The sequence below is a fragment of the Pipistrellus hanaki genome, assembly GCF_964339955.1.
Source record: "Pipistrellus hanaki genome assembly, chromosome: 1".
NCBI lineage: Eukaryota > Metazoa > Chordata > Mammalia > Chiroptera > Vespertilionidae > Pipistrellus > Pipistrellus hanaki.
Genome location: NC_140503.1, coordinates 180,087,522 through 180,231,700, shown reverse-complemented (window position 1 = coordinate 180,231,700; position 144,179 = coordinate 180,087,522). Strand labels below are relative to the sequence as shown.

The window sequence follows — 144,179 nt, the reverse complement described above, 5'->3', positions numbered from 1 at the left end:
ATTAGAACTGTGCTGACTGTATGACTATGACTTGGTGGTAGAACAAGTCCCCTCCTCCACCCTTTCCTCTCTTTTTCACAGTCGACTTGACTTGGTTACTCATGGATCATTAAACTTCCTTATCAAATTTACAGAAAACTGTTGAGCTTCTAAAAAGACAATCTACTGGAATTTCATTGAGATTGCAGGAATTTATAGTTCCTTTGCAAAGAACTGACATCCTTTATTGCATTGTCATTCCATCCAAGAGCTTGGAGTCACTCTTCATTTATTCATATCTTATTTATAACCCTTAATAAAGTTTTGTATTTTTTTCCCTGAGATAGTAAGTAGTCAGTTCTAAATCAAATTGTTTCAATTATTTTGCTGTATAATACTTTTAAATTTCTGTAAGTCTAGTCCTTCTTGTTATCTTCTTTTTTCTCTTCAGAATGTTCTTAGCTATTCTTTAAAAAATAAAAAGAAGTTTATTTAGTCATAGATAACCTCCACCCAGAAAAGTTCATTAAGTTTACAGCTTGATGAATACTCATAGGATGAATATTACCTACACAGTACACCAAATAAATTATTAATTTTTAAAATAAATTAGTCCTTAAATACTTCATAGTTTTTATTGTGAAGAGTCTTCTATTTTTTATAACTCTATTTAGTAAATAGTTGTTACAGATGTAGAGAAATGCTACTGATGTTTACAACTTGTATCTGGCAACCTTGCTAAACACATTTGTTCTACCAATTGGTTGATTATTCTATTGTTTCTGTGTAGATGATCTTGTCCATGGCAAATGACAACCATTTATTTTCCCTTTAAATAGTTTTGCTTTTTATTTTATTTTTTATTTTTACAATGCAGTTGTCCAGGACCACCAATATTAAGTTAAACTGTGGCAGTGGTAGTGAGAATCCTGTCTTGTACCTAATCTTAGATGGAATTCTTCCAGAAATTCTCCTTCAAACATAACATCTGCTGCAAGCATTTGGCATATGACCTTTATAAAATGAGGATATTTCCTTCGAGATCGGGTTTTCTAACCCGACACATCCAACCACTGATTTTTTTTCTGTCTTCTTAGTTTTGCCTTTTCTAGAGTTTAAATTATATACAATAGTATGTAGCCTTCTCAGATTGCCTTCTTTCACTTGGTAATATGCATTAAGGCTCTTTCATGTCTTTTTGTGACTTAAAAGCTCATTTCTTGTTCGTTCTAAATTACGTTCCGTTGTCTTGATGCACTAGTTTATTTACCCATTTATCGGTTGAAGGACATTTGGGATATTTCCAAGGTTCATTAATTATGAATCAAAGTTCTGTAAACATTCATGTGCAATGCAGGCTTTTGTGTGGACATTAGTTTTCAGCACCTTTGTGTAGATACCAGAGGGAGAGATTCCTGGATTGCTTAGTGAGAGCCTGCTTAGTTTTGTAACAAACCTCCGAGCTGCCTTTCATAGTAGCTGTACCATTTCACATTCTCTCCAGCGTATATGAGAGTTCTGATTGCTCCACATCCTGCTCAGCATTTGGTGGTGTCAGTGTTCTGGGCTTTGGCCATTTGAATAGATGTGCAGCAAAAAGATCTTTTTTAACATAAGAAATAGCACTGCCCTCCTACTCTTCTACTGCTTTCCCCTTACAATTTAGTTCAAACTTCTTACTGTAGCCTATTAGGAAAGTGGCCATATAGTTTATCTACCCAAACCAGGAACTTGTGAGACAAAAAGAGGCTTTAAAAATAATGGTTCCAGAAAAAAAAAATGACAGTGTCACTTCCTAATCCTTCTCCTGCTTTCTGAGCTTCAGCCTCAAAGGCCACATTGCTCTTTTTAATAGTTCCTGCATCAAAGCCTTTGCACTAGCCTTGTATATATTAAATGTCTGGTGTGCGTCAGGCCTTGTATCTGGGGATACAGATAAGAACACAAAGTTCTTGCTTTCATGGAGTTCACATTCTAAAAGACTCTCCCCCGGATTCTCACATGGCTCACCCATCATCATTCAGATAATGTTTCAAATGCTACCTCCTTGCAAAGGACTTCCCTGAATATCCCACCTCCAGTAGCCTGCTCTCACCACCTACCAGTCTCCATACCCTAACCCTGACTTACTGTTCTTCATGAGGGCCTGAAATCATATTGGCCAATTGTTTGTTTCATATCATCTGTCTCTTCCTTAGAATGGAAGCTTCAAGAAGGCAAGGATTTTCCTACCTTCATCACTGCTATATACCCCACTCCCAAACACTACCCAAACCATCATTTGTTTAATAAAGAAATAATGAACAGTTCACTGGGGACATTGAATTTACAGGAACCTTTCTCCTTGGGAACATTTAACTATGATTTTCAAGAGCATTAATAACCATGAATTCCCTCGAGGTATCTAAAGATAGTGCCAGTGTCATAACTATTTCTCTTAAAAAAATATTTTCTCACACATTCAGTAAATTTATTAATATGTATTAAGGTTCCTTCATGTCTTTTGTGTCAACACTAAAAATTGGACTGCTCGAGAAGAGGTACAATCCACAGATAGTTCTGACTTCCTTGGCATCACTAAAACCCAGACTGAAAATACTTGTATGAGAGAATTGATGAGTCTTTTCTTGGGGTCTTCCATGGCATATTTATCCACCGGTCTCCTCGATAATATGCTGCACTTTTAAAGCTCTTATGTAGGCACTTGAAAGGGAGCCTTGCCTTTCCTGGATGGCCTTAGTGCTTAAGTCTGGGCTGCAAAGACTCCTGATCAGTGTTTACACCTGTGGCCAAAGTCCAACTGGCTTGAGTTTTTTAGGCAATGGCCTATGTGCCTCAGAAAGCTCTCTGTAAATAAGCATGTGAGTGAGAACGAGCTATAATTATGAAATAATGAAAACAATTTTTCTGCAGAACTTATGGCTATCATTCTCATGAAGATTGCCTGGCTAGTCAATTGTTTTTCCTTCAGTCTGCCAAGTTTCTCAGAAATTTAATTAAAAATGGCTTTGATGGTGTGTATCCAAGGGAAACCAATTCCTGGCTTTAACTAAGGGAGAAATGAGTAGTTAAAGCAGGTTGCTATGATGGACCAGGAGAACACAAGAAGGGTTTTGAGACATTGAACTGGCTTGCATGTCAAATCCAGCGGATGGCTTAGAGAATTTGGTGAGAAAGATGTTCCTCTGGAGCAGAGAATGTCATGGGAACATTTGATTCAACATTACGTTCTGAGAGGTGCGTGTCAAGTACTCCTTGGAAAGCAATTCCGTGGACCCCTACAATCATCCTGCTTTACACATCTTGTGATCTCTGTTTCAATGATAATAATAACTTCTTAGAACAAATTTTATTCATACATTTCAACCTTTTTTCACCTGATTCCCTATGCTGTCCTTGATGTTATTGCCTGGGAGTGCAATTATATTTTGGTGGAATGCATGCAGCTTGTATTCAAATTCAACTTGAACAGGTTACAATTTTCAATTAGCTGCATGAACTTTCGGCTTAAAGACACTTTATCTATGGTTCAGTTTGTTTCAGCATAAAATGAAGATAGTAATACCTACCTCTTGGGTCGCTCTGAGGAAAGAATATGATCATATGGGGGAGTATTTCCTGTGCAATTTGTTATGATCAAGACAGAGACCACAGAGAGACAAGTAAGGAGCAAAGTGCAAGCTCCCCTTCCCGGAAAAACAAAACCTCTAGCAGTAAAGATAAATAATATTTTAATGTAATATTTTTTAAAGACAAACTTAATGCAAAGAAATATATGATTCACAAACTATAAAATATATAATTGTATGCCGAGTGCAACTGAAAAAAGAAAATAATGCTAATCTGCATATAAGAATGTGAGAATGATAATCATCCGTTTGATAGAGCCATGAAGGATCAACATTTGACCCACAGTAATAAGACTGTCCTTTGTTTACTTTCCCCCCCATTTTTTAATTAAGTATTATATGTGTACATATCTTACCATTGCCCACCCCTATCCCACTCCCATACTTGCCCTCACCCCCCAGTGTTTTGCATCCATTGGTTATGCTTATATACATGCATACAAGTCCTTCGGTTGATCTCTTATCTCCCCCACTTCTACCTAACCTTCCAGCTGTAATTTGAAAGTCTGTTTGGTGCTTTACTGTCCTTCGTTTTCAACAAATGGTCTTAGAGTCCAGTTGCCATCTCCTTTGGCTTCCCCACTGTCTGGTCAGCTGGAATCTGCTTTCAACTTGCTGTTTGCTTGAACTCTTGCTTTCTCTTCCGTGAGTTACAGAGTTGCCTTTCAGATCATTCCTTTGTCCTGCCAGTTTCTCTGTTGTCCTGCAAGGGGCACTCTGGGTCTTTGAAAAATCTCTTGTGTTCAAGATTTGGTGCCACGTTGTTTAACCTTTGTTTTCCTGAGCTTGGACTCCTCCAACAAACAAGACCTTTCTCTGAGGATCTCAAGGTGACATAGTGCTGTCAAAAGAAGTACCTCCTTTAGTGTACACTATAGGGTGATTTGCTCACTCAGACTGTATCACCGGTCCTGCCAGGTGACAAACCCAGTTGTACAACCTGCAGTTATATGCAAACAAAAAGGCAACCAATGTTTAACTATGGATTAAACGAAGCAAGTTTAAAAGTCTAGGACATGTGAGTAGGGAGAACCTACTCACATTCTCTCCTCCTGTGAGAGAAAGGGGTATTTAATGATTTACTGTCACCACCATCAGATCCATATTTCAGATCCAGTAATACCTGTTCTTTACTGTTTATTCATTATGTGCTAATTGCCGTGCTCACAATATCTCATTAACTCTTTAAAACATTCCTAGGAATTATTAGCCAATTTATGGATGAGGAAACACCCTATCCCAGTTATCAATAGGAGATTCACTCATTTATTCACTCAACAAATATTTACACAGTTCCTGCAGTGATTGAGGCTCTGTGTTAATATCTTTGGAGGCTAAAATAGACTCTGGCTGAGTTAAACAGAAAGGGATTCATAAAAAGATATTGACCAGTTCACAGAATCTTGGGGATGTGTGGCTATGTGAACAGGGACACAGCCTAAGGTCACATCACAGACCCAGTAGGGTGAGGAAATGGTCGCCACTGACTCCACTGTCATGGGCATTGAAGGATGCCATCAGCACCACCACCACCACTGCTACGGAGGGATTTGGTCCTGTTAGACTGCCACCTCCAACAGAGAGCATCATTGATGTTCTTGCTGCTTTGTATCATTACTTCTCCATTCAGGCCTCATTTGAAGTGTCTACTTGGAAGAATCTAAGTCACATGAACACATCCTAACTACAAGGAAAGCTGGGCCATGAGGGTCTGGGAACTTCTACAGTAGGAAGTGGGCAGGGTTTCCAACAAGGACTCAAGTCTCAAAATATAGAAAGGGACTTCAGATGTTGGTACATCCAAAAGCATGACGTGGCCACACCATTGAGTCCTTGATCTTCAGGCCCTTACAAACTAATAGGAAAGAATATGCATATAAATGACCATGATCTATAAGGTTTGTCATCCAAATGATGTGGACAAAGACTGCTTCATGCGGGAAGAAGCAGGAAATCAATTCTGGCTGGAGATGACAGGACAGATTCAAAGAAGGTATTGCATTTCTGCTGAGTCTTGCAGAGTGGTACAATTTGGAGAGAGAACAGTGATGAGTGGGTCAATTCAAAGAATGAGGTATCCATGCAAAAAGTCCAAGGTGTGTTGGTAATGATGAGTCCTCATTGTACTAAGTAGAGGACTAGAACAGGAAGTCTAATGCAGTGATCTAGACATGAGATGAGAAATCCTAGCCAAGGTGTGTGGCCGTGCTGAACAAAGAGAAGGAATAGACTCAGGAGTAATTATGGAAGGAGGATCAGCTGAGCTTATTTCTCCTTTGAGCTCTTGACCTGGTTATAATTCCTTATTTGTGTCTATGATGATTTGAGTAACATCTTTATCCTCTACCCTACAAATGCCCCATGAAGCAGGGTCCATGTCTATGATTCCTCTCCATCAAGGGCCTCCTTGGGACCAAATGCCCAAAAGTTGCTCAGTAGATATTTATTAAGGGGGAAGATAGGTTGATAAACAGACTGATATATAATTAAATAGAGAAAAGGAAATGGAGATTTAAAAAGATGAATCAGAGGTTTTAGTTATATACCTAAAAGTCTTATAGACATGTTGAATTTGAGGTCCGAAAGAGATATCTTGGGCAAAATTTCTCAACCAGGTTTTGGAGACAAAGGGAGACATGATTTGTAGCCTAACAGAATGAGGCAGCTAAGTCTGTTCTGTATCAATGGGCAATGGCTAACACATCTCAGGCATGCATGGCAATGATGACATATTACACATGCATTGCAGAAAACTTGCAGTGGGGAAAGCAACACTTGAATAATTTCACTTTTTTCTGTGCCACTGTTCAGACATTCCCGTTCTGGTACAAATATTCTGGATATTTCTGTGTAGTCTGAGTGGAGAGGCATATTCCATCTGACCAGTTCCATCCAGCTGCCTGTCCTCCCACACGTGCACTGTGAAACAGAATAAGAATGAACATCCAATTGGGCTGGGAGAAAAAGGGGAATGTCTGTCAAAGATACAGCCCCAAGTCTCCCCGCCTCCAATGCACCCCGTGTCCTTCAGGAGGTCCATCCACCAGGCTATCTGTGAAAGTGTGCCTTGGTCTTTTGCCATAATTCATATTGAGAGCTGATGAATTTTTCCCGTGAGCTTCTTAGTGTGTGTGTTTGTTTTTCAGTCTGAGGTCCAGTGACCCCAGCAGGCTTTGGAGGCTAATAGGAGCGCAAGACTTAAGGAGGCTTTCCACCGAACTCCCCTGGTATCAGCAGTGGTGTACTAGGGAACATTTTATAACTTAAGCTGCTTTAGCCAGAAAAGAAAGCAGAACTGTTGCTTCCTTACAGTTAACTGTTTCTCTTCCAATAATGGTAAAATTAAATGATGTGTGTCTGCTGTCTTCCCCAGATTCACTTAGGAAGAACAACTGAATCTGGGTTGGAGGAACCTCAGAAGAAACCAAATTATCCTGGCTAGCAAATAGGAGACATGTTTGAAAAGGGAAAACCAGTAGGTAGTGGCTTTGAGCTTACCAGCAGCCTTTATTTTTTTACAACATACACATGCCTTTTGTTGGACAATCACACCACCGTCGTCTCATGCCAGGCTACCAGGGTGCCATGAGCCAGCAGAGTCAGTCTCTCTGTCTCTCTCTCTCTCTCTCTCTCTCTCTCTCTCTCTCTCTCTCTCCCTCTCCCATGTGACAATACAAGGAGTAGATGGTTGTCTGCAAACCAAAAATAAGGTCCTTACCAGACACTTCAGACACTGGATCTGTGTCTTGGTCTTGGAATTCTCAGCCTTCTCAGAACTATGAGAAATGAGTATCTGTTGTTTAAGCCACAATGTCTATGGTGTTCTGTTATAGCAGACCAAACTCAGTAAGAAAACAAGCTACTTTTGTATGACAATTACCTATGTATTTACATGTGTTCCTCATTGAGCTAAGGACCCAGGAGACAAAGATATATATAAATGTTCCCAAAACACCTTTGGGATCATTTATTTTATTTTTTTAAATATATTTTATTGATTTTGTACAGAGAGGAAGGGAGAGAGATAGACAGTTAGAAACATCGATGAGAGAGAGTCATCGATCAGCTGCCTCTTGCACACCCCCTACTGGGGATATGCCCACAACCAAGGTACATGCCCTTGACCGGAATCAAACCCGGGACCTTTCAGTCCCCAAGCCGACGCTCTATCCATTAAACCAACCAGTTTCGGCTGGAATCATTTATTGAAATAGCTTCCCTAGAATAGATGGGCATGATGGAAAACTTCTGTTCAGAGAGATTCTGCAACCTGCCCAGGGTTTCACTTCATGGATAGCTGCTTTAGCCAGAAAATAGATAACTTCATGCAATGTATCTTCATTTGCCGAAGTTTTTCATGAGACATCTCCTTCAGAACTAAAAGCAAAGTGCTTTGCTTCTTGAGGAAAAGGTAATTTTCTCTTAGTGGGCAATAATAACACTTGTATAACTGATCACATTACCTTTTTTGCTTTGGCCACCAGGAAGCTCTGAGGGAAATTTACTGCTGCGTTATTATAATTAAGTCAGATTTTTTTCTTGTTGTTTGCTCTTTTTCACTTGGAGTTTACTCTAGTTTATATCTCTCTGGCCCTGTTATTCAATTTTAAATTTATGTTGTGATATGCATTCCTAATTGCTTATTGAACAAGATGTGGGATACTGATAAGCCAATGCTGACTTATCATATAATTCCTTCAAGCATGGATGCATGAAATAACAGTGCTAAGTGTCTAGAACAAGGGGCAATTTGCTTGGCTCTTATAACATGGAAAGCTTTGTTTTCCTGAAACATAATTCCTGCTCTGGTGATGGTACAGATGGTGAAAGTTTTTTGCTGAGCTTCTGACTAGCAATGAATTATTTAACCTCCACAGGTTGTCTTCCAATATGTGATTAGCAAGCTCATAGCTCAACTCCATTTGGATTAATGAGTCAATGTTTGCAGGAATTTTGAGTATAAAACATTCTGGGTCATGCCTATCTTAGTTACAATGCTGTTCTTATCTTTTTAAAAATATTTTGAGAAAGAGAGAGAGAGAGAGAGAGAGAGAGAGAGAGAGAGAGAGAGAGGAAAAGAGAGGGAGTGGGATAGGGAGAGAAACATTGATGCAAGAGGGAACCATCAATAGCTGCCTCCAGCATGGTCTTTACCAGGGATTGTGCCCTTACTGGGAATTGAACCAGCAACCTCAGTGCACAGGTCGATGTCTTACCAACTGAGCCACTCTAGCCAGGGCATGGTTATTGTATTTGTGACAGATAAGTGAGTATAAAGTCCTTCTGTTCTATGAAACCATTTCCCTTAGGAGTCTGCTGATATTACCAGAAAAATAGGTGAGCCAGCTACTGGCAAAAAGGAACCCAACCTAGACATTGGAATATGACTCAGAGACACCAAATGGGGGACATAGAAAGAGGTTGGGGGCAAGAATCTAGGACTTGCAAGGGACCATTAAGAAGATTTCCAGGAGAGATTACGGAAACATCTGCAAGGTCAGGGCAGGAAATCCAGAGAGGGAAATGCCTTCCTTGGGACTCCTGTGAGAGCGCTGAGATATTATATGACCCAGGGCCAGGGAGGCCGATTAAAGACCAGGGAGTGAACTCCAAGAAGGACCAAGAGTCCATCCACTCAAGTCCAAGTCCTTCAGCAACACAGGGGAGCGGACCAACCTCGGGGCTCTGGGACCCGCCCCGGTGAACTGCTTAGCTAGGCCAAGGTGGAGCTCACAAATAGTTGCATAACAACAAAGAATCTGTGTTTGGGAAACCTCTAGACTGCCTTTGCTTCTGTTCCAGTCCCGGCTTTGCCAACCACGGCCCTGCAAGGGGCTAATCCAAGGACAAAGCAAACGGGGTTGATTGCTGAGTTACAATCAAATAGTTGTGAAACTTTGCAATTTGGCGCTTGGAAAACACGAGGCCTACAAAGCCTCAGCTGAGTGACAGATAATTGGCCAGAAAAATAGATCCAGGAGGGGCCTGGATGGCTTTGGGTATGAAAGGAATGTCTCCCTGCAGCTCCGAGGGGGTGTGGCAAGGTAGGACAGGGGTGGGAGCTGGACTTCTGGGGACTCGCCTCAAGCCCTGCCAGCTTGGCAAGAAGCCTGCTGCTTCCCTGGGTTGGCGCCCAGCACACAGCCACCCCTTCCTCAGGGCTGCTCACCCCGTCCAGGGTTCCCCAGGAGAGAGCTCACCTCCAGCCTGGCCAGGAGGAATCCCCGCATCTGAGACCCTCCCACCTCACATCAGCCCAGCATGGCTCAGCCTGTCAGAGGGCCCAGCCTCCTCCGCGTTTGCTTTAAATAGTGGGAAAACAGTTGTTCTCTGGAAATACAAGGCTGCATCCAAATTTTAAAAAGAAAAATAAGAGAGGCAAGCATTCAAACAAAACTATTGGAATCGGGCTCCTGTGTTAACATACCGAATAAAGGAAAACAGGAAAACAATCGCAATAGTAAAAATAGATGACTTCCTGCGTGTGAAGTGTGCGCTGACCTTGTTGATTGGAGCTCAGTCAGTGTTTGCTGGCCTGCCACCTCCTGCCTGCAAGCCCGCGCGTACCTCAGGGACAGTTCTCAGGGCCCCGCCATCTCTCGCTTCTATTTTAAAAGCTTTGTTTATAAATGTGTCTGTTGGCACTGAAAACCTCTTCTCCTGGATCTCAGTGCCTGTCAGAGATTGATTCCTCATCTTTGGTTTCAATCCTACACGTCTGAGGAGAACTTGCTGAACGTTGAGGACACCCTGGAACAGAGATGGTACCTGCGCATAGCACCACACACCTTGCTGAGGTCACACTGCCAACAGAATGGAGAAAACAGTGCCTCATCCTGCTGAGAGAGCATTCATCCGCTCAATTAATGAGCACTTACACAAGCCAGGCACCACCCTAGGCTCTGGTGAACTTATATTCCTGGTTGATAAAAGGCAATAAGCATAGCAAATAAGTAAATTACAGAGTCCATTATAAGACAGGTGAATAAAGAAGCAGAAAGCAGGGTAAGGGAGATTGGGCAGATGGTGGTGGTGGTGGGGGGAATATTAAATAAGGTAGAGCGGACCTTGATAAGGAAGTGATAGATAAGCAAAGACTCGATGTGAGGCAAGTAGTCAAGCAGATACCTCGAGAAAGTGTCCAGGCTGACCAGCAGCCAGAGCAAAGGTCCTGGGCCAGAGCACTTATGATTAGCCATAAACGACTTGGCATCCCTCTCTTTCGCTGTCGGAGGCCTCTCTTGGGCAGCAGAGGGGATGACATTCAAGCAGCAGAAACAGTGATGAGAATGCTTCCAACAGGGCCAGTTCTTTGGAACTGGGATGAGCTGGGTGAAAAGGAGAGGTAAAAGGTTAAAAAAAGGAAGAAAGAAAAAAAAAAAAGGAGCACATTCCAGGATTCCACTCCCTGAGTGGAGAGTAAGAGCTGGAATCTAAAGGGCACGCCCAAAACAAACCAGCAGGAGAGCAGGAGCCGTGACCTCGTGTTTTCGTTCCCCGCACAGTTATGAGCATGGCTCTGTGCCTTCTGAGGCACTCGGGGAATTTGGCCTGGGATCACAGAATTTTAGGACTGGATTGTTCCTTCCTGGCCATGCTTGTTCCCTCCTAATCCCCTTCCCTGTGTCGCCTTGGTCACTGGAATTCTCTTAACCATTTTCTGTTTGGGGCCACTCTTGTAGATTAGCCAAGGGATAATCTACGCCTCTCAAGTCTGACCCCTCTTCTCTCCAACAAGCCAGGTTAATCTACTGTGATCCAAGGTCCTGGGGGAACTCACACCTCTGCTTAAAGAGGCAGAGCAGTGGCCAGGGCCTGGGAGCTCAGGTATTTATCAAAATGCATTTGATTTTCTCTCAGAGCTCTTCGGGTTCCAGGATGAGAGAGGCGGGGGGGAGGGGAGGGAGGGAGAGGAAGCTAGAAGCATGTGTGTTTCAAACCATCCTAGCTACCCATTGTTCCTGAGAGAAAGACAACACCCTAACCGTGTCCTGCCTCTGCTGTGTGTATTTCCGGAGTCTTCCTCCTCGTTAACTGAGCACCTTGGCATTTCTCAGAGGGGCCCTGCTTTCTCCTGCCTCCAGGTATCTGGACTGGCTCTCCTGGAAGGCTATTCCAGCCCCCTCTTCACCTAGCGAAAGCCTGCTCCTCTTTCAAGTCCCAGCTTAGCCAGTCCTTCCTCAGGGAAGGGTTTCCTCACCCTTAACCTAGATCGTGCCACTGTCCTTCCAGAACTTCCATGGCACCTGGCACAGAGTGAGGGCTCCAGAAATATCACTGCTTTACAAATGCATCTGACGGGTGAATGAATGAACTTTGCACAGAAAGAGAAGCTAAGGCCCATGTGAATTTTGTTTTAAATTGCAGACCAGGATATCAAAAGTTCCTTCCACAAAGAGAAGGGGAAGAGAACCAAAGACAATGAATTCTTTAAGGTCTGACGCACTATTCAGGCCAGGTCAACCAGGTCAGTTTCCAGAGAAAGCCACAGGGATCTGTCCTAGGGCGTCCGTCCTCTGGCTGAGTGTGGAAAGTAACATTGCTAGCCCTTTTAGCTGAGACTAAAAACCAGCTGGGTCCCTCCACCCCTGACTTCCTACCCCCTACCCGTTCAGGGTAGAGGCAGTAACACAAGAGACAACGGGACCAGAATCATCCAGGAAAACTAAGCACACCCAGCTGGGAGGAGCAAAGAAACTAAATGACAGCAACATAATTTCAATCTTTTGCTGTCTTAATCTGCTGCTGGTGACCTTGGGCCAGTCACTTAACTTTCTGAATCATACTTTTTTTTTTTTTTGTCCAAAAAAAGAAAACTGGGGACATTGAAAGAGAAAAAGGTATTAGCCAAGTTTATGTATGACCAAAGAAGGTTCCACGCAATAGTAGTATTATTAATGATCACCAATGCTCTCCCCAGCTGTTCCCCAGTAAGATTTTATTAGTCCCACTGATGTTTCCTGATTCGTTTCCATTCAGGAAGCTTTGATATAATGGTTAGCAGAGGGACACATTGCAAAAATAAAAAAATTCTCACTCTTTTAACTTTTCCATCCACTTTAATCCCACTGCCCATCCTTCCTCTCCCCAGCTTCATCTGGACCCCTGCCATTCCTGTGATCAATCGTGCACTGGAGAGAACCTTCCTCGCGGCAGGGGTGGGAGGGCTGGGGCAGGGGATATCTGGCCCGGCATGCCTGCTGAGTGTGATGTCCTTTTGTGGTGCCCTCAGAAACAGAAGTGAGGAAACAGGCCATCATTTATCATGTGGCTTTGTAATGGATGCTGATAATGCAAAACAGCCAGGCTGCTCTGGAGGTCGCGCTGATGAAGTATCAGGTCCGCTGTCGGGAGCCAAGTCAGAAAGGGAGGTTCCCTGCGTGGCATGCCCTTCTGCTAGGGGTCTCCCTGTGGTGACAACTGTCCACTTGTGAAGAGAGCCTGCCATTGGCCCTCTGGAAGGCACACAACCTCCTGCCTTATGTAGGTTGGCAGTTTGGAGCCTCTAGGGGGAGCTGAAGATCTGTCCCCTTTCCAGCCACTCGCTCCTTCCTCCCCAAGTCCTTTCCAAGCCAGGTACAAGAGGGTGGAGCTCTTGGTGTGATGGTGTCTGCTGGCCTTGAGCCAACCACTATGGCAGAGGAAATGGTTGGCCACGCTTAGGCCATCTGCCCACTCTTGGTTGGGGTGAGACAACCTCAGCCATACTCACAGCACAATGAAACATGTTTCCAGAAGTGAAGGAAAGCAAAGTGTGCTGTGCATACAAAATGGAATGTTATGTCCGATTTCTCTACATTCCCATGCTTTGCCCAAAGGAAGCATCGATCACTATGCATTTATTGGCAAGAAAACACCTGGATCCACAAATGAACACATGATGAAAGCTATGGCAAGGTAGAGCTCCATGGAGGCCCTTTTTAAAAAGGGACCTTTCCCCCATGAGGAACCCACCTAAGAAGATGCCAAGCCAAGAGAATGACGTTGCTGAACTAATGATTAGTCCAGCCTCAGACTCACTTAGCCACACTCTCCTTCTGACCTTGGCTGCTAAGTCACAATGGCCTCCGTGTTTTTATATCTTGGGCTCATTTCTCAGACCTCATCTGACTCGTCCTATTAGCAGCATTTGACCCAGTTGATAGCGTTCTTCTCCTTGAAACCCTTTCTTTCCTTGGCTTTTAGAATATCACACTCACTTTGTCTTCTTCCTACCTCACTGGCCATGCCTTCTTGAATTCTTTTGCTGGTTCTCCTCATCCCTGCAATCTCTGAATGTTCAGTGATCAGTACTTGACATTCTTTGCTGTCTAGCTTACTCCCTAGGTGATGTCATCCAGTTTATGGCTTTAATCCATCCATGTGCTGTGGTTCCAACATGTTTGTGTCTAGCATTTGCTAAACCCCAGATCTTATGTTTCTACTTGAATATTTAATAGACACCTCCAAACGATCCCTTCTAAAACTGAACACTTATAGCTCTTCTTCCACTGCTACCAAAAAAGGAAGTTTCCTCAGTGATCCAGTTACTCCAGCAGAAATCCATAATTTCGTTCTTGAGTACTCTCTTATACTCCACATCTAGTCCATCAGAAAATTCTATAGGCTCTTTATTTAAAAAATATTCAAAACTGAATACCATTTCCACTGCTACCCATTACTCTTCACAGGTCTCAACATGCTGTCCTCATTAACCGAAGTAAGTCATTAGCCGATCATGTCACTCTGCTCCAAAACCACAGTGGCTTCCAAGAAAAAGGTAAGACATTATTATGATGTATGCAGGCCTATATAATCTGCCCTTTACTTACCCCACTCACTTTATCTCCTATGAGTCACACCTTTGTTCCCTCTACTCCAGTCACTGGAACTCCTTCTTCTGATATTCCAGGCATGCTTCCACCTTAGGGTCTTTGCACTTGCATTTCCCTCTTAGTGGGAAGCTCTTCCTCCAAATTCTGCAGGGTTCCCTCTTCAGCTTCTTTAAGTATTGACTCAAAAGTCACTTTCTTAGAGAGGTTTACTCTGGAAATCCAACATCACTCACTGCTCTTGTTCCCCTTCCCTTTTTATTTTTTCTTTTGTCATTATCTTTTTAAAAGAATTTATTCTTTTAAAGAGAATTTATTATTATTATTTTTACTTCCGTCAGTTAAGGTCTCTTGATGAAAGATTCTTACTAAGAATTCTTACTAAGATTCTTAAAAGATTGTCAAGAAAATCCTATCTAATAAGAGTAATATGCAAATTAACCATCACTCCATCACAAAGATGGCGGCTCCCATAGCCACAAGATGGTGTTGCCCAGTCCTCTCAACCCTGCCAGTGTCCCCCAGTCCCAGGGGGGCGGCCGCTGAGAGTAAACAGCATGAGCAACCTGGCAGAATGCTTGCTTCTTCGCTGTGGCAATGAGGCAAGCGTTCCATGCCCCGCAGCAGATTGGCCTCTGGGCAGCAAGCATAGAGAGGCCAGGCCCTTCAGAGAGCTACTGGTACACAGATTTGTGTGCAGGGCTACTAGTTAGTTCATAAATGTAAGAATATCTATAATTCATTCTTTTTTAAAAATTGAGGTATAATTAATATTTATCATTTTAATACGTTTAGGTGTACAACATAATTTTATAATATTTTTTCTTACATTTCCCCAGCTTGTTTCACAACATTGTAATAAAATAATTAAGCAAGCATCCACAACACAGAGTCTAGAACCTAAATGCATTGATTCAAATCCAGGTTCTTCCTCTGTTTATATGACCTTGAGCAAGTAATGTAACCTCTCCATGTCTGTTTTTTTTCTCTGTGAAATAAGAACAATGATCTTATCTTATAGGTTTTTCTGAGAATTCAATGCATTAATGTGTAAAATACTTGGAAGTGTTTCTCCTGTATTTGCTATTACTGTTGTGGTCGTGGCAGTGGTTAGCAATCCATTTCCGGTTCACTTGATTTTGGGAGGTAAAACTTTACATCTGGGTTTCTTTCCAGTTCCTAAAAACATATACCTTAATTTTATTAATCAATGAGTGTATCATATTTTCCTTTTTTCTCCCTTTGAAGGTACAAGTGAATTAAACTTATTTTAGGGAATTTGTGATACTATAAATAATTAACTTTTTTCCTGCACAACCAAAATATACAGCCACAATGCAAGTGTAATAGTGAGCTGATTGGAATTCAACTCGCACTGAATTGACCCCATGTGAGGAATAGAAAGATGAAGACAAGGTCCTGCTATGTGCTCTATAATTCTTTTATTTATATCTTGAGATTTCAGTTTCCTCCATCTTCCAATTATCTTTAAAAAAAATATATATATATATATATATATATATATATATATATATATATATATATATAGGGTCGGCAGCTAAGTAATTGCGGATTTTTTAAAGAAAATCAAAGACAATTTTTTCATGGAACTAAATAACTTTATTCTGTAATGTATTGCCCATTTTGATCAATGACCTTTTGCCATCTTTCAGGCAGCATCATAATCCCACGTTCAAAAAACTTCTGGTTTTTATTAGCAAAAAACTGAATCAGGTACAATTTGACATCATCATCATTATTGAAATTTTTACCATTCAAGGAGTTTTGTAAAGATCGAAACAAAAAGTAATCAGATGGTGCAAGGTCAGGACTATATGGTGGGTGTGGCAAAACATCCCAACCAAGCTCCATTAATTTTTGCCGAGTGACCAAAGATGTGTGTGGCCTTGCATTGTCATGATGGAATACAACACCTTTTCGATTTGTCAATTCGGGCCGCTTTTCTTCAACTGCATTGTTTAATTTCGTTAGTTGTTCAATGTAGACATCAGAATTGATCGTTTGGTTGGGTGGTAAGAGTTCAAAGTAGACAATTCCTTTGTAATCCCACCAAACTGATAACAAAACCTTCTTTTGATGAATATCAGCTTTTGATGTTGTTTGAGTTGGTTCACCTGGCCTGCTCCACGATCTTTTCCGCTTGATATTGTTGTAAATAACCCATTTTTCATTGCCAGTTATCAGTTGTTTTAAAAATGGATCATTTTCATTACGTTTCTTTAGCAAATCGCAGCTGCTAATGCGTTGCGTTAACTGTGATTCTTTCAGTTCGTGAGGAACCCATGTATCGAGTTTTTGAACATAGCCAAGTTGTTTTAAGTGATTTTCAATGCATGTATGTGATATATGAAGCTTCTCTGCAATCTCACATGTTGTACTGTGACAGTCCGAATTGATTATTGCTTTGATTAGGGCGTCATCAACTTCAACTGGACGACCAGAGCGTCTTTCATCTTTGAGTGAAAAATCACCAGAACGAAATTTGGCAAACCAATTTTGACACTGCCATTCTTTTAAGGCTTCGTCACCATAAACAGCACATAACTTTTTATGAGCTTGCGATGCGTTTTTCCCTTTGCAGAAATAAAAAAGCAAAATATGACGAAAATGTTCCTTTTGATTTTCCATTTTTCAACGAACGCCAAACAAAAACTACAAAACAGATCAAAAAACTTTTTTTACTGATTAACAGCTGAATAGCCAACTATCAAATACAAAATGTGTTTTACATTTGTACTATGTCTGCAAACCTAAAAATTCAACTGAAGCCATATATGTGTGAAACCCGCAATTACTTAGTTGCCGACCCAATATATATAATTTTGAATCCAGGATGCTTTATTTCATTTGAAACCATTTCTTATTTGAATGTGGGAACACATGACATTAGTTGTTGACTACTACCTATTACTTAATGAAATTGTTTTTGAAACCCTACCTATTAACCTTTTACCATGAGGCCCATGAATAGTTTCTCTATTCATTAAACAAGTAACTCACTATAAGAGTTATTTATGAGTTCTTGCCTCAGTCTGAACCTGCTTGGCCTAATCAACAGATCTGGGAGATTCCAGAATGATGTCCTCAGTCTTCTCCAGAGACACTTCACTGGCTGTCCCATTTGTCTCCCCTCTCCTAGTCTTCCCCGCATGCTCTTCTCCCACCTCACTTGACTCCCTTCTCCAAGAGTTGCAATTGTAGCTGGTCCTTGATCATTTGACTTTGCAGTTGCTTTTATAGATGTTTAATCAGGTGTGCAGGTCAAGAGATGAAAAATAAAGGGTGGGTGTTTTTAAATATTTATTCAGAAAACAAACTCAGCAATATTGAGTTTGGCCTCCTGTCCTTCCTGGGGACATTGGCATCAACATCCTCTGGTCCTACATCTTAATACCCATGAAATTAATTGTTTTCTTCATGCCTAGAAATGTCCTCACCCTCTACTCTGGATAAACAGACTCAGAAGTGGTTTATATACTAAGTTGTTTTCCTTCTAAAAGATGATCCTTAAAGTAACTTTGAAAAACAAATGGCAACTCTAGAGATTTAAAAATAAAAGGAGGCGATGATTATGTTAAAAAGGCCTTCAGTAAGCTATAATGCTATTCTCAAAAATCATAAAATAATCTTCCATCATTTACTAATATTAAAGTATTTAGACCAGTAGGAGTTGCAAGAAAATATGCCGATGAAGGTAGTTCCTTGGATCATTTTCCTAAAGGCAATCAAGATGAAGCAAAGTATCTATAGTCTGAGATGGGCCACTTTGGGATATAAAGCCCAGGATATTTAACTCTTGAAAGGGACACAAAGATATGAGAAAAGTGTCTCAATGGCTCCTTTCCCTGAAAATCAACAAGACTGGCCAAGAGGGTCCTTCCATGGTGTTTTTTAAATTCACCAATACATAAGCTTTACCTTTAGGTGTATTTGTAGTTCAAGGTCAGGGATTGTAGGTCAGCTTTCCAAAATGTACTCAAGGTCTTTGGTCCCAGGCCAACAATGATAAAAGGAAGGATCTACACACTTTAAGAATCTGGCTTGGATAAGCTGGTTGACAAATTCTAAGAAGCACTAAAACTCATCTCAGGAAGTTTGGAAAACTACTTTTCCCGTTAGGGCCATAACCAAGCTATGACCACAAAATGTTTGGTGGATGGAGCCTGATTTTTATCAGACATTTGAATACCCCAGTAAAATGGCTACATCATTTAGAAAAGATTAAAGGAATTCACGTGATTCTCCAGGCCAAGGACTACAAGTGGTATATGAAGTTCCATCAATAACCACAATAAGTAAATAAAATAGGAATTTGAGATCACAAACCTTAAAGAGATGGATGAGCAAGATGAGACCTTCATGGGCAGGAAGAGAAACAGAAGTAATAGTGATCTCCTTCCATGCTGCTCTGAAAAACAAAGTTGTGTCAAACAAGATTGAGCTATCAGAGGATTTGGCTGCATTGTCCAAGGACTAGATACAAAGGAGGAAAATCATCTGTTTTGTGGAAAAATTGCTTTCTGGGATTTCATCAAAGTGAAAAAGCCCATCACATGCATACCTGAAAGGAAGCTTTAACCAACATTCGTTGAAAGGAGGATCAGGTTTTTGGACCTCAGTGAGGGGTACTGAAACCTTTGTCAGAAGGTGGCACAAAGCTGCTTTTTTTCATGGGGGAAAATATCTTTGGGTGATATTCTGACATTAAAGCACAAAAGTACTAATCAATTAAAATAAAGGAAGAAGGAAAACTTTTTATAATTATAAAATTATATTTTTAGAATTCCTTTTTTAACCCTTTCAATAGCATGCAAGGTTACAAAAAAGGAAACAGAAGCTCAGAGAAGCAAAACAGTTTTATCAATTTCACCTAGCTAGTAAGTTTCTGCCCAGGGTGCAGATCTAGAATGGAGAGTGTCCAGAGTCCCTCCTACTTCCACAACATGCTACCTCTATTTGGGACAATGATCTCTGTGTGGATTAAACAGGGAAAGGTCTAAGAGAATGCTTTAAAGAGGCAAGCATAAAGCCTTTGTCCTATCTGTGGCTTCTTTAAAATGCAAAGTGTTTATTGCATTAAGTTACCACATTAGTTGCAATGCAAAGTCCTAAGTTTGACATATAAGGCCCTCCATGATTCTCCCCCACTCATTTTCCCACCACATTGTCCTATTTATACTTCGACTAACTCTAAAACAGCATGGAGAGATGATATACACTGGGGTTCGGGATGTAGACAGTGAATAATAGAGTTATATTTTCCCAAAATAAGAGAGCTAGATCCCAAACTAGATCGTGCATACATGATATATCAAAGAAGAGGCAAAAGATGGCTTGCTATTTGAAAAGAGTAACAATTTGAGTGGAGGAGAATATAGAACTTTAGCAACTCTTTTAATCACATTTGTTTTCCTGTGTTCCATGTTCCAACGAGTGAAAGAGTAATCAAAGCAAACAGCTTAGGAATGAAAATAGCTTTATTGGGAATGTGTGGACTGAATGTAACCTGTATGAGAGGCGTGACTGAGCGAATGCCAGTGGACACCTGAAATAAGACTGATGGTTTGATAATCAATGGAGTCTTGGAAAAAGATGAAAATGATTAACCCTGAAAGACAAAAACAGCCTATTGCAGAATTGGGGAGAAATTTCTATTAACTGAAAAGTGAATGGAAGTATACTGAAAAAAACAAAACAAAATGGTAGTCTTCCTGTGCTTTTCCTCATGAAACAGAGCCGCCCCAGCAACCTGAGAGAAAGTAGCAATACACATAGATTCTGTTCTCTTGCTCAGAGACACAGACTCTAAGTAGAACTTAATATGTGGGTGGCTATCTTTTGAGATGGAGAGAGAACTGTTCCTTATCTCACCCCACATCTAAGTTTCTAATCTGTTTAGAGACTATTAACCTTCCTAAAACAACATGATGATGATGATGATGATGATGATGATGATGAGTGTATAGTAAATGCATTCTTATGAGGACAGTTCTTTATAAATAGAGTAATGAGTAGAATGATAAAGATGTGAGTCCAAGGTAAGAATTATGGTCCTTTAAATAATAATAATAAGAAGAAGAGTAAGGAAGAAAAGCACTTTTTTACAGCACTTTGTATGCTAGTCATAAATCCAAGTACTCTTTATGCATTAATTATTGTTTAGAACAACCTTGCATGAATTAGAATAACAAGAGCTACATATTGGTAAATATAAAATTACTCGACAATTTATATAGTTAACACAATACGAGTTTATTTCTTTCTCATGCAAAGTTTGATTTAGATAAGCAGAGACTCTTCTCCATCTTGTAACTCATGGATTCAGGCACCCTCCTCTTATGATACCACCCTAAGGCACTGTGGTAGAGGACAGGGATGCAGAAGGCAAACCAGTTACTAACTGCATTAGCTTGCCTCCCAGTCATCTGGTCACATGACCCCAGTAATAGCAAGGAAGGCTGGGAAATGTCCAGGAGCTCATGGGTATCCCAGTGAACACTGTCTCTTTCAGTGCTCATGAGGAAGGCCATACATAATCTCCGTGATTTCTACAGATGATAAGAAACTGACATAAAGCAAAAATATCTTACCCAAATCCACATGTTAGTAAGTGGTATATATGCTATATTGACCAGATGAAACTATACTCAAAGTAATAGAAACACTAAAGATTTTATGAATGGTTCCTACCAGAGAAACAAACTGTGGGTGGAGATAGAAGATCCTCTCATAAGACCCCATGAGTACCAGCTGGACACTGGAAAGTAGGCAGTAAAATGTCCAATGACATTTCTGTAGACCTGAGAAGGGACTTGACTAGCAGGCTAGAGGTCAGCAAAAACAATTGAGGGAAATTCCCACATCCTGCAAACATGACATCTAGATATATCTCTCTTACTGAGGATAAATAGCATAAAAAAAATCAACTTGAGACATATGCGGCAAGTATTGAAAATCCCAGGTAAAGGGAATAAGATATTGACAATACAGAGTCTATGCTCAGGAGCAGGGGTGGACAAACCTTTTTGTTTGGTCCAGATGGTAAACACTGAAGGCTTTGCAGACTATACTGCTTCTGTTGCAACTACCCAACTCTGCAGAAAGGCACCAAAAAAGCCACAGACAAGACGAAGATGACAGGGAGTGGCTGTGTCCTAATAAAATTATATTTACAAAGACAGACTGCTGTCCAGACTTGACCACATGGGCTGCAGTTTGCCAACTCCTGCTTTAAAGAGAAGAAAATTAGGAAATATAAATGATTAATAAACATTTGTTGAAGAATATTCAATTTGGTAGGAACCCAAGAATTATACATCTAAACAGTGAAGTGATTATTTATCAACAAACTGACAAATATTTTTAAAAGATTTATTGTTAGAAGAGTTTCAGTGGAATGATTTTATATTTCTGATAAGAATGTTAATAGTTTGAATATAACAGCTTGAGAGTACTTTCTTGTAGAAAATTACATATATGAAATATATGTGCATATTATGTTAAGTGAAATAAGTCAGACAGAGAAAGACAAATACTGTATAATATCACTTATAAAAAGCCAACTCACAGAAACAGAGAGTAGAATGGTGGTTACCCAGGGCTAGGGGTGGGAAGGGAGATGGAGGATCTGTTGGTCAAAGAATATAAATTTCCAGTTATAAGATGAATAAGTTCTGGAGATTGGATGTGCATCATAGACACTATAGATAATAGTGCTATATTATATACTTGAAAGTTGCTAAGAGAGTAGAACTTAAATATTTTCATCCCAAGAAAAGGTAATTATGTGAGGTGATGAATGTATTAACTAACCTTATCGTGGTTATCCCTTATTTAGCAATATATAGGGTATCAGATCCTTTATTATACACCTTAACTTACACAATGTTATATGACAATTACATCTCAATGAAGCTGGAAAAATATATACATGCCTATATATATATATGCCAATTCTATAAATGTATTTAAAACTGTATAAACTCTCATAATTAGGAAAAATGTACAAAATACAAAAGGAGACTCATGGGCTTTGAATCAGACTTAATTTTAATTCTTTGCTATACACTAGCTGGTAATCTTGGCCAAATTACTTCATACATCTGACCCTAAATTTCCTCATTTAAAAAAATAATAGATATTATCATATCTACTTCACATAATTTTTAGAGGATTAAATGAGTTCATGTATTCATAAAGCATCTATTTCTAGTGTATATTAGGTTCTCAATAAGTATTGGTTACACTTTGAAAAAGGGATACAAATTTGAGATTGCACAGAAAAGGCAGAGAGTCTGAAAAACTGGGAAACAATCATTATAAAAGCTTTGAAAGTTGAAGAGAGGGACAACAGAGTTTTTTTGCACGTGGTGTTGGGGATGGTGGTGAGGGAGAAGAGGTGAGTGGGAGAAGAGAGAGAAGAGATAGAGTGAGAGTGGAGTGGGTGGAGAGACAGAGAGAACGAAGAAGGGAGATTGACTGCTTGTTTTAGATATTTTTGTGACTGGTGGATTATGGAAGTTTTTTTAGTCAGGATTCAAGTGGCTATAAAACAGGTTGTCTAGGGTTGAAAGAACTGGGATGGAGGAAGAAAGTACTATGGTTCCTTTTCTGAACACAGGGGAAAACCTTCTCTTAGAGGGAAACCAGCGAAGAGGCCCTCAGGGATTAGGGTCCAGGGCCAAAATGAGAGTTTAAGCACATGAAGCTCAGCCAGCAAGTGCTTGTGCCTGATGATCAGATGGGCCTTACGAGGAAGGTCATGGGTCACATCCCAGTCCCTACCTGTGTGAGTTTGTTCCCTGAGTTTTGCACTGCAGCAAAGCTCATTGACAAAGTACAGGGGATGCAGAAAAACATTTAGAGAGGTGATGGAGGAGACAGGAAGAGGAGATGAAAGGATTTGGCTCTCACAGTGGGGTCTTCAGGGCAGAATTATCTGCATCCCAGTGCAGGTCACCAAGCAATCTTCCTTAGATGACATAGTCGCTCACAAGACACCAAAGAGGCACCAATAGCAGTTGCACAAACAGTTCTTCAAATATCTCTCATTCTCACCTCCAAGAACAGCACAAAGAGTGCTTTGCAAAATTTCCCTTCTCTTGTTTCTTCCTAGCATTTTCAGCATCATCCTACATTCCATATTTCTGCTCTTTTGGCTGACTCATTGTTTACATCTTTATATCTCAGCATTGGTGCCCCTTTCTTTGACCTCCCAGGCGGGTCAACTATAGCTTCTAGAATCTTACACTGAAATCTAAGTGACACTCACTGCTCTCAATGGCATTGTCTGTGTGCCTGTCTGACTCACTCACTAAATTGTGGTGAGCCATTTGAGAACAGAGATGCTATCTCATGGCCATTGTTGTCTAGCTCCTAGAACAGTATCCAGCACAGTATCCAGGTGGGCTTTTCTTATGGTCATTTTTCGGCATGTCTCCTTCACTACCACACTCCACACAGTTCCCTTGGTGCTTTAGGACCCAACTTCTGACACACAGGACAGAGTGATCTCATGACTCATGGTGTGGAAAGCAAAGAGGAGCTGCAAATAGCGAAGACATGGTACACAGCGAGGACTGATGGATTCAGCTGTGGCCACAGACGGCCACGACTGCAAAGCAATTGCATAATTTCCACTTGTCTCATTGGCACGTGCCCCCTTGGTTTAACATTCCTGACGATATTGGAAATGTTTGGCCAACTACTGGGCAAATATGAGTGTGGGAAATCAGCCTACTAATCTCCAACTTGACTTGTTCTCCCTGCAATTTTAAACCTAATTGTATAGTCTGTGCTTGGCAATGAGTCAGCAAATCGTTCTCGGTAGAACTGAGGCCATGATACCCTTGTCAGTAAGGCAATCAGAACTGCAACCACTGTTTATGGAGCACGTCCGTCCTCTAAGCCATGTCCCAGGTGAAGTGCTTTACATGCATTATTTCACTTCGTCCTCACAGCAAACCTCTGAGATGAACATTGTTGGGAACATTCCTGCCCCAACATTGAAAACGAAGAAAGTAATGGAGTTTGAGTAACTTGCCCAAAGTCACACATTTAAAAAGTGTTATAAAAAGGATTTGAAACAAGTCTTTCTGCCCTGTCCAAAGGGTACTGCCAAGAATCGTGGATATAAGAGACTCCCTAGAAATCACTCAACAGAAGTTTAGTTTGGCAAGACCCCGATCTCAAACTATATATTCCATTATGATGGAAAGTGACTTATCTGAGAGACCAGGGGTTGGGTTGGACTCCGGATAATTATGCCGCCTTTAAGAAACTCAGGTTGTAGTGGTAGCAATCACAGACCTTTCAAAAGCATGTTGGAAGTTGACCCCAATTAACACCACTGAGCATACTCCGTTTAGCTCTAATATCAAGTAACTGCTACAACAACCTTAAAGCTCTGGGCTCTGTTTTCCAGGGTCATTGATGACAGCTTTGTTTTCAGAACAAACAACTAGAGTGGGATAAGGATTCCCAGGGGATATTTAGTCTCAGTGTCTATGACCCACATTGTAATCCCTAGAAATAAACACAGTCCACTTGCCAAAAGGTCTGCCCATCATGTTGGCTCAGACAAAGGTACTAGTAAACCCGAGTAGGTATAACGAAGAAAATGAAGAACGTGGCTGAATAGAGGAAAACCTCACACCATTAACAAGGCAGCAAGACAGATCTACTTTTCTAAGGGTTTAAGGAGTGCCTGGGGTAACTGGATTAACTCACACATCGATTCAAACCTGTGGTAGAAGAAAAGCTTATAGCTTACTTTTGACCCAGCATGGAAACTTGTTGGGCAGTAGAGAGATGGGGTCTGATAAAATTGGATTAGAGCTCTTGATATAGGGACTTGAGCAATCTGAGAGGAAAATGCAATTGTAAGTAACTGTAGCAGTCGAGTCTCTCCCCTGTGCAGTGTTTCGATTTCAGAGATCATGAACTGGAAAAGCAAACCATCACTGATCTGTTCCCTCCAGTCAGTGAGCTGACCCTGCACTACATACAACAGCTTTGGCTCCTCGTAACTAAAAATAATAAATCCTCTTTTTAGACAGTAGTTTGAGCTGCTACTTTATTCATTTTAGAATATAAAAAAAAAAATGATTGGCTCCTGAAAGGTACGCTTTAAGAAGAAAGACTGTTCCATCTTCTCTTGTTATTGATAATTCTACCTTTATCTCACCATCCATTTTGGTCGGTAACCACCTTCCCTTGTTTGACCCCAAAGCTATACATGAGCTGGTTTCAATGAGCTCTTCCCCAACATTCTCATTATCCCTATCATCGTACTTTCTGTACTATATTATAATTGTTTATGTGTCTTCACATATGAGAATTTAAGCTTTTTGGTCTTACTCATTTTTTTTTATGTCAGTGTATAGCACAGTGTCTTACACATGGCAAGTTTTAAGAAAGGCATCTTGAATGAATTCACAAATGGATGAATGGATGGGTGAGTATCCATAGGTCCTCTGAAGATGCTCTAGGAAGATATATCTGGATGATCTCTCAGAACATTCCAGCTCCTTCTGTGTCCTTCAGATGAATCACTTAACAATGTTAGGCTTACTTTTTTTTATTTATAAAATGAAAGCAATGCTGTGCATTTCATTAGGTTGTTGTGAGGCCCAAAATAAGTACTCCATGCCAGGTGCCTATCCATGAGCCAGACACTGTTCCTTTTTCACTCTCTCTACATTCAGTCTGTCTTCTACTAGAAGACGTTGGCCAGGATTGCACTGGGGCAGCAGCCATGCTGTCTGTAATGTGGTAAGATGATAACTTGCCCCCAATAGCTCAGTTGTTTGAGTCTTATTTGTTCAGAGGATTTTTACTGGGGGTGGAGGAGGGGGAAGGACTATATCAGTTCCTCGGTTCAGTTTACCTTACAATATAAATTTTGTATGTTAGAGTAAGAATAGGGCCAAAACTTCCACTTCCCACAATATTGAAGAAAAAGTACTACAAGAACCTCCCCAGCTCACAAAACCTAAAGATTCTTAAAAAAAGATGTTTAAATGCTTATCTGAGCTGTCAGGAAACTAAAGGAAATCCTAAGAGGCTAAAAATTACAATAAAGCACAAGTTTTCAGATGTAACCTTTCTGAAGTAATGGGTCCTATTAATTATTGCTGGTGGTATAGGTCATCATTTTAATGGGCATCAAGCAGGGGTCAGCATACAATACCTAGGGCCTGAACAAGGTAAGGATAGAAAAAGATCCCTAAATAGGCCAAGACCTAGGAGTTGGCATCTTTAATGCAAGAGTAAACCAAAAGAATAAAGTATCCCAGAAAGGAAAATAGTAGAACAAAAACAAAACAAAAAAACAAAACAAAACAAAAAAACAATATATATCTTATCTCAACCTCTCAACCTTGGTTCTAGGTAGAGTCTACCTTGAAAATGACTATTCATCAGAGGTCCTCATGAGAATTTAGAACCAAAATCCTAGAATTTATACGACCTATGTGGTCCCAAAATGCATACCTTTAGAATTTAATTTAAAGTGACCCATTATTAACGATGCCTTCCTAGATAAATATAAATTAAACCAAGGCCTCAAATGGTTTCCTTGGGTATTTATAAACTCACTAAAATATAAAAATGTAAAGCAGAAGAGTAAACAAGTCATTTGTTGGAGAATAAATAGAAATAACAAACAAAAAATATAAAGCTACAAAAATGGTTGATATTGGAATTAGTAATTATAAAATACTAGAGGCCTGGTGCCTGAAATTCATGCATTGGGAGGGGGAACCCCTCAGCCCAGTCTGTACCCTCTCGCAATCCTGGACTGCTGGCTCCTAACTGCTCACCTCCCTGCCTGCCTGATGCCCCTAACTGCTTCCCTGCCTGCAGGCCTGATTGCCCCCTAACTACTCTCCCCTGCCAGCCTGATTGCCCCTAACTGTCTCTGCCTTGGCCCCTGCCATTGTGGCTTTGTCTGGAAGGATGTCTGGAAGACATCTGGTCTAATTACCATATTACCCTTTTATTAGTATAGATAAAATAAGTTAGTTTGATATACTTAATAAAAAATAGATTATCTGAAGTATAATAAGGAACCAGAAACTATGAAATATGATCAGGTGGATTTGAAAAAAAAATAAAACTTCCAATTAAAAGATACATAACAAATGAGAATAAAGACCTAGAGAATTGATATGGCATTAGATACAATGGAAGAGAGAATTAGTGAACTGGAAGAAAAAAGTTAAAATTTTTTGGTCTTGTTCACTTAAAAAAAAACAACCACAAATAAAAAGTAATTTATTATGTAATATGCTATGCCTATAATGGAATATATGAATTATATATTATCCACTGACCATCTGAAGAATGCAATATTAACAATGTAACTGAAACTAGCTGTGTCCTCCTCCCATTCTTCTGCTTTCCTTTCAAACATAACCACTTTCCTGAATTTTGTGTTTATCATATCCTTGCTTTCTAAAAATAGTTAACCGCAGTGTAGGTATAACCAAATAATATTTGTTCAGCTTCGCTTTTGTTTGTGCTAATATTTATAGTGCTTTTACTAACTGTCTTATACATTTCACCTAGTGCACATGTGCAAGAATTTATCTAGAGTACACACACCTAGGAGTGGAACTGTTGGGCCATAGAAATGTAATCTTTACCTGAGCTAGACACTGCCAAGTTGTTTTCCAAAGAAAGTGTACTATTGTCCAGTCCTAACAGTAATGTATCAGATTAGTTTCTACATTCTCAACATCTGTCATTGTCAAACTTCATAACTTTTTTGTCCATTTAGTGCAGGGTTGGGGGTGAGGGTGATGGGAGCCTTTTTTCCGCCAAGGACCTTTTGGATATTTATAACATCATTCTCAGGCCATACAAAATTATCAACTCAAAAATTAGCCTGCTATATTTGGTCAAACATCTAATTAACTCAGCCCTAATGCCTTGGCAGCACCAGACCAAATGATTTAGAGGGCCTTATACAGCCTATGGGCTACATATTACCCACCCCTGATTTAGTGTGTGTAAAATGTTCTCATTATGGTTTTCATTTGCATTTTCCTGATTACTGACAAAGTTGGGAATCTTTTAATATCTTGAATAGTCATCCACATTTCTTTTCGTGAATTACCTTATCATGTCTTTTGTATATTTTTAAACAGGTTGTATGCATTATCTATATATATTCTGTATCCTGGTCCTTTGACTTATATGGAGTCAAGATTTTCTCCAGTTTGTGGCTGCTATTTTACTCTCTGTCATATTTTCAGCAAGCATAAGTTATTAATTTTAATGAAGTAAATTTTATTTTCTTTTTGATTTTTTTTTTTTGTGTGTGTGTGTGTATATCTTTCAGTCACATAGAGAAAGAGTAATTCATTGTAAAAGGAAAAACTTTAAAGTTTTAGAAGAAAATACAGAATATCTTTATGACTTTTGGGTAAGGAAAGATTTCTTAAACAAGGCCCAAAAAGAGTTTATCATATAAAGTGTTGCTATGTTCACAAACTTTTTAAAAGATTTTAAAGATAAGTTCAGGGGCATAAGCTGAGTTATTGTTTTCATAATTTTTCCTGGAGAAATACACTGTTCTGTGCTGCTGAAGATGTGGTACCAGAACAAAGGGCTGCCTGCACAGCCTCGCGACTGCCTGTGTCCTATTCTCATCATTCTCACCCCTGCGGCCACCACCTTCCCAGAAGGGAGGCCCAGGGACCCACAGCAGTTTCTTCACCTTTGGTTGTTCTTTGTTATTGGCACTGATTGGGGGGTCTGTTTCCGCTAATCTTAACTGTAGCAAAATGCTCCAGGATGTCTATTCTTCTGGCTACATATGGAATTTCCTGGACTTCAGTTGATTGCTTGGGATGGGGGCTGATTAGATGCAGCTATTTCTAGGCATCCTTGCCTTTTCTTTCCTGAAAAACCATTGTGTTAGCAACATATTTTTAGGTGGGGCCAAAATATTCACATACATTTTCTTCTCTTTTTTCACCATACAATTTCAGATCCTGTTTTCTTCCAGAAAAAAAAACAAAAACATTAGCATCAAATGCTACTTTCACAGTCCTATTCTTTGAATACAATTTATGTAATCCTATAACTATTCTGTTATCACTTTTTAGCATTTTGAGGCCATTTTTTCCCCGTGTGATTTCATGAGACTTCCCTCACACTCCCCATCTCCCTCCCCTTTCCCATGTATCTATTTATGGATCATTATTCCCTTCTCCATCAACATCTCAGCATAGCTGAATGCTCCAGGGAGATGGGGCTGGTAGGAGGCTCTGCCATGATAAATGGGTTTCTTTTCACTCTTCCGTAATGGGCTGGCTTCCACTCAGAGGAGCTAATTTCTTTGTAGCTACTTGGATAACCTAAGTAGATTAGGTTACCAGTATTGCTGCTTATCTCATTCTAGAATCAATGAGCCAATTCACATGATTACTACCTATAAATCTGGGGAAACTATTACACGGAAGCCCTACTAATTGATTAGTGGGTATTTCCTGAAATGAGTCATTTACAAAACTCTGCCTTCGTTCCTAGCCTATTTCTGAGACAATTATAAGCCAGCGAGTCGCTCATTTGTTGACTGTTTGATGGTAGCAGTTTATTCCTGGGGTAATGGCTGAATCACACCCCAGTTTCTCGGGGGTTCTGGCCACTGGTTCTCTCTCATTTCTTTGTCCTGTGCTTCTTTCTGAAGACCTCTGAGATAGATGCCCAATTTGTGACATAGCTGATCCTGAGTTTCCAGCTGTCTGTTGATTTTGATGGCACTGAAATGTCATGGTCTTTTTTATCCTGGAAGAAAAACGGTAAACAGAATCTGCTTCCTTTTTTCTGCCTTGCCTTCCTACGTCCAACTGACCATGTCAGAGGAAAAGGCCAAAAGAAACATGTAGGTGGGGGATATACAGAGTGCCCTGCCTCTCCTCCCAAGGCCCATATGCTGATGGGACGCACCAAAAGATAGTGGCAGCTCTCCAGCTGAGTGTCTCCTGGAGGCTGGAATCCCCATTTTTCCAATCAGATAAGAAAGAGGTATTTATAATTTTGTATGTGCCAGGCACTAAATTACAGACTGTGCCTTAAAATCTGAATGGGACAGGAAGTCAGATAATAACTGCTGTTATACACTGAGCACTTTCTATGAACAAGGTGATTTGTGCTAAGATTTTTACCTATAGCATCTTATTTAATCTTATAACCATCATGTGTCCTGGGTGTTATCACCTACATGAGAAAACCATGGCTGAGAGAGGTTGGATACATTTCCTCGGTCATTTAACTAATAAGGGAAGAAATTACATTCAAACATAGACTTAGCTAACTCAATAGGGTGCTTTTAACCATACACCATTCTGCCTCCTTCATCTATATATATAAAAGGCTGATATGCAAAATGTCTGCACTGACCAACAGGGGTGACACAGAACAAAGGAAGGCCCCGGCCAGCAGCTGGCATCTAGAAGGCTCCCGATCATCCCTGATCACTGGCCAAGTCTAGGGACCCTACCATGCATGGAATTTTGTGCACCAGGCAAAAAAAATAAATTATAGGGCAGAATTACATGGTACTAACTAAAGGAGGTCAGAAAGATATGAGTTCACGGAGGGCTGGAGTAGTTATGGGCTACAGAGTAGAAGGAGGGAAATCCATGGAGAATACCTAACCCCATGTTCCTCAAACATTATTTTTTAAAACTTGTGGTAAAAAACACATGATAATTTTTAAAATATGGAATGCTTCATGAGTTTGTTATCTTGCATAGGAGCCATGCTAATCTTCTCTGAATCATTCCAATTTTAGTATATGTGCTGCACAAGAGTTCACTCTCAAACTTTTTAACTTACATGAAGTGTATTTTACATCATGATCCAGTATTAGTAAACACACACATATATAACTGAAACAAATTTTTACTTTGTAATACTTGCCCTATTCCATGCAGAGCACTCTATTTTTCTACTACGCTTTATGTCTGTTTTTAAAATAATTCTAGTCATAGTCTGCTAAATAGACTTTCTGACCTACCCTGTTTCCCCGAAAATAAGACAGTGTCTTATAGTAATTTTTGCTCCCAGAGATGCACTAGGTCTTATTTTCAGGGGATGTCTTATTTTTCCATGAAGAAGTATACGGTACACATTTATTGTTAAATGAAAATAAAGGAAATTTATTACCTGTATATGGTACGGTAGTACGTTAGTTGTCAACACAAACCAGACAAACTGAATCTTACAGTATCAAGAATTTACTCATTTATTCAATGACAATCATGTCATCATCTTCTGGAACATCATCATAACAATCCAATTCCTGAATTTCCTGGTGAATTTCTTATGACTCCATTTCTTTCAGAATCAGTGGACCAAATCTCTCATGTTTAGCCTAGGGGGACCTTATTTTTGGGGGGATGTCTTATATTTCACTCAGAAGGAAACCTGTAAGTAGGTCTTATTTTCGGAGGATGTCTTATTTTCGGGGAAACACGGTACTATACTGATCTAGAAACCTCGACACATGGGGAAACTGAGGCCCAGAGATGAGTTGAGTCCCTAGCCCAGTGTCTTGAAAACAGTCATCCTAAGTGTCTTTGCTTTATCTCCTATGTGACCCAGCACACCCATGTGGCACCTCAGTGCAGAGCTGGGATAGGATCCAGATTTCCTGACTCCCAGTCCAGGCTTTTTCAGTCAAGGGAAGTTTGTCAAAGAGGAGGGACTCTCCCACGGCAGTTTCTTCAATGGTGTGGGTAGAAGTGGGAGGAAACAGTGAAGTTGTGGGAGACTCACACCACACCCAGTGGGCCTTGTTCAAGGTCACAAGGTCACAAAGCTGTCTCATTCCAAAGCGACCCTCTTTCTCTGGTTGTCTAGCCTGGTTGCTCAGTCAAATCACCTGAGAGCTCTCCAACAATACTAATGCCCAGCTGCACTCAGATCGATGTAATCCGATTATTTATGGATGGGGTGTTTTCTAAAAGCTGCCCAGTTGGTTTTAGTATGGAACTATCACCTCGAGACAGTGGAGAAGGTGTCCTTTAACACCACTCTGCTTACCCTTCAAGCCCCAGAAAAAATGCCCCCTTCCCAATCTCATGAAGCCCTGACTCAAATCACAGCCAAAGGGAACTGCCTTTCCATTATTGTATTCATCCAGCACTCACCCTGTGTTTGACTTCCTGCTTCATGCCTTACTCATCTTTGTATCCAAGCATGCAATAAAATTTACAGAATGCCCTCTGTTCAAATGGCTCTTCTTCCCCATACCACCCAGACCTCTGAAATCTACTGTGATTCACTTACAACTCCTAATGAGGGTGATGAAAATTCTCCATAGGATCAATGTTACTATCAGACAAGAGGGAAACTCACTCTTGGGCAGTGGTTCTCAACCTTTCTAATGCTGTGACCCTTTAATACAGTTTCTCATGTTGTGGTGACCCCCAACCAGAGAATTATTTTCGTTGCTACTTCATAACTGTAATTTTGCTACTGTTATGAACCGTAATTTAAATATCTGTATTTTCCCATGGCCTTTGGTGACCCTGCTAGCGGTTCTCAACCATAATTTTATGGTTGGGGGTCACCACAACATGAGGAACTGTATTAAAGGGTCGCAGCATTAGAAAGGTTGAGAACCACTGTTCTAAGGGCTGCAGAATCCAAATGGCAATGAGACTGCAGTACCCCTTCTGGTGTGGCTGGGCTTCCTCTCCAATCTTTCCTTTCCAGTCATCTTCTCTGAGTTTTCAGATTTCTGACAAGGTAGTGTGGCCCAGTGTTCAGTACCCTAGACAGGAAATGGGGAAGACACACTTCCTGTCCTGATCATGCCGTCTGCCTGTCATGCAATTGGGCCTCCCTTCTTTGTTTTGTGAGCGAGGAATGACAACATTCCTAACTCAACTGTCACCCTCTGCTCCGTTTCCTCCTGAAGATTATATAAGAACTCTTGTATATGAAAACAAACTTTGTTCAGGTCCTTGAGCTTTTCTGAGGACAGCTTTGTATAAATATAAGATACCTTTTGTTTTTGTTTGTAGCCCAGGGGATTTGCGGAAAGAAGCTGAGAGCCAGTGATGCTCGTTTTTTATGGGCAGAAAATAGCTGCTGGAAAAACAACACGATGTGTAGAGCACAATGTTCTGATGGAGCCGGCAGAATTATCTTTCCCAGGCAGCCAGGAACACAAAACACCTGGTGCACACGTTTCCTGCCCCTTCACATATTTTGAAAGAAAGAGACCTTTACCCTGACCTGTCAAGCAATGATCTTCATGAACTTCTGTCCACAGACTGTGGCTGTTATCTTGGCTTGCTGCTGTGGATTTAAGTGGTAAACACAGCTGATTCTCACTCATGGGGCGTCTTCTCCAGATATCCCTCGGGCCTTATCAGATCCACACATGCATCTCTTCTTCCTTAAAATGCAACCATCGAACGTGCTAACAGTCAGGGGCTTCCTGCCACATTCGTTCAACACTGTGTTGGGTGCCATTGAGAAGACGGGGATCTTGATGAGTTGATCCTGACCCTGTAATTGCTCTAAATCTTCGAGGGAGAGAAAACAAAATAAATTCACCGAGAACATTTAGAGAATAATGCAAATCTACTCATAATAAGATTCACTTCCTACCTTAAAGGCTCAAAAGTATTGAAAGGCTCAAGGGTGCTTAAAGAAGGAAATTGATTCAATTTCACTGTGGCACTGCACATCTTGAGGGAAGATTTTGATAACTGGCAAAGAGCTTGCCCTTAAATTTATGAAAACGCCATAGAAAATCTGCAAGCACACAGAAAAACATTCTGGAGGAAAATAAAAGTTAAGAGAGGGAAGTAATCTATTACTCAACTTTTCGTAGCGTATAGGAAGGCATAATAATGTTGATTTAACTAAATGTTGACCTAACTAATACATTTTGAGATAACTGTATTCCGAGGAAAAGTGGAAAGAAGGGGAAGGATGCGTATGAGGTCAAAGTACAGGAATGCAAAAGAAAGCTAAAGCTTCACATTTCATGTGGGGAAGACAAAATATGATGACTAACTCTGGGGGGGAAAATCAAGGAGGATCAATATCGGCATTATTTAGAGACACGAATAAGTACCAACTAGCTAAAGAGATGAACATGATTGCTCTCTCTGATAAACAGGAAATGATGGAGGGCTCTGATGCTTTTAGTAATAAAGCTGATGAAAATATTAGACTCTGAACTATGTGTGTGTATACAACTTCAGTGAAACAAAAAAGAAGAAGAAAAGAAGAAGAAGAAGAAGAAGAAGAAGAAGAAGAAGAAGAAGAAGAAGAAGAAGAAGAAGAAGAAGAAGAAGCAGGAGGAGGAGGAGGAGGAGGAGGAGGAGGAGGAGGAGGAGGAGGAGGCAGAGGAGGAGGAGGAGGAGAAATAAGGAAAGCAAGAAGGTAGAAACCAGTGTGGGAAAGCTTCATGGAGGAAGAGGAAGACACAACACAGGGGGAAGGTACTCCATAATATTGATGAACTGAACAAGGAAAACGTGAAATGGGCCTTGAAGGACAAAAGCATTGAGGAGGAGGAGGAAGGAGCAAATAGCTATTGCTGGGAAAACCAGATACCACCGTAGTTTAAGTCCTGGCTTTGGAGTAACACAGATTGAACTGGGTATGCCCCTCCTAGGCTGTGTGATTCTGAGCAATTTAAACAACCTCTCTAAGCTTTACTTTCCTCTTATAGAATAAGTACTAACAATACCTTCATCATAGATTTGGTGGAGAAATAACTAAATAAGCACAAATTGGCAAACTCTTAGCACAATGCCAGGAATATAGTAGCTCTTCAATGCTTATTTATTGTTATTATTGTTGTGAATATAATTATTACCATTATTGAAGACAGGCAGGAATTAGTCTATATTTGGGGAAAATATATTCTCCCTATAATAAAATAATAAAAAACTTGATATTGAGCATTATTTATGTAAACCTGAGTAGAAAGAAGCTGCCCACTATAGGATTATTGTTTTCCTCAAGCTGGGGTTTCTTGCCTCTTCCCTTTCTTCCAGTCCTTCCCAGCCCCACTACTTCATATTCCCCTGTGCCACAGTGAGCCCCCAATCCCTCCTCTCTCCTCCATCCTCCTGCTGCCCCCTCTACTCCCCAGAATGAGTGACAACTTGGTGAGTCATAGGAGATGGATCTGTGATGAGGCCTGGGGACAGAGATTCTCTCGGATGTTTCCCAATCCTACCCAGTCATGTATAAACAGCTAATGACCTCTAACACAAGGAGCACCCAGCAGCAGAATTCTGTGTTCCTTTATAATCAGATTTTTCGTAGTAAGAGTTTAGGAATTCTTTATTTTCCTTCTGGTGGAGACATGGATTCACCATAGAGGCCATAGCTAAGCCATGGTGTCACAAGTCAATAGGGCTGTCATACACATACCACTGGGTAGTTGGAGCACTGCACACAAACGCCTTAGGTAGGCATTTGCTCATCAAGTTATGAGATCCCACTCCCCTCCATAATCCACCCTATGGATGACAGTCCTGTTCTCACTGAAATGTACTTAGCCACATTCTTAGCTTCAGAGGGCTCTCTTGACTTCAAATTACCTACAGGATAAAACCCAAGATCCTAGCCTGGCGGATAAAGCTTTTCACATCCATCCCTGCCTTTTCCTCCTCATCTCCAACCATAATAAACTTCTACCCAGTCCCCACAAACAGCCCTTTGAGGACGTGGTCCTTTCATCCAAATACATTTCCTAGCCTTCTTCACTTGGTAAACTCTTGCTCATCCTACTCAAACCACCTCCGGTGTCATTTCCGAAGTAAAAACTATCTCCAGCCTTTGGAATCTACAATCCTTTGTTCTAGGATGTTTTGGCCCCAAAACACTAGCACATAGTCTATGCTTAAATTCTTAAATGAACAAATAATTTCTGACTTCAGTAATAGCATTTATTATTATGGCCTACTTACTTATTAGTTTCCTCCTCAGACTGAGCTTCTCAAAAGGGTAAGGTCAAGGGAGATTGTGTCTTTTAAATCTGTATTCTGAGATCTTAGCACAGTGAGTCATATAGTAGGCTTTACGGCAAAGTTTGACAAATGGATGAATTTCCAATATATATTTTGGAAAAATGATTTTTTTTCTCATTGTGCATTATTTCTTACATGATTCAATTGCCCTTCTCTGTTAATGTTGGGTTGAGAGGAAGGGAAGTGAAGAGAACAGGGGTGTTGTGTTAGCTTCCCTCTCTAGAATATAAAGTGGGGTGCTGTCTTAACTGAGAGTCTCTGGAATCAGAGGCTGGGATGGGGAGTCCTATGCAAGTGCTCACAGGGAGACCTTGTCAGGAAGTGAGGGGAGCAAGACAGGACATGGGAGAAGCAAAGCCAGCATATGGGCTAAACTGCACACAGGCTTTAGCCCAATCCCATAGAAAGTTCTGGGACATGATAGCCTCACAGAATTGTCCCATTTGGAGGCAAAGGAACAGGTTTTTATACTCCTGTATTGGTATCATGTTGCAAACCACATACAGAAGTAGAAGCATTTCTGAGTAGAGCAACTCTGGTGGCCAACAGAAGCCTTAGTCTCCAATATTCACAGCAGCTGAGTAAGGAGATAACAGACTAGTAAAGGATCTGAGTAGCTCAGCAAAAGCCCCTACCACACCTTTAAACACAAGGATGATAGAAAGTGTTTACTCCTAGAAGGATTATCCAAGACTTTACTTAAAACCTATCTACTCCTGTTTGGTCAACAAGTCTAATCAACATGGCTATCTGGGCTGGTTTCTCACTCCTTAACAGAAGTTTCTCACTCCTTAAAAGGTAAGCACATCACTTAAGCAAAAAATAAACAGGGACTCCAAAAAGCAGAGCATTCTGGAACCTTGTAATGTAGATCCCTAGAGGGCAGGAAATTAAAGAAAAGTCTAGAAAAATTGAGATTTGCAATAAGAAAAAGGTTAAATAAGCTATGTCTGGCAGTCTATCTTTAAGAACACAGGGTAATATGCAACATAATTTTAAAAGATTTCATTCGAAATTTGGAAGCTTAAGCTATGTGAACAACTACATAGACATCTTATTTTTGCAGAATATCTGCCAGCCTTGCCAGCCCTCAGTGAGTGAGGTGTTACTGAACTACACCTTGCAGAACATCTGACCTAGGGAGCCTGTTGAAACTTCTTGGACAGTAGCATAACTTCAGACCTGTTTAAACATTCTGACATTTCTGATGCTATCACATGCAGTGTTTCCCAAACTTTTGACATATGTGTACCCCTTTTATAATTTTAATAATGCTGAGTACCCCTCATACTCATGAGAATGTAGAATTAGGTGCAGTTAAGCAGGGTGCAGTGCATATCCCCACCAAACTCCGGTGCAATGTATACCTCCATCAAACTCTTCCTATACCCCTGGGGGTACGTGTACCACACTTTGGGAAACACTGACATACAGCATACACACTGTCTGGCATAGAGAGAGCTTTAGCCTGGCATCAGACATATGGAGTTCAAGCCCTCAACTATCATTAACATCTGGTAGCCCTAAGCAAAGCCATTTATCTTCTGTGAGTCTCAATGTCTTCATCTGTAAAGGGGTAATAATCATATTTATCACATTAGTAATAATATTTATTAGAGTATATGACATATTATACCAACATAATACGCTATTATAGTAACAATATCATTGTTGTCATTATGATGGTGTTTCATCAGCCCACTGTAAGGAGCAAATGAGATAATGTTTGTGAAGTGGCTTTGTAAAGGTCAAAAATTAATTAAAATGAAGGTAGTATATTTGGCAAAGCAACTACCCTTACATACCTTTCTTCTTTCCGGTGAACATTTTGACAGTTTCCCTACGCCCATAACACTGGTGAGATACACATGGATGCCATTTCCTATGGGTTTACTCTGCCCCGGCTCCCCACCATCTGGCCTCCGCGCTGCCCTCCCACAGGCCGCCTGCACCATTCTCTGCTCCTGTTTCAGATGGCTGCCTTTGGAGCCTGGGCTTCTCAGGAAGGACATTGCACAATCAGAAAACCCTGATCGGGCCGAGGCCGTAACTTCTTTTTTTTTTTTCTTTTTTCCTGGAGTCCTTTCAGGAATGTGTCACAGGAGGTGGGAGAGATGGCCCATGGAACAGAGAGTACTAGGCACCAGCAACCTGGTAATAAAATGTCCCAGCATTCCTCCTCAGAATCTGATGAGGACATCAATCTTCATCTCAGTCAAAGGGCCAGGGGTCCACAGCACTGAGACTGACGGAGCCGCTTCAAAAAGCTGGAGGAACAATGACCAAAATACAGGCCTTAGAGCTAGAGGGGGTGTTTTCTAGAACTCGATGAAGTCTATTTTCAACAAGTGGTGAATTTGCCAATAGCAATTATCTCTCAGCGTGAGCCAGCCTCAAGCTATGGGCTGTCAGAGGCAGCTTGCTCTGAGTGAAGAGCTAGTTGACTCTTCGTGGCTTTTCCAGTGCCATCCTCAGTGATGTGATCTCGGTAGCTTATAATCTGGCCAGGATGGCAGTATTTGCATCATGAAATTTGACAGGTGCCACAAATAGGGATTTTTTTTTCCCCACCAAAGAGCCAGCTTACCTGCACTGCCAAGTTTGTATCCAAATGTCAACAAGATGAGTGGAATCCTAAAATAGCTTTCAGAAGAACAGTTGCTCTTGAATTTCCATGTAAACCACTGGGGGAAAGGATATATATATATATATATATATATATATATATATATATATATATACACACATATATATAAAATAAAAATTAAAAAAACCCGTGCTTTCCTACTCCAAATTCACCTTCCTCATGTAGCTTCTCTTTTCCTTTAGACTGAATGCCTTAAAGGGCGCTATCACTGAGAAAAACCTGAATCATTATTACATCCTTGGCATTGTCAACTTGATTATTATTTTTTTCTGTTTTTCTTTTTTCCCCATGAGTGTTTCCCAGGCTCTGCCAGTACAGAGGATGCCTAAAGAAAGTAATTTTCCTCTGAGGAGTATACCCTCAGAGCTTGAGTATCCTGGGGAAAAGTAGCGGCAAGATGCTGCTCTCTGATTGGAGGAGTTTTGCCAAACAAATTAGATTCAGCTGAAAGTGGCCAACCTTAGTAAGAGAACATGAATTTCTTCTTCCTTTGCACACCAATCTGTAAGATTAATGAAAAATAAAGGAAAATAAAAATGCAAACATGCACAATTTTTACTTCCCTGGGCATTTTTAAATTCTTTTTCTAGTGATGTAATTCCTCCTACATTTATTAGTTAAAATTCTTTTCTATATATTTTTAATTTAACTTATTTTCTTTTCATCATCATTTATCCCCTCTATGCCCTCTTCCACACCCATCTCTGCCCCACAATCACTACCACAGACCTTTATTTTACGAATATCTGTGGCTATACCTGACAGATTTCATGACTCTTCATTGGAGAAAAAAAAAAAAATCCCCCAAACAAATTTTATTCACATTCCCTATCTTCAGTCTGGATTAAAAACAGGAAACTGCAAACTAGCAATGTCTGTCTCTTGGAAGAAATCTTATTAAACAAACAAACAAAACAAAACAAAAAAAAACACAGAGGGAAAACCCCAGTTCCTGAAATATGGTAGATGCTTTTTGGAGGCCACTGGGAGCTTGCCTAAATCATCCTAATGAAATGGAATACATGCTAGTGTTGGTATGGAATATGGGCACCTCGTTTCTTGCTACCCTGTTTCCCGAAAATAAGACAGTGTCTTATATTAATTTTTGCTCCCAAAGATGCGCTAGGTCTTATTTTCAGGGGATGTCTTATTTTTCCATGAAGAAGAATACGGTACACATTTATTGTTAAATGAAAATAAAGGAAATTTATTACCTGTATACGGTACGGTAGTATGGTACTTGTCAACACAAACCAGACAAACTGTGAATCCTACAGTATCAAGAATTTACTCATTTGTTCAATGACAATCATGTCATCATCTTCTGGAACATCATCATAACAATCCAATTCCTGAATTTCCTGGTGAATTTCTTGTGACTCCATTTCTTTCAGAATCAGTGGACCAAATCTCTCATGTTTAGCCTAGGGGATACCTTATATTTCACTCAGAAGGAAACCTGTAAGTAGGTCTTATTTTCAGAGGATGTCTTATTTTCAGGGAAACACAGTAGTAATGATCTTCATCTGAAGGAAGGATGCTAGCCTAGGCACCATTCAATGCTACTTATGGAATCTGAGGTCTCAGGATCAAGTAGCCTTAGACCCTTCCACTCCATACCTTCCTGGAATCTCCCACCTATACAGACTCTTGTCACTGGATGATGAGAGAATGATGAACTCACTGGGGTGAAAAGCCACTTCACTGATGAAGTCAGCATAGTCAGGTAGCTCATATAAAATCTTCCTGCGTGTGATATCCTTCACATACACAAACTTGCTCTGTTGCTTCCATCAGATGACCAAGGCCATCTCAGAAGATTTTTTTCAAAGTTTTGCATATTTCTCAAAGTATCATTTACATTATCACCCCAAAATTGGAATGCTTATAAATCTAGCAGAATGCATACAAAATCTATATAAGAAAAACTATATAATTCTGATGAACAAAATCAAAGAAAAACTAAATGTATATGTCATATTCATGGATAGGAAGCCTCTATGTAGTTAAGATATGAGTTCTTTCCAACTTGATCTATAGAGTCAATGCAATACCAATCAAAATCCCAGCAAGTTATTTTATATATATTGACAAACTAATAATAAAGTTTACATGGTGAGGCAGAAGCCCCAAAAGAGCCAACACAGTATTAAAGGAGAAGAACACAGTTGGAGGACTGATACTACCCTTTAAGACTTTCTATAAAGCAACAGCAATCAAAACAGTATGGTACTGACAAAAGAATAGACAAATAGAAAAATGGGACAGAATATAGAATCCAGAAATAGACCCCAATAAATACAGTAAACTAATCTTTAACAAAGGAGCAAAGCAATATAATGAATCACATATAGTGTCTTCAATAACTGGTGCAGGAAAAACAAGACATCCATAGGCAAAAAAAAATTAACCTAGTCACAGATCCCACACACTTCACAAAAATTAACTCCAATTGGATTACAGACCTGAATGTAAAATGCAAAACTATAGAACTCCTATATGACATAGGAGAAAACCAAATGGCCTAGGAAATAGCAATGGCTTTTTAGGTACAAAACCAAAGGCAAAATTCACGAAAGAAATTGATAAGTTGGACTTTATTACCATTAAAAACTTCTGTGTTGTGAAGGACAATGCCAAGAGAATAAGAAGACAAGTCACAGACTGGGAGATTATATTTGCAAAAAAAACCACATATGATAAAAGACTGTTATCCAAAATATATGAAAAACTCTTAAAACTTAACAGTAAGAAAACAAACAACCTGATTTAAAAATGGGCCAAAGACCTTAATAGACATCTCACCAAAGAATATATACAGATGGCAAATAAGCATATAAAAGGATTCTTCACATTATATGCTATCATAGAAATGCAAATTAGCATGTCAATGATATTCCACTACACACTTATTAGAATAGCCAAAATTTAGAACACTGTCAACACTGGCCTTTAACAGAAAAAGTTTACCAACCCACAATGTAAAACAACTCTGATGCATTTATTTTAGAAGCGTAAAATGGCACATCTATTTTGGAAAACAGTTTGGCACTATCTTATAAAGTTAAAAATATACCTATCTTTGACCCAGCATTTCCATTCCTAGGTGTTTACCCAAAAGAAATAAAAACATACATTCACTAGAGGCTTGTACAGAATGTTCATAGCGGCTTTATTTATACTATCCAAAAACTGGACACAGTCCAGATGTTCATCAATCAGAAAATGAGATAAATAAACTGTTATATTCATAAAATGATACTGCTCAGTAATATAAAACTATATAAACTATTGGTACATATACCAATATGACTGAACCTTAAAATATTATGCTGAGAATAAAAAGCCTAACACAAAGAGTATACACTGTAGGACTCCATTTATATAAAATTCTAGAATAGGGAAAACTAATATTGTGGGGGAAAGTAAGAACCATTGTGGACTTTGGTGGGAGAAGGTTAGCAGAGTTTGATTGGGAAGGGCATAAACCAATGTCCTCGGCCTGATGGTGCTGTCCAATATTCTGAAAGAGGTTTGGGTTACACAGGTTCATGAATTGTCAAAATCAGCAAATAATATATACTTCAGATGTATTAAAATTTATTTTTTCGTTTGTATATTTTTACATCAAAAGAAAAATCTGCAAATATTGAACTCTACTTGATGTTATTCAGCTAATATATATATATATATATATATATATATATATATATATATATATATAAATATGTGTGTGTGTGTGTGTGTGTGTATACTGATGTCTGCAATTCACTTTGCAATACAATAAAGAAGAATTAATGGATGGAGAGAGAAATAGATAGATGCATAGATACATAATAAAGCAAATATAGTTCGGTGTTAATAGAAGACTCTAGGTGGAGGGTGTACTGGTATTTGCTGTCAATGTCTCTCAACTATCTTGTAGTTTGAGTTTTTTCATAGTAAAATTCTGGAAATTTTTAAAAAAGCCAAAAACTTATTAAAAGAGGAGAAAGGGGCAGGCCAATAGGGAGTGAGTAATTAGGGAGTTGCTCCTTCTTTTCTGTGAATCTTGCTTTATAGACAGAAGAAAATGCTTCTGTGAAAACCAACTATTTCATTCCCAGCAGAACAGAATTTTACAGGATATCTATATTAAGTGGCTTTCAAATCCTTCCAGAATAGATCGGAAATGTCCAGGTTCCTGAAGTTGGAGGAGATTTCCTTGCCTGAATTTGCCATGGCCTGTTCGTGGCTGGTGGCCCATTTGGGATGGAGTTAGGGAATACCAAATGCAGCAAACATTTGCTTCCAAAAACACTATGACTGAGAAGTCTATTGAGATAATAAGGTCTATCAATGGACATTTCAAAGGATCTTGTTAAGAATGTTTCCTAATGGCCCTAAAAGGGACACAAGTGGGAAAAATTCCCCTGTACTATAAACCATGGAAGTAGGAACATACTTTTCTTGCTCACCATTTTATTTCCAGTACAGTGTCTAGCACAAAGTAAAACCCAGTTAAGTATTTGGTGAACAAACAAATAAATGAAGTAAGATCCTTCCTATTGGAAATCTTAGGGTAACTTTCAAGATAAATGATCCATACATTTCAACTGCCCTCTCTACTCAGCACCAGTGGAAACAACTTCCCAGCAAGGTCTTGATTAAATGTATAATTTGATATCTTTGTCTATGTGGTTACTATGTTTTCTCAGCAAGAGAACAACCAAAACAATAATTGATACTGCTACTACCATTTATTGAGCAAATACTATAAAGCTAGTGATGATGTTAAGCGCCTTACTAATGGTTGCCACTCTTTGCAATATCCTGAATGGTAAGAATGAGATGAGAAAAATCAGTGCTTAGCTGAGATAATTTACCAAAGTATATACTGCTAGTAAGACCCAAAGCATTCAAATATAAACTGCCTGACTCCAAAACTTATTAACTATAATGCCTAGCACAGCAGAAGGTAAAATTGTTCTATGCAACACAACACAAAAATAAATTTAGAAAGGCTAGAATCTAATTAGTTTGCTTTCCCTCGTGTGCATATATGGAGAATTTACTGTTGGCAAGCACTTACTGTAGACCATGGTTTGTGTGTGTGTGTGTGTGTGTGTGTGTGTGTGTGTGTGTGTGCAGTGCCTGCCTAAATAATTAAAAGGAGGAAGGAAACACATCCTCTCTGGCCTCTGGCCTCTCTCTTCCTCACCCTTCCTCACTCTGGCAAATACAAGCTTGTCCAGCCAGAAAAGTCCACCTACCTTTAGTAGAAATAGTTGCCCCAGCATAACTAGTTGTTGATGTTTTTTTTTGTTTTAATATCTGTTCTCAGGAAAGACCACTCCTGGGGTTTGTAGTTTCTCCAAGTCCTTTATGGACACTACAGAGCCCTGTTTCTCTCCCCTCTGAAGGTCTGTCTGAACACTGGGCATGTATAAATGTCCCTGCCCTCTCATGGCCATCCATGAACAAGCACAAGGGTAGTGCCCATGTGGGACATAGGAACCATAAACCTGAGGAAGAAGCCCATCCAGCAGAGAATCAGGAAATACCTAAAACGTGTCTTTCATGGATTCCACCACTAACCATCAGTATTCACCTTTTATGTTGAAAACTTCTCTACCCAGCTGGCCTCTTGTTTAGAAGCATCAAAAAGACCATCCAACCTAAGAGGGAAGGTGGAATGTGGGGGGGGAGGGGTGGAGGAGTGAGAGATCAACCAAAGGACTTGCATACATCCATATAAGCATAATCCATGGACACAGACAGTAGAGGGGTGAGGGCATGTGCTGGAGGAGCGGGACAACTGGAGAGAGGTAAGTGGGGAAAAAGGAGACCCATGTAATACTTTAAACAATAAAGAATTAAATAAAAATAAATAAATAAATAAATAAATAAATAAATAAGAAATGATAATATACTGATATATTGACCTGAATTAGGACAAGTGATTGAATTCTAGGCCATAGTCCAAACATTACAAGTAGACTCTCATGCTCATACAGGTTCAATATTATAAATTACAGTTCTATCCCTGGAAACATATATCATCCTATCTAATAAAAGAGTTATAGGCAAATTGACCATACCTCCGCTATATCCATAAGCCCCATCCACCAGCCAATCAGGAGCAAGTATGCAAATTAACCCAACCAAGATGGCTGCAGCCATGGAGAGAGCAGGAGGCTTGGGTTTCCCTAGCAATAAAGGAAGCCAAGCTTCCCACACACCCTGGCCAGCCGTGGACTTCATTCAAGGCTACAAAGTTTCAATTATAGAAGATTAATAAATCCCAGATACCAGGACCTCCGCTTGGGTCGTCAGGGGGCATGGCTGGCCTGCAAACTACCACAGGCCCCTTGACCAGGCCACCCCATACCCCAAGGGAGCCCCCACCCTTCAGGGCAAACCAGCTGGCCCCCACCTGTGTACCAGGCCTCTATCCTATCTAATAATTCTATTTATAAAAGAATAATATGCAAATTGAGAATCATTCCAACACATAAGATGGCTGCCCAATGTAGTCAAAGATGACTTGGCCCCACGTGGACACAAGATGGCTGCCACAAGATGACCATCAGGGGAGGGACCAGATCTGCAAGGGAGGGCAGTTGTGGGTTATCAGGCCAGCAGGGGAGGGAAGTTGGGAGGGACCAGGCCTGCAAAGGAGGGCAGTTGCGGGGGCGATCAAGCCTGAAGGGGAAGGCATTTAAGGGTGACCAGGTTGGCAGAGGAAGGAAGTTGGGGGTTACTGGGCCTGCGGGAAGGGCAGTTGGGGGGGACCCAGGTCTGCAGGGGAGGGAAGTTAGGGGCAATTGGGCTGTCAGGGGAGCAGTTAGGTATCAATCAGGCTGACAGGCAGAAGCAGCTAGGGGCAATCAGGAAGGCAGGCAGGTGAGCAGTTGGGAGCCAGCAGTCCTGGATTATGAGAGGAATGTCCAACTGCCCGTTTAGGCCCAATGTTACTGGAATCAGGCCTAAACACGCAGTTGGACATCCCTCAAGGGGTCGCAGATTGGAGAGAGTGCAGGCTGGGCTGAAGGACATTCCCCTACCCTTGTGTATGAATTTTGTGCACTGGGCCTCTAGTTAGATATAAAAATTGATCAAAATATAAAATTAAATTCTTATATATTTATATACTTTTTGATAGGAAATATATCATAATCCACAAAATATATAGTTAAAATAATAATTACAAAGTTAATATTTATTTTAATATTCAAATCCCAAGAGATTCACTTCCGAGAACAATAACATAATTCAAGAAGTTGAATAGAGTCAGCCTCCCAGAAGATCCCACATGACACTCCCCAATCACATATGTTCCTCTGCTTCTTCATTAGAGGTAATCACTATTTAATCTTTAGTGATAAAGAGTTATAGTCCTTGTGATATATATATAATTTATCTTTTTACATGTATATCTCAAAACAATATAAATTGGGTTTGCCTATATTTGAACTTAATATAAATAAACTTCAACTATAATAGTAATTCTAACCATGGGTATCCTTTTGTCACTTGCATCTGTCTTTCAACAAAATAATTTGCTCAAGTAGTTCTTTAAAACACCGATTTGAGCTATTTTATAAAGTTCACCTTTATCAATATTTCTTCATATATTAGAATATGTGGACTGAACAATTGACATTAATATAAAATAATATTGATGATAAACTGTAGTTTAAAATTTAAAAAAATTTAATTAAAAATAATTTCTGCCGAAACCGGTTTGGCTCAGTGGATAGAGCGTCGGCCTGCGGACTGAAAAATCCCGGGTTCACTGTGTGAACCTGAGGAAGTCACTTTAACTCTCTGGATGTTAGTTTTCTACATCTGAAAAATAAAAGTTAGCTGATCTCTAAGAACCCTTCCAGTAATGTGTTTCTAAAGCATTCAGATTGTTTCCAAAAGTTTATTGTTTACAAAGGGTGCTGCAGTAACATCTTTGCAAGGATAGCCTTCTCCTACTTTTGTTTAATTTAGATTAATTCTTTAGTATAAATTCCCAGGAACAGGATTAATAAGCATAAATATTTTAAGGCTTTCAATAAAACTGACCAAATACATTCTGAAAGTAGCTTTTCTACAGTGTTGTACCACTCATATCAATTGATAAATTGGCAATAGTTTTTAAAGCTTTAAAAATGTTCTTAACTTCAAGTCTTCTATTCCATTTCTATAAATAAGCCTCCAAATAAAGAAAAGGATGATATAATGATGTTTATCAGATTACTAATTATAATAAAGAAGAAAACTTGAAAAAGAAACACATTTCAAACAACAGGGGCTATTCATTATGGTACAGAATATTATATAAACATCAAAAGTCAGAATTTAGAAAAGTATTTAATAACATAGGGAAATGCTCACAGTATATTTTCAGTGAAAAATCAGATCTTCAAAACACCTTGCATATTATAATCCTATTATACATTTACATATGCATGGACATATATATGTAAAGTATATGTACATATACACACTATATATATATGTTACCAATATTAATATTTGGCTGCTAACTATATATTAGTATGTGATATATATGTGTGTGTGTGTGTATGTATATGTGTATATATATATATATATATATATATATATAGTATATGTAGATATTCTAAATACATATATATGTGTGTATATATAAGAAAATAAAATTATATTACTTTCTACATGATAACATTATTAATATTTGGTTTTAACAATATATGTATACTATATACATATATATTTAGAATATATGTTTACTTATTACTTTTTATCTGATAACATGGTTATTATATATATATAATTTTTTCATGCAAGTATATTTATGAAATTACTGTTAGCAAGGAAGCTGTTAAAACTAGTATCTACTTAATATATATAATACTTAGAATATATATATCCTATCTAATAAAGAGGTAATATGCAAATTGACCATCACTCCAATACACAAGATGGCTGCCCCCATGTAGACACAAGATGGCCTGCAGGGAAGGGCAGTTGGGAGGAACCAGGCTGCAGAGGAGGGCAGTTGGGGGTGACTGAGCTGGCAGGGGAGGGCAGTTGGGGGTGACCAGGCCTGCAGGGAAGGACAGTTGGGGGGGACTCAGGCCTACAGGAGAGGGCAATTGGGGGGGGGGGGGGAGAGACCAGGCCTGCAGGGGAGGGCAGTTGAGGGGGACCAGGCCTGCAAGTGAGGGTAGTTGGGATGGGAGGGAACAGGCCTGCAGGGGAGGGCAGTTAGGGGTGACTGGGCCAGCAGGGAAGGACAGTTGAGGGCTTTTGGGCTTTCATGGGAGGACAGTTAGGAGCAACCAGGACAGCAGGGGAGGGCTATTAGGAGCAATTGGGCCAGAAGGGGAGGGCAGTAAGGGGTGACTGGGACGGCAGGGAAGGGCATTTGGGGACAATTGAGCCTTCAGGTGAGGGCAGTTGGGGGAGACCAGGCCTGCAGGTAAGGGCAGTTAGGGGCAATTAGGTCGGTAGGGGAGCAGTTAGACATTGATCAGGCTGGCAGGCAGAAGCAGTTAGGGGCAATCAGGCAGGCAGGAAGGCAAATGGTTGGGAGCCAGCAGTCCTGGATTGGGCTGTCGGACATTCCTTGAGGGGTCCCAGATTAGAGAGGGTGCAGGCTGGGCTGAGGGACACCACACCCTCTCCCCTGTGCACGAATTTCATGCATCGGGCCTCTAGTATATATATTTAAAGCCAAATAATATTATTAATAGGTAGAAAGTAATGAGTGATTTTAATTTCCTGCATTTAAAAATTTTTGCATAAAGAACATATATACTTTTGTGATATGAAAAGAAAAGCAGTGAAAAGTAAACCAAATGTGACACAACAGGTCACCTCATCACTCACAGTGACTGATCCTCTGGTGAGCATTTGAGTTGCCTGCCTCACCCATACTTCATTTCCTTCCTGTCAAACCTTGGTTTCTTCAAAAACACAATCATGTGCTTTGTGGCAAAGCCATGGGTTAGGCCATCCTACCCGATTTCCAAGGGGGCTCCTGGTTGATCTAGGGATTATCCCATTCTCCCCTCCAGTGACTGATTCAGAAATGGGCCAGCTCTGAGCACTGAGAACATCAGGTGAAGTCTCGAGTGTGGGCTTCCAATGATCAGTTGCTTGCTATTGAGAGGTCTGGCCTTTTCTTTCTTACACCAGTCATCACATCTGCACCAGCTGAGGTGTCTTGCTTCCTGCATAAAATACCCAAACTGTCCTGAGGTTGGAAAAGCAGAGAGATGGAAACTACCTGGGTGCCCAGTGGCGTCACAGAGCTGCCGAAGCCCACTCTCTCTGTCCACATCCTGTGTGTGAGGTTATTAACCTTCCTACTGTTTAAACCAGTGGCTCTTAACTTTCACTGTGTATCAAGTTTCTAAGAATATTTAAGAAACTGACCCCCATGCTATGTTAAGGTAAAGTCGGGGTCTTTAGGAACATACCCATCTGAAAGCACTTTGGCTGATAGAGACACGTTCGTGGCTGTTTTCCTTAAACCTTCCAGGCAGGCATTTGCTTGGGGGCTTTCTCACAGAGGTTCCTCTTGAGATGGAAGCTCACCATTAGTGAGAGCTGTTTCTTGGGAACCTAACAAAACCCACCCAAAGCCTGTTTCATGTGACTTTGCATATTCATAATATGTTAAGGATCGAGGGTATGGATGAACCTGCTCAATCATTTCATAAAAAGTTTTTTTTTATGTTTTCAAAAAGTATTTTGTGAATACTTTAACATGACAGCTTAGTTCAGGTATGACTGCCAAGTGAATACAATGTTTGAATATCTTGTCTTTGGTTGGTAGATTGTGGAAAGTACAGGGCTCTAGAATCTCCAATATATTCCATTTTTATAAATTGCCAGTGAGCTTTAAAGAGTTTGGTTCATGCAAGTATATTTGCAAAATCACCCTTAGCAAGGAGGCTGTTATAAACAGTACCTGCTTACAAGAGTTCCGCAAGCTCTCGGAAATGAAATCTGCCACAGCGTCAATCCTCAACACAGACTTCCCAAGCAGCAGGTCTGAGCAGTGGATGGGTACATTAGGGGAGGGGGCTTGACACAGGAATCTCATGGGATAAAAGGTGTGTGGGGGGGATCAGAGAGCCCCCAAAGAAGAATGACAGCTTTCAAACTGGCCCACCACTCTATCTAACCACGTGTTGGAAGCAAACTAGTCCGAGGAGGCCCCACTGTGCACCCTTCATGGCGATGGCTGTACAATGAACACAAGCTGCTGGCTGCCAATAAAATAGAAGCAGCCAGGCCCGCGGGATGGCAGGATCACTGTGGGAACCGGTCAGGCCCACCCCACTCCTGATGGTTTCTGTGCCATTAAACAGCAAGTGAGTTAATAATTGCAGTGGTTTATCTCAGCACTCCCTGCTGCTTTTAGCCCTTAACGCCAACGTGATGTTCATCGGCTCCTGCTGGTCCGTGAGAGGGGGAGCTTTATCAGGAAATGTAAAGATCGCCTTGTGATTATTATTCTGTTTTAGGGCAAGGCTGCCCTAAGTGCCCCCACACAGCTGCTGGTGGGACGTTATCTCCTGGGGACTCTGGAAGTGAGTATGGCAGTCTTTAGATTTCTGTCCATGCCTACTCCACTCCACCCACACACACTTTTTTTTTTTTTTTTTAAATGTCATACTGAGCTGTCTTCAATCACGCAAAATGGCTGTTGATAAGATATGGAGTAAACTGTGTTTTTGTCTCAGCATAGCCTGCCTGACCTGGTCACACTTGATTCCAGTCCCACCTGGCCCTTGCTGGCCACAAAGCCACTTCCTTTCCTGCCATCCTAAGCCTATTGCACAAACGCTGTCACCCGGTGGACTGAATGCTCATGAGAGTCACACTGTTCCCTTCAACACTTACGAGTGCAGGGCCCCAGGCAGATTGTGGAAAAAGAACCCCAGCAGGTTGCCGAAGTCAGCGGTAACCTGGGACTAACTTTTAATTAAGTGCCTGGTGGGAGCATCTCTTACCATTTAAGAAAAGTCATTAAAGCTTCCACGGAGAGTGATTCGGTCTCTAGAAAGTTCCCATCACAAGTCAGTGGATCAAAGTTCCAACTGGCATCTGGAAGAGAGCAGTTACATCACTAAGCAGGCTGACTGGAAGATGCACAGAAGAGACGAGAACAGAAAGGGAATAGTAATTTCCACAAAAGTAGTATGCCAGCCACTCACCCTTAAGCATCTTATCCTGGGGTGGTGGGGGAGCACACTAACTCCAGAGAGCCTGATTACTGTAATGCTAGCTGGCCAATTCTAAGGAAAGAGACTCTAGATTTTGCTTAAAAAAAAAAAAAAAAAAAAAAAAAAAAAAAACACAAATTTTAATTCAGGAGCGCATACTAGTATATCTTCTCAAATTAGTGTTTTGTATTTCTTCGGATAAATACTCAGAAGTGGAATTGCTGGGTCATAACATAATCCTGTTTTTAATTTTTTGAGAAATCTCCATCCTGTTTTCCATAGTGGCTGCACCAATTTGCAATCTTATCAACAATCTCCACATCCTCAGCAATACTTGTTGGTTAATTTATTTTATTTTATTAATCCTGACCCGAGGATATTTTTCCATTGATTTTTAAGGAGAGTGAAAGAGAGAAGGAAAAACAGAGAGAGGCTTGTGATGCCAGCAGTGGCAGCAGCAGAGGTGTGATGGGGGCATCACCTTCCCATGATCGCTGAGTAGCCTCCCACCCTTAAAGGGCTCCCAGACTGTGAGAGGGACAGGCCAGGCTGAGGGAACCCCCTCCAGTGCATGAATTTCCATGCACCAGACCTCTAGTGCATATATATAAAATATGAGAGAGAGAGAGAGAGAGAGAGAGAGAGAGAGAGAGAGAGAGAGAGAGAGAGAACCAGGTGCATGAAATTCGTGCATGGGGGTGGGGTGTCCCTAAGCCCAGCCTGCACCCTCTTCAATCTGGGACCCCTCCGGGGATGTCCAACTGCCTGTTTAAATGGACAGTTGGACATCCCTCTCATAATCCAAAACTGCTGGCTCCCAACTGCTCGCCTGCCTGCCTTCCTGATTGCCCCTAACTGCTTCTGCCTGCCAGCCTGATCACACCCTTACCACTCCCCTGCCAGCCTGATTGATTCCTAATTGCTCCCCTGCCAGCCTGTTTGCCCCTAGCTGACCTCCCTGTAGGTCTGTACACCCATAACTGCCCTACCCTGCAGGCCTGGTCACCTATAACTGCCTTTCCCTGCAGGACTGGTCCCTCTCAACTGCTCCACCCTATAAGCCTGGGTTCCCGACAACTGCCCTTTTCTGCAGGCTCAGTTGCCCCCAACTTCCCTCTTCTGCTGGCCTGATCACCCCTAACTACCCTCCCCTGCAGGCTTGATCACCCACAACTGCCCTCCCTTGCAGGCCTGGCCCCTCCCCACTGCCTTCACCTGCTGGCCATCTTGTGGCACCCATCTTGTGTCCATATGGGGACAGTCATCTTTGACCACATGGGGGCAGCCATCTTGTGTGTTGGAGTGACAATTTGCATATTATTCTTTTACTGATAGGATTAAATAGAATAGAGTCCTGGTGCATGGGTAGGGGCCAGCTGGTTTGCCTTGAAGGGTGTCCTGGATCAGGGTAGGAGTTCCCTTGGGGTGTGGGGTGACCTGGGTGAGGGGTCTATGGTGGTTTTTAGGCTGACCACATCCCCTGGCAACCCAAGCAAAGGCCCTGGTATCTGGGATTTATTTATCTTCTATAATTGAAACTTTGTAGCCTTGAGTAGAGGCCAAGGCAGGCCAGGGCTGCCAAAGCTTGGCTTCCTCCATCACTAGGGACAACTCAAGCCTCCTGCTCTCTCCAGCTTCGTGGCTCCCGCCATTTTTGTTGGGATTTATTTATCTTCTATAGTTGAAACTTTGTACCCTTGAGAGAAGGCCTGGGCCCGCCACGGCAGGTGGAAAGCTTGGCTTCCTCCACTCCCAAGAAACCCAAGCCTCCTGCTCTCTCTGTGGCCACAGCCATCTTCGTTGGGTTAATTAGCATACTCGCTCCTGATTGGCTGGTGAGCGTGGCTTGTGAATGTAGCAGAGGTACAGTCAGTTTGCATATTACTCTTTTATTAGATAGGATGTATATTACTCAGCCATAGAAAGAATAAAATCTTGCCATTTGTGACAACATAGATGGATCTAGAGGGTATTATGTTAAGTGAAAGAAGTCAGACAGAGGAAGACAAGTATTATATAATTTCATTTATATGTGGAATCTAAAGAACAAAATAAATGAACAACCAAAACAGAAACAGACTCATAGGTACATAGAGCAAATTGATGGTTGCCAGATGGGAAGGTGGTTGAGGAGCTGAGTGAAAAAGTTGAAGGGATTAAGAAGCACAAATTGGGCCCTAGCTGGTGTGCCTTAGTTGGTTGAGCATCCTCCATGCACTGAAAGGTCACCAGTCAACCTACTGATGCTTTGCTCTCTCTCTCTCCCTCTCCCTTCCTCTCTAATGTCAATAAAAACATATTTTTTAATGAAGTACAAATTGGTAATTAAAAAATAATCATGAAGATTTACAGTACAGCACAGGGGATATAATCAGTAATATTTTAATAACTATGTATGGTGCCAGATAGGTACTAAACTTATTGGGGATCTTTTCATAAATTATATAAATGTCTAACCATTCTGTGGCACATTTTAATTGCAGCAGTTTCCCCAACATCCCACCCCAGCTGTTGGTTTTTTGCCTGAAAAGTCCTGTCTCTATAAAATTTGAAGACACTCAAAGGCATGATCACAAATACTGTTCAACAATTGCTTTGTTCTTTCACCATCTACGTAAAAAAAGTTCCCAAACAACATGAAGTCAGCTATGACAGAGAAGCCCAAATGAATTTCTGAAGATCAGGCTCAACCAACATATTCATCAAATACACTTTACTTTTGGTTGATCTTTGGAGTCAGAAATGGAAAATTTCTCCACAAGACTTATGGAGAGATGTTTATAATGAGCCCTAAAGTATTTGTTATGAGTTTAAACTCTTGAATTAGCTTCTGAGATTAAAATCTGGATCCACTACTCATGAACTGTGTAATTTTGTACAAATAAAGTAATCTGTCTAAACTCTAGTCTAGTTACAGTTTTCTCATCTGTAAACTGGTGATAATAGTAATAACTAGCTCATAGACATACATTATGAGACATACATTAGATAATAGATATATAACTGTAGTACTTTGACAAGTGAAGAGGAAGCTCTCAATAATTATCGATTATTCATGTTGCTGTTATTATTTATATGAAAGCAATGGAAAGGATATGGAGATGCCACTGGCGCATAAGGTGAGGGCCATTTAGTAGTGACTTGGCCAGAAATGAGACTTAGAGTCCTTCCTTCTGACAGACTCAGCTTCCATGCCTTTCCAGGCATTCACTTGGCAGTTTTGGAGGGCCACTCGACCTTCACCAACATCACTGGTCAGCTTACTCCAGTGACAAACCCTGTGTTAGCAGAGAACACTAAGTGAGCTGGTTGCCATATTGAGTCTTGATGTGACCTCTTCAAAGCCTTCCTCAGAGACCACTCTGCTGCCCCCTCCTTTATATGAGGGAAACAAAAGGCCCACAGGCCTTTGGTCATTTATGGCTATGGCTTCCCCCAAAGGTCCTTCTTCCTGTGGAGCCCAGGGGTTGCTGAAACTACCATAAGCTCAGCCTCTTGGTCCATCGTCATGGCCCTGCTAATGATCTGGCAGGAAAAGATACCTGCCCTCGGTTCCCCTGGGCCAAATTCACAGTAATTTATGGGCTGGCAGAGCACCCCTTCCTCACAACTTAATATGTTTAGCAGCTAATTATATCTGTGTAGGGATTACACTTTACATTGTGCAGCTTTACGGAAACAGAATCCGGCTTCCTCAGATCCCCTTAAACAGCCCCTTATCTCTTGAGAGGGAGATCCTTATCAGGCCATATGTTAGAGGGCCTGTGCTGTTTCCAGATGACCCCAGGAAAGTCTGGGACCTAATCAGTCTGCAGGCTGAAGCAAGCTCCAACCTGATCCAGCCAAGAGGCCAAAGCCAAGGAGGGTTCCCTGCCTTCCATCCTCCATAAACCTGCCAAAGGCTGAGTCTGCACAGGACGACCCACGTCATCTCCTCCTCCCAGGTGACCAGGACTTCCTGTGTTGACCTCCATGCAGAGTGGAGCTTGAGTAAGCAAATCCCAGGGCATTATGGGGCGCCTTATCCCAAGTCAAAGGGAAGTTTTTTTGCCCTTTCCAGGGGAGCTGGTAAAGGACTCTTTCGGTAGTAACACTTGGCTAGCTACAGCCTCCGACTCTGGAGGAAATAAGTAAATGCTATGGCTTCCTTTTGCTCCCATGGCAATGTAGGCCCCAGCAGGAGAAACAATTTGCCTCACACACATTTTTCTCAAAGCCAGGGAGATTCCCAGCCTCAGCAGACACTAAACACACTCCTTCCCTTGGGTTCTAACAATTCAGTTAAAGACTTTGTCTCAAGGAACTCCTGGGGGAAGGAAAGTGGGGGGAGAGAGTGCAGAGAACAGGAAATGTCTCCCGGTGTGAGAAGCCCAGGAGCCCGAGGGCCCTGCTGTAGCTTTGCAGCCGGTGACTCACGGAGGAACTTCCCAGCTTAAGCCAGCCTGGACTCCAGCTCCTTGGTCCCTCTGTCTCAGAGCCTCTTCCTGTCTCCATTCTGCCCAGACCCCTGAACAAAGCAGAGGTCTGGAGTCCACGGCAAAGACTGAAGTGTTGTGTATACATTTGGGCATCATCTGTGGAAGCAGCTATTTTGAAAAAAAAAAAAAAAAGAAAAAGTAATTTCCCTGCCCTCAGGAGAACTTGGTGAGTATTTAGAAGCATCTACTTTAACTATTTGAGACTGAAACCTTGGTTATCACCTCTTGAAAAAAGAAAAGTAAACATAGTACATTTCTTCCAATTGATTCATAATAATAATAATAGGTAAGGCATTTGTTGAGTGCACTGTCCCAGGCATTGTACTAAGCAATTTACATCCATTAAAGTAATCCTTAAACAACCTTATGTATGTGGAAACCGAGGCTCAGAGCGGTCAAGTCAGTTGCACATGATCACACAGCTCCAAACATGGATCCAGACTTGGGTATGTCTTACTCAAGAGCCTACTTCTCCATCTCTAACATGCTGGGATGAAAGGGAATTTGGAGACCACCTGGTCCAACTGGTGCTCTGTTTCCTTAGCTCCTTTCAACTTCTTAACTCCTCTCCTGCAACCTTCCAGAACACTCTCTGCTTACTCTAGGGAAGGAGGAATCCATGAATCACAAAGAAAAGAGAACCTGATTCAGAATCAGATGATCCAGGGTCTGCCACTCTCATGGTTTCTATCTATTGACCTAATTTTCCCTTTGGGAAGACAAAAGAGAACAGTACTTTCCATGCAAACCTCTTCATTTATTAAAAGAGAACCTTGGCATATGCCGTAAATCTTCTCTAGCCTATCCCGGTTTCCTAGCCATTCTTTCTTTAAGACCATCTGGTCACCGTCCTCCTGGTATGCTGCAGTTTGTCAAGTTCTCTCTTAAATGTGGCTACAAGAATGGAGTGACAGAATTCAAGTGGGTCTGACCAACTTGGAGACAATGGGACATCTTCCTTCCCCCTGATCTCCCCATGTTTACGTTGTTACAAAGCTTAAAATTTCCCTCACCGCTTTGGAAAACATCAGCATACCCTGAAAAACATAGTCAACAAAAGCCTCTGAGTTTTTGAGCTCTTGCTAGTGCATAGGAGAGCAGGCTAAAATGCCAAAAATCAGTTTGCTGAGAGCCAATTGGCTGACATTCTATTTGCCAAGTGGCCAATTTTATTGTTGCATTCCATAAATTGAGTGCCTACTATTGTCAGGCACTGTCCTAGGCCCTGGGAATTAAGGGGTGAACAAAATAGACAAAAATTCCTGTCTTGAAGGAGTGAGCATTCTTAGTATAATGGAATTGCTCCAAGACACTTTTGAGTTTATTCTTTTGAATGTAATTTTAACAATGCCTCAAATGGCAAATAAGCCTTAATTTTACATTTCTAGCAATTGGTAAGAAGAAGAAAAAAAATCAGCATTTCATATTGATGTGATTGGTGTGGAATTTCCATGTTAATGGCAAAATGCTGAAATTTATGAATTTGAATGAATCATTCATTGACAGTGATTAAAGATATTCATGAGAAATTTAAATCTTTTGAAAAATGAACATTCCATAAAATTCTGCTTGGAAGACAGATGGAGAATCAGTTCATTATAATTACATAGAAAATGTCAATACAAATTGTTGTAAAGTTTATAAATAATTCTTAACAATTTGGGTTTATTGATGAATTTAATTTGATGTTATTCATTGGGCAAACTGATCATTTGACAAACTGACTTTTGGCAAATTGGTCATTTTCTAATTGATTTTGGCAAACTGGTATTTGTTAGTTGAAAGCCATTGCTAAAGCCATGGTGCCCTATCCCAAAATTTGTGCAGAGAAATCAAATTAATTTGAGTCAAACTTTGAATCCTGATCAGTGAGCTCTTTCTCCTTTTTATTAAGGGATAGTTGACCTACAACATTATATGGGTTTCAGGTGTACAACATTTATGTACCTTGAAAAGTGATTACCATGATAATCTATTAACCATCTGTTGCTGTACAAAGTTATTACAATACTATTGACTATATTCCCTGTGCTATACATTCCAACCCTGTGACTTATTTACTTTATAACTGCAGGTTTGTACTTATTCCCCTTCCCCCATTCTCTCATCCTCCATCCTCTCTGGCCACCATCAGTTCATACTCTGCATCTATGAGTCAGTTTCTATTTTGTTTTGTTTGATTGTTTTGTTTTCTAGATTTCACATAGAAGTGAAATAATACAGTATGTATCCTTCTCTGTCTGACTTATTTCACTTAACATAATAACCTATAGGTTCATTCATACTGTTCCAAATGGCAAGAGTTTATTCTTTTTTGTGGCTGAGTAATATTCTTTAATGTGTGTGTGAGTGTGTGTGTGTGTGTGTGTGTGTGTGTGTGTGTATCACTTTTTCCTTTAAGTCTTTATTGTTTAAAGTATTACATATGTCTCCCTTTACCCCATTGACCCCTCCCCAGCCACCCCTACCCCCCAGCACATGCCTTCACCCCCGTAATGTCTGTGTCCATTGGTTAAGCTTATATGCATGCATATAGTCCTTTGGTTGATCTCTTTCTTACCCCCTCCCCTGCCTTCCCTCTGAAGTTTGTCTGTCTGTTCGATGCTTCTATTTCTGGATCTATTTTTGTTAATCAGTTTATGTTGCTCATTATATTCCAAAAATGAGTGAGATCATATGATATTTATCTTTCTCAGAATGGCTTTTTTCACTTAGCATAATGCTCTTCAGGTCCATCCATGCTGTTGCAAATGGTAAGAGTTTTTTCTTTTGTACAGCAGCTTAGTATTCCATTGTGAATATGTACCACTATTTTTTAATCCACTCATCTGCTGATGGGCACTTAGGCTGTTTTCAAATTTTAGCTATTATAAATTGTTATGCTATGAAAATAGGGGTGCATATGTCTTTTATGATTGGTGTTTATGATTTCTTGGGATATATTCCTAGAAGTGGGATTACTGGGTCAAGTGGGAGTTCCATTTTTAATTTTTTGAGGAAACTCCATACTGTTTTCCACAGTGGCTGCACCAGTCTGCATTCCCACCAGCAGTGCACAAGGGTTCCTTTTTCTCCACATCCTCTCCAGCACTTGTTGTTTGTTGATTTGCTGATGATAGCCATTCTGACAGGTATGAGATGGCACCTTATCGTTATTTTGATTTGCATCTCTTGGCTGATTAGTGATTTTGAACATGTTTTCTATCTTCTGGAATTTGGAGAGACTTTGCCTGAAAAAATCTTTTTCCATCCCTTCACTTTCAGTCTGTGTGAGTCCCTTGTACTGAAGTGGATCTATTGTCAATAGCATATATATGTGTCATGTTTTCTTATCCATTCAGCCACTCTATAACTTTTGATTGTAGCATTTCGTCCATTTATGTTTAAAGTTATTATTGATAGATACTTGTTTGTATCCATTTTTATTCTTTATGCTTGTGTTCCTTTTTCCCTTTCTATTTTTTCTTTTTACAATAGTCACTTTAACATTTCTTTCATTGCTTGGTAGTGATAAACTCCCTTAGTTGTTTTTTGCTTTGTTTTGTTGGTTTTTTGTTTTGTTTTGTTTTGTTTTTTTTTGGTTTTTTTTTTTGTCTGTGAAGCTTCTAATTTTCCCTTTAATTTTGAATGATAGCCTTTCTGGAGAGAGTATTCTTATTTTTTTTTTTAATATATTTTATTAATTTTTTACAGAGAGGAAGGGAGAGAGATAGAGAGTTAGAAACATCGATGAGAGAGAGTCATCGATCAGCTGCCTCCTGCACATCCCCTACTGGGGATATGCCCGCAACCAAGGTACATGCCCTTGACCGGAATCGAACCTGGGACCCGTCAGTCCCCAAGCCGACACTCTATCCATTGAGCCAAACCGGTCTCGGCTGGAGAGAGTATTCTTAGATCAGTTCCTTGCTTTGCATCATTTTGTATACTTCATTCCATTCCCTTCTGGCCTGATGTGTTTCTATTGAGAAATCATTTTATAACCTAATAGGATATCCTTTGTAGGAAACTCTCTGCCTCTCTCTTGCAGCCTTTAAGATTCTCTATTTGTCATTAACATTTGCCATTGTAATTATGAGGTGTCTTGGTGTAGATTTTGGGGGGTTCACTTTATTTTGGACTCTGTGCTTGTGTGACTTTTTTCCCCCCCACCTCAGAGATTTCTCTCATTATTTCTTCAAATAGGTTTTTTAATCCTTGATCCTCTTCTTGTCCTTCTGGCACCCCTATTTTATGTATGTTACTTTGTTTCATGTTGTCCCAAAGCTCCTTTATGCTCTCCTTCTGCTTCTACTTTTTGGTCTCCAATTGTTGTTCAGATTGGGTTTATTTTTCTGCCTTATCTTCTAACTCACTAATTCTGTCCTCAGCTTCTTCTGGTCTACTTTTAAAACCTTCCATTTTTTTTTTTTGTAGCTATATCATTTTTTATTTCCTCTTGATTCCTACATAAGTTATTGATTTTTCTCATCCATCCAGTTTATGAACTATTTAACCCTTACTTTGAATTATTTTTCTGACATAAATGCATGCCTCCATTTCATTTAGTTCTTTTTCTGGCAATTCCTCCTTTTCTTTCCTTGAGGGCATTGTTTCTTTGTCCCCCCATTTTCTCCGTCTCTTTCTGGCCCGTGGCACCCTGCTTGAGGTTTGAGAGGTTTAAGATTTTACTAGGGAAATAGATCAGAATTTATTAGCCCAGAGGCTTGGTCTGCCTTGACTCTCATGCCTTTATTGTCTCTGCTCTGAGTTGTATCTTTTTCTCCCACAGATTTGGTCTCTCAGTTGTCTGCTTCAAATTCTCGGGGTGGTGAGAGCACATGCACAGTTCCTCTGATGTGTGACTCCCTTTGATTATCCAGAGCCCTCTGGCATGCAATTTGCTGTGCAAACCCAGTACTCATGACAGGGTGGCACTCTAAGTCTCTCTGGCAGTGCAGTTGCAGCATGGTCCTGTGGCCCCTGGCTGGGCACACTGGCTTGCTCCAGGTCACCCTGCAGGACTGTCCCAGGGGTCTGGGTGAGTGGGTGTGGGCTGCTCTGTTCACACCAGCAGAGCTCCCCTATGGCCGTGAGTGAAGTGTGTGCTGTTTTGCTCTGGGTCGCCCCTTCTGGCCAGGGTAAATTGGGCATGGGTTGCTCCACGTCACCCAAACAGGGCTGTCCAACAGCCAGAGTGGAGTGGACACCAGCTGCTCTGGGTCACATAGTCTGCACTGTCCCTCAGTGGGGACTGCTCTGGGTTATTCCAGGTTGCCCTGACAGTAGGTCCCAGGGTTTGTGGTGGAGCAGGTGCCAAGTGGCTCCTGATCAGGCTAGCAGCACAGTTCTGTGGTCCAGGGTGTGGTGGGGTACAGGTTCCCCCCTGGCTTGAACTCACTGTGGGGTCTTGAAGCTGGATCCTTGTATGCTGGGTCCCAGAGGGCTGGTGTAGGAGCTCACTCTGGCAGCACATGCTCCCTGCAGATATCTGGGCTATATCACTTTTTTTTTTAATCTAGTTATTTATCTATGGACACAGGTTGCTCGGCTATTGTGAATATGCTGCAATGAGCATAGGGGTGCATATATATTTTCAAATTATTGTTTTTGTTGTCTACAGCTGGATACCCAGAAGTGAGATTACTGGGTCACCTGTAGTTTTATTTTTAGTTTTTTGGAGAAACTCCATACTATTTTCCATGGTGGCTGCACCAATTTGCGATCCCAACAGCAATGTACATGTAGGCTCTTTCTGAATCTGGACTGTATCACACCATATTCTTCCCAGTCACATGCCATCCAGCACTTTGTTTGTCATGCTAAGAGAATCCTTACACAAGTCTTTAAACTTAATGAACTAGGGAGAGCAGTAAGTTTTGGCTTGAACTAAGCAGTCTTCATATATTATCTCCAATGTAATGAGATAATATGTGAGGAGTGCATAGCTCAATGCCTGGCATATGGTAGATGATCATTAGTTCTATGCCCTTTAAGCTGCTCAGGTATCAATGATTACAGAGCTTCTTGCAATGTCTATCACCATGAAATATAAAAACATAATGAAAGTTCAATTCATAATATATATTTATAGAAAAACTCTATTATGTTGTGATTAAGCCTGTGCTAATATATGTCACCCAAATTAATACTCTTTGACACATTTTTAAAGTGAAAATTATTAACATATTCTGTAAGATATGACTCAGAGATGGCTTCTGGCATGCCATCCTCTTGTCTTGCTACTCACTAAAGAAGCAATAAGCTGTCCTCCAGTACAAAAGACCACAAGAATAAAAGCTGGGCAGAACACAAGTTCACTGATGAGTACGGGGATAAGAGAAGAATGAGGATCTTTTTCTCTCTTCAAGGCAATTTGCCAACCATATCAGACAGGGGAGCGGGGGGAGAAGAAAAGCAATATATCATGATTTATCCATGATGATTGAACTAAAAAAAAATTCATTTCTATTGATTTTAAATACAGTCTACCTAAAAGATTCTCAAGGTGGTTTACATAGGCTCACACGTTGATTTGTGAAAAGGATGTGTTGAAGAAATGTTGCAGGGCACATGATAACATTTTAAAATGACCAAGGAGAAGTCATTATGTAAACCAATCCCTACTAAAGACTTCTTTGTAAAACTAATGGCAGTGATGGCATTTATTCATTCTGTGCTTTGGATTTTCAGCCACTGGAAAAGTTTAAAATGTAGATTAGTAAGTCAAGGATGACATTATGTTATTTACGATAAAACCAAAGATTCCCTCTGTGTTGTCATACAACGTGTGCCAGCATGGAATTCTTCTGGAGCACTATCAGAAACTCATCTCGCTTTACATCTTGCTTTGCCACATAAGGCAAGCCAGACAAAAAGAAGCTGATTTCCTCAAGCTTCTGTGAGATGGCTTCTTACTTACATCCTGACTCTAAAGTCAGATTAAGTGCCGGCATGGTAGAATCTATGTATTACAATATCTAGAAGGGTTGTTGAACTCAGGTCTTTTTTGAAAAATGACTGAATAAAGAATGAGTCAATAATGAGCACTTTGCTCAATCACTGACAGTAGATGATAAGAATATATAGAGATAAGATTGGTGTTTCTCTTCTCCATGAAATATTGAAACAATGAAAGTTAAATTCATAATATATATTTATCGAAAAGCTCTATTATGTTGTGATTAAGCCTGTGCTAATATAGGACACCCAAAATTAATACCCTTTGACACCTTTTTAAAGTGAAAATTATTAAAAATTCTTTAAGATCTGACGCAGAGATGGTTTCTGGCATGCCATCCTCTTGTCTTGCTACTCAGCTAAAGAAGCAATAAGCTGTCCTCCAGATAATATTCTGAAATAAGATTGGCGTTTCTCTTTTCTGGAGTTCTGTTGCTAACCCATGCAGCTAAGGAAATAGTTTTGACCACTGCCTGCTAAGGTGCCTGGCACATAGCAAATGCCTAACAAACACTTGTGAAAACCATCAATGAGGATCCTTTTATGTATCCTACTCTGGCTTGGTGTGTTGTGCTGCCTACATCTTGTTTAGGATGCCTATTAGTTAACTGAGTTAATATTAGTAAGTTTTTCAAAAGAGTATTTGGCACATTGTAAGCATTTTGTAAGTAGAATCAAATAACAACAAACAAAATATTAATTATTTACAGTTTACTAATAAAGGCTGAGTCTTTGATACTTGGTTCTATGGAAAGCCTGGCTTTTCCCAATATGTGCTGCAGGATACTGTCTGCTAATTTTCTTGTTAACCTGGGGGATGAGTGTGGGATATTTTTGGTTACTCTATATCCAGCTTGAATTCTCTACTTTGCATCTGGATTTTCATTTCCATTTATGTTCTCTCTGTGGCAATGAGTGGAATGTTTCCGATCCCCTTTGTCAGGATAAGTCATTTCAGCTTACAGAGATCACCCGCACCGCACAGCACCAGTCTCCCATTAAACCTCCCCTCGGAGCAGCAGTGCAGAGGGCTCTTGGGGAGTAATTCCACACCCATATCCTGTGAGCTGCGCAGGGGCCCAGAGTCCAGCAATGAAAGTACATTCAATTCTAAAGAACTCAACCCACTTTCCTGAATTTATTCCCCCAAAATGTCGTTTTCTGGAAAATGGACAGCACAAGCAGAGCAGAAAATGGGTCAAAACTAGAGCAAAGTCTGGTTTTCTTATTCCTTGCCATTTTCCTTTTGCAGCGTATCTAAAAGCTGGGAGTGTCAAACAATGAAGGTAATAGGGCTCGCTGTCACCAGCTACTGGTAAGTACACTCACTGAGCATAGGTTCTAAAGTACCTGGACTAATTGATGGGTGGGGCTAAATTAAACAACTAAACCATATATTTCCATTCTTTCATTTTTAAACAAACAAACAAAATGCGTGACGCTCCTGAATTTAATGCTGCTGCACAGGTGTCTAGCAGTTATATAACGGCCTGTGTTGTATTGTGAAGAACGGTACAATTAGAGGTCTTCTCACTAACCTTCACTTGATATCAATCACAGTTTACTGTAACCCTTGTCTTATCAGTGGTCTTCCTTTTTCTTAGGAAACTTTTTTCCTAACTCAGCATCCTTATCTCTGAGCCAGACCCTCTGCTGGGCTGGTGTGTCCTATGACTTTCCCTCCAATATGTCAGACCAATTTGGTTGTTAAATTTCTTTCTGGGTTGCTCTTCCCAGATTCCTCTACTTCTCTTCATTCAAAATAAAGTAAATTATTCACCTAAGATCATTCTGTAACCCCTCCTTCCCCCAAAAGACAGAGGGCTTAAAATGGCTTTCCCAAAGACTGCCTAGATTTTCACTTATGTCTAAACCTTGACATGAAAGAGATTCATGTAGCAAATGCAATTTTGTAAGAAAAGATGAGAACCTCCCTTTGAGCTCTACTCACCACACACCCAGGAGGGCATGGCCATGGCTTCTATTGCCATTAAGAGAGAAGGGCATGCAGATGTGGAGAGATGTATGGAAACCACTGTCTCAAAGACTTTAGCTTTCAGGTTTTACCTGCATTTTACCATCTTGGTGAAATATTTCTGAGTAAGAGGCAGGAAGAAAGACAAGCTAAAGGAGACAGGGAAATTGGGTTTCGTTAACTACAAAATTGTGGCTTTGAGATTTTTACTTTTCTTCTTTCACTGAAGAGGACAAAGAAATGTGCATTAAGAGGAAAGCTTAGTCAAGGATAATGGACTTAAATCTCCTATAATTCTCATCTTCTTTGTTGATGTGGTTGAGGAGAAGGGGTGCTGGAGGAGGAGGTGGGGGTGGGGGTGGGGGTTGTGGAGGATAAGAACAGTGAAAAGAGAGAAACAGAAGGTGAAGGAAGAGGAGTTTAAGAGAAGTGAAAGAACAGAGTAGGTAAAGGGAGAGAGGAGAGAGGACAGGAGCCAAGGGGAGACAGTCCTGGCCTCATCTAAAACACAATTAAAGCTTTGAAAATAGAACCATGCAGGAAATACTTAAGAAAGTCACAAAGTTCTCTTAATACATGGGGTGAATGAGGAGAAGAGGAGCTAAGAACAAGGGGTGTGGAAGACAGAAGAGAGAGGAAGGAGAGGTCCAAACCTCACCTCCTAATCATTCTGCCTGAGGTGCTGGAAGTACTTCTTTATAACGTGTGAAGTTTTAACTGAATCCAATTTCTTGCGATTGGAAACTGTGCCAGGGGCTGCTCATGAGAAACAAAATCTCTTTTTCCTAAAATGAAGAAAATTCTGTTTTTCTCTGTGGCCTCCTCTATCTTGAATAATCTAGACTCTTCTCTTATTCATTTATTGGATGGCACTGTGATAACACAAAATGAGAGGCCAGGCTTGACCTACTAGTTTTACAACATTTGTCTGAAGACCACAATCCACTAATCCCAGGCAACGGCCCAATCTGCAAGTGTTGTGCCCAGGAATCACACATCCATAGCCACCCCTTTCACCATAAAGTTGTGCAGAATGTCTCAGGGAGATGATATGGTTGAAAAGTGCTGCAATGTATATTTTCCCAACCCTGAGAGGTTGGAAGGGAAAGAGGTATCTATAATAAAAGTGTAATATGCTAATTAGACTGGACAGCCGAACTACCTTCCAGACATCATTCTAGATATCCTTCTGGATGAAGCTGCAGCAGCGGAGGCTGAGGCAGAGGTGGTTAGAGGCAATCAGGCAGGCAGGTGAGTGGTTAGGGATCAGACAGGCAGGCAGTGGTTGGAGGCAGTCAGGCAGTCCCAGATTTATGAGTGGGATGTCTGATTGATGGTTTAGGCCTGATCCCACAGGGATTGGGATCAGGTCAAAACCAGCAGTCATACATTCCCCGAGGGATCCCAGGTTGTGAGAGGGTGCAGGCCGGGCTAAGGGACCCCCTAACCCCATGTACAAATTTCATATACTGGGCCTTTAGTATTTAATAAATGATGCTGCCATTATTGACAACTGCTTTAAGAAAATAAAGCTAGACCCCTATCTCACTCCATATACAAAAATAAATCCTAAAAGATTTAAATGTAAAGAAAAAAAATGAAAATTTAGAATGTGGGGTTATTTTAAAATTGTGAAGACCTTCTTCAATAAGATTAAAAAACCTAGAAGCCATTTTAAAAAGATAGGCATATTTGACTAAACATTCCAACATCTTGTATAAAAATATCAGCAAGAATAGGGACACTTATTGGTGTCAATGACTGATTAGATAATTCCACTTACTGAATTCAGGCAAAATTAACCATTGGAAATGACATCATTGGATCTGATGTCCTGACACTAAGTCTAGAGTAAAATATAATAGAACACTATCCATATACTCCATGCTTCCCTGCACCGCCTGGGTCTGGCCACCTATCTCTGGGTCTCTCACCCTCTAATTTTCATGTTTGGCCACAAATACTGTTAGGGAACTCAGCACATATATCTCCCAGTCCATATTTTCAGACTCCCAAAATTGTTTGGGATACAATGAGAATGCATGTGTGCATGAGTTATTAGTGTCCTGAAGAAGGTAGGGGAGGGGGGGAATCAGGAGCAAGTCTACCTCAAGCCAGAAGTATGTGCCCTCAAAATAGTTAGGATAATATTATCACATTACATGTGTTTACTAAGAATACATTTATTGGTTTATAAAGTATATAAACATTTTATGAAAATATCCTTTATAAGAAGAATAAGGAAAGAAGTAAAAATGAAAAGAAAAAACACACATAAAAATTTTGTCTGATTCCCCCTCCTTCATTTCTGAAGTGAGAGAAATGATAGATACAGTCAACCTTGCAAACAGATTCCTTCAAGTTTTTCGGTGTTTTTTTTATATATATAAAATGACATCAATTGCTGAAAGCATTATGACCTTTGTTATGCTACATACACTGATACAAAATGTGAATAGTACAAAGTTCACTATATATACGGTTTTAATATATTACATTTGTTTCTACATAAACAGACTATAAATATATGTGCCATAGCATGATTTAGTCATGGTTCCCAGCATCTCACACTATGGTACCAAACGAAAAATACATTTTGTTGGTTTTTTTTGTTTTGTTTTGTTTTTTTAAAGGAAACAACGAAAGAAGAAACCAGTAGAGATAGCTTTACATGTTAAAAGTCTACACAATACAATAGGTGTTGTTATAACTTTGGCTATACAATAATTTTGAGGTCTGACTAATAATTACTCAGAGAGTAAACAAACCAAATCAGCATTGACTAGGGTGTAGAGGCCAAGTGACTGACACACTGACTGGTCGGGGTGATCGGGAGGGGGATGGCACAGGAGGCGAGGGGAACAGAACGGTAAACTCTTTTCTGAGGCCTTGACACCACAGCTTGACACGGAACCTGCTGCATTCAGGCTCATGTCGGGACAGATATATGGGTATTCATCCAGAAGAAATCCGAAGCTGGTTTGTACAGTCAGGATTCTTCAGCGCGACAGGGGGCCTCTTCTGAGTGTCCTTTCTTTGTGGTGTGTCTGAATAAAGGATCAGCCTGGGAGACAAGGAGCCAGAGCTGCATCATTTCCTTCCTGGGGCTCGGCCAAGAGACACGTAAGAGTCCGGAAGGAACTCTCATTAGGAGGCGGAAACAGCACAAGGAACTCTCATTTAGCCCAACCGGGAGGATCACGCAACCTTCTAAAACCAGCAAGTTCGTCCGAAGCCTTTACATTCCCTTGCAAACCCGCTGCTCACCTCCCCCAGAGCCAAACACAATGCATTCGCAGGCTCCAATAGGCTCTCCAAGCAAGCCGACATCTCCCTTTCTATCAGTCCAAACCCCACAGGTAAGTCTTGGCTCAGGACCTACATCCTAAACAAAGCTTCTCAGATGGCCTCAACCCTAACGGTCTGTCCCTCAAAATAGTTAGGGACATTCAACACCAAAATCTTCAACACCAAACGCACTTCCACTGCCTGGATCAGCTCCTGTTTTACAGAGGTGTCAGCGCCCCAGGTATGGCTACTTCTTGGAGGACGAAGCCATGTCTTGAATTTCTCCTGTTATAACCTGTGGGGAGACCCTCAACAGGGAGCATCATACGTGCTTTTTAAATGAATGAAAAAGAGAACAGGGTCAACACTGGGAGAAGACACAACACATTCTTGGGTCATAGGCATCTTGTCAGGAAATGCCTAGGGGCTGGCTCCCTGCAGTCTGAGGTCCTTTTTTTTGTTTAGAAAAAAATGAAAATCAAATGTGGCTACTTCCTGGTGGTGGAAAGAACAACACTTGAAAATCTGAGCAGCACCTCACATGTGATTTCCAGGAGTGGGGGGTTTGGGCACCTCCTATTAAACAGGAGGAGTACTCAGTGCAGTCCCAGAGTCGGGCTGGAGAGCCTGGGCTGCACTGCCAGCCTGCAGTCCCATCTCCATCAGCTTTAAAAGTTCTGCCTCCTCGCTGGAGTACACGGTGGTGTCCGTGTCATCTGAGTGATACCCAGACTGGTAGCCACTGGTCTGGTTGGAGCCTTCAGATGCCACGGATTCCTTGCTTTTGCTGGGCATCAGTCCACTGTGGGGAAAAAATGGCAACTGCATAAGTTGGCAGAGAGAAGGCAGTCCTTTGGCTTCTTACCCACACCCCATTACCAGCACGATGTAGGCTGTAATCTCCTGGAGACACCAGCCCCTATCTCTCCCACTTGTTAATCAGCTATCAGGTTTACTCAGACATTGTCTATTTTCAGCACTAGTATGAATTTGTCCTTGCAGAGAAGTCCTCTTATTCAGGTCCGAATCTTTCAAGCCTACGATGAGATGAAAGGCAGTTCTCCTGACTTATGCAAAGGCTCCGACCAATGGAGCATTTTTATGGGCTTGTGGAGTGACAGGTTTGTATACAGTGAGAGGGACTCCTCCGTGATATAAAAGGAAATTGGGATGTTCTGAAAGTCCACTTGTGCTTTCCCCACATTGCCAACTAGAGGGTTACAAGGCATGTATATGGTGTCAATAGGGTTCTTGAGCAGCATTAAACTTTAATAACTTGGTGTGTGTGCGTGTATGTGCGCGCGCGCACGCAATCAAACCAGACATGTCAGAAACTGCTTTTTTACTCATCAAAATCACATTCTTTGGAAGGACTGAGGACCTGGATCACTCAGCAGCAAGAAGAGAATGTTTTTCAATGGTGTAGAATCATGACAGATGGTAATTATGTCAAAGCTGAGACGTGTAGGTTGTATTGACCTAAAACGTCAAGATTTACATTTCTCAAGCCATTCTAAGATATGGATTTTCCCCCTCAATAAGTGCTTTACCAAGTTATTCATGTTAAAAGTTGCAAAATTGATTTTATTAACTTTGCGCTAATATATGGCTTAAAAGTTATTTCAAATCACTAGAAATGCAATTTTTTCTTTCAATCCAACCCCAATAAAATAAGTTTAGTATCTCAAGCAACGGCATGGTAACTGGCACATAGTCATTGTTGAATAAATATATTTTGAATCAGATCAGTGAATAAAACATGATTGGCTCTCACAATTTCTTACCTTGGCCTTAAGGCAAACAAAATTGCACATTTTAATGTGTGTGGTTTTTTCAACATGAACATCACTCAATAACCCAGGGGTGTTCTCATTTTATACAACAGATTATAAGTAGATAAAAAATCTTCTCTATCCTTTCTTAGAACGAACCCACTAGCAAATAAATAACTACTCTGCAGTCTATTATTCTTTTAAATTCAGGTTTTCATTTATTTGTTAGGCACATCTATTTAAAATAACTATAAGTTCCTAGGGAACTACATGGAAAAATGGATATTCAAAACTAAGTTTAATATTTTTCCTGCAATTATGTAGGCAAACTCAGCCAATAAAATTTAAGTATTTTAAACAAATTGATATTATCTTATTTATATGTCCCACAGATGCAACATTTATATACAGGTTTGAAAATTCTTCAGAATCCACAAACATTTTAATAATGGCCTCTTTGTTATTTAGCCAGTACCAAACAAATCTTCTAAAAATCCTCTAATTTATTTCAAATTCTTTTTCAGACGCACCACTTATTTTGTTTCATTTGTTTAAATAAATATTATTAGGGTTGATGCAAATTTGCCCAACCAACAAAGACACAAAACACAAAAACTCTGCACTTACATCAAAAGTTCTAAGCTCCTGCCTACAACTCCTGTTGAAATCTGTCATTTCTATGTGGCTGAACCTTACCTAAAAGACGGAGCTAATTTGTTTCTGTCTTCCAAGGTTTTCAGCTCTTCTGATGCAAGAACCATACCACTGTCCGTCTGGTTGTCCTTTTTAAAAGACAATGAGATGGCACAGTTGATTGAGTGTGTACATTGACCTACTACTTAATTAAACCGATTTCTCAACCCATTTATCAGACAACATGCCCCAATGTTCTGCAGAGGGAGGTAAAGGTGTCAGAGCCAGAAACTCTGCAAGCTGAAAGAGGGAGCAACTGCATCCTAGAAGTGGACCCAGGCGGGGAAAAGGAGAAGAATTTAGGAAGAAGAAGCTGAGGGGCCCACTTCCATCCCTCTTTTTCAGTGATACTATTTACATTTGAGGGTAACTAGACATGAAGGTAGAATATCTTGAACCTTGAACCAGGAGCTTTACTTATAGAAAAAGCCAGGGGGCCTAAGTTTCATTTCAGTAGTGACCCCATGACACAGACCCTCAAGGAAGCCTTATAATGAGCCTCCAAGACTCTCATGCTTAGGCTAATATTTATTTAGCTAATGTTTCGTCCTTTGTATTATTTCTAAGACTATTTTTAAAAGATGTACTTACATCTGGGATTACTTTTACTACTGGTTCTTGCAATGGGATGTCTTCAAATGTTTTTACACTCACAGGCCGGCTCTTTCGCTTACTGTTCTGCAGATACTGACTGCAAAAGAACAAATATTTATATTTTAGTGGTGGTATATTTGGCTGCAGATACCATAAGTGATACTTGAGTTCATTATCTTTCAACCACAAGTTTAACAGTGACCTTCAAAACATCCTTTGGAAAAGAAAAACAAAGCAGCATCTTTCTCTGCTAGCGCACATTGAAGGCTTAATTTCCTGTGAAAGTCCATTTAAAAGAATAATCTAACTGAAGGGCCTGGGTGGGCCCCTGTTCCTTTGAATCATACTTCTGAGGTCCAGGGCTGGACTAAAGACAACAGCAGCAAATTAAGTGATCAACTGCCTTCTGCTTGGCTTCTTCGTTGCATGCAACTGCTCCACTGAGTTCTCGCCGTATCACGGAGTGTTTCATAGCTTCCTGGCCATGTCCTAGGAAAATGTTTCTAGATAATGTCTACAGAGCAAACGTCCAATGGAAGATGAGTAAGGGAAACACCTTCAGATATCACTATGGAATGCGGAACCCAGCAGGAGCTGAAGGTAATCACCTCTGTCTACATATAATAGCAGCTTAGTGTGTAGACAGGGCAGGTTGAGTCTCACTGAGCCCTATTTCCACCCTCAGAATTGCTGGTCTTAGGAAAGGTTTGTGGTTCAGAGTCATGAGATATTTCAAAGTCTACACAAACTTGGAAAAGTCATAAATATTTCTATGCCTCTGTTGCTTCATCTTTAAAATGTATTTGCCATTGCCTTCCCTCTATCAATTAGAAAGATGAATAAGGAGGATGAATAAGGAGGATGACTATTCAAGAGATAGTCAGGATATAGAATCAACTGGTAAATAATGGTATATGGTAAGTGTTCTTAGAAAGAATGATGTTCTGTCAACCAAAGCTTATTTTCCTCCCTTGTATTCAAAAGGGTGCCCATTTCCCTCAGGAACCCAAAGACTGGGACTTAACGGACAACATCTCCTGTGTCCGGGGGGTGCTCCTTTCCTGCCTTGTGACTTTGGGTGAGTCTGAGCCATCTGATTAAAACCACTGACAGACCGAGTGGAGAACAGAAGAGTCTTTTCATAGGGAGGGACACCAAATCCACTCTTCACTCTTTTCCCAGCAAACTTTCCACCATAGGCAACCTTCTGGACATACTAACTTGCGTTTCCTTATGTTTTCTGTGAATGAGTGGAGTGAGGACTCATTTGGGCCAAAGGAAGAGACTTGAAACCGAGGCTCCCTCTCCTGCCCCAGAGGCTGGTTCTTCCTCCCACAGAGAGGAGCCAATGAAGTTCACAGTGACATCCTCACTCAGGAAAGTCCACAAGAAACAAGACGTGATATACATGGAGACAGAAAAAGCTCCTTTCTCCTAAGTTCAGTCCCTAAAAGTGACAGTTGCTAAAAAACTATTGGAAGCATAATCAACCACTCAGTTATTCAACTCATTCAAGAATGCCTTCATGTGCCAGGCACTGTGCTAAATGCCCCTCCACCACTGTCACATGGCATCTTCACAATGGCACCTCTCTCTAGGGATGAGGAGGGTAAGACCAGAGCCAGTGAGAACAAGGAGGGGACACTTCCACTTATCTGGGGGAAAGAAGAGAAGCCTGTCTAAAGAAAGGTGATGCTTACAGGATTTGGAGAAGTGGACAGATTCAAGAGATAGTCAGGATATAGAATCAACTAAAATTGGGCAGCTCCTTGACTTCTAAGCCCAGTAACTCCAAAGGTTGATGGCCCTTCACAGTCAAAACGTCATTTTCATGGATATTGCTGCATTTGCTCCTCCCAAAACTACAAAATAAGTTGTATGAGAGAGAGAAAGAGAGAGAGAGAGAGAGAGAGAGAGAGAGAGAGAGAGTGTGTGTGTGTGTGTGTGTGTGTGTGTGTGTTATTTCCCATGTGGAGATGAGGCAGCTGGAGGAAATGGCTAGAATTGGGATTCACACTTTGGTATTAGACACTAAAGCCCATGCAGATGTTGTTTGTTGTTGTTGTTGTTTTTGTTGTTGGCTTTGTTTTGTTCTGTTTTGTTTTACCCTGCTCTATGTTCACTCCCTTGGAAAAGTATCAGGAAGGAAAAAGAAGACGAGAGCAGTGCATATGGATTGTTCAAGTTTTCATTAAGCACCTAGTATGTGCACAGCACAGCTCTCTCCCATGTGTGGCCAGATTGTGTGATGAGACTTGGTGGGGAGAAGGGGTCTGTGGGGTATAAGATAGACAAAAGATGGGGAAAAAGATAGTATTGCTTCAAGCAGTCTAAAATCAGAGCCAAATTCAGAAACCTCTAGCTAGCAGACTGTCCCAAGCATCAATCTTCAAGGAACATTTAGTCATCACCAGCAATTAACCAAAATGAAGAAGATGCTGTGTGTGCCAAAACCTTTTTCTGTGAGAGAACTGAAAAGAAATCTTTGATAAGCTGCTTGGAGTGGGACATGAAACTACCAGGGGAAATGATGGAGCAACCGCAGATGGTCCCCAAACCGCCTTCAAAGAAAGATGAGTGCAATTAATATGTGTTTTCTTGCAAGAAGCATGCAAACTCGGGGCCAGGGCTGATCCGCAGGGGAAAGGAGAGACAAAGCCAAGTCTAGACACCGGTGGTCCTTCCTCTCCTCCCCTCCTCCCCTCCCCCGCACACCTCTTAGCCTCTCTCTAAATAAATGCTGAACACATATTTTTAACCAGGCGGCAAATCATGAGGTTGGCTCCCACAGCGATGCCTCTGTCCAGCTCTATTTATAAAGCAATGGAATTGAAAAGTAGAGGGAGGAAGCAAGTGAGAGAGACTCCTCGGCTTTTCTACTTGACTGGAAATTTGGGAGAGGAGGAAGCAAGTCCGCGGAGAGGTACCCCAATCTCGGCTCTCTCCCCCCAGGGAGGCAGAGCCACAATATGAAGCGTGCCGTGTGCAGATGCCTCCATTCCGCCTTCCTTTGAACCCAGATGATTAAAATGTGACCGTGGAGTCTTACGTTTGTAAAAGGAGGAAAGGTGGGGGCGGTTGGGAGGGCATGCGGACAAAAGATTCCAATTTCCATTTTATTTTTCAAATTACGGCTGGATAAAAGAGAAACTGAACTGGAAAGACCAATTCAAAAAATCACAGGCAGAAAATAGAAGCCAGGCCTGTGCTTGGAGTGTGATGTCACATTTGTCCACGCTTCTGGGGATAAATGTTAGCAGCCCCGTCTCAGATCCTGCGCTGCGTTTGGCACTTCCATTACACAGGGATGACTTCATCCACTCTCAGCACCATATGCAAAGTGCCCACAGGAGCCAAGATGCTGCCGACTTGGTCCTCACCCCCCCCCCCCTCCCCCCCCCCCCCCCCCCCCCCCCCCCCCCCGGTCACAGAAAACCTAAGCCACAGACTTCAGGATCAAATGGCTTTCTGATCCACGAGAAGGCAGTAGTGTTGTGGGGATAATTACCACACCAGGAGGCCAGCTGAACTTGAACTAGGACTTTTTTTTTTTTTTTTAACTCAGGAGTGGAACTGTAGGCATTCATTCCATTGCTCCTTCTCCCTAAGAGCCCCTCTTTGGTGAGGGAGAAAGCGGCACTGAGTTCGATATCAGAGAAACTGGATTCATCCGGGGGATGTGATTTTAAGCAGCTCCCAAAAGAAGTATAAGTTCTGGAGTGCTCCCTAAGTGCCAGTGTATTCCCTTGGAAATACCGTTATATCAGTAATTCTCAAAACAATAATTTTCAAACACCAGGGATCTGGCCTCTGTCACAGTGAAGATCTGCCCCAGAGCACACAGCTGCTAAGGGGCTGACCTGGGTGTCCAAGCCACTCCTATCTGGTTCTTAAATCACAATATTGTATTCCCCCCAGGTAATCCCTCTGAGCCTCACATTCAATATCTGGTCAAGGGTATGTACCTTGGTTGCGGGCACATCCCCAGTAGGTGTGCAGGAGGCAGCTGATCGATGATTCTCTCTCATCGATGTTTCTAACTCTCTATCCCTCTCTCTCTGCAAAAAACCAATAAAATATATTTAAAAAAAAAAAAAAAAAAAAAAAAAAAAAAAAAAAAGGGAAACAGCCCTAACTGGTTTGGATCAGTGGATAGAACCTCGGCCTGCGGACTTAACGGTCCCAGGCTCCATTCCAGTCAAGAGCATGCACCTTGGTTGCGGCTACATACCCAGTAGGGGGTGTGCAGGAGGCAGCTGATCTGATCAATATTTCTCTCTCATTGATGTTTCTTATTCTCTATCCCTCTCCCTTCCTTTCTATAAAAAATCAATAGTATATATATATATATGTATTTTTTTTAAGGTAACAGTTTCTTCCTTGCCCAATGCTAAGTTGTCATGTGTGCAAAATCAGGTAACATAGGGAAAAGCTGTTTGAAAAATTCCAAGAGTTCTTGACAAAATGGAATGGCAGTTCACTTGTTGGCCTCCAATCACTCTAAGCTTTCCTCTCTCTCAACAGAGTTTCCGCTGCCCAATGAGATTCCATGGCACAGACTGTCCAGGTGCCTCCTGGTCTTCTATGTGGCAGCCTGGCCAAGGGCTTCAAGGCCTGTGTCCACCCCTGGAGCCACAGCACAGCACCGGGGCAACTTGGGCCCATGCCGTCAGGGGGTCCAGTTGTAGGAGGAAAACACCCCAAGAGGTGCGAGAAGAAACAAAGCCAAGGGTGGTAGTCCTGGGCTTAGTAAAAGGCAATTTTCATGTCAGACTGGAGAAAATCATATCAGCTTTTCCCTCACGCACAGGTGCTGGGAGACAGAAAAAAGAAAGCTGCCTTTGGAGCCCCTTTACAGATCAGGGTAGGACTGCAGTGCACGTGTTTTAAATAAGCCCAGAAGTCTCGTTATGCAAATAAAACCCTGAAAAACATCAGACTTGGGAGGGGTTTCTGAAGACGTGCTGTCCAGTCTAATTCAGGGCACATCCTCCTGGCACACGGCATCCTAGCCCCAGAGGCATAAGTGTGTTTTCGTATATGCACAGAACTCCTCCTTCCTGAATCTTTCCTGAGCCATTTAATTCACATCAATAAAAGAGTACATGGGGATAATTTAAATACAGATGTCTTTGTAAAATTGGTCTCTCCTTCTGGAGATTAACAAACTGTGGCATCCCAGCTATTTGCAGCTGCAGGGCTTACCATTCTGAAAGGAAGAGCTACGGCAGCAATGTGGGCTACAGATGGGCAGAAGCACACCTACCCAGGCCTCTTCAAGGAGCACTTCTCTTTCTATTAGCCTCAGGGCTATGGTGTAATGTGGAATGTCTTCCTCCCACCCCCTCCCCAAGGTGACCTTGAAGTACCCCCCTCTCCCATACACAGGCCATATATAGTACCTGATTCCTGCTGTGTTGTCATAATGGAATTTGGGGTCGCAGGCTTCCTCTTCCTCCATACAGGAAACAGGTGAGGTGGGCAGAGAGAGTCCAGAATCCTCTTCCATGCTCAAAGTCTCCGATATCGGAAGGACAATGTAGTCTTTGCCATCCTGAAACAATAAACACAGAGTGCTATTGTTATGGCTGCAGTCCTCCAAGGGCCTTTTCATGAAAAAAAACACACACACACAAAAAAAAAAAAGGCCGAGGGAGCTTCTTGGTGATGGGGTATGTTGCCTTCATGTAGGAAATGTAAACCTTTAAGACAACATTAAAAACTCCTTGTCAAAACAAAAGGGCACTTGAAAGGGATATGCGCACGAAAGTGTATGCAAGGAGCTCACGAAGAAGCAGAGGGTGAGGGGACACAGAGTACTGTGGCCACCAGGAAGACCAAGCAGGCTGTGGGCACCAATGCAGCAACAGAGCATGTGGGGCCTCGCAGAGCTGAGAAATCATTTGTTCACAAAGCCCTACCCACACGGGCCAGGACCTTTAAAGGGCATGTTGTCCAATTTTAGCCTCTACATTCCAAGGCAATGGAAAAACTGATTGCAGTCTAGAAAAAAGCAATAAATGTGCGGGAAAACAGGTCTTCTGAAAACAAAGGTCACCCCATTTCTCATTATTTCATCAAAAGGAAGACATAAAGGGCAAGATGATACCTTTAAATGGTTGGAAGGGTTATGATAAAAACAGATTTGATCCATCGTGTTCCCCCACTACCCTCCCTACCTCCTGTTCAAAAGAAAAGTACGAGGAAATTGGCTTCCATTCACTGTAGTGAGAAGTGTTGACTAGAGATTAACTTTCTAGTGGTAAAGGCTACAAGTCTAAAAATCCTCCTATGGAAGTTATGGGGGCCTCGGATTTTTACTGGGGAAAAATAAAGCCATGTGTTTTTGCCCGCAGAATATATTAAAAATTCCTTGAAATTCCATCCATTGTTGATATTCTTTACATCAACTTTACAAATGTGTTGTTGTTGTTCTTGTTACTTTAGAAGAGTATATGAAGGCTTAGAAAGATGCATTGGTAGGAATAAGAGTGGTCTGCTCCCAGGATATGAATTAGGACTAGCAGCTAAAAAGAATATATCGACAGCTTCTTATTCAGTGGCTGAGAATATAGCATAGCGGCCATGATAAGGTCTAGGCTTGTGGTCAGCAAACTCATTAGTCAACAGAGCCAAATATCAACAGTACCACGATTGAAATTTCTTTTGAGAGCCAAATTTTTTAAACTTAAACTTCTTCTAACACCAATTCTTCAACATAGACTCGCCCAGACCGTGGTATTTTGTGGAAGAGCCACCCTCAAGGGGCCAAAGAGCCACATGTGGCTCACGAGCCGCGGTTTGCCAATCATGGGTCTAGACCACATGTGTCAAACACAAGGCCCGCGGGCCAAATCCAGCCCGCCAGGCCTTGCAATGTGGCCCGCACCGCGCTGTCATCACTGCACTCTGCTGTCAGTTTATGACATTGTCAGTTTATGACTGTTCAGTAAATCATTCGGCCCGCAATTTAGGCTGGATTTTAGATTTTGGCCCCTTCTCTGATTGAGTTCGACACCCCTAGTCTAGACAGTAGAGAAGTCAGGGACACCAAAGTGCTCTTTACAGAAGTTCATTGGATGGCGGTCACAAACCTGCTGAGCATTAGCCTGTAACAGATTTCCCAAATGTTCCACCAGCTCTGAAAACGTGGGTCTCTGATTGGGCTCCCCGTGCCAGCAGTCAAGCATGGTCTGGTACCTAGAGAAGCAAAACACGGATGTCATTAACTGCCTCTTCCTCCTGATCTGATACTGAAAACAAGCACTTGAATGAGTAAACAGTTACAAAGAGTCTACCAGGAGTCAAGATGCTCAGTAGGGATACAGAAAACACTTGGCGCTCCCCTATACTTGGAGCATCACGTGTGTACAGAAAGGAAAATTACAGATCAAGATATAATTTTTTTTTAAAAAAAAAACACCTAATAGAATAGTATAGATATCATGCTGTCATTTCAAGAAGAAGAGATAGCTTTGTGCTTGAGATTTCCAAGGAAGGACTACAAGAAAGAAGTAGGGCACAAACTGGGCCAGGAAGGAGATGCAGATAATGGCAGGTCTTCTAGGCAGGGAGAATTTGTGAGCAGAGAAAGAGAACCGGAGGATACTTTTAAAGTCTTACATTTCTGGTGTGGTATAATCAGGGGCCCTCATTCTAGTGCCTTCTTTCAATCGCCTACAAAATTCCTCATCAATCTTCACTCCAGGATATGGAGAAGCACCTGGAATAAAACAGGAAAGGGATTTGATTTGTTACTTGATTTTCTCAGACAGAAAGCCCCAAACCTGCTTCTTGAACATACTGATCACCAATATATTTTTCCTTTCTTTTTTAAAAGAGATTTTACAACACAAAGCTTGCGAGTCAGTTTCACCCAATAAAGGTTGAATACAAGACATGGAAAGGTGATTGCAGGCCACTGATTTATCATTTTATTTGGAGTCGGGATGGAAGGACCAAGAGAAGTGACTTACCTAAGGAAAATATCTCCCAGAGCAAGACACCAAAAGACCACACGTCACTCTGAATCGTGTACACTCTGTCAAAAATGGTTTCCGGGGCCATCCATTTCAAAGGGAGGCGTGCCTAAAGCAAGCAGAAGACAAGGAATCAGATTCCCACTTAGCAAGTGTCTTAAAAAGAAAAACACTTCCTTTCCTCCTGAACATAGGTCCTGAAGTTTGCAAAGAGGAGTTTGAATTCTGCAAATGAAGAGGCCACTGGGTTCATCTTTGAAACTTACATCTCCTTTTCTGACATAATCAGGGTCTTTGTAAATATCCCGGGCCAGGCCAAAGTCACAGATTTTAACCACGTTCTTCTCCGACAAGAGGATATTCCGTGCCGCCAGGTCCCTGTGGATACACTGCAAAAAGAATGGTGTGTGCTTTAGGTCTCAGCACAGCTGATCTTTTCTACATCTGTTGTGACCTCATGCTTTTAAAAAAAACACACCAAGAAAAACCAACCAAACAAGCAAACAAAAAAAACAACCCACATCAGAAAACCAACTGATTAACAAGCACCGGATTAATATCTTTTATCAACACTTCAGGGGAAAAGTCTGAGGTTCCTTAAGACACACATCTGCTTATTCCATAAACAGCCCCAGACCCTGGAGTTAAATAATTAAGTTACAGTGTGATGAGGGAGTCATAAATAGACTTCTCTTGGACACAATTAAGAATGTGTTTCTGGTCACATCCACACATCCCCTTTGCCCGGCTCCATATACAGTTGAAGCATGTTATTCTAAGGGACGCCCAGACTGGGGTTTATTTTGAATGAATGCACGGAAACCAGAAACAAGGGGCTCTCGCTGGTTCGGTGCCTTTGTTGGTTTCCCCCATTCCATAGGTAACTGAAGCTGGACTGGCGCTGATAAACAGTTCCCAGTGGGGCTCATCCTGTTTTCAAAGTGTAGGGTTATCATAAAGGTCTACAGATGCAACGTCACCTTCTCACTAGTCAGGTTGATTCTCTGGTGCACCAACTCTCCTCGGCTTTCCTTTCTTTCTTCTTCCTCTCCTGTTTCTCCCACCTCTATATCCTCCAACTTCATCTAACTTCCTACTACTGAGAAGCTTGAGCTCCACCTGGTCGATTTATGAGAGAATCAGAGTCAAGGGGAACATTTTTAAGTGAATAAAAGGCTTAGCTGCGAATTCTCAGGCCAGTGCGGAAGTGTTATTGGCCACCCTGCGCCTCACACCTCACACCAGCGTAGTACTTCCCTCAGAATGAGGCATATTTAAAAGCACATCATCTAGCATGACTGAGCAACAGGAGATTCCAAAAAACAGACAGCCCTGCCTACTTTCTTTCGCACTTAAGAGCGTCCTTTTTTAGCCAAGTGATGTCCAATAAATCACTGGGGAGATGCAAGGGAAGCTAAGGGATCTCCCTCCTCCCCATTCCCTGCCCAGTCCCTGAAAGGAGCCCTGACTAAATGGCAGGCTCTGGCCTTAAAAAAAAAAGTAATTTTTAACAAACCAGAAGGGCAAAGGACCTTCATCTTTGGGAAAACCATGTAAGACCCTCTTCTCTTCCTTCCCTGTGGGAGGGAAGACAAGAGCTCCCCATAGATATAATCTGAGATCCTGAAGCTCTGGAAGCTGTCAGGACCTTTAAATTTCAGAAAAATAAATGGATTGGGAAGAGTACTCTAATTTAGAAAAAACAAAAAGCAAATAAACAAACCAAAACCCCCCAAATTTAGTCTTTCTTCTCCCAGGAGGCTGCTGCAGCAAATGGATTTTGCCAACCAACAATTTTTCTTGACACTTAATTTGAACTTTTTTTTTTTTGTTTAATGTCAAACCAGCCATTGTACCTTTTTTCCAGAGAGGTGACTTCAGCCAGCCTTGCTCCCTCCCTGGTGTTTACAACTTTTGGAATATTTGTAACTTGTCACGTCCCCACCTCCGCCTTTGTTTGGCCTACTTTTCTAATTTTAGCTCTTTTAATCTCCCTCATCTGAAGCCTGTCCTTCCTGGTTTCTAATTATACTACTCACAAATACTTTTTTGATGGATGGTGATGAATGTAAAATAAATTAAAAATAAACATATCTTCAAGGCTCAGTCCCTCACCTCTTCCAGGTCATTGCTCAAATACATATAAAGCCTTCCTTGGCCACTTCGTTTAAAATTGATGTACACAAACATAAGAGCACGTGCACACAAATATGCCACTCCTGCACACTCCATAACCTTCCCACTTATTCTTCCCCATAGCACTTACCCCCACCTGACTTACTATGTATTTTACCTGGCGATATTTACTGTTTGCTCCACCCGTGAGAATGCAAACTCCATGAAGCTAGGAGGTTTTGCCTACTTGTTCAGACAGAGTATCCTTAGTGCTTAGAAGACTGCTTGCACTTTGGAGATGCTCAATAATCAGAGGCTCGAAAATCACATAAATTAATTTTGTAAAATTTCTATATGCCCTTAAAAAAGGGGGAGGGGGGGGCTCAGCAATAGAGTCTCTTAATAGTCCCGGGAGTAGTAAATGAATTACAGTCCCAAACAGACAGCAATGCCTGGCACTGGAGGTCTTAGTTCCAAATCTATGAACTGACGAGGCACTCTGTTACCCCTTGAGTTGTCTTACCTTCCGAGATGCCAAAAACTCCATGCCCTTAGCCACTTGGAAACTGTAACAGATGAGGTGCTCCAAGGTCAGGAAGTTCTTGTACATATCTTCAGAAACTGTCAGGAGGTGCAGGAGACAGAGATCAGTATTTCCACCAGAAGGTATTTGTTTATAAGTCTGTTAGAGTAATCTTCATCTTATAACTTGGGAGTTAAATTTCGGGAAATACAAGAAGAAAGAAATTGCCTCTTTCTTCTGTAAATTTGCTGAATGCCAGTATTATTGGCCTTCATCATACCCCTTAGCAAAAATAGTTTTTCCATTTCAGCCAAATTGAACCAGCAAATCCAGGAGACAGAATAGAGGTGAAATTGGCACAGATAACAGGGTGAAAGAGGACTTTTTCAAGTGTACTGTTCTAAACTGTTGTGTGTGTTTTTTTTTTTCATGTACCCAGAGGGGTAAACAATAGTTTCATATCAAGAACTCTAAAAATAAAACAACAATATTCAGGGTCACTGAATCTTTTCTCTCCAGGCTTTGTCCTGGGACAAAGAACAAAGGTCAAATTATAATCTACAACGGATAACTAAAAATACCAGAAATATATTGACTTCTCTCACTTTCAATATGAGAAAGTGCTGTAAACACAATAAACCTAGCCTAAAGGATGCTTTCTTCCTTCAAGGATATAAATGAAAGATGATAGGAACGTGAAGACAAAGGACAAATTTACGTAAATTGGTGGTATTTACATCCGTGCAGCTGGTACAAATAAACCCTAAGACATTAATGGGTGTTTCAACATCTCTTAACTTTCATCAGATAAGATAAGACATGGCTACTTTCCTGAAGACAATTACCAAAGTAAATGCAAAATCAACTGTAATAACCTTGTAAGTATTAAAAGGGCTTGAAACCATTTTCTCAATGACTTTTTACCCTTAGACCTAAAGAGCTGTCTATGAATGGTTAGTGAAAATCCTTCATTTTCCAAATGAAGAAATGGAGGGAAAATCCTACACTCTTTCTATTCCAGTTTACTACCTCAATGCCTTGGGCTTCCATCTCACTGGCTACCATGTTGTGAGAGAGAAGGATAGGGCAGAGATGGCTCCACTCAGGGTGGGTCCAGTTACGTGAGGTCTGGACAACCATCCCATACTCTTCTATTGTAGACCACCTTCCAGCTTCACACTGCCTGCTAGGCTTCTACGGGAAAGAAGTTGGATTTCAGTACTACCTATGGCCTCAGGTCAAGGGAAATGGTGAGTGTCTCCCACTATTTCATGACTAGGTTATTTAAAGCTCATGCCTCAGGAGGAGGCAGATGTCAGGAAGCCCTATCTCTACATCCATGGAGCTCCCTCTGCTCCTTCTGAGGGAAGAAGATATATGGTGTATCCTGGAGTCAGAAAAAGTCCCGGAAGTGCAGCTGGGAACACAGCACCACTCAGAAAGAGCCCTACGATATCCTAGGAAGCATAATTGGATAAAGATATATTTACCAAGAGTTTTCTGAGGAAGACTGGATGAAAGGAAGGGTGGCGTAGAAACAACAGATGGCCCTTACACTGCCTTGGAGAAGGTTGGGTAAAACTAGCGGGACCTCTGCTGTGCTGGTGAAGTCATCAGTGTGGGGCTGAACTGCTTTGGGCAACAGGGAGGCTCCTCAGCCACAAGAGAGCCTCCTTTGCCCTTCCAGAACATAGCTCTGAGTCTCTCCTGCCAATATTTGAAGGGCATTGGTTTGACAGTTGCCCACTGCTTAGTTCTCCTGGGGACTGAGATTTCTCAGGCTAGCCAGGCTTTGTCTTACAGCCTCGCCTGCTGCTTATTTAGACTCCCACACTTCACCTTTGGGAGACTAACTGGAGCCAGTCTAGAAATTCAAACATTGGGTTAGTATTGGACTTTTCCCTTGGCAGAATTTCTCGTCACACCCTGTCACCTTGCCTGTTCTTACAAGAGCATGAGTGAAGGGTGGAGAAAGCAATGGCTGGTACCTTCCTCCTCCTCCACATCACTGAGGGACTTCTCCTCAACAAATCCAGAGCTGGCTGAGCTCTGGCTGCTGGTGATACTGTCCAAGCGGCGTTTAGGATCCATGGTTATTTCCCCAACGTATTCTTTTCCTGGACGGTATCGTGTCCCTTTGGTCTGTAAAAAAAAAAAAAAGCACACCCACATGAACAAACTCCTTGACTATAAAAGGGATCTCTAAAATGTAGTAAGCTTTGGAAACAATTGTAACTATTAAAAAGCAGACCAGAATGACATCAATGTCAAAATTATGAAGTTTCCAGGCTAAAATTTTAGACAAGTGTTCTATAGAATAGATTTTCATCCACAAAGTCTAGCTCTTTCTTTTTAGCTCACAGAGCTAAATGCCTCATTTCAAGTTTCAATCAGACACACTTCTAATATTAGAGTGCTCTTTATAGAGGGATTTCCACTCACTAGGGTCAAATAGGGGAGAGAGAGAGAGAGACTAATCCAGAGCTGTCCCTATCTGTAATTACACCCACCTTCTCCCTTCCTCAGGCCCCATCTATAAAGGGTCAGTAGATTAAAGTCACAAAAATAAAACATGAGAAGATCACAGCCCCCAGAAGATAAAAAAGGAGGTTATAACACCCAAGAGGTAATTCAAGAAGATTCCTCACAAGTTTTTCATAGAATTTTAACCAAAAAAAATGAATCTGTACCACTCTGAATTTTCCTCCATTTTACACTATAGCCAGAGTTGAGTTAGGAAATGACATACCTTGTAGGGGACAAATTCATTTCTCTTGCTCCTTAAGTAAGTTGATAGGTTCCCAAACTTGCAGAATTCCACAATCACCATGAGTGGGCCTGTAAACAGCACAAAATGTCAAGAAAGAAAAATGTTTCTCACTCATGTTTCTCACTAAGTGTTTAGCATATTTTTTGAATCAGAAAATATCATAGAAATGCTGCAACTTTTCACTGGGGATAGGATCATAGGAATCAGCTGATCACAATCCCCTTATATTGTAGCTTTGCTTTTTCCAAAAGGCAATTCCACAAGACTGACAAAAATAAAAAAATAAAAACCCACCCACTTGCTTTTCTATACAATCACCTAAGATGACTTCATTTTAGGGGAAACTACTGTTAAGGTCCTTTGTTTTTAATTTTGGAGGGAAGTTTCTTTTTCTGATCTGAACACCTATTGCACAAGTAGCAAACTGCATTATAGTTATGTGACATTTTTTAATTTGTAGGAAGATCCAGAATTATTTATAGCACCCACTTAACCTCCATGAAATATATTTATATGGAAATCAAGGCCATGAGAGTTGAGTGGTTCCCTCAAAGACCAGCAGAGATGCATATGCCCAAATTGGGCAAACCAGAACCGTCCACAGATACTCACCTCCTGGCTTGGTACAGGCGCCTAGAAGATTGACCACATTGAGATGATGGCCAATATGAATGAGGATCTTGAGTTCAGACATGAGGGCTCGGTGTTCACTGTGTGTTGCTCCTTCTACAAATACAGGGGGAAGAGGGAAATCAGAAGTGTGGGCACTACCGTGGGAAGATTAAGAAGCTCTGCAACTTTCCTTCCAGCAATGATACAACTGTAGCCCTATTTGCAAACTAGTGCATTCCCCTGAAAGTCAAGTATAAATTATATTTTATAATTCCAAATCAAATTCTTCCTTGACATTGAAACTGGGTCTCTGAACTATTGGACTTTGAAATTGGGACTCAAACTTTTTTTGTTATTATGTTTATTTCTAGTCTTCAATTGCAAGATTTTTTAAAGAAAAAAAATGGGGAAAATAGTTATAGAGTAAAGAACCATTGAACAGACTACATCAAACTATGGCAGGAAGGCAGGGGAGGTTAGGAGGTGGGGGCTGTAAGAGATCAACTGAAGGACTTATATGCATGCATATGAACATAACCAATGGATATAAGACACTGGGGGGTGGGGGTGAAGACAGGTGAAGGCATATACTGGGGAGAGGTCAAGGGGGAAAAAGGGATTCATGTACTATTATTTGTAATGCTTCAAACAATAAATAAATAATTAATAGATAAATAAAAATATTTTTTTTTTAAATTCTTAAATAAAAAATTCTTCCTTTAAGTGCACTCAGAATGTTTGATATTTAAAGGAACCCATTGTGAACTCTTTTGCAAAGTGGAGAATACATCTGCAAATGGAATTGTGCCCAGATTTTCTTGCTTTGTAAAATTGGATTTTCATATACCAGTTTTACTATGCTTCTTGGGGCCTGATTATTTCGTGCTTCCTCGTAAGGAAGCAATACCATGGATTAAATATCCTCATGTGTTCGGGGCTATGCTGAAGTTCCCGCCAATCTGTGCTGAGCAGGAAACTTAACAAGGGCCAGCTGGCAAGGCCAGTTGGCACACGAGGCTGATGAGGCTAGGACTGTAAGTTTGATCCAGCACCAACCAGTACGCTTCCCTGTAATTCACAGACATGGTCCACACCGCAGGTCCTGATAAGCCACCTCAAAATCACATATCCCTTTGGCCAAAAGAGAGAATAGGCAAAAGGAAAGAGAGATGGCTCAGACATGCCATCAAGACCTATTGACAGAGGGTAGGTAGATTATCTCCATCAATAAAAGCACATCACAACTGGAGCAAAGGGTTTTGTATGCATCACCTCCCCAAATTAAAATGGCAAGACCAGAAGTCCATTACTATTAGGAGTAACAATTGTTCACAAAGCTTTTAACTTTTTATATATCACCCATAATCCTTTTATCCTAGCACACCATCCCTATTTTTTTATATTATCTTTTATATGCAGAATATTTAACATATTCCAATTCTAAGGAGCTTGCTGTTTTTGTACTCTAATATTTTTATTTATTATATCAAATTTATTTTCATGTTCTGATTGCCTATAATTACCTTACTAATGCATTATAATAAAGCAAGAAACAATTTTTATGTAGCCAAGGTGTTTTTTCCCCCATAGCCAGGCCACTCACGCAGTACAGTTGTGCAAGCTGTGTCTTGCACAAGGACTCGCAGGTAAGGTGGGGAGGGGGGTTGCTGAAACTCATCCCTCACTTTGCCTCCCTGACCAAGTACCCTGGCATGAAGCTATCACAGAGGAACTTTATTTCCAAATTTCACAAAGGTAAATAAGTTGACTGCATGCTTGGCTAGTGGGTCCACCTAACCATAGAGCCACTGATATAGGCCTTCCCGTCATGTGTAAAGACCAAATCAAACAAATAGAGGGTTACATCACCGTATAATTTTGCTTTTACCTTTCAACATTTTGACAGCCACTGTCTTGCACGTCGCTGTCTTGTCAATTCCAAAGGCATCTGCTTCAATCACTTGGCCAAAGGCACCACGTCCAAGAGGCTTACCTATAGTCAGCAGTGACAGCAACAGCAAAACAGACCTGGGCTATTACACCACCAAAGGGATATGCAGAGATTCCTAACTAGGCACAGGGACTATACATTCCAGTTTAGCATGAACAGTCCACTTTACTCCTTGTCCTGGTTTTATTATTCAGTTTTTATCCCCTTCACTCTCCAAATATCCTGCTTTGGATGATTATAAAGAACCCTACTTCTAAGTCACTAAAAGGGTAATTATTCAAATTCAAGCAATGAAATGAATATTTCTGAATTACATAGAATCCAACATTTGCAAAGACTAGATTTGTTAGCATCCTAAAGAAAGACAAGATGGCTTAATAAATCCAGTATTAAATTAATATATCTTGAAAGCATACCTAGTTTCAGCCGGTCTCTGGGGAATTCCCATTTGCTGGCATCATAAGGCAGGCGTTCACAGTGTTCATCCAAGGGAAGTTCGTCTGGATCCATGACGATGGACAAGTAGCCTGTCTTCAGTTCCCCTCCATTGGCCTGGAAAGCATTACTCCTTTCAGCCACACATACTCTTGTTTGGCTGTTGTTTTGTGTGCTTGTTATTGTTTTGATAGAGTTCTCATTTTTAAATAAAACTCACAGGGTTTGAAAGTAGTCCTATTATAATCCTGTTTCCAGTGTCCTCTCAACTTCCAAATGAGCTCAGAATTAAGTTATTACATTTTAATTACACTAGACAGTCCAAGCCCTTTTCTCCTCTAGTGGTTTCTATCAATTAAAGCCCAGTGGTTCAGCCAAAAGAAAGTGGGCAAGATGCTATTGTATTGAAATAAACTGTGCCCACTGAGCCGCTAACAATGGGAAGAAGCAACTCCGAGAGCCCTAGTCAGCTTTCATTAATCACGAAAACCAACATGCGTGGGATGGAAGAGAAATTATTTTGTTACCCTCTTAACAGTCCGTAGAACAATGACAAGAAGTAGCCAGAAGAACATGGCAATCACTGCAGTGCCCACTAGAATAATGACTTCCAAGTTGGTCTTTTCCTGAGCACCTGGAAAGGCACAATTGAATGAGCATCAACAGCTGGAAACTCATACCTTTTGATATAAGATGGCAAAGCTCAACTCTTAAGCAAGATCTCAAGCTTACCAACATGGAAAAATCCTGAATAAAAAGTCACACACCTCTAACTTGGATGAAGTTTATACTACTATTAATGGGTAATTTAAAGTTTGTAAAGCTTTGCTCATGAAAAGTTCCAACAATAAAATTCTGAAATAATTAAGGGTAGAAATAGCAATGTCTTCAAAGACAACCATAGAAAGTGTTTGAAAGAAGACTTTGATGGAAAAAAAGACCATGTTTTATAGAGAAGAAAAGCACTTCTGATGGGGAAAAGTAAATGTCTGGTTTTACTCTGATAATCTATGTTTTGATCTGTATAGTTTTGAGAAAGAATAACAATGAACAAACAAAATAGAAATAAATTCACAGAGAACATTTTAATGTTTGCCAGATGGGAGGAGGTTGGTGAAAATGGGCAAAAAGGGGGAAAATATTAAGACATACAAATAGTCAATTATAAAAACAGTCATAGGATGTAAAGTATGGCCTATGGAATATAATCAATAATGTTGTAATAACTAGGAATGGTGTCACTTTATAAGTTATATCAATGTCTAATCACTGTGCTGTATATCTGAAACTTATATATATATATAACTCTCAGGAAATGAAAGAGAAGAGAAAAAGCTAGAGGTCGACAAGGAAAGCTGCAGAAGCTCATCGCTCCAGAGGACAGCTCACAGTGGGAGAAATTGAGCTCAGAGGATGCTTTCGGCTAAGAGTGATTAGCAGAAAGGTGATAAGGAAGCAATTATCACTTCGAGCCCCAGTGGATGAGGGCAGCTTGCATCAAACCAGCCACAAGCTGTGAGTGGCCCATGCAGCCCTAAGGAGGCAGAAAGACAAGTAATTAATTAGTTAGCAAAATAGGAGTTAACAGTTGAAAGGCAAGCACCAAGGATGTTTGGAAGTAGATTGTGTTTCCCTGGTGGATGTATTCAAGTAATTCTCTATTTATACTTGGAGATTTGAAAGCTCATTATACATGGTAAAAAGTTCAAAGATTCAATTGTCAATATAAGTTTGTGTATTAATCCTATCTAATAAAAGAGTAATATGCAGATTGACCATCACTCCAACTCACAAGATGGCTGCCCCATGTGGTCAAAGATCCTGCCCCCATGTGAACACAAGGTGGCCACCACAAGATGGCCAGTAGGGGAGGGCAATTGGGAGGAACCAGGCCTGTGAGGGAGGGCAGTTGGGGGTGACCAAGCTGGCAAAGGAGGGAGATTGGGGGCAAACAGGCTGGCAGGGGAGCAGTTAGACATCAATCAGATTGGCAGGCAGAAGTGGTTAGGGTCAATCAGGAAGGCAGGTAGGCGAGCAATTGGGAGCCAGCAGTCCTGGATTGTGAGAGGGAAGTCGGACATCCCTTGAGGGGTCCCAGATTGGAGAGTGTGCAGGCTGGGCTCAGGAACACCCCCAACCCTGTGCATGAATTTCATGCACCAGTCCTCTAGTATTGCCATAATAACATTTGAGAACTTAGCAGGAAAATTAAACATTTATCTCTTCCTTTCTTAGTATTTTCCTTGGGAGAGAAGTAAATCTAGTCCCTGTGCCAATGTTACCTACTTAGCTATTGGTAACCAGACACAACCAACTAACCGAGGTGAGGCAGAGCAAAGGATAGACATGGATGTCTCCATTAGAATTTCCCCCAACATGAAGCACCATGTCACTTGAAATCTCTATTTCATGCACTTGAAATCCTTACTTGCGAGTGCAATTTAAGAAATGGTAATAAGCCTAGATATTTGAAAACAAGTCACGGTTTTGAGAAGCAATACTTGGCAACAGAGATTTGATAGATTAAAGGGACTACAATTTGGACTTTGAGAGACAAGTTAGGATGAGTTCATAAAAATCCATCAGTTCCTCCACCTGTCACCACCCTTTTTTCTTTCCCTTCATACCATTCCTTTGCCCACATAATATGCTTTTATCGTCCCTCTGATGGGTTATTAAAAAAAAGAGAGAGAGAGAGAGAGAGAGAGAGAGAGAGAAAGAGAAATACACTCCTAAAGATAAAATAGTCTGTCACAAACTACCTTTCCCATCTGAGAAAATGCCTGATTTTACATAATTCCTGCATACACAGACAAGTTTCCTTTCAAGTTCAGATAAGAACCCAAAAGTTTTCATTTCAGCAAAGCAATGGTCTATTGTTCATGAATGAATCTTAATTGTTTTTAGTCCAGTGAAAACCATGAACATAATTGTGACTATTTGGATAGCATTTATTATTTCCATGACTCAGCAGTAATTCTAATGATTTTCCCAATAAATATAGAAGTATAATTCCATAACAATTTCACTGAACCATTCAAATAAAAAAAAGAAAAAAGAATCAGGGAAAGGTTGATATTCTGCCTGCCTGCCTAAAAAATTTTCCACCATGAGAACTGCAGGGACAGAAATGTGATGCACACAAAATGAAAATAACAGTAATTATGCTGTCTGATTAAAATAATATATACTTATAATAGAACATTTACGGAGTACAAAGAATATTTAAAAATAAACTATTATCTTCCCACCCCAAGTGTATGAGTATAAGACATAAACTAATTTTTAAAAACCATCTGACGTATCTCTGAAGTCCCACTGACCTTCTATGATGAAAAACGCCTCCACCTTAGCACATCCAAGAACATTGCATGCCTGACAGGTGTATAAGCCCTCATCCTCCTTCCGCACCCTTCGGATAGTTAGGTTCCGGTTCCCATCTTTCAGTATGATCCCTAAGAGAGAAAGAACATTTTGGCTTTTATTTATGACGTGGCCTAGTGTAGTTTTTCAGGGGAAAAAAATTTTTTTTAATATAAATGCTGCCCTTTATCTTGGCTATTATCTAGCTCCAAAGAGTCCGTACAATCAACTGCTGACTCATCACACCTGGCTTCCAGGAGAATTCAAAAAAGTCTCTGAATACTGGGATTTCGAGTCTATGAAATGAGTCAGACCAGGGACACTTAGATCGTTGTTGTTTACCTCAAACAAATTAAAAAATAATAATAATATGGATTTGGACAACATCTCCAGGAAAATTCTGCAGCATAAAGAGAGATAGACATGTTCTATTCACCTGAGTCTTCCACGAGCGTCTCATTATCTTTAAACCAGGAAACCTGTGGAGGGGGATTCCCAGACACTGGGCAGGAAACTTCGATGGTTTCACCAATACTTGTGGTCTGATTCTCCAGGGTTGCTGTCATCATGGGCACCATGCGCTCTTTGCACACAGAAAGAAAATAGAACGTTTAGGTATTAACTTTTGAAATGGTTTGAGTATCAGTAAACTGTTATACCATTGAAACTTAGTAAACAGTAGTACACTGTTGATTTACTAAGCTGAAAACACACAGAGGGTGATACCAGTACCGCTGGTCACTGAGTAAAGTGAAATGAATCAATAAATCAGGACGGTTCAGACAGGTTACTGCATTTCTTTGAACATTCATATTAGTGATTCAAGCTGGTAATCACTTCACAGGATAAAGGTTGTTGCCTTTATGGATTTTTCCTCTAGTCAGACATGGATTCTCTCCCAGAAAAGTTCTAGCTGGTGACACCCTAAAATTCTGCCATGCTTCTCTTGGAAATTGCAAAGCTTCAGAATAATTCAGCAAACAAAGAGTGCTTGATATCTATTTGGTACAAATCCTTTATACTATTTCTGTTGTTTACTCTCAGTCCAATGATGGGCAGGACAGGAGTATTAGCTATATTTTACAGCTGAAATAACTGTGATTCAGGGGGTTAAACAACTTTCCCAAGTCTTTATAATTAAGTAAAAAGGTGAACTAATAGAATCTGGTGTACCTAAAAGTCTGGTCCAATGCTATTTCCACTAAAACACAAACAAAACATCAATACCCTAAGTAAATTCAGACCTAAAGAAAAGTAAGCCCCTGGGTATTTGTTTGCATGTACAGAAAAAAAACTTTAGATTTACCCTTTTCCTATAAATCACCAAAGATCTAAGGAAATACCTTATTCAAACCAATTAAATGTCGAAAGGAATCTGGCTGGAAGAATCTATTTCAAGACTTAGCAAAATGAGATTACCTCAACAGTGAACTACGCTGGGGTTTAAGCCAATTTCCTGATCTCTAGTCAATTTCTAAGAATACAAACAGCATGGGAGTCCTTAGGGAAGCAAACCAGCTCATTGTGAGCACGTATTTCCTGGGCGTGGCAAGGCCAGGAACCCCTTTGTCCATGGCTTTCTGAATTCTTCCAGTAGCTTAAAGCCAGACCAATTACCAAGGTGAACAGAAAATATGGTGTGTGGTGTGTTTTGAAGAGCCCTGGGATGATTTCATCAAAAAAACAAAAACAAAAACAAAAAAACAACATCTCTTTTTTGACACCTCAGACTTAACACTAGCGAAACACCTCCTAATGTCTGTGTAAAGATACCTCTTAAAATATGCCAAGGCCTCTGAAGATATTATTCCTCTAAAACTTGGTATAGATTAGTTTACATGGGAAGTTGTTGCTCTTTCTAACAATTAAAAACACACAACAACAAAAACCAGAACACATGCATCTTAGAATCTGGGAAGGGACACTAAGGGGAGGAGAAAATGGAGGGAGATGACATGAAAAGAAACTCACCAAGTTTGCCTGATCTCCCCAGAGACCGAGCCATGGCTGCACAGATTTTGTGCAAGGCCTAAGGTGAGATGAGATTTAGAGAGTAGCTTCATGGAGAATTCACAAAGCTATCTGCTCACCAAAATATCAGACCTTGAACTACTCACAACCACAAGGATGACACAGATGTATAGGCATTGAGTGCAGCACCACTCTCACAGGCTCTCAGAGATCTGTTTATGTAGCAGATATCTTACTGAGAGCCTAGCATGTGCCACAATGTGCAATGATTACAGCATAGTGAGGAGTAAAACAGAAAACAATTCCTGTCCTCACAGACAGAGCCCTCACTGTATATGACTACCTGGTGGTTGTCTGTGTTCTCATCCTGTCCACCTGTTCATCACTGTGAACTTCTGGCACCCTCTTAGCTCATACTAGAGATTTCATAAATCTGTGCCTACCTAAATAAATGAGTGCCCAAGAATATGGCAGAAGTTTCCCTGGTTCAGGCTAATCCTTTGCAGATACTAGTGAGTTATTCTGCCTTTTGGGTTGAAAAGAACCAAGCTATTTTCCCCTTTTAATTCATCACTTCACTATTATTAGTTCTTTTGGCCTCAAAAACTTTCAGTTAATTAAGGCAAGAATGCACCAGTTGGCTTTATAAGTTCCTAGAGGACAGGAGTCTTCACTCAGCTTCTCAAATCACTACATTTAAGGTATTTCAACGGTCTCCAGAAGATCAGAGGTGCCTCCCTACCTAGGATTGTGAGCTGCCTGACCACACAATGCCTTTTCTTGGTCTTCCTGTCCTGAGCAAAGCAGACGTAGTCTCCTTGGTCCTGCAAGGATGCATTCTGGAACTCCATGATCAAAATGTCATTTGTGCTATTAGAGAACATGGTGGCATTCATTTTCCAAAGGGCGTCCAAGTGCTTGCAAACAGGTGTGGGCAGGGCCTGCGGGCCAAGTTTGTACCAGGTGAGGTTCTCAAATGTGCCTCTGTCTGCGCTGCACCACAGAGACACGCTCTCCTGCTCGGTTGGCTGGGTATCAGGCTGCAGAGTGATTACAGGACCCTCTGAAATGTAAAACCCGTGGTTAGAAGATAATGATTCAACTGGGAGTCCCCTTACGCAATTCCTGTTGCCTTCAGACTTGCTATCAAGAGAAGTGAAGCTCTAGCAATGCCACACAAGATAATATAAGGAGACAGCCAAAATGGACCATTCAGGTCCAAAATAATATTATTTTATAGAAATATGTTATTTGGAAATGTAAATACCTTTCTACAAATATTTATCAAATGCCAGCTACAGCTTGGCCATAAAACTAAGATGAAGAGACAAAATCAGCAGCATGTAGAGGCCACTGTTCCTATGTCATTACAATGGCCTCCAGAAAACCCAACCTGTCAACATGTCAGCAGCAACCCCACTAGCATTGGCTGAACCTCAATAAGCTGAGCACTGTGCTAGACTCTGATGATGGAGACATAAATTCATTGCAGGACTTGTGATTATGAGCCTGTGTGAAACCATAATCTCTCCAGTGACGTTGGATATACCTACTTCACAGGAGCCCAGGAGCACCTGAGCAGTTTCCATTTATAAACCAAAGCATCAATTATCAGTCCAAGTCCTCTTCCTAAACACCATGCCACTCCCAGGAATAGCAAGCGCTACAGAATAAGGGACAGCTTAGCACCCACTCGGCCAGAGATCCAGCCCACCCCTTGGAGAGCAGCACTTACTGGTCACGTGAAAGGAGATGACCCTCTCTCCTTTGCCAGCTTTGTTGACCGCTTCACATTTGTACAAAGCTGACACATTTGCCGACTGGATGACAAGGGTACTTACAGTCTGTGAAAAAAACAAATCCCAGGCCATAAACAATGGAGGCTCTGTTTATGCACATGTATTCAAACTAAAAAATGAAGCCACCCCATAACCACTGAAACCTGCCTACTGCATTCGTTCTACTACACTGACCACTCACAAATGCATGCAAGCTTAGCTCACACCGTGCACAAAATGGGCATTGGGAATCTTGTGCTTTAATATACATATTTTCTCATTTTCATACTTGTAAAACCAGAATCACCTTATAACAGATGCTTAGATTTAATGGCATTTGTGTTTTATCTTACTCTAAGCTATGAATAAGTCAGTAGTGCTTCTAAAAGCCAATGGTGTTTCCAAACTGATTTAATATGCTAGTGTTTTATCATTTGATTTATTTGATTATAATTCTCCAATATCCTCACATATTATTATACCCTACTTCCATGCCAGCCTTCCATAAAAGAGAGGGAGGGAGGGAGAGGGAGGGGGTAGGGATTTGCAAATTAAAGAACGTCAAACTCACCTTGTTTTTTCCTTCAATTTGGGCAAACTGGTTTTTGTTTACTTCAATTTTATTTCCTCCCTGGAAATCCTCCACGTTTCTCCACTCTTTACAGGTGTATGGATTAGTCATTAAGGCAGCTTGACTGTAAGAGAGATAGCAGATCATATAATGATAAAATTTTTCTTTAATGCACATCAATAGTAAGGAAAGGAGTCAGACTTGGGTTATTATGTTCTTAGAAATAACTTCCAATGTAGCCTGCCTGGTTACAAGGCTTGGTGCCGATTAAAAATAGGCCTCAGCCATGAGGGAAGAGGTTCCAGGTAAATCCATTCAGGATACAGGAGGGAAGCAGCTATTCTGGGAACAAACCTCCATTCATAAATTGGATCGACAAGACAATTCAAGTTAATTTAGTTCAAAGGAAACTAAGAAACCACTGGGCTTCTCAGAGTAATCTCTGTGGGACTGTGGCCTTTGTGTAGGAAATGGTCAGCATCTGAGGCAGAATCTAGTAGTGGCCATCTCAAAAACAACAACAGGAAGTGAACTGCTGAGGGGGGTGTAGGTGGCTGTTGTGGTGGGGGTTTTTTGTGTTGTTTTTTTTTTTTCCTAAGGATGTCTGGACTTGTGTTAGAACCTGATAAGCTGGGCCCGAGCCTCTGGGGCTGACTGCAGCGAGGTCTCATGCTCCCTGACTCCAGCAGCACTTCCTTGAGATGAACCTTCTCCCAGATAAGGAGAGACGTGGTATTCACCGGTTAATTGGAATAAGGAGAAAAACCAAAGACTGGCAATTAGCAAAGGGAGCCAAGAGCCTGCCTCTGGAGAGTTGTCCAGCAGGGCTGACCTGTGGAGAAACAGCTAGCTAATCCCAAGGCAGGCTACCACAGCAAGACTGCTAAAACCCAAGACGGAGGAAGATGGATGGAGACTAAGAGCACCACCAGAGGGACGGCTTTCTTATTAGAGACAGCCTTGGGCTGGAGTCTGTGGGAGCTGGGCTATAAGAAATGCCAGAGGGCGGGAAGAAAGAGGGCGTGGCTCTACCCACCTGGGGTTGAAGATGCACTCCTTCTCCAGCTGCCAGTACCAGAGGATGTGACTCGGGGGAGGAACTGCGTAGACGGTGCAAGTCAGCGTTTGGGTGGTGCCATATTTGTAAGAGTCCATCGGGGAGATCAAAGATTTCTCACCAATCTGGGGTGGGACTGGAGATAAGAAAAACCACTTTTGAATTCTCAATGGGCATTAGGGCAGCGTTTTTCAACGCCTGGTGTGCCGTAGGTGCAGACAAGAATTTTATAATTTTTCACTATTTTGTTTACTTAATATTTCATAATAAAGTAATTATAAAATACTTTCTTTGTGTTTATTTGATTCCTATTCAAGAGAATTACTTTATATATAGTCAATATAGGCACAGAGTTAAATTTTTTAACATTTTCTAATGGTGGTGTGCCTCGTGATTTTTTTCATGAAACAAGTGTGCCTTTGCCCAAAAAAGGTTGAAAAACACTGCATTAGGGTATGAGAAGTCCACGCTTTCGGCAACAAAGGTATACATTTTTTCAAAGCAAGTGATTTTGCCCCCATTTTGTTTTTCAAAGAATATCTAGATTTGGACACAGGAGACATGAATTCTAGTGATAGTGCTACTACTACTCCTGTTACCAATAATAATAATAATAATACTTCTTTTTCATATTGAGTTTATATAAGAGGGTAAATGCTAGAGCAAGTCGTATGTTAAGCGACTTCATGAATTAATGAGACGGGATTATCCGCTGTCCATTTTTATATCTTTTTTTTTTTCTTATTTATTTCCTTCTCTCTTACGTATCAGCTTTCCAACTTCTCTCCACTCCCCAATCTCCTACTCCCGTGTAGCTTCTAAGGAACTTTCTGGGAACTGTAACCTCCCTGAAGCTGACGTCCCTGCAAAGAAATAGAGCCAACCTCAACAGACACACGGGGAGCTGTCAGGATATATGGGGAAGCACCTTAATGCCATGGGAGAAGATCCTGAAGTGTTAACATGCCCGCCAGTAGGGAGAACGAAGATTCTAAGTTCCCCCCCTCGGAGAATGGCAATATATATTTGCATATTAAAGGCCCTGAGAAGTCCTGCAATAAAGTTTTATATCAGCTTAGCATCTCCTACCCTTACTTGGCCATGACACCCCTTTCTCCCCCACACAGAGCATTTGTTTACATATTTCAGTTTGTAAAAACAAAGTTCAAATCATCCTTAAATAAAACACTTTATATCTTCCCTTTCTAGCCTCAGAGTCAGATCCTGGACTCTTGTTTTTAAAGATTTTGAAAAGCTCCCACCAGGCATCACCGGAACATCAACTTCAATGTCAAACTGAATGCTTCCCACAAAACTCAGGAAGAGTCTTACACGTTGGCAATGTCAGGTGCACAGTTCCATGCGACAGGTGCAAAAGTGATGCAGCTTAGGTCTGTCAACTGTCCCCGCAGGCATTTTCAGCCTTTAGCCATTGAGGATACCATCTACTTGTGCCTTACATCTGACCACCACGCCGTTCATTTGCAAACATGTCCAGAGCGCACTCTCCTATACCTCATTTCAATGCAGTATACTGCTCTGTACTATTTTTATACAGAGAAGCCCACTCATGATGTGCGTGAAGCATCAGGTGACAAAGGAATAGGAAAACCTAACCGTACACTTCATAATAAATTCTGGGCGGAAAAGGAAAGCTGGACGGACTCACCATTCACAACCAGAGACACCATGTGGCTCTGTTTCTCCTTTGAAATGGGATTGGTAAGGATAACCGTGTAATTTCCTGTGTCCTTTTCACTCACTTCCATAATCGTCAATACATGCCCCACTTTAATTGTGTGATTGGACTCAATGGGTCTTCCATTTTTAAACCTATTTTCGGGGGAGGGGGGGATAAACAGGATTATACAATCTCGGATTTACTTTCACATGGAACAATGCTTTGTGTTCATTTCCAAGCGTTACCATTTTATTTCTGGCGGAGGGTAACCAAGGTACTTCACAGGGATTCGGACCCGGTCTCCCACCGTGACTTCCACCAGAGACTCCATGCCACTACCAAAAGCGACAAAAGGTTTTTCTGAAAGAAAGAGAATTATTCTCACAAATGTCAACTTATTGTAAGAGGTTGTTTGGTTTATTGTTTCATTTCAAATGAAGAGTTAAAGGCCTTGGGCGTCTAAGTTCAGAGACCGCCCATACTATCCCGCTGTAGTCACATCCCAGCCCCGCCCACACTTCCAAGTTCTGCCTATGATTTTCTCTCCCCAAATGTACTCCGCAAGCCTACCAATTGCTCAAGTCTCAATTCAAGCAATGTTTCCTCTGAAGCTTTCTCTAAGTTCCCCAAACACTTGAGTGTTCCTTCTTCTCTATGCCCATCACACTGTATACATACCCCACCCCATGCCCCAGGACTCAGTCCTCAGACCTCTTCTCTTTATCAATACCTTCCTTTAGTCTCTGGCATAAAGTGCCATTTACATCCTCCTAAATGTTTGTCTCTTGCCCTGACTCTTCTGGGTTCCAGGTTTATACATCTAGTATACTAGAGGCCCAGAGCAGGAAATTTGTGCAAGGGGGGGAGGGAGATGTCCATCAGCCCAGCCTGCACCCTCTCTAATATGAGACCCCTCGAGGGATGTCCAACTGCTCTTAAAAAAGATAATAATCCTATAAAAATGAGCAGTCAGACATCCCTCTCACAATTCAGGACTGCTGGCTTCCAACAGCTCACCTGCCTTCCTGCTTGATTGCCCCTAACTGCTTCTGCCTGCCAGCCTGGTCACCCCTAACTGTCATCCCCTGCAGGCCTGGTTGCCTCCAACTGCTCTCCCCTATAGGCCTGGTTCCCCCCAACTGCCCTTCCCTACAGGCCTGGTTCCCCCCAACTGCCCTCCCCTACAGGTCTGGTCCCCCCCTTAATGCCCTTCCCCCAACTGTCCTCCCCTGCAGGCCTGGTCTCTCCCAACTGCCCTCCTCTGCAGGCCTGGTCCACCCCAACTGCCCTCCCCTGCAGGCCTATCCCTCCCAACTGCCCTCCCCTGCAGGTCTGGTCCCTCCCAACTTCCTTCCCCTGCAGGCCTGGTTGTTCCCAACTGTCAGCCCTTGCAGGCCTGATCCCCCCAACTTCCCTTCCCTGCTGGCCATTTTGTGGCAGCCATTTGGTGTCCACATGGGGGCGTCCATTTTGACCACATTGGGACAGCCATCTTGTGTGTTGGAGTGACAGTCAATTTGCATATTACTCTTTTATTAGATAGGAGATCTCCTTTTGGATGTTTAATGAGCATCTTCAAATGAACACACCCAATCCTGTTTCTCCTAATATTACTTCTCTGTCAATGTTCCCTATTTCAGGAAGTAAAAATCACCATTCACTCAGTTGTTCATGATAAAAACTTTAAGGTCAGCTTTCATTCTTTTTCTCTTGTGCCCCCATAGCCAAAGAATTAATAGGCAGATCCTGTTGGCTCTAACTTCAAAAATATACCCAAAATCAGATCACTTCTCACTACTTCTACCTCTGCCACTTTTGTTTAAGCCACTCACAATCTGTTACTGGATTTTTGTGATTAGCCTCCTAACTGGTCTCCCTACTTCTACCCTTGCTTCCTTAAAGTATTCCATGAAAAAAAAAAAAAAAAGATAATAATCCTATAAAAACATAAGCCAGAACATGTCTTTCTCCCTGCTTAAAACCCTGCTATGCATTCCCATATTATAAAACCCCAAATCCTTACCAAGGCTCATAATTTGGGTGCCACATAAATTATCATCTAAACTGAGGCATTTATGTGAGTGAAAGAGAAATTAAGTTATTTGCTCAAAGCCCCACAGAAAGTAATTCGATCCAGATTTTTTCCAACTGCAAAGCCCATGCTTACTCAAGTGGGACTCTCAGCCTTGCAATAAAACAAAAATCTAAGAACTATCTTAGATAAAAACATTCTGCATGTTATAGTAATAATAGCACCACCAATACCTACAACAAGTACTATTTAGTGAGCTTTAATGATCTATTGGCTCATCTCATCATTAAAGTTGGGATTTTGAATCCAAGCTATGCTCTTGGGCCTCTAGGTCATGTGGCCTCCTTAGCAAGAGTTCAGAAATCTATAATAATAAAAGCGTCATATGCTAATTAGACCAACAAAGCTGGGGCTGCGAGGGAAGCCCAGGTGCTGAGTGCCAGAGGGAAGCCGGTGCCAGCAGCCAGGGGAAGGAAGGACTACTCTTGCACGAATTTTGTGCATCAGGCCTCTATTTTGATCTCTTCTGAATGATCAAAATAGGGTTCATGGCTGAACTGAATCTATTTAAATGATGTCACATTCCAAAGCACAGCATAATTCCAAAGGAGATCTCAGCTTACCATGGACCCTGACGAATGTGCTGTTCCTCTTGGTCATCAGCCCACTGGAAGCCTCGCAGGTGTACCACCCTTGGTCACTCCGGGTTACACTATCGATAGTCAAGATGCTCAAGAATTTCTTCATGTCAATCCCAGACTGGGTGTTTGGGTCCCCCCGGTTGACAAGTTTCTTATGCTGATGCTGAAAAACAGTTTACAAAGTCCAGGATAATAGAACCCAGGAGATCCTAGATACCCAGAACAAGTCTTAGCTCTTGGTGAATACTACTTAATGTTGATAATAGAGATTTCCGAGCTTTTAACATATGTAGACAACAAATATATTTGGTTTCAGGAGAAATAAATGAAACCAAGTGAAATAGGATTTTTAAAAGGTTGCATAATGGGAATGAGATGAGTATGAATTGCAGGAACTGGCAAATGGGATCACTGTTTCAGGAGAAGTGTGTCTCATGCCACCTCTTGAAAAGAGAAATTCTCTTAAAGGGAAAATAGATCAAAGACTTTCAGAACAGAGAAATAAAACAACCTGTGAAGATGGAATCACTCAGAGAAAACTAATCTTCAGAGCCTGGTTGTAGCTTTAGAGTAGGACAGAGAATTCTTGGCATTGCATCTTCTTTTCCACTAATGTTGTCTGTTCTGCAATTCCCTTAAAGTGTGTGTGTGTGTGTGTGTGTGTGTGTGTGTGTGTGTGTGAAGATATTTACATTTTATCTGGCTAGCGAGGACCCTATCTCTCTCAAGCAAACTCTATTGGGGCTGATTAGCAAAGTATTTAGAGAGCTGGCTTTAAATGGTTAGTGTTACCTTCAAAGAAGGGTATTCCCAGTTGAAGTCAATCCCCACATTTAGTTCAGTCCTTGCCGTACAATTTAAAACAAGCTTCTCTCCAACAGACAGCTCCACTTTGTGAGCGGGGCTCAGAACGACATCATAAATCTTTGACCCTGCAGCAAGTAAATTGAAAAAACAGAGGGTGAGAGGGAAAACAAATCTATGAGTTGGCACAAGCTTTCCCCCAAATGATGCAACATTAACATGGGTCACATCATCTTTCCCTGAGGGTTTCACCAATTTGGGGAAGCTCTCAGACAAATGGCCTGTAGAGATTTACAAAGCAAACCCTCGGGGACCTCAAAGATGTTGGAGCCCAGTGGAGAGAAAAGTAGTAAAATCTCTGAGTAGTCAATAGCCAATGGGGCCAGCTTTAGTAAATTGCTGAACTTTCCATAAAATAGGTATAATTAAAACAATCGATGCCAAGCAATGCTCTGAACATTAAATTTTCCATAAAATATGCTTCAGTTAATAGTATTCTTTTTCATCCTTGGTCTTGGCAAGAAAAGAGAAAACCTTGATTGCACATGGGTTTATTTGATTTTTTTTTTAAGAGTAGATATAATGAGTTGCCCAATGCTGTATCTTGGGTTAATATATTTTTCAAATCCCTGTCTTTCACTCTATACCTAAATCTCCAAGATCCTAATACGGGAAGCCAATCTTTGTGTGTGATAATAATGATATTGAAAGGAACTGTTCTCTTACCTACAATCACAACTATGTACATAATAGACTGGTAAGTTTCATCATTAATTTTTGCTTCACAGAAGACCATGCCTGCATAGAAGATCATGTAGCTGGGAATAGTAAAGCCTTTCTTGCTGTCCCAGGAAATTCTGTTACCATCAGGAAAAAACCTCTTTTCTGGATATCTCTGGGTAGAAACAGAAATATCAAATATTTAATCAAGTGCTATCCAAAAGCAAAATCATATAAAATGATGACTAAAAAATTGACATTTTAAGGATACAAATTGGTTTTCTTTATTGTCATTTTGACTCTTCCTATAAGATCTTTAAATATCATTCTTGATGTTATATTATAAACAAGCTACCCATCTTAGTAGTTTAAAATTAAGACAGCAGAAGAGAAGACTGAAGATGTAACTTACTGCACAAAGTGACACATTGAGGTCTGAAACGGACCCAAGACATGGAATCACCACACTTTTGTTTTTGTTCTCCAGGATGTACACAACTCCATGCTGGTCGCTAACAGAAGCAATAAATGGAGACCTGTAATCTAAAAGAAAATTTCATTCTGTTTACTTAGTGGAATTTACTGGAAAAGTTGGTTATCTTTCAGGTTCTGAGAAGTGAAAGGTTGGAATTGACATTTCACACTAGAGAAAGGAATCCACAGGTCAATCTGCTGGTACATATCTGGCTCGAAGGGTATCCTGCAAGAAGAGTGTGTGTGTGTGTGTGTGTGTGTGTGTGTGTGTGTGTGAGAAAGAGAGAGAGAGAGAGAGAGAGAGAGAGAGAGAGAGATAGATTTTGTGTGAAAAATCTGAAAGAAAAATCACAGAATGGAATTGATTCCTTTCACAAGGATCATCAATAAGTATAATATATTTTACAGGTTCCACATTTAAATAGAATGACCATTATATTTTTTTTTTCAAAAGGAATGAGTATACTTTATTTTCATATGCATTTTCATATACACATATCCATTTTTCATATACATTACATTTTTCATATATAAAATTTAAAGTAAATTTAAACTTTTATTGATGATAAAAAAAATTCATGCATTCTTTCTTTAGGTGAATAATGTAAATGCCATGAAAATAAATTAATAATGCAAAGGCCCCAAAAGAACTTTAAAATAAGCAAGAAATAACTAACCATTTTTGAATGGTTTTATATGGGTATTTTAAACTTGTGAAGACTCAGTGTGAGATTCCTTATAAAATTAAGTTTAATAGTTATTGTGTCTAGTTTAATATTCTGAGGTCATTAATATCTTCAATGACAAAAACTTGAAAAGCCACCATGGCAAAGAGTGAGAAGAAAACTGGAGATATTTTAATGCCGTTCGAACATCGTTCCTACAATGTTCATACGCTGGTGGGAAACTCCTCCATTCCCCAGAGATAGAGTTAATGTGGAGTGAAGTCATGCCTGAAGCCTCACAAAGATAATCGTTCTAGTTGCCATGCCCCACGCACCTGACTTAGCATGCTCAGAGCTCTTCAAAATGGTTGGTCCAAGGGAAGGAAGAGTTCATTAAACCAAAGGGGACAAAGGCAACTAATTCTCTCAACAGCAGAAATCTGATTTCCTTCCCAGCTGGAAAGCACAGAAAGCCAGCCAATCCAGCCCACCACATGCCATAGCCATTATCTTGCCAAGCCAGGGCCCACTTCCTGGCTCCATCCATTGCTGGAGGGAATGGGGTCAGAAGACTAGGGAAGCAAGGTGGAGACCAGTGGGGACATTAAAGGGCTGTCCGGTATTTTCTTTCCCATTGTTAAGTTTCATGACCACATTCTTGAACAGCTTACCTCTTCAACAGGAAGCCAAATTTGATGGTATACAAAAGATGAGCAATATACAAATAAACAGTGCTGGGACTTGCTACTTCTTAACATTGCCTACCACTGTTCATATGGTAGGAATTGTTATAGAGCTTGCTTACAGAAGCCTTTGGAAACTAAATTAACCCCTTGACGTAAGACTAAAGCTATTCGGTAAATCAATTCTATTTCAGTATCCCATGAAAAAGGAAATAAACAAAAGAAACCCAAACAACCACCCATCCTCTCAAAATAAAATATTTACTGAAACTCATGAAATGAGTTTTCACATGTCTCCAGGTTTCCTGACTCCAGGGAGAAGGAAATAAGGAGATATTATGGGAGAGGTTCATCTTGTAGTCTATTTCCAGACAGGCTGAAAGCAGGAAATCCTCGCAATCTTCTGAGAAAGCCTGGTCTCCCAAGACTGCCGGATCAAAAGGAGCCAGAAATTCTCAGAGATCTGAGCTTTGTCTCTTTCACATTCTGCAGAGAGGAGGCACAGAATTCTACCTTGGGTCGTGCTTAACCTGGACAAAAAAATAATACTCAAATACCATACAATCCAGGAGCGACGTGTTATTTTGATATGTTCTCCACTTTTCCATTGCACTGACTAAACTACTTTATCAAAAGGCAAGTGGATATATTCCAAATATGTTTTTCAAGCTGACAAAATTCTTGTGCTATAAAAGATACTTCTGGAAAAAAAGGTCGAAGCCATCTACCTCAAATCCTCTGGAATTTAAGGGATATACAAGAGTATAAATAAAATGTCTACAAAAGTCATCTACACTGAAAAAAAAAATTAGTACATCCAAGCAAAATATTATACAATATTTACATTCTTCCAAATTATATGATAAGTATCTCATTAGTTAACTCAGGTTTTCACAGGGCAATTCAGGTAGTAGAAGCATTTTGAAATACAAAGAAAGAATTCATATTATAAATACTGGATACATGTAACATTGTATTTTAGCCTGCATGGGTGTTAATTGGCCTCAGTGGTGTCAATCTAGAATGATGTAGCATATCATCCACCACAAAGGAGAGAAACACTGTCCTCAAAGGCCCTTTTAGGCGGCATCTCTGTTTGCACCAAAGTATGAGAGTAATTCACAATAAAGTTTAAGAGGGAAAAGTTCCTATGAACAAAAGAGCGCCAGATTCTTTGGCTGTTTCCCTGTGCATTCTTGGGGAAATCTCTTACTGCGGTAGATAACCTATCTCTCCACAGAAACCATTCCATAATTCACACTGAATCTTCCTTTTCAAGTATTTCTGGGTGTGTGTTTTCCTCAAACATCAGAAGGCTTTGTATAAATCCCCATAGCCAATTGTGAACACAGATTTCCCTTAGAAACAAAGATCAGAACGAAACTAATTGGCGAAAAGAGATGTAACAGAGCCCAAGCTCCAGAACAAATCAATGAGTCCTGTGCTCAGAGGAAGCCTTGGGAGGGAAGAATTTTGTATATTCCTGTTGGCCGGGAGCCTTTAGGGCGAGCCTTTTGTTGTACTCTGATTCTTTGCTGTGCCTATTGTGTTTTATAGCTGGCAAATGAACGTGGGAAATGAATTCCTTTTAACCACTTACCTTGAACGTAGACATAAACACTCGAGGCCACACCAGTGTCCTGGTAGAAGCACTTGTAGTCTCCAGTGTCATTTCCGATCACTTTGGAGATTGTGAGCATCTTACAGAAAAAGCCATCACTGCAGTCAGTCACCTCCACTCTTTTCTCAGAGCTGCTCTGATTGTTGGGCCAGAGCCAGTCCAAGTCCCTCTGTCCCCTGAAAAATTAATTCCAGGAAAGTATTAATATGAACCGCCACATGATGAAGCTGTTTCTAAATAAAGACAAACCAATAGAAGTTTCGGTTCTCAAACTTGCATAGGCTTCTCAACAGAGTCACACGGACTTCTACCGACAAAGACAGGTTATTTCAACAAATGACAAAAAGCCATGGACTCAGCTTCAGAAATCACTTATAAGGATTCCTGGTTTTTTAGAAATTAATTTACACATTCATTCATTCAATAAATATTTATCGTGTGTGTGCTATGCGATCAACTGGAGATACAGCCGTGAAAAAATCAGACAAAAATCAATGCAATTATGGAATCTCAGTCTTGTTGGAGGATACAGGCAATAAAAAAGAAAATAAACCTCAATGTAGTAGACATTTTTAAAAAGTTAAAATGTATTCTTTACACAGTGGTGATAAGTACTATGAACAAAATAATAGATGACACGAAGAAAAGAGTGAAGACTTCTGGAGGGAGGAGTGTTGATGAAGTGGGCTATATGAATATCAGAAGGAACAGTATTCTAGGCGGAGAGCACAAATGGAAAGGCCTTGGAGTAGGTACATATCTGAAGTGTGAAGGGAATAACAAAGAAGCCAGAGAAGGGTGAGCAAGCAGAAGAATAAAGAAGTGAGGTTAGGGAGGAATCAACTGTCTAAGAGCCTCACGGGACCTGTAAGGAGTACACTACGACTTAGATTATTTTTTTAAAAACATGTTTTTATTGATGTCAGAGAAAGGAAGGGAGAGGGAGAAGGAGCAAGAAACATCAATGATGAGAGAGAATCATTGATAAGCTGCCTCCTGCACACTCCCTAAAGGAGATGGAGTCCAAAACCCGGGCATGTGCCCTGACCAGGAATCAAACCGTGACCTCCTTCCTGGCTCATAGGTCAACACTCAACCACTGAGCCACAGCAGCAGGGAAAAACACAGATGACTTGTATCACAGCATTTTTCCACAGAGTTCCAAGGAGGAGAGTCAATGTCAAGAAGACAGTTACACACTGATCCTTGTTTCAAAGAACTTGAAATTTCATGAGGTTGCAGTCACATTCATGGAACTTCATAGCTTTCTCAGAACATAAGAAATGTTTATTCGGAGTTTTTAAAAGGAGTATGAAATTTTTGAGAATTTTAAATATTCTTTGTTGCTGAGGGTAAGAGGCAAATCTAGTGAGAAATGTGTATGGAAATAGCAAAGCTAGAAAAACAGCACCCGTTAGTGTAATTTTCCCCCCAGGTATCAGCGACCTACCCTTGGTAACGGACTAGGTATCCTTTACCCTCTGCAGTTTAAAATAGATCTGTGTCACTGTGCTGAACACTGGGCAATCGGCAATCATAAACAATAGCAACAAGCTGCCCAAGGTTGTTGGTGGACCTCCAGCACTCTTCCCAGAGGGCAACACTGCTGCTACCCGTCATTCTGCCAAAACACACTGGTCTTGACAAGCATCTGCATAATCACTACACTGAACCCCAGGGTCTTCTCCTTCTCCTCCTGGGTGAGTGGCTGAAAGGCAAAAATTAAAGGCCCCTCTTCTTGTTATAGAGGCCTGTCTTCCTAGTTAACAAAAACCAGTAATAGCACGGCTTCTTGCTAGCTAGCGAGAAGAGAGGCATTCCAGAATATTGAGCCAGAGTATGAAGTTCGTTATCTATGCAGAGCAGGCATTCAGTAATATTAACAGCTGTATATTAAATCGCAAATACCGTCAGAATTTTATGGCATAAGGTTCTTAAAAAGAGCCAAACAGATGCCCAAGAGCCACTCACAAGCTGTGTTTATAAATATGGCCCAAAACTTCTTCCACCCTATCCCTTTAAGGGTATGCCGTCAACTTCATTTATTCACTCAATATTTATTGAATGTCTACTATATAATGCCTGGTTCTACACTGGTTTATTGGTGGGAAATGTGTTGGCAGAGGGCAATAGAAAAAAGAATGCAAGCAAAATCATGCAGAATTTTTGGGAGAAAACCTTTCTCACTCTTTTCATTATTATATCATTTCTTAGAAATCTCACTACTTATAAACAATTACTATAAATCTCTGACAACTATGCTGTATGGAAATTATTTTTTGCTCAATAATGAATTATTTAGTACAGGAAATATGTAACTACATATCTAAAGTCAATCCTTACCTGCAGGTAATCTGAAGAGTTGTATTAGCCATAATTGTAAGGATGTCTTTTTGTACGCTGAGCCTAGGTGGGTCACTAGAAACACCAGGCAAACCTAGAAACAAATTAAATTAATGAATGTAGTTGCCACTGAGTCAATCCCAATAGGAAACACCTTCCATAAACAATGCATACTTCCATAACTTTAAAAGCCCTCTTCAGCAATTCATTAAACTGTGAATTTACTTTTCACCATTCCCAGTAAAAGTTCACAAGCTGTGTCATAACAGGAAGAATGGGCAGATGGTCATAAACCAACACAACAGTTCTGCAATTCATGGAGCTAGGGTGGAGTTCCTGTTTTCCTGCATTGCCAACTTCAAGGTCTTACAAAAGGATATGGGGCATTGAAACCCAATGAACCTTCATCTGATGATCTCACTCCCTGAGGAAAAGACCCACTGACATTTCTTGTAAAACATAGGATGCACACATTTGACTAAATTGCTGATTAACAAATACTACTTAGAGATATTTCTATATAGTTCATCTGTACCCCGAAGGGAGTAGGGATATCCATGACCTTGTCTCATTTTCCTTTATCAGTTTTCTGATAACTGACCTGCCAAAGTTGAAAGACTACATTAAAACCAGTTGAGAGAAAATGAGTAAAATGTCGCATAATATGATATACCTATTAATATACTTTTCCTCAGAGAACAGGACTAGAAAAGGTGTAATGCTAATGAATTGCAATTGGGGAATCGCAACTTAACAACCAAGGCTCTGAGTTCCTCCTGAAACCGAGTTTGGAACACAAGCAATCTGACTTTACTTAAAAATACCATAGGATATATCCCTCACCCTGGGTTAGGTTACTCCCCAGCAAGAAAATTGAGTTCTCTGTCGACCAAATGCAAACAGCTATCAGGTTTTGAAAGAGCATCAGAAAACAACAACAATAATTAACCATGATGCTATGGTTTTAACCAATATCCAGATCTTCAAAACACCCCCTTAACAAGAGATGAATGCTTGATAAGCACCCAAGCTTACTATGATTGTTAACTCACATCAACTAAGTACAAATGACCCTCTAGGCCTAAACTGGCACTGACCTCGTTGGGCAAATAAGGGGGTATTAGCAAATAAGAGAGAGTATGAGCAAACAGAGTATGAGCAAATATTCAGTGCAAATATCCAATGCATTGAATCTATGGATCCCAATGTGAATAGCTGCAGGCAAAATGAGCAACACATGTTCTCACACACTCACCCAAATGTGCAAAATAGGTTGCTGACATACTACTAGATTTGTTGACAAGTAACATACTTAAAAAATAATTTTAAAAAGCTTTAAAAACCTGAAAATCAATTTATATCAACAATAAGTCTTATAAACTAATTGGCACTGGTACCAACTTGTGTTTCAGGCAATGCTTCTTGGACTTTAGGTTGTGTTAGAATGACCCTGGACCTACAAATCTGCATTTCATTTTATTTTTTTAATATATTTTATTGATTTTTTACAAAGAGTGAGAGGGATAGAGAATTAGAAACATCGATGAGAGAGAATCATCGATCAGCTGCCTCTTGCACACCCCCTACTGGGGATGTGCCCACAACCAAGGTACATGCCCTTGACCTGAATAGAACCCAGGACCTTTCAGTCAGCAGGTTGACGCTCTATCCACTGAGCCAAACCGGTTTCGGCCAAATCTGCATTTTAACAAGCACATCAGGTAACTCCATCCTACATGGTCTATGGGCCCCTCTTGGACAACTGTTGGTTTTGGGCGTTCGGTTAATTAGCACAGCACTTTACAATATGAAAGACAAACAATAAAGCAACATGTTTAAAAGCAACAGAAAAGCCTTTTAATAATGGAGTCCCACTTTGTCTAAGAAAAGGAAAAGGAAAAAAATTTATTTGGATAAATAAACATTAGGTTGAGAAACATATCGAAAACAGCAACTTAATTAATGAACGCAATGATCCAAATGGGAAGGAACCCATTATTTAAGTGCATGCATATGAGAGAGAGAAAAAAAAAATGGTAGTAAAGGCTAAGTTCTGCCGAGACCGGTTTGGCTCAATGGATAGAGCATCGGCTTGGGGACTGAGAGGTCCCTGGTTTGATTCTGGTCAAGAGCATGTACCTTGGTTGCGGGCATATCCCCAGTGGGGGGTGTGCAAGAGGCAGCAGATCGATGACTCTCTCTCATCGATGTTTCTAATTCTCTATCTTTCTCTCTTCTTCTCTGTACAAAATCAATAAAATATATTTAAAAAATAGTAAATTTTTTAAAAGAGAGAGAGAGACTGAGACTAAGTTCTGCCTACCCCACCACCAAAATGAGAGATTCTTGAAGATCTTCATTAATTATTGCAACAGGTTATCTCGCACTCTAGATGCACTTCCCTATGTTAAAAACACTTTTTAAAGTATTTTTCCTGGGAAGCCAACACAACACTATACTTTCCCAGGGACACATCATCAACAACAAAAAGCTATGCAACCAGGCTATCAATAATGGTAACTTTCAACTCATATCTGCAGACCGGCACTCGATTTTCTTCTCTATTAAGCTCCATTCATTTTCATTGGCAAGTTTGAGTTCCACTCTTCAGACAGTTCCAAAGAAATAACTATAAGAAGTACATATGCTTCTGCTCAATAAAAAGCCCTTCTATGTTCAAAATCCCATAACCAAAATTGATTAATTTGTGCACTGTTACCCTTCCAAAGACCGGAAGGAAAAACAACAGCGCCTCTGTCTCTAGAATCCGATGGCACCAATTATAGTCCAATCCAATTAAGCAAGTCACACACTCTGAAAGGGCAACCTCCTCATTACAGTCAGGGCAGCCCGGCTACCAGTTGACTACTGCTACACCATGAAACACCCCAGGCTTAAGAGGAACTCACTTCTTTGTGAGACACAGAACCACCACATGTCCTAGACCTTCATTCTCTCCCCATAAAGGGGGAGAGGGAGGGCTTGTCATGGACAAATGGGTATCCATGGTGGAACTGGCGCTGGATGAACCAAATCATTAAAAAAAAAAAAAAATCAGTAACTGTAGACAGATGATCTTGTTACTTTATATCTTTTTATTAAAAGACCCGAGTCATATATATATATATATATATATATATATATATATATATGGAATTTTTTTCCTGAATTATTCTATATCCTCCCCCCTTCCCTTTCTCCACGCTGTGCCCTTTCTCACCCTCCAAAGAGCGCAAATCTGGAAATCAGCAAACGGTGGCTACAGAAAACAGATAGGGACAACGGGTGAGGAGAGAAAGAAAGAAAAAAAAAAGGCAAGGGGATTTATTGCATCAAGAGTATATGTGTTCCTAATCTCAAAGGAGCTAAATATTTGGTGGCGAGGAGAGGCGTGCTTCAATCCAGGTACCAAGTCCCCTGGGGTAAGTTTTCAGAACGTGAGCTTCTGACCATGCGCTTACCGCAAGGACCAAAGCGCTTTGGAAGATGTGGAATGGTTTTGCATAGGAAGGTTTGTTCCTTGGAGGCACTTTGGGAAGCTGTCAAAGTCCCGAGTCCAAGCCCCAATTTCCCCCCTTCTCCCTTCTCTCTGCGAGGAAAACGGAGTCCTGCACCAAGTCAGGGGGGAAATGCCCCCCGCGCCCCCCTTCCAGCCTCCGGACCCCATCTCAGACAGTGAGTGTGTGAGTCCCAGCCCAAAGGGAAGAGCAGCCCCGGCCACCGCTGGACTCTCAGAGGCAGAGCTGAGCGCAAGGTGCTCCCTCCAAGGCTCCCTTCCCCGCGCCAGAGCAAGGATGGTGCGAGCGGGGACCTCCTTCCACCGCCTTCCCCGCCCGCCTGGGGGAGCATCTCCTGCCGGCCACCCCCATCCCCGCCTCCCGAGAGCCTGGCGGTGGCCCCGCCGCGGGCCCTGTCCGAGACCAGAGTCCTGGGCAAGGACCCGGGCTCTGGAGACCACCAACTTGCTAGGGAATCTTGGGCCAGTCGTTGGTGAAATGAAAGAACACCAAAGTGCCCGGTCCCTTTCAACTCTTCAGCTCTGACATCCCAGGGAGGTCTGGCCCGGGGGGCCTCTCCGCATCCCCATCTCCCCACCCGCACCCGGCCTCTTCGCCTCCTTCTTCCCGGGGAGCGGGCTCCTTACCCACAAAGGCAGCCCGGGTCTCCACGCAGAGCCACAGCGCGACGGCCAGCAGCGCCTTGCGCTCCATCCCGCACCCGGGTGCGGCGGGCCGTGCCCAGAGCCCAGAGCCGGGCGCCGGTCCTGTCTCCCCGGCCCGCCCCGCAGACAAGCGGCGGAGGTGGGACCGCGCTGCAGCGCAGGACCGCGGGGTGCGCGGGGCGAGGAGGGCGCCCGGCTCCGGCCTCCGCTGCGGGGCCGCCTGCGGGCGGTGGGAGCAGAGGGAGCAGAGAAGGTGCCGGCTGCAGGGCAACTCCGGACTTTGTAGAGGAAACCCAGCCACACACCGCCCGCTCGCCAGGGTCCCGGGACCTAGTGCCGAGGGAGAGCCGGTGCAGAAACTCTAGAGCGCGGGGCGGGGCGGGGCCGTGCGGGGCGGGGCCGGGGGCAGGGCTCTCCCCTCCCCCCGCCCCACCCCCCTGTTGCCCGCCCCGCCCCTCAGCCCGGTACCCAGCCTGGATCCTCGGCTCCTAACACCCGTAACATCTCCCCATCTCTCACTTGGCCCGGAACCCCGCCAGGCCCGAGTCCCCCCGACGTCTCAGATGCAACAGCCCTGTTTCTGGCAGAAATAAAATGCAGCCGCTAACAGGTTCTGAGCCACTGCAAGGTTCATTCATTGGGTTGCTGGCCCTCCGAGATGCCAGGAGCATTGCTGGGAACTCAGCGAGGGGTGCGCCCCGGGGGTGCGCCCCCAAGTTTGGGAAGGTCTTGCGTGCCCGCGAGCCTCAGGGGCAGGAGTCAGGTTTGGGATCAGCTGCCGGTTAAAGCAACTGGGGAGAGACGGGCACTCAGCTGGAAAGCAGGATCGCCAACTGGCCAGGGCTCCAGGGATCGGAAACTGGCCTTGACTCCAGCCGGCATGGCGTGCTGCTTGGCCAGCACAGCTGTAGTTTAAAAATCGGAATCTGGAAGAGTCACAATATGCCCTTCCCCAGTTCTCCAAAGTATCTGGTATGGTATTTTCTCTTCTACCTGGCAGCTTCGAGTGTTTTTAAGTTACCTGAAAAGCCCCCAAACGCATTTAAATTTGAGACGCAAGCCCCGCCCCCTCCCCCCCCCCACGCCCCCATCTGTCTTTCACCAAAAACCTACCCCAGGCCTCCAGGGAGCTGGAGGCACCCAGAGCTCTGGCTCTGGCATACCCACCACGGGAGTGAGGGTCACCCCACCCGCCAGGGGGGCTCTCGGTGTCCCCACAGGGGCCCCGAGCCTGACTCCTCTTGGGCCTTAGGCCTTGCGCTTTTACAGAGCACAGCTTCCAGCCCAGGTACCCCTAGGCTGAGGGGACCGAGGCCCAGCAACCTGCTTCCTGGAGCAGCAGTGAAGCGGAAGCTGTCAGACCCTGGGCACCCAGAACACTGCACCAAACCTCACTGCTCTCTCCACATGTGTGGACTCTATGTGGAGCCTGGGAGGAGAACTCTGATCCTTTTCGGGCACATTTATTTCTTCTTTTCCCTCCACTTCTCCCCACAGGAAGGGCATGGCATCAGATATCGCCTAACTTCATTCACTGGGGATCTTCCAGATTCCTGTCTCCTACTTCTCAGGTGCTTTTCAATGACAACTTAAAGGGCCATCCTTGAGGACGGTGAAGAGGAAAAATTAATTCTACATATAGAAGTAATTCCTTCTGAAATTCCTTCTGAAATTCAAACCCTTCCTCCTGAAATGCACCATTAATGTAAACTGCTGCTTTTGTTATACTATTTTAAAGAATTTTTTGTTCTTACTCCTTTGCCAGGTTAACAATTGAAATGCCTTTTTAAAAATATATTTTTATTGATTTCAGAGAGGAAGGGAGAGAGAGATAGAAACATCAGTGATGAGAGAGAATCGTTGATTGGCTGTCTCCTGGAGGCCCCCAGGCATGTGACTTTGACTGGAATTGAACCCCGGACTCTTCAGTCCGAAGGCCAACGTTCTATTCACTGAGCCAAATTGGCTAGTGCCGTGGTCTGCAAACTGCGGCTCGTGAGCCACATGCAGCTTTTTGGCTTCTTGAGTGTGGCTCTTTCACAAAATACCACGGCCTGGGCAAGTCTATTTTGAAGAAGTGGTGTTAGAAAAAAGTTTAAAAAGTTCGGCTCTCAAAAGAAATTTCAATCATTGTACTGTTGATTTTTGGCTCTATTGACTAATGAGTTTGCCAACCACTGAGCTAGGGCAACAATTGAAATACTTTAACTCTGAAATATAATGCATGCATTTGGTTTAAAAATATTTTAATGTGAAATGGTTTAGAATGAAAAGCCCTTCCCTCAGCAGAGGCAAGCATTTTTACCTTCCTTTTGTTCCCCAAGCAAACCCTATGCACGTGGGAGTATAGTTATATCATCCTCCTCCATCCACAAAGAGTAGCCTGGGTATTAATGCTGTTTGAGTGTTGGCTTTTTCACTTTAAAATATAACTTGGAGATCATTCTATATCCACCCTTGGGGCTCCATCTTGTTCTTTTTAATAGTGGCATTGTGTCCCATCCTATACATGGACTAATATTGAACCAGGAGTTATTTGTTAGGGGCAGGGGTATTCCTAAAGAAACTCCTCACTTCCTGCTAGTAAACTTAGCAAGGAAAACAGGATGGGCTCTGGTAAAGTTGGATAAGGGGGAGGAGATGAAACATGAGTGCAGAAGGCGATTTTTTTCCCATCTCTATCTCCAAACAGTTCTTCTCTCTCAGCCTTATTTACAATGCATGACACTTCCTTTTCCACATCTCACTTAAGAAGATAGTGTCTCCTCTGAATGCAAACCAGAACCTGCAGGCCCTGGTAATAGCCCCCTTTAGAAGTCTTGGGAGGAAATGATGCGCCTTTGATGGCCACAAGACCAGAATTTGGCAGGGTCTCAGTGAAATCAGTCTACCACATTCCCTCCCACACAGCACTCAGAAATGCCTTGCATTCGTGAAAAATGGCAAAGTATGCTATTTACTGTTTTTAAATGTCTATCCCAGGTGCAACACCCTTCCATTATCGGGCACCACTGCAAAGGAGTGATCATATGAGTTAATTGGTCACTACAGGTACGACAACCGCCTATCAAAGTGCCCATAAATGGAATTCAGACACATTTGTGGCGAAACAACAAAGAATGGTACAAGGTTCACAGACTCTGGGGCCACACTGTCTGGGCTTGACTCTCAGATTTACCCCTTACTATCCATGTGGTCTTGAGCAACTTATTAGTTAAGTATCTTTTTTTTTTTCTTAATGATAATAGATAGTATCTTTTTGTAGGGTTTTGCAACAATTAAATGACATAAGGCACTTAGACTAGGACCTAACATCTGGTAAGCACAGATGCCCAGCACATATGAAGCACCCCATATACAGTAGAAAGTATTTTTCAAAAGTTAGTTAGGCATTACCTTACAGGGTCTCCATCATGCTGCCATGATCTAAACTGCAAAGAAGGCTCATTCATTCAATGGTCTTTGAGCATCTCCTATGTGCTAGGCACTAGGACTAACGTTACTATGGTGAAAACAAGGAGAGCATAAATGAGCAGTCTTCACAGTCAAATTTAACTTCATCACAACTACTGTATCTCCAGCTACTTTTTTGGGGTTTTATGCACACAATATACATTGTTCATATCACCAAGCAAACTGCACAAACTACTCTCATGTAATCTGGTTCTATCACCAGTATTTGGGACTTCATATCTTAAAAAGTAAGTATGAAGATGAGCAAAAGGTTAATAATTGTGGGAGGTGAATGATGGGTACCTAGGATTCATTCTGCTATCCTCTCTACATGTTTTTCCATGATAAAAAATTCTGGGTTTTAAGAAAGCCTAATCAAAGTGCTTCCACTGACTTTTCCATTGTCAGGGTCTTGGCGTTACCTCTGCAAAATGGTCAAAGCAGAGAGGCAGATGGATGGAGACTTGCACTTTTGACTTTGTATATTTCTAAAACGTTTTGTCAAAGCAAGGAAGTATTACTTTCACAAATAAAAAGTCCAAATCAATATCAACTCTGTCTTCTAGTAGCTGTTATAGTTTCCGATGGTGTCATTTGTTGATTTCATTTTTGCATGACACTTTCTCCTTGCTTGTGTTTGTTCACTTAATTTGTTTCCAATGTTTACCAGAAGCTGTGACTACCTTGCCAGACGTGGACTGGATTTCATCGCTGGTGTGTACTCATGACTCTCATGCGTTAAGAGATTATGAGCATACCCTTTCTCCCTCGTTATCCTGCTTCCTCACACACCCACGTTTGTTTTACTCTCTGAATGACGTATTTTTAACTTAAAATGTACAGTATTGGTATGTTCAAGGTAAAGAAGGCTAGGTCAGACTTGCCTTTGATGCATCTATCAGAATTCGGTTTCATTTTTTTTTTTTTTTTAAATCCTCATCTGAGGATATTTTCCCATTGACTTTAGGGAAAGTGGAAAGACAGAGAGAAATATCAATGTGAGAGAAGCATAGAAATACCAATGTGAGAGAGGAAAAACAGAAAGAAATATCAATGTGAGAGAAGTATATCAATTGGTTCCTCCTGCACGACCCCCAACCAGGGCCCAGGCCAGGGAGGAGCCTGCAAAGCGGTATGTATCCTTGTCCAGAATCGAACCCAGGACTCTGTGGTCCGCAGGCCAATGCTCTATCCACTGAGCCAAACTGGCTAAAGCTTTGGTTTTTATTCTTAAAGTCTTACATTCTAATAAATATAACCGCCCTCCCACCCAAAAAAATTAAATAAAAATAAAGCAAACTCCCCATCCTTTTTGTGAAACAGATGAGACAGAACTTCACTACTTCTATTTGCAAAGGAAAAATCTCCATTACTACAGATATGTATGCCTTTATGCCCTCCCAAGCTCTCCCATATAATAGTTTCTTGTTATATCTTACATATGGATAAACAGAACAAGTTTTAAATGTGGGAAGCATGCAGGAAATTTAAATCATTAACTGGAAATCCACACAGCACCAGAAAAGAATGTTAGAAAATAATGGAAGTAGCCATCACTCATTGAGCAGCACTGTTCTGAATGCTTCACTCTTCCCTCCTTCATTCTATGGCATCCCGTGAGGGTAAGAGAGTAAGGACAAGAAATTATTCTTAATTTAAATAAATGTTCCTTTGCCTTCCTAAAAGTCTGGCAAAAAAAAAAAAAAAGGTTGTTTTATCTGTTTTAAAACAATGTATACTAGTAGTTTTCTAACCATTAGTTAATGACATGATACTAATCAAGACACTTTGATTTTTAAAATAAGAAGAAGTAGATTGAATGTGCCAGGTACTTTGCTTTGGGTTACTTTATTTCAATGTTCACAGTGACTCCATGAGGAAGATACAGTTATTCTCATGAGGGGTGGGTGGGACAAGAGGAGATTTAGAAAGTAGAGGAATCTGGATTTAACAGCAGAGAGGTACAAAACATCCAAGACAAACCCTTCCAGCACATCCAGTTTCTTGCTGAGAACTGGTCTCTTTCAAGGGATGAGGCTGAGTGAATTGATGCCACTGGCTCCCTCAGCCTCCCCGTGATAATCACTTTCATTTTCCTGTGTGGATAGAGGGCCAAGTAACTTAGGAGAATCTCTCCTCTCCAGGACAAATGTAGGTAATTCAATCTCCCCTTCCCCCATCCCAAGAATCCAACTCAACTGGACCCTCACCTTCTACCCAACCCCCAAACCACTGATCTTAAAGCTGTGGCTTTAATACACATAATCACTTGTGCATTGAGAGGATTTCTTTTCTGCCATGAATTCTTTTTCTCCTTTATTCTCCTGAAAAACTCGTATGCATTCTTCAATAATTAGTTCAATGCCCTTCCCAAGTGATATATTTTAGTTTTTTATTCAGCTATCTTCTCCAATTGATACTCTTTAAGAAGAAATAGACAAATCTTACTTGAGTGGACAGTTGGGTTTAGAAGATGGTTGTTCAGCTATAGTAAGAGTGGTGAAATGCATGCTGATGCTACTTATTTACACTATAGACTTATGATATATCTAATTAAATAGACCTATTGTCAGAGATACTGTAGGGATAAAAATATATGTGCTATCTATGCATCATGTACTGGACATAATCATTTTCAAATTGACATTTAAATAGTAGTCATATATTTAATAAATATATCCATAACTGTACTAAATTTATACTTGCTACTAGAAAAATTAATAGGGGCTATTTTGTTATTCAAAGAACTGGGAAATTACTTTCCCTTTCCTATATACTCAAAACACTTGTATGATATGATAGATGATAGGCAATAATATAGTCATATGTTTATATAAATGATTTTCCCTCAAAAAGTAGTAATTAGGTCAAAATTATTTTGTGTTCTCGGTGCGTAACACAATCTCTGTGCATACTCACCTCTCAATATTTTGATGAATTTCAAATACTTTTTGTCATTTTTCTTTCTTCTGCTCTTTCCTTCTTCTTCACTTTCCCTCATTCCCCACCCCAAATCACATATCTCTTGGGTATCCATCACAATTATCTTTACAGAGAGCAACTTATTGGAATAAATAGAACTACACAACAGCAATATAGACACAAACAGATTGGAGAAGTTCTTAATATATTAAGCAGTGGTGATGGGGATTTTGTTTTTTATTTTGAGTAATGAAGAAAAAAGAAAAAGACCATTTATATGATTTGCATGTACTATATAATAAATGTGTTACTTGAATGAACTTCACATCTGTGCCTTTTGCAGATTGTAACCATTTTCTAATGAATTAATACCATCTCCCCTCTTAAAAGCTTATCAAATTTTTCCAGAACCAAATAATGAAAAAAGAAAAATGCTCTTTTTTCCAAGCAAGTCATTACAAGTCACTCATCCCTCACAGAAGCATATGTATACACTTCCATCCTAGTTGTATTAGTTTGCAGTGTTGTCCACATTTTTCCAGAATAAAGGTAGTGTTTCCTAGTAATATTACTTCACCGGCATTGCTAGTCAATGACAACGGAAAACTTTTATGTCTTTTGTATATAAATTTAGTCTCCAGAGTTTCCAAAACATTGGTGAGTAGACCCCTGAGGCACAAATAAAAACTCTCCCTGGGAGGGTTTCTGAACGTTCATTTCTAATACTTCACTACCTTTGTGCACATAATAAAGCCAAATGAAACAACTCACTACGGAACACCTCACACAGAGAGAAATTTATAAATAAAATAAAAAATACAACTTCAGACCTAACGGACAATCATCTAAAAATTGGTCAGGCTGGTTATAGGCAGATGAAAAGCCAGAAGGGAGTCATTTCATGCATTTGACCACATAATATAAATAGAAGTTCCAGATGTAGAGAAAATGAGTGCAGAAACAAAGCAACACATAGAAAATATTAAACAATAAAATTGGTCTTTGGATTGTATACACAAAACATATTTTCTTATCCCTGCTTCTCCCTAAAGCTACTTAGTTGTCTGTTACTTGACCTTTCCTTTATCAGAAAGTTTCTTAAAAGTGAAGTCATCCCTCACCTTTTATCCAAAAGTACAATAACTTCTTCTCAGTCTTGACCCTGCCCAGGATCTCCATAACATCCATCCCATTGTCCAACCCCACTTGAAATTTGGTCTGCTTGACAGTACAACCTATCTATCCAGAGAATGCACTTCAGTGGCTCAACCCTAAACATAGGACATCTCTAAACCCATTCTTGGTCATCATCCCTTGTCCTCTTCCATGAGTTTCTCAGGGATCTTATTCCCCTTTGTGTCTTCAACTACCTTTTTTTTTTTTTTTTTTTTTTTTTTTTTTTTTTTTTTTTACATTTTTTTATTACATTATTATCTGTGTACATTTTTTAAAATATATTTTATTGATTTTGTACAGAGAGGAAGGGAGAGAGATAGAGAGCTAGAAACGTCAATGAGAGAGAAACATCTATCAGCTGCCTCTTACACATCCCCCACTGGGGATGTGCCCACAACCAAGGTACATGCCCTCAACTGGAATCAAACCTGGGACCTTTCAGTCTGCAGGCCGACGCTCTATCCAGTTTTGGCCTCAACTATCTTCTTTGTTAGTATAACTTGCAAAATTGTGCTTTCAGTTTCTGATTTCCTACCTTAGCTCCAGACTCTAATCTCCAGCCCTTCCTGGACATCTCCATATGTAAATTCCACCAATCTCTTAAGTTCATAGTGTCCAAAACTGAACTCAGTCTCTTCCTTCCTACACTGACTCCGTCAGCTTTCTCAAGCAGAGTCCTGCTAGATATTTGTGCTCCATACCTTGCGGTGTTATTCCCCTGCCTTTCCCCTTCTTTTCAAATCCAATCTTGTGTACATTATTTACATCTGTCATATCCATTCTGTATTTTCATTTACTAGTCTGCCCTGATTCATGACCATGTTGCCTTTGTCCTAGAATATTCCAATCCACCCATCACTCTGCTGCCAAAGTTATCTTTCTGAAACACAAGGTTCATATATTTTTTATCTTTGACAGTTGGCATTTGCACACAGCATAAAGCCCCAAATCCTAAGGCTGGTGTTCAAAGTCTTTATTCTTTGCCCATTTCCTGTCTTTCCAGCTTACCTTCCAGTATGCCATAGACATACTCAATATTCCAGCCATATAGGGTCCACTGTCCACTTACAGAAAATACTTTATACTCTCTTATCTCAGACTTATGCTCAATGTGTTCTTATTCAGGATTTACTTTGTTCTACTATCTGCCTATAGGAGGCTGGCCTTCCTTTAAAACCAGCCCCCAAGATGTATCTTCCCTCCCTATCACTGCTGCTCTGCCCATCTGAATTACTCTTTCACCGATAAATAGTTAGGATTCCTTGGGTTTTAAGCAACAGAAAAACCAACTCAAGCTGGCTTAAATGTGTAAGATCATGCTGCTATAAGTTATGAGCTGGCTTCAGCTAGTTTTGTCAGAGTCTCATGGTGTCATCCTGCTGTTTTTCTCTGTGATTTTCTCAATTCGGCCCTCAGGTTCTCCTCATACTACAAAACAAATGGCTGTATATCCTCATATCAGACTTTCCTCAAAAGGAGAAAATTCTTCACCAGAAGCTCTTGAGGAATAATGAGGAAGATTCTTTGTCTTCAGCACGCATTTTTTGGCTCATTTTCTCATTCCTACATCAATTACCAGGGGGCAGTTACTTAGTCTGTTCCAGCTGCTATAATAAGATACTACAGACTGGGTGACAGATCATCAACAGAAATGTATTTATCACATTTCTGGAGCTTAGAAGCCTGAGATCAGGGTGCCAGCATGGTCAGGTTAGGGCCCTCTTCTGCAGACTTGTGAATCCTCACATGTGGGGTCTCTTTTATTAAAAGCTCTAACCCCATTCATGAGGCCTTTTGCCCTCATGACCTAATCCTTTTCCAAAGGCTCCACCTACCAAGACCATCACCTTTGATTTCAACATATGAATTTGGTGGGGACACAAACATTAAGACCATGTATCAGGTAGGAATGATGCCAATAGGTTAAGACCAATCAGAGTCCACTTCTGAAACTAAGAGTATGGTCAATAACATTAAAACCCATCATTATAATGAGGAAGGTACTATTGCTCTAAGAAAAATCTGAAGGTTTTTCTAGAAAACAAAGGAAACCAGAAATTACAGAGACAACCAACCGATGACCTCTATATTCCTCACACTCCAACAACCCATTATCCAATATCTGTTGTGGTATATATGATAACCTGCTTTACGTCAGATTTATTGGATACATATGTCTCTCTTCCTCATTATATTATGAAATAGAGAGCAGGTTTAGTATAGTTTTCATAATTGTTTTTTCTAAACTTCCAGTTAATTGAAGACAAATTTGTGGGGGGGAGGGGAGATTATTATTATTCTTCCTCTGACATACTTCCCCTTCATCCATTGGTATTACCATAACAATAACTAACATTTATTGAATCACCATGTGTCCAACGCTGTTGTAAGCATTTACATGTGCTGAGTCCCTTAATCCTCACTACCAACCTATAAAGTAGGTACTATTATTATCCTCACATTTAATAGATGTAGAAACTAAGGCTCAGAGAGTTCAAGTCACTTGGCTAATACCCTGTAGCTTGTATGGGGTGGAGCCAGAATTTGAGCCAAAGCTGAATGAATCCAAAGCTACACTCTAGATCAGACTCATATGCTGGTTCATCTCTCAATAAAATGTACTTCTGCTGAAACCGGTTTGGCTCAGTGGATAGAGCGTCAGCCTGCGGACTGAAAGGTCCCAGGTTTGATTCTGGTCAAGGGTATGTACCTTGGTTGTGGGCACACCCCCGATAGAGGGTGTATAAGAGGCAGCTGATCGATGCTTCTCTGTCATCGATGTTTCTAACTCTCTATACCTCTCTCTTCCTCTCTGTAAATATATATATATATATATATATATTTTATTAAATAATAATAAAAATAAAATGCACTTCCTGGTAAAAACAGTCTCTAAAAAGCTACTTCTTGTCTTTCAGCCCTCTCATTCAAAGCATCACTCAATCTTGCCAGTTCTTCCTAACATCTGTTCTTTCTAGTTTGCTCTTATACTAAATCAACCATCCAAGTTCTGACCATCTCTTGGCTAGACTTCTAGAATCATATGTTTGAGAATTAGCCCATCTCATGTCTTCAGCCAAAACTATCCTCCTAATCCCAATACTCTTCTTCCTGACCTGATCTCCAATGTCAAATGTTTAATGTCTTTCAGCTGATAATCATAAGAGAATAAAACCATGAGAAACAAATGTTGGGTCGTATTCAGAGTTGTTCCTGGCACTAATTCTTACGGAACAGTGTGTCAATTGACTCCTTGATGCTGTTCTTCCTGAGATGGAACTCCTAGAACTGTGGAGGCTCTCAAGAGATTATACAAACCAGTCGCATGTCTTCAGTCAACAAGTCACTAGCCACTAAAGACAGATCTTGATTATTTGCATCTTGAAAAAGTATTAAAAAGATTCTCCACAACCACACTTGGCAACATAGAATTTCTTCTAGCATATGATTGTGACAGTCTTTCCAAAGTGTCAATACTATAAGGTTTTGCCCCACACTCTGTGCCCAGAAACCTACTTCAGTGCCAGAGAGTTCCTCCTTAAGCACAAGTGGCAAATTGCTGAGCAATCCCTATTCATTCAGCAAATTATTTATTTTCTTTTTAATAGCAAAGTGATTATGACATGTCTATGAAAGGGGAGAATGGAAGGTATCTGTAATACTATAACAATAAAATATATTAAAAAATAATACAGTAAAATACAGTTCTTATGTGAAAAAAATATTATCCATGAACTGGACGTACTTTTCTTGTTTTTATTAGAATTTATTAGACATTTATTACTTTAAATTTTATTTTTTTATTTATTAGAGAATTTATTTTTTAATTTCAAACCAGTAGTTCTCAATCCTGGCTACACATTAGAATCTCCTGAGTCTGGGGAGTTTTAAAAAACTACTGGCACCATCCTACATCAATTAAATCTGAATCTCTGGGAGGAAAACCTGACCAATGAATATTGTGTGTGTGTGTGTGTGTGTGTGTGTGTGTATTCTAATATGATTCTAATCACATTAAACTCTTGTTAAACTCTCATGCATGAGAATAAAAAAGATTCATCCAAAATTTGGAAATAAAAACATGCATTATAGCTCCAGGACTATTTTATCCATTGTGTACTGTAGTCACTGTGAGCTTTCTAATGAATACTAAAAATACATGGGAAATTTTAAAAGTATAATTCATAAGAACAACATAATTGATTCTTAGGAAACTCAAAATTATGAAAAATAGTTAAATAATATTCAACCAAAAATATTTTTAATATGAAATGTGAGTGCATATTAATAAACTTGCATGATTCAGGGTGAACCTTGCAAAAGAGCACCTACACTATGAAAAAGTCTTATAGCCAGAAGAGGGTAGAGGGTAAGGGGGGAAGGCAGGTTGAAGAGGATAATGCAGGGATAAATGGAGATAGAAGGAGTCTTGAGCTTGGGTGGTGAACACACAATACACTATACAGATGCTGTATCGTAGAATTGTACCCCTGAAACTTATATAATTTTATTAACCAATGTCACCCTGATAAATTCAATAAAATTTCCAAAAATAAATAAAATATAAAGGTCTTATAGCATCCTCGAGTATTTCAAATTACATTTCAGTATTTATAGTATGAAGTGTTCCTATCCACTGCTGAAGATAGGTCAGGGAAATAGAAAAATCTGAAGTCAACAGTTTGGTAACAACAATTCATTTTGAGAAAAAGATTTACTACAGCTTCCCAGGTCTTACCCTCAAAAAGAAGATAAGCTTTTATGTTTATTAAAGCAATTCTCCCTCCCCCACCCCCACCCTTTTATTTTTTTATTAAGTTATGCTTTTTGTTAAATGTAATTCTGAATGAAAAAACTGCTTGGGGAGGTTGAGTGGGAGGAAGACACCAAAATTGAGTTTCAAGAAAGATGAAGCATTTAAATCAGTTTCTCTGTCTAGAAATACTGCTGAAATCAATGTAGTATATGATGTTGTCTACTCCTAGTTCCCAAAGTCAAAAGCCAAATTCCAATGAATTGGAGTAATATGAAGAGCTGGCTTTTATATGCAGTTACAAGAATTATTCACGGTCTAAAACGAGGACCCCAGAACTACAATCATCCTTAAAATTACCTATGGGCCTGTGTTTCTAAAAGTTTAAAAGTAGCTTCAGGTGTGTGCTTGTGTACAGGAAATAGACTAAAAACATACACATCAGAATGTAACAGTGTTTATTCCTTAGTGAGAAAAATATGGCTGACTTAAATTTTCTGCAAGAGTCAATACTTTTTATACATGTATGCAGAGAAGAAAATTCTTGAAGGACACACATGAAACTTAAAAAAATCATTATCCCTGAGGATCAGGATTGGGATAGGAGGGTAGCATTTTGTTTATTACTCTATACTCATGTTTTTGAGTATTTTTGTTGAAAGTTTGTATTTTAAATATTAATAAACACGTTACACTACATTTTCAATTTTTAGAAAGCTTTTAAAGGCCATCCTCAACACCTCATTTGCCTATGTGGGTAAAAGAAGGAGCAGCAGTGCCTGGCCTTCTTTCTCCTGCTAGAGAGCCTGGAGTAGTTCTCTTGGAATATTCCCCGCTTCCTCACGTATTTCATGGAAGTGCCAAAACAGAGAAGTCATAAATTTTCAATAATTCACTTTAAAAAGCTAAAACGTACTAAGCTCCTGCTGTACAAAACCTTTTCTCTTCAAAACAATTCTATGAGGCTCATAAAATTTAAGCATCTTTGACAGCCCACACCACTAAGAAATGGAGGAGCCAGGATAAAAATCTAAATTTTCTTGCTTCACAAATCAATGTCCTAAAGTGGAAAGAAATTACTATTGTGAAGCAATCAGGAATATTGAACAATAGCTGAATACCAATCTAAGATGGCAATAGTTATGCTGACAAAATTCTTTTTTTTATTGATTGATTTTAGGGAGAGACAGAGAAAAGGAGAGAGAAAGAGAAAAACATAGATTTATTGTTCCACTAATCTATGCATTCATTGGTTGCTTCTTGTAAGTGCCCTGACCAGGCAGTGAACCTACAACCTTGGTATATTGGGTTGAATATTTCAACCAACTGAGCTACTCAGCCAAGACTGGCATAATTCTCTTAAAAACTTTGTAGTTCCCCTACAACTCTTCTTGATATTCACTGTCAGTAAAAATCCACATCCACAAATTTCTTTGAGATAAGTGTTTTTCTACCTTGGGCTTCTGCTGAGACTGATGAAAAATAATAGCCTTGAAGTTGCTTAGAAGCCAAATTGTTTGACTAAATAAGCTCTGAGACAACATCTTAGGTCTCTCTGCTAAGCTGTCTGCCTCCAGTGCTCAATATTTTCCCTTATAACCATATTCAAATTTCGTGAATATTCTCTTCTTTATATAATTTCTCCTATACATACATATTTTAATGGCTTACTGTGGAAAAGTTTTGATATACAGGGTTTGGTTCATATTTTTTTATTTTACATTGATTGAGTGATTGTATTTTTTATTGATGCCTGTTCAATTCTTCAGCATAGGTCTTTTCTTCATAATTAGATCTTTAATAGTTATTCCCATGACTTACAAGGGGAAATCCTTCAAAATATATAGGGAGTTTACATTAGCTTACATGGATAGGTACTATTACATATACTGTTCTTTAAATTATTTAGATTCCTATGGAATAAAATCTGTGGTATTTAGTTTTAAATGGAGTGCCATAATGGCATTTTTCTTTTTCCAGACTTTCACATTTGTTTGAAAGGAAAGCACAGTAATAGAGAGAACTTAGGGAACTTTGATAGCCATAGTAAAGATATTAGTAATAGTACTAAGACAGTAGTAGTGATATATAGCTTATTGCTACATACTGTGATTTTCCTAATATGTTCACTCTTCTCAATAACCCTAAGAGAAGCATACAATTATTATACCCATTTTACAGATAAGGCAACTGAGGCACAAAGAAATTTAGTAATTTCCCCGAAGAGACACAGCTTTTGCACTAAATCCCATCTAATGGCCTCCTTGAGTAAAATCAATACACAAATATAACAAAATTCTTCTAGGAAGGAGTTATAAATAATATTCAATTTTTGTGTAGGTTTACATAGTTCTTCAAAGCCCAAAATATTTTTAAGGAGCTTAAAAAATTGCAGTAAGATGGTTAAAAACAGAAGGAAATAAAAAATTCTTTCTTCTACGCCTGTTACAATAAATTTAATAGCTGTTCTTCCGAACTGGTCAAATTTTAAATAAAAAGTGTTCTTTCAGCGATTGGGATTCTTAAAGAGGTCAATAGGCTTCAGTGGAGTGGAGCGTGCACCAGGTACACACACAGACACAGACACGTAGACACGTACACACCCTCATTCAATTTCATGTATAAACAAACATTACCTATTCCCTGGAGAATTACTTTTCGCTATCTTTAAGCCAAACTGGTTTCGCTTGGCAGACTGCAACCCCTACAGGTGGCACCTATTCTCAGTGAAGTGTTTCCTTTTCCCAGAACTCAGACATTGGCACCACACACCTCCTCACCATTTCTGACATCTGTTTCTCCTTAGGTGCCAGCTAAGCCACCTGACCTGTGAAAGGAAACAAAACAAAGGTTCATGGTCATTGTCTACCAAAATGTCTTGTTTTGGTCCACTCAGACCCTGGAAACACAGAATGAGAAACTCAAATTGGATGCCAAGTATTAGTCTACCTTAAGAAGGAGTAATGGAAAAAATGTTTCCCTTATTCATCTGTTGCTGTTGAGTAGAAAATAAGGTAGGACTCTAGAATCTAGAGAAATCAACTCATGAAGTAACGAAGTATTCGTTACCATTTCTGAAGCATTGCATATTGCTGCAGAGGTGCTACAAAAGACAGAGAGGTCTAAAGCTTGCCATGAAATTCACAGCTCAGAATAGGTACATTAGAAAATAAATCGGTAAGACTATATACATAGCATGTCAAATTTATCAGACAGGCAATAAGTATTATAGGCATTCTTTTTTAATATATATATATATATATATATATATATATATATATATATATATATTATTGATTTTTTACAGAGAGGAAGGGAGAGTAATAGAGAGTTAGAAATCAATGAGAGAGAAACATCGATCAGCTGCCTCCTTCATACTCCCTACTAGGGATGTGCCTGCAACCAAGGTGCATGCCCTTGACCGGAATCGAACCTGGGACCCTTCAGTCTGAAGCCGATGCTCTATCCACTGAGCTAAACCGGTTAGGGCTATAGGCATTCTTTAGAAGGAGCAAAACCCAGGGCTGGGCTGATAGAAAAACCTTAGTGGTATTGAGACTTAAAGAAGGAAATAGTAACTTAATCTGTGGCAAATGAAATAACTTTCCTTTAAATAGTATACCAGGATGAAAATTACCAAATCACATCTCTCATAAGAGCTGAACTTCATGATAAATTTGAGAAAATTCTTGTCCGTATTTCCTAAAGATATTTCTTTTCTGCTTCTCTTCTTTTCCTTCAGTCAGCTTTCAATTCTCTGTAGCAGTTGAGGAAAGAGAACAAAGAGAACAAATATAGGGAGATGGCATACCCTTATTTTTGCCTTCAGGCTCTGTTTTCAGTTTTCAAAACTTTTCCTAGAGTTGTAACAAACACCAAAATACAGTGATTTAAATATATATATCACAGGTCTACAAAGGTGCCTATAACAATGATAATCGTTGCAATATTATATGATTAAAAAGGATTTAAAATAGAAACAACCTTAATATCTACTAATAGAGAAAAGTTAAATTTATGGAAAAGGGCAAACTGCCAAGGAGGTATCTCTCGTGTGATCCCATTTAGTTAAAAAAATAAAAAAAAGGACATCTGTACCTAATAAATCCACCTCATGCACAAACCAATGCCAAGAGGCAATGTTAGAAAGTGTAAGAATGTTAATGTTTGTGAGATTGGCAACTGACTTTTATTTTTTATCTTATCATTTTCTGTGCTGGTAGAGATGTAAAAAAAAAACAAAAACATATTACATTTATATTTTTAAAAGTTAATTTCATTAATATATTTATATGTGTGTGCATATTTAGATACTCTGCTATACAGGGGGAAAAATGACCTAGAGACATCCACTCAACGTGAGGAAGAATAGTAACAAAAAAAGCCATAAAAATCAAACTTTAGGTCAGGATGAAGAATGGTCATTACATGCAAAAGATGGATAAATATTTTGACTTTTTGGTTTTGGTGCTAATAAATAGCCCAAAGCCTCAGAAGCTTGGATTTTAAAGCTGATATTACACAAGGCTCATGGAAATGATTATAAGTTGTGGTAGGTTAAAAGGTTTATGAAGTGGAGAACATGTTGATATGATGCTCTGTTGGCTGATGACATTCTGTGACAGAATGAGCAAGATTGAGGAGTTTGAGATGTCCAAGTGGCCTTTCTTCCCTTTGCCTGTTGGAGCCCAAAGCAGAACAGCCAGATGGCCATGAACTCTGTGTTTGGGACCTGAAGATAAGTAGGAGAGGCTCCGCACGTTCTGCTGATGCTACAGTTCAGGGAAAGTTAGTTGACGCAGCCCTTTGCCTTCCGCTTGGCTTGAGTGAAATCAGGAAAAGTGGGTTAGACTCAGTACTTTCTCTTCTCTCCTCAGGGTCCACATGTTTCCTGACCCTTGACCTTTTTTTCTGTCACCTGCCCATGGGCTTAGCTGACAATGACTTCCTGCCCATCTCTGTGTCCTGCACCCATCGTTGTGCTTCATCATTCTGCCCAGGTCTTCTTCTTCTTCAGATGATTTGTTTCATGTCCACCATGGTCTGACCACACCATTGCTTACCCATACTGGCAAGCTGATTTTCTTGTTTGAGGGAAATGGAAACATTTAAAATAGAGAGCTGGAGTGAGTCTCTATAAAAACCACTACCTGCCTTAGCCAGGCTATTCCCTGGCCCAGCCCGGATGGACCCTGGTTGGGGCATGTGCAGGAGACAACCAATCCATGTGTTTCTCTCATATGGATATTTCTCTCTGTATTTCCCTCTCTCTTCCATTCTCTCTAAAAATCAATGGGAAAATATCCTCGGGTGAGGATTAGAAAAAAAAAAAAAAAAACCCAACTAGCTAACTGATATAGTTAAACATAACCCCAAGGAAATTAGTTTGATCTCCGTAATTTTTAAGGAGAGACAGTGGCCAAATCGTTAAGGCTGATGATTGAAACATCTGTTCAACACTGGTTGCTCAGTCCTCTCTTTCCTTTTAGATGAAGACATACAAATGTGGGGAGCTCCATACACAGGAATGGGTTAGCACCTTGTATCCATCTGTCTGGTTACATCCTACAGGAAGCAACCATGTGTTGTAATTGACACAATCCCAAATCTTAATACAGTGGAATAGACACTGAACCAGAAGTCAGAAAATCTGATTTCCGTACTAATTCTGCCACTGACATAATTGGGGTGAATCAGAGATGTATACTCAGGCTCTGACACAAATGTGCTGGAATGAGGCAAACCCCCTCGCACTGGAAAATAATCAGAACCAATTACATCCCCTGTCAATTGTGCTACTCTCTGAAAAACTTAGTGTGTTTTCAAAAATTATATGTCAAAGATATAAATGGAAAACTTGGTTTAATTTTCTTCATGATGAACTGAGAACCTTAGTGTCACAGAAGAGATAGAAGAGAGAGATGATAGATAGATAGATAGATAGATAGATAGATAGATAGATAGATAGATAGATAGATGATACATAGATATGATAGGTGGGTATTGGATAGAAGAATTGGGTGAATAGATGGATAGCTAGATAGAGTTGAGGTTCTGAGCATGGTCTTTAGAGTCAGACAACTTTGGTTCAGATTACAGCATAATAACTTCCTAGCTGTATCATCACCAGCAAATTACTCCACCTATTTGTGACTCAGTTAACTTATTGGCAAAATTAAAATATTAACAATAAATCCTGTAACAGACAGAAGCGCTCCAGCCATGAAGACAGAAGAGACACAATTCAGAGATGGAAGATGCTGATGACGCCTCAGCATGCCAGCAGACAGCAGCTGCGGGTTGCTGAAGGATGCCCAGGACCAAACCAGAGACGGGCGGACCTGCATTACCGCCATTTCTGAAATATCATGGCTGGCATGTACACATAAGGAACTATCTGGCATTGAAATTGGGACTCAAAAGAACTGTTGGCCCGGAAAGGAACCCACTACAGACTGATTCATTTGCCTCTCAGCATAACCATTATGGGTTATTGCAGTTTAGGTTCTTACAAGAGTATTTCTCTCACACATCTAGAGGAAATAATGAACAACATAAACAGACCCAGAGAAAGAGAAGCAGCAATCAGACTCTCAAACCTCAGAGGGAAAGTAAGGGAGGATGGGGGTAAGGGGAAGAGATCAACCAAAGGACTTGTGTGCATACATATGGGCCTAGCCAGTGGCCATGGACAATGGGTGTTAGGGGTGGGGCATATCTAGGGAGGGGTTTGGGATGGGAATGGGGGAATAAGGACAATTATGTGAGACCATAAACAATAAAATTAAAAAATTAAAATTAAAAAATAAATAAATAAAATATTAACAATAACTGAATAAGGTGGTTGTCAGAATTAAGTAAGATTATTCATGTAAAGCTTTTTGCATAGTGCCAGATATATAGAAAGTATTCCATAAATGTTAATAATTATCACTGTTATCACTTAGGAAATAGTATATATATTACTGTTTCACTATCACTCTGATCACTAATCCTCCCTCCCTCTCTCTCTCTCTTACACACACACACACACACACACACACACACACACACACACAGTGTTATTGCTTCCAAAGTGAGTTGTACAAAATATATTGTTTTGAATTATACAAAATATATTGTTTTTGAGACTTGATTTTTTTGCCTTGTAAAGCAAACCATATAGATATATACATTATCAATACACAAAATATATTAATTCATGTCTCTACTTATGGACATTTAAATGGTCTTAAGATTTTCAATGGGCATCTTTTAATATTTCTTTTCCCCATGTGTGACTATTTCTGTAAGACAGATTCCTATCTTGTTGAGTCATAAGGTATGTACATTGAAATGTCTTCTATATACTGCCAAATCATCCCTTAAAAAAATATTATCAATTTCTACTCCCATCAACAATTTATAAGCTTGTCTGGTTTTCTATACTTTACCAACACTGAATATTGTTAATATTTTAAAAGCTGTCAATTTTATAAGCACACTATGTTATTTTTCAAAAACACTTCCAAATCCGTGATTAGTCTTGAGCTTGAACAAGAGTTGTGTAAACCTTTACTCTGTTTTACTTTTCCTGCCAAATATTTATCTGAAAATGTTGCCAGTAAGTGTGAACAAGGCACTATACCATATCCAGCTAGTCAGGTGATCACTATTTTGGATACTTATTTCTTCATCTTAACACAGGAAATTTTGGAGAAGAGAGTAATTTTCTATTATAGTTGTTACATCCTTATTCTCATTATTTTTTTTTTGTTTTGTGTTCTTTCTATCATTTGACTTGGAAATCCAAAACTCTAAATTGCTACTATTCTAATAATACTCTCTTATGAACAATTTGCACAGTTACATGGGGGTAAAAAAAAATCTAATTAAACCTAAATGCTCCTATGATAGCAAATTTCCTTTAAAATCCTAACTTTAGTACTCACTGCTAATGGGAATATGGGGGTTGGGCGGAAGGGTATTCTCAATCAATACTGGTAGAAATCTATGTGCTGCGATCCTTAGAGAAAGCAATCTATTAAAACACCTATTCAAATCTAACGTATGTATATCCCTTTGCCCATATTTCCACTCCTTGGAATGTAATGATAAAAATGATAGCACTAGTATAAGAGGTTATATGTACTAGGTCAGTGTGCAAACTCCAGATGTGAACATGAATCTTTTGGGGGGTGGGGTCTTGTTAAAATGCAGATTCTTATTCAGTGGGCCAGGGAGTATTCATATCTATGACACTCTGATGCCAGTGCTGTTGGCCATGGACCACATCTGAGTAGCAAAGATGTTTATTGTAGTGGGGTCCATTAAAAAGAAAATTAGCCAAAGGACCTACATGCATAGCCCATGGATAATAGTGAAAGCCTGGGTGGGGCAGGAGCAAGGTGGAGGAGGAGGATAATGGAGGATGTCTATAATACCCTCAATAATAAAAATAAATGTTAAAATAATCTTTCAAAAGTTTTAATTAAATTAAAAACCCAGAAATAATGAACACTCATCAATAGCTTAATAAATAATAAAATATCCAAATCATTGAGAATTATACAGGCATTTCAAATAATGAAATCAAGGTATTCTGGTTGATTTGGAAGGAATTCCACAAGAAACATGCAGAATATAGTATAACATGATTCCATTTTGTAAAATAATGACAAAAATTCCTTTTGTGTGTGTGTGTGTGTGTGTGTGTGTGTGTGTGTGAAAATATTATCATAGAGAAAATATGAGAGAATAGGTTTTAAGTTGTTAGTATTAATTACTTTGTGGAGGGAATAAAGGTAATGTGGGAGGGAAAAAGAAGATAAGTACCAAAAAAAAAGGAAAATCCAAAGTTTATACTAAAAATAGCATGTTTGTCATCATAATAATGAAAACTAGTGAATATAAGTTTATGTGTAAAAAAATTTGAAATATTTAAAATGTTAAAAGTTAAAGATATAAATTTAAATAAGATAATCAGAATCCAGATTCTTATCTCCCACTAATTAGCTTTTTAAATTTTGGTCAAGTCAATTAATTATCCTGGTACAGTTATTAGAAATTAACTAAATATCTCTAATAATTTTCATGGTTCCATTAAGTTCTGAATTTCTATGATTGTAGTTACTTTGGATAACAGTCTGACAATTCCTCAAAAGGCTAAGAATAAACTTGCTATATCACCCAGCAATTCCACTCCCAATAAACAAAAGCTTCTTTTAGCAATATAAAGACAGCACATATGCCTGATCTATTCTAGACTCTTGTGTTCCATGGATTTATATATAAATATTATATTGTCTTATTGTTAGCTCTGTAGAAAATTTTAATATCTGGTGGTGCAAATGTCTCTCCCTAATCTTTTTCAAAACTTTCTTGGCAATTTTCCATAATTTTCATCTACATAAACTTCAAGATAATCTTGTGCCATAATATTTATCAATATAAACTTTAAATAATTCTATATAATAAAAGGCTAATATGCAAATTATCCCCTCAGGAGTTCAACTGGGAGACCAGTTCAATAACTCGCTATGATATTGACCCCCAGGGGGCGGTATGGCACATGGTGGGTGACCAGCAGAAGTGGTGGAGCCCTGAGGGAGTGAGGGAAGGAGGAGGTGGGATGCCAGAAGGCAGGGAACCTGATCCACCTTGATTGCCTGCCATCCAGGCCTAAGAACCCTACCCATGCAAGAATTTCCTGCACCTGGCTTCTAGTTCTAAAATAATTTTGGATGGAGAAACAGAACTAAGACACCAGCTCCACTCTCTCTGGAAATGAACTACTACCAAATTAATACAAAACTAGTACCAAAAGTGGAAATCAAGTCTCTCATGATCTCTCATCAAGTCTCTCATTTGAAGGTACTCACAACTTTTGGAATGAGGTTGCAAACTCCATATGCTGTTGGGTGGGTGAAGAGTTATCTCATTTGTTCATTCAATCATTCATTCATTCATTCATTCATTCAGACAAGTTCCACTATTTCATTTTGCCTTGCTCCATCGTCAAAATCTAAAAGATTATATCTGCAGGAGGACACACAGGCAAAACAAGTCCCTCCCTGAAAGTCAATTATTGAACCAAATTGTCCTTCATATGGAGAAGTGTTAGCTTCCCCACCACTCTGCCCATGGGATATAACATAAGGATTCTTGTCTGTTTACCTTAAACTGTGTTTGGCATGCATGCTTTCTAGGATACAATACTTTATCTGCATTTGGAAAATCATTTCCTGTCATTCCAAGATCAAGCACCAACTTGACTGTAAACATGTACTCCTCTGTCTGCCCAGGCAGCTTAGAGGGCACCAATTCAGGTTTCCCTTCCGATCGTGACCAGGAAGAGGCCCAATAAATATTTCAAACATAAAAGGATTGTTATAACAAAGGGGTCTTAAAATCCTCCTGGGTTATCTGAACAGCTTTCCGTTTCATTTTGTTTTGACCTCCACCCCCACCCCTGAAATTGGAAGATTTTTTTTTTTACTCAGGATGAAACAAAAGTTTATGCACAGATGGGTTGAGATTAGAAAAGAAAATGAACCACCGTAACAACAAAAAGTGGGAATCTCGTAAGTGAAGACATAGAGGGTAATCGGGAGAGAGAGCCGTGTCAGGAAAACAATCCGACCGCAGGCCAGCCGTGGTAATAATCCCCATGCAGGATGCGTCTCCTGATGTGGAGCAATGCCTGCCTCAGTGATTGCTCCATGCATTTGGGTTATAAACACAAACCCATCAGAGAGTGTATTACACACACCTTACTGTCACATGGCAAATGATGCCTGGCTTCCAAGATAAGCTTTATGGAGAGTGAAGAGGAAGAGACAAGTGAAGTAGGTGAGAGGCCCAGAAAAAAACACACACACAAAAAAAACCCACACTTCCCTTAATCCTTTGATGTCACCAAAAGTGATCAGTGATGAAAGAAGCATCATTCTTAACCCCTGCTGCTCACATACACTGAAAACAGAGGCTCAATATCATCAAAAATGGCTCTCTTGAAGGAGATGGTTTCCTATGAGCCTCAAACCAAAACTCAAACCAAACAACAACTGGTGTGTTGGCTGGGCATAACTGCCAGACAGTTCCTCAGCTTTATTTCTTCAGAGTCAATCACACTGAGTATCAGTTGAAAATATCTCTAAGAGCCTTTATTCTTTTCATCTTACACAGATTAAAGAAGAGAAGGGATAGCACCCTGGGAATTGTTACGGAAGCCTGATAACGAAGGTTTAAATTTATAAGAGGTTTAAATTTACCGAAAAGTACAAACTGACAATGGACTGTTTGGCTGAATTAGGGATAACAGCACCTGGCCCAAAAGAAACACATGACAGAACAACAAAAGCATCTGGACATTATGCAATGACTTTGAACTCAGCTCTGGAAAGACACTGGGTGGAGGGACATAAAAAATGAGCCACACAACCTCACTGCTGTAAAGACTGTCTTTCTTGTTAGAATGATATTTAGGCAATAAATTTAAGTAATAAGAGACAGATTATATTATTAAAACTATGCAGGGACCATACCTGCAATTGGACTTCCAATAAGGGAGAAAATGTTATTTGGATTAATTGTAATGAGATTATAATGTAGAATCAAGCTACAGGGTCAGATCTTTAAATTATAAATTACTCTAGTTAAAGTAGTGAATTTTAAATTCATTTATTAATAGCTAATTGTTATACAATACTTGCTCATAAAGAACTTCCTTTCACTCAAAGAAATTGCCTCATTTGCCTCAAAACAGAATTCTGGAATGTAGCTAAAATGTTACTGTAATCCTCACATTTATTAAAAAAAAAAAAAAAAAAAAAAAAAAAAGGGGGGGGGGGTGACAGAGAAGTTAGTTGATTCTACTCTCCTGAGGCCACCCCACAACTGGACCCAACTCTCTGACACCTCCCACTCTGGCTCAGTTGCAAATGCAGCCCTCCGGTTTCACACCCTGCGCATGTGGGACTGTTGAGTGAAGATTATTAATCCACCAGAGGTGCATATACTATACGAATTGTTTTACTTTTCAAATAACTGCTACCAATTGCTCTGTGGACAACCTCCCCCCGTCTTTCCATCTGGAAAGCACCTCCCTTAATCACCTCTCGGCCTGATTTCATAACTCCCGTGCCTTTTGCTTAATAAAGCAGTCTCATTTCAGCTGGCTCCCTTCCTTCCTGGACCAGGCAGCCCAGGGTGGCCCTGGACTTGGATGCCAAAGGGAGTTGGGGTGGGGTATCCCTGGTGATGCATGGCGAGAAGAAGGTCCCCTCTCATGAGCTTCAGGACTGTGGGTTGCTGTGACCTCGTGGAGGCCTGGACAAGCTTTGCCACAGCCTGGCTCTGCCCCTTCCCTTCCACTCGCAGCCACATCTGACCTTAGGGTCACGTCGGGCTGGCAACACACCTCTCTAGCCACTTGTGGCCCTCGCTGGATGGAACCTCCCCTTTGTTCCTCACGCGGGCAGTCCCTTCATTCCCTTTCTTCCTAGACTCCTGCATGCTTTCCAGGAATTTGCATGTCCACACATGCACGCATGCACGCTTCCAGCCTGGGTAGAAGGCATTTGTTTTGCCTTCTTTCAAATCCACACAAAGTGCCAATGGGAATCTTTTGTAGACTAAGTTTCACTCCCTTGGCTTGGTGCCTCCTGCCCTTGTGCCCCCTCCCCCACCGTCCATTGACCCTGAGGGTCCTGGCTGCGTTCCCACACCAGCCTGGTTATCCACATCTGCATTGCTTCTGAACTCAATGCTGACCTTTACCCCTATGTCTCTGCACTACCAGGTCGTCTATGAGAGGAGAAAAGACCTCAGAAAAGACCCCGCACTGCCATGTGTGAACATGAACTTGGCTTGAAGTCGAGGTGTTTACCTTCCCCATTTATTGGTTTCGCTTTGTTTCTAGGCCTAGCAATGTGCGTTGCACAAAAGAGACTCTCAACAAATTGTTAATTTTTTTTAATCTACCCAACTGTTTTCTAAGTCAGTTTTGTAAAACCTGCTTTTAAAGAACTTGACATCATTGGGTAATTTTGTATGTTCTACATTTTTATACCTTTCACTGTAGATTTGAAGTGGTCCTTATAATAGTAAGTAAACTTTCCCAACTTTTCAAGTTAAAAAAATAATTACACTGGGTGTTATTAAAGGTAGCATAATGTAAACCACAAGCTCCAGGGTATGTGGACAGTCTTACTCAAATGACCACGCCACGAGAGCTGTTAAAAAACAGAAAGAACTATACTGCAACAATAGTGTTATAACCTTTCACTCCCAGAGTCATGAGTATGTGCCAGGCTCTGTTTTAAACGTTTCAGGAATGTTAGCTCAGTTACACATGTTAACTCGTGTAATCCTCCTCAGAATCTTGTGGGTTAGGCAACCTTAAAACTTCATTTTACAGATGAGAACATTGAGGTCAAGGGCTCATGGCTGGAAAGAGAGCAAGATTTAACTCCAGATTTGCACCACTCTCCTTTTTAAAAATATATTTTTACTAGAGGCCCGGTGCATGAAATTTATGCATGGCAGCAGGGGGCAGGAGTGAGGGAGTGCCCCTCAGCCCAGCCTGCACCCTCTTCAATCTGGGACCCCTCAGGAGATGTCTGACTGTTGGTTTAGACCCAATCCTGCAGGGCACTCAGACATCCCTCTCACAATCTGGGACTGCTGGCTCCTAACCACTCCTAACCATTACCTGCCTGCCTGCCTGACTGCCCCTAACCACTTCTGCCTGCCAGCCTGATCACTCCCTAACCACTACAAGCCTGATTGATGCCTAACTGCTCCCCTGTCAGCGTGGTCACTGCTAACTACCCTCCCCTACGAGCCTGATCACCTACAACTGCCCTTCCCTGCCAGTCATCTTGTGGTAGCCATCTTGTGATGACATGAGGGCATTGCATGAAGAAGCAAGGACCACCTAGGCTTTTATTAGTATAGATTGATTCCAGATAGGAAGAGAGAGATAGAAAGAAACATCAATGATGACTGAGAATCATAAATCAGCTGCCTCCTGCATACTCTACACTGGGGATTGAGCCTGCAATTCTGGCATGTGCCCTGACCGGGAATTGAACCATGACCTCCTGGTTCATAGGTCGATGCTCAACCACTGAACCACACTGGCTGGGCAGGATTTGCACCATTCTTAACCACTTGTCTCTCTGGCTGCTTCTGGAGAATACAAAAACAATGTCTTACATGGGTTTCTGTCCGCTCTGGTCATAAACTTCCAGCCTGTAAGAGAGCTTTACGCTTTTCCACAACTACCGTGGGGGAAGCTCTGAGAGCATCGCCTCATGTACCTCAAGCTCTGCCATCCCAACCCCCACACTAGTCAGATGTGGAAACTGCAGCCACTGTTTACAAATGTGGAAGCTTCATGCCCAAGATATTAATTCTTTGGCTGAGGTCATGACATTAGTCAGTCTCAGGCCAGGCCACAAACCCAGAACTGCCTGATACCAGAGCCCATGCTCTAAATCATGGCACTGGGTTATGTTCAAAGTGAACTAAATTAGGTTGAAACACAACCCCAAATCCAGCCACCTGGCACAAATCCCTGATGCTATTATCAAGTCAGAGGTTGCAAACCAATGACTTCTGGGTTCCCAGCTGCACTGAAGCATTGACCGTCCAGCAGCACAGGGCCCACGCTGCATGTGCACATGCCTTCCAACTGGGGTGAACAGTAGCAGCTCCCTTTAATTGTGCAAGTAAGAGCTCAGGCTCCACCCCAACCACTTCTCTCGACTCAGCCGGCTGCCTGGCCCCAGCGGACATTTAGGTTTTCAATCCCGAATCTAGGGATGCTCAGGCCAGTGCTGAGTCTCATCTGACCATTGCAAACTGGTCAGAATAGGAAATCAATTCTTGCCAATTGAGCATGGTTTTTCTACAATGTAACGCTAGACATTTGGAGATGGGAAGTCTCAGTGTCAGTGCCCTCTTGGCATTGGGCCAACTCTATAATCCCACCATGAGGGTCTAAAATATGGATGGCTCTTAGTAGCAGATAAAGGGTGGCACCAATTGCTCTCTGGGGAAAATGACCCCTCTAACATAAAGCTAAACCCAACCTCCATTTGCATTTGTGGTCTCAGAAGACCCATTTCTCTCTCTGTGGATTGCCACCACACACGTACAAAAGCCTTCCAAGCCTTTTCCTTTCCTCGGGACCTGGAGGGTAAGGATAGTCGGTAAGGTCAGTGTGATATATGTGTTAATGTGGGGAGATGCTCATCTGAAAAGAGAAACTTGGCTTCTATGGAGCCTCAGATAAGAAATAAGATGTAGAGCAAAAACAAAAGAGCAAGAGGGGACACCTAGTCTTTGCAAAACAGAGATACACCGGACCCAATAAGATTGGACAGACAGGCGATTTGTACATGGATGTCAGCTCTCTGAACACCCTGTGGTTTGTCAGAAACACATTGGGAGAAAAAGAGAGAACAACATGATTTCTCATCCTGACATATTTTGGAAACCAGCCAATACAAAAATAGTCTCATCACTGAGATTTATTTTTTTCTGTTTTTAACACCATGAAAATTAACAGAATAGTCTGACATATTTGTCTAGGCTAAAAATGTACACATTGATAAATTCTTCATTGTGGGGTGTACAATACTTAGATTTTAAATTAATTGGAGATTTTAAAAGCTCACACCTATTTGAACAACAACAACAAAAAAAAGACTATTTGTTCATATAACAAACATCCAAGTAGTTCTGGCTTCAAGTATGTCTGGTCCAGAGACTCACGCGGTGTCATCAGAAATTATCCACCCCTGGCTCTGCTTTCCTTTTTGTTGGCTTCCTTCTCTGGCAGGCTCTCCTTCTGTGGTAACAAGATGGCCTCCAGCAGTTCTAGGTATATGTTGTGCCAGTTAGCAATCCAACAGAAAGAAATTATCTCCCTCCCGACAATTTGAGCAAGAGGCTCAGGATTGACTCTGTTTGATCTGGTGTTGGTCAAAGGCCCACCCAGAATTAGTGACCTTGCCCAGAAGGATGTGGTGTTCTCTTTGGTTTAAGTTGAGTCCCCACTACAGCCAGGGAGTAGTGCCATCTCTATTTAAACAGTAAAATAAGTTTCACAGAGACGGAGTTCTCCAAAACAAAGAGACGGACTCTGTGTGTAGCAGAAAGGCACTGGGAAGGACAGACCACAGATGGTCCCTATGGCATTTTTCATTCAGCGCTTTGGGACGATTTCATTAATTCATATTTCTCCTGGTCCTTTTTGAGTATTGTGTTCCGTAGCTTCTGGGTTCAACCCACAAATATACCAGAAAAGTAAAAATTATTATTTTCATTGGATCACTGCACCAACTACAATAAAACGGGAGCCAATATATCAACACAGGAACTTCTTTCATGAGATTTCCTGGCTAGTTTTACAGACCCAATAGTCATCTCTAGGTAATATTAAACATTAAAATGTTATTCACCCCAACGCCCACATATTAGTTCTGAGGTTCCCACATTACTGATATCAAGCCAACTCTTAATTATTAAAGGACATAGAATATGGAAAACCATGGATAAAACCCAAAGTCTTGTTTTAGCCAACCGATTCAGCCTCTTTCCCAGATAAACCTTCACCCCAGCTGCAGGGAGCAGCAGCACTAATTTGACTTTCACATCTGGTGGAACTGCTCTCCCACACATACCTAGATAGGTCATACACTCCTCAGCACACTTCACAGAGTCTGATTAATTCATATCAACTTACCCCAAATGCAGAAGGAGAGCATTTTATCATTTTGGCAAAAAATGTTCAATTAACCAAAAACTCAAAAAGCCAATGGTGAAAATCAAGTACAAAAGTTGATACTTTAACCTGAATTCCTTCCTGCCTTATCCCCATTTCCAAGTTCACCAAGGCTCCTTGGCCTTTTTTCCCCTACTATCTGCATAACAAAAACCTTCTTTCTCCCATACCCTTCATTATTCTGTAAGTTTCTGCAATCACCTAAGTATAAACAGATCGCCATGGAGAGGTTGTAGATGAGAAATGGGAACTGTTGAAGACAGAATCTTGAAGGCAGGAGGATATGGAGGAGCCAGCTGAGTAAACAGACAAGTGGTCAGAGAAGCAGGGAGGGACAAAGAGAGGGTTTACAATGGAGGTTGACTTAGAAAGGGCTGGCCAGTGGTGTCAGGCTCAGTGGTCAGTTTTATTTGATGTTTAGGCTTTCTCGCCCCCTCCACTCCAACTACCAAATAGCCTTGTTTAATTCACCAGAAGCCTTTTCCACACTCTCCCCTGGAAATTTTCATATGGACTGCATATGGAATTCAGTTTGCTTGCTAACGAACCATCCAGTCTGGTGGTGGTTTGTGCTCCCGCCACTACTGCCTGCTAACATCAGTTTAGGCCTCCTGTGTGCCAGGCACAGGTTCAATTACCTGGTTCAATCCTCACAATAACTCAGAATAGGATACCTTGGTTATCCCCACTTTCCAGGTGAGGAAATTTGGCCTAAAATGATAAAAATAATTTGCCCAAAGTTAACCCATTAGTAAGTAGCAGAGCAATGACATGTCTCAAAAATGGAGGAAAGGAAGAAGAAATGTAGAAAATCCACACATGGCCTGACTATTCCCTGATCATATTATGTTTGTATTTTTTACATAAGGCTATGATTCTCCTTTTAGGATGCCTACTAAGTAGACCATCAATAAAAGCATATAGACTGTATTCTTTAATGGAAGGCATGTTAAAAATTATGAATAATTAAAATTCTACAAATCAGTGTTCAAGACCAACATATTCTAGAAACATTGAGCTCCAAAGAAATATTTGGTTTTTTTCCAGAAGCACAGAACCCTCTCTTAACTGAGAGAGAACAGAGGCCCAATGGCAGTGACTAGCTTGGTGGTTTAGGCTCAAATTCTGGCTCCCAAGATAAATCGAAGAAAACAAAAGACCTTTGCAATTACATCACTAAAAGTAGCACACTGTGGACTTCACACAGGATGTGCAGCCAGACCAGGGTCCTGGTTAGCTGTGGGATTCAAGACCAAGCTTTTAACATCTGTGGGTTAGGAGGATCATCCTAAAACATAGACGCTTGTTACCATAGAGATCAAATATGATGGTAAATGAGAAAATACAGTTGGCATCTAGCAGATGCTCAAAAAGGAAATGTAATTGAAATTTTCAATACGCCTATTCTGTGACCCAACAATCCCAATTCTAGCAGATAACCTCTCAGAAAAAAAAAAGCACTGCATAAAGACATATGCATAAGAATGTTCATGAATCATTGAAATAATAAAGTAGAAAATAATGGCCATGGCTGATTAGACTGTGGTCCATCCATGGCACAGTGGCTGTAAATGTGAGCAATGGAGCCTACCTGGATAGGTAACAGAGTCCAATTCAGCCAGTTGGCATCCTGGCTGCAGCAATGTTGTATGATCCTGGGCAAATTCCTATCCTCCCGAGACCTCTGTCTCTACCCTCTGTAAAATGGGAATGATAAAAGGCTTACCTCCTAGGTCATTGTGAGGATTAAAGTGAGTTCATACTTGTAAAGGGCTTAGAAGAATAAAAAGTGCATACTAAACTTTGCTGATTTTTCAAAGGAAGAATTCTTGGGGCTGACATGGAAAATCTAAATAGCCGAATGCTATTGTTTAAGAAAGTAAGTCTCTATGTAACTGCACAGTTAGGAAAATAAATAGAGGAATATATACAAATCATTTAGGGTGCTACCTTGGGGGCTGAAGATATAATTCTCTGATATAATTCATCCAAGGGGTGGGATTCTGAATAATTTTTTTTAATTTCTCATCTTTACAATTTATTTCAAAAACATAAAAACATTCATTGGAAAGAGACTTCCTCCTTTCCTGGGAACCCCTGCAAAACAGATGCTGTGTGCCTGGTCCCCTAAAGGTCTGAGGAGATAAGAAGAGGGACTCCTGAAGGGTTTTTCAGTGCTTCACAAAGCCTGGCAGAGATCGTGCATTTGCTGGTCACAAGGCTGTTCAGCATCATTAAGGTACCTTGTGCTCCTGCTCCTCTCCTGCTCATGCTCCTGCTCATGCTCATGCTCCTGCTCCTGCTCCTGCTCCTGCTCCTCTCCTGCTCCTGCTCCTGCTCCTCTCCTGCTCCTGCTCCAGCTCCTGCTCCTGCTCCTGCTCCAGCTCCTGCTCCTCTCCTGCTCCTGCTCCTGCTCCTCTCCTGCCGGAATGGCATTAATTCCGTGTGATTAACACTGATGTCCTAAGGCTGGTAAGACATTCAGAAGTGCAGTTTTCTTTTTTACACGTTATGATTAATCAGCATTAAAGAAAGAAAACAACTCTTCGCTTAATAGATGCTGTTAATCATACAAAGGCCTTCAAAACGCAGAAGTCAGTGGCTTCAAAGACTGAAGACCAACCAGCCAATAAACCTCCCTTGACTGCAGGTGGAGCAGCCATTTTTACGCATTAAAAAAAAACCCTCTGGATATTTCCTTTATTGAAGTGAGGGGAGGCTGCCCCTCCCAGCTGTTTCTGCCTGATACAAAGAACTATTTAGGGCTTCGAGTCAGGTAGCAATTTTTGCCAATTACCAACTTGATGGTCTCCAGGTCCAATATAATCTTGCCACAATTCTCACGCATTCTCACCAGACAGGGAGCAGCAAATAATGCGCTTCGGCTAACTGGCGACTCTTTCCAGCTCTCACAAGCGACCTCCGGCCATTCTCTCTGCAGAGGCCCAGGGCCTCAGCCTCTGCTGGTTAAGCCCTGCGTGTCTGAAAGGTTAGTCACCACATCAGAGCCGCTCTTCCAGGAAACGGCTATTGTTCCTGCATTTCCTGATCACTTACTTCCTGTCTTTTTTTTTTTTTTTCCAAAAGGAAAAGAGGAAAGACTATTCTAAC

General features: G+C 40.8%; 1 protein-coding gene and 1 long non-coding RNA gene across 2 annotated transcripts; both read right to left on the bottom strand.

Annotated features, from left to right (window-relative positions):
• Nucleotides 1–33,449: 33,449 nt before the first annotated feature.
• On the bottom strand, nt 33,450–38,434 carry LOC311613618. Its single transcript, XR_014793490.1, has 3 exons — nt 38,265–38,434; nt 34,076–34,222; nt 33,450–33,990 (listed from the first exon to the last, which is right to left on the bottom strand). It is a non-coding gene; the product is annotated as an uncharacterized lncRNA (long non-coding RNA).
• A 28,423-nt stretch (nt 38,435–66,857) lies between these two features.
• KDR (kinase insert domain receptor) lies at nt 66,858–112,319 on the bottom strand. The gene is made up of 30 exons (XM_084899783.1): nt 111,973–112,319; nt 107,829–107,922; nt 105,465–105,661; nt 102,455–102,585; nt 102,049–102,217; nt 101,311–101,450; nt 100,501–100,681; nt 98,091–98,205; nt 97,834–97,997; nt 96,144–96,300; nt 95,108–95,231; nt 94,494–94,602; nt 93,501–93,821; nt 91,224–91,370; nt 90,748–90,879; nt 87,952–88,058; nt 87,406–87,541; nt 86,927–87,031; nt 85,039–85,152; nt 84,406–84,494; nt 83,645–83,798; nt 81,657–81,754; nt 79,285–79,407; nt 79,016–79,127; nt 78,663–78,762; nt 78,134–78,239; nt 76,442–76,593; nt 71,037–71,136; nt 70,449–70,534; nt 66,858–68,782 (listed from the first exon to the last, which is right to left on the bottom strand). The coding sequence occupies exons 1-30, from the start codon at nt 112,037–112,039 to the stop codon at nt 68,560–68,562; spliced, it is 4,053 nt and encodes a 1,350-aa protein (XP_084755909.1). The 5' UTR covers nt 112,040–112,319; the 3' UTR covers nt 66,858–68,559.
• Nucleotides 112,320–144,179: the final 31,860 nt, after the last annotated feature.

Bases quoted from the DNA above. Each gene is read 5' to 3' on its own strand.
- KDR (XM_084899783.1), bottom strand. From the start codon at position 112,039: ATGGAGCGCAAGGCGCTGCTGGCCGTCGCGCTGTGGCTCTGCGTGGAG. The intron at 107,923-111,972 runs GTAAGGAGCCCG...ATTTGTTTCTAG, and splicing joins GACCCGGGCTGCCTTTGTGG to GTTTGCCTGGTGTTTCTAGT. The intron at 87,032-87,405 runs GTATGCTTTCAA...TGCTGACTATAG, and splicing joins CAGAGACCGGCTGAAACTAG to GTAAGCCTCTTGGACGTGGT.